Source organism: Heloderma suspectum, chromosome 1 (genome assembly GCF_057233095.1).
Source record: "Heloderma suspectum isolate Gila_16-S chromosome 1, 16-S_ref, whole genome shotgun sequence".
Classification (NCBI taxonomy): Eukaryota; Metazoa; Chordata; class Lepidosauria; order Squamata; family Helodermatidae; genus Heloderma; species Heloderma suspectum.
The window spans coordinates 296,429,464-296,531,940 of record NC_139458.1 but is presented as its reverse complement, the minus strand read 5'-3'; the positions used below and the strand labels follow the sequence as shown (position 1 = coordinate 296,531,940).

The 102,477-nt window shown below is 41.1% G+C and overlaps 2 protein-coding genes, 1 long non-coding RNA gene and 1 pseudogene across 10 annotated transcripts; 2 read left to right on the top strand and 2 right to left on the bottom strand.

The window, feature by feature from the left end:
• Positions 1-3,490: 3,490 nt before the first annotated feature.
• SDHAF4 (succinate dehydrogenase complex assembly factor 4) lies at positions 3,491-10,497 on the bottom strand. Its single transcript, XM_084826888.1, has 3 exons — positions 10,406-10,497; positions 6,176-6,328; positions 3,491-4,360 (listed from the first exon to the last, which is right to left on the bottom strand). Exons 1-3 carry the CDS (start codon positions 10,464-10,466, stop codon positions 4,251-4,253), a joined length of 324 nt encoding a protein of 107 aa, XP_084683014.1. The 5' UTR covers positions 10,467-10,497; the 3' UTR covers positions 3,491-4,250.
• A 62-nt stretch (positions 10,498-10,559) lies between these two features.
• On the top strand, positions 10,560-26,534 carry LOC146359247 (uncharacterized). The gene is made up of 3 exons (XR_014786593.1): positions 10,560-10,986; positions 17,754-17,867; positions 23,276-26,534. It is a non-coding gene; the product is annotated as an uncharacterized LOC146359247 (long non-coding RNA).
• Positions 13,341-96,500, bottom strand: FAM135A (family with sequence similarity 135 member A). Of its 8 annotated transcripts, XM_084826880.1 has the most exons (24): positions 94,762-94,870; positions 93,286-93,380; positions 77,405-77,490; positions 74,413-74,537; positions 66,060-66,139; positions 65,083-65,222; positions 61,942-62,012; positions 60,673-60,846; positions 57,507-57,633; positions 56,769-56,922; positions 50,901-50,978; positions 45,184-45,207; positions 43,568-43,623; positions 41,231-41,386; positions 37,976-38,049; positions 36,320-36,474; positions 33,370-35,638; positions 29,627-29,787; positions 27,703-27,794; positions 26,389-26,486; positions 24,198-24,349; positions 22,428-22,538; positions 17,735-17,848; positions 13,341-15,927 (listed from the first exon to the last, which is right to left on the bottom strand). In XM_084826880.1, the coding sequence occupies exons 4-24, from the start codon at positions 74,487-74,489 to the stop codon at positions 15,722-15,724; spliced, it is 4,569 nt and encodes a 1,522-aa protein (XP_084683006.1). In that variant the 5' UTR covers positions 74,490-74,537; positions 77,405-77,490; positions 93,286-93,380; positions 94,762-94,870; the 3' UTR covers positions 13,341-15,721. The 8 variants fall into 8 exon arrangements, with proteins under 8 accessions (XP_084683006.1, XP_084683005.1, XP_084683011.1 ...); XM_084826879.1 differs by lacking the exons at positions 93,286-93,380; positions 94,762-94,870 and adding an exon at positions 95,644-96,135; XM_084826885.1 differs by lacking the exon at positions 45,184-45,207.
• On the top strand, positions 78,962-80,392 carry LOC146359246 (uncharacterized; annotated as a pseudogene).
• Positions 96,501-102,477: the final 5,977 nt, after the last annotated feature.

The window sequence follows — 102,477 nt, the reverse complement described above, 5'->3', positions numbered from 1 at the left end:
ATTCAGGATGGCTTCTCCCATCTCCAGCTGTCCACTCTGTACAAAATGCTTTTTAAAACTCAGTCCTAATCCCAGATCTTTCATTAGTTTATGCAAAACATGTTAGCAATTTAAATGGGTTATGTATTCATTCCCAACATCACTTTAACATGTGCTTCATGTTGGCACAGCAGTCAACCTTCATTTGTACTGGACCAGCAATCATTTTTCAATATTTTGGCATTGGTATGGCCAAATATTAATGACTGAGAAATGTGGTGGAGAATTTGAGAACATTTTATATCCTGCCTTTTTTCCTCTTGCAAGGAGCCCAAGTTGATTCACATAGTCCTCCTCCTCTCCATTTTATCCCCACAACAACCCTGTGAGACAGGTTAGGCTAAGAGTCAATAATTGGCTCAAAGTCACCCAGTGAGCTTCATGGCCAAGTGGCGACTAGAACCCGGATCTCCTGAGTCCCAGTCCAACACCCTAACCACTACAGCACACTGGCACTACACGTTACTATACTATTACACAATTTTTGTGTTGAGTTGTAACCCTGGGGGTAAATTGACCCAAAGGAAGAGTATAAATGTTCAACATGGAACAAATTTCAATCTACTGCTGTTCTGTATCTGAGTCAGATTTGTACCATCCAGCCAAAATGTCATTTCTTGTGGTCTTAAGTATCTTTTCTCCACTCCCAGCACTACTCTCAAATCCACCTGTAAGCAAATCTATCCTTAAGCAAAGACATTGTACGGCCATAGTCAATTTATAAAAGATGAGGATCAATACAGATATTATGCAGCTGGAGGAGTCTGCCTGAAATATCTCCAGGAGACCCTTCTAGCAGTAGCCATACAGACCTGCAGTTTCAGGCACAGAATTCCCTTTGCCAAACATAATCTGCATTGATTTTTCTGCCATTTCCCTAGGTTATTCCCAAGTCATTCCTTCTATTTCTGGTGGTTCAAGTGAGAGTTCCAATGCTTATATAATCAAAATGGCGCCACCCACACGTAAGAGGGAGTTACCAGCAGACTTGGGAAAATCTCAAGATTTGCAGTACAAAAAATATTTAGAAAACAAGGGGGAAAACCCCAAAGAATCCTAATTATCTGTTGCTGGCAGGGATGGGGAGGGGGACAGAAAACCAGGTGTGAGAGGGAATGGAATGGAGTATCCTGGAACATGACTGACTAGAACATTCACTGCAACTTTTTGTTGCAGATCCTTGTATACCACTATACATGCCCAGTTGACTACGCTACCATAGCCTAGTCATCTGTCATCAAACCACCATACCGTAAATCTCTTATCTAAAAGCATCCAGTTATCTCTTGGCATAGGTCCCATACCTTCTAAAAGGCTTGGATGTCTTGAAAATTCACTGGGGCAGTTTGAATAATGGTAGTCCAAATTCCTGCCCATAATTTCCTTGTCTTAAAGAGTGATTGGGGTATAGGCTCAGACACAAGAGAGAAGTTCTGTCTGCTTGGGAGAGGTGCAGTAAGCTTTTTCATGTCATTCATTCTTGCTTTCTGCTGAGACTGTGCCAGTGAATCCTGTAAGATATGCCTTCTCTCAAATGATATCTTTCCCTTCTAATCAACTCACATTTGCCAGAACAGCATGGACTATGTAAGCCTTCTCCTATTTTAGCCCGTATGTAATCATTACGTACTCTCTCTAATTCAGTGTTAAGACTATTACGCTCTCTTTCACAAGGTATTTTATTCCCATCATCATTCCCTGAAGGGTATCTTTTATATGTTTAGCATTCTTTGTGATCCATGCCTTCTGTGTTTTTATCTCAAATCTGCTCCTTCAAAAAATTGTTTTTTTAGGATTCATTGGCATCCTTTAGGAAATCTATAAGGACCTTTCCTTTTGAGAGCCAGTGTGGTGTAGTGGCAAGAGTGTTGGACTAGGAGCTGGGAGATCCGGGTTCTAGTCCCCACTCAGCCATGGAAGCTCACTGGGTGACTTTGGGCCAGTCACAGACTCTCAGCCCAACCCACCTCACAGGGTTGTTGTTGTGAGGATAAAATGGAGAGGAGGAGGAGAATGTAAGCCACCTTGGGTTCCTTGCAAGAGGAAAAAAGGTGGGGTATAAATTCAATAAATAAATAAATTTTCTTTCTTGACCCAGTTATCCAGGGCCTCAATAATATCATGGATAGGTTTGTGATACCTGATCATATGGAATCCTCCTACCTGTTTCAGTTGTGCCCTCTCAGATCCAAGAGGACTACACGTTGACTGTCCCTGACCATCTCCTGAATTCCCAACAAGCTGCAGCTAACAGACAAAGCCCAGACTAGGAGTCAACATCAAGTGATGTCACAAAGATATATTCTCTGACAGTGGCCATGTCAGAGTTGGATGTCTGTTTTTCTAAATATACACTGAAGTTCATTCTTTTAAAATCCCAACAACAAACCAACCAATAAAACCATGACACGTAGACAAGTATTAACATAGTATCCAGACCTACTCTACTTGGGCACTTCAAAACTTCTTCACTTATGTTAAAAGGATGATAGTTTTAATGACAGCTTAGCTTTATTAATTACATCTTAAATCCATACATGTTAGACCTTACCACAGCAAAGAGAGACTAGAACAGTCTATTGTACTAAAGTAAAAATGCTGCCTCACAAGAATACATTTATTGGGGTTTGCTTTTTAGGATAGAAAGGAATTCCACTTACATCATAAGAAATATGATCCTCAAAAAGTCTTTGCTCAAACAGCATAGTATACATGTTTTGACAGCTGCAGAAATTAAAATTACTGAAGTACAAAATTGCTTGTTTAGGGGTATTGTACCTCACTCTGCATTTCGTCACTATAGCAGAGATAACATTCTGTTTCGCCTACTTCTTCCCTAATTGCTTTTTTCCAGAGAGAAAATGGAGTAAGGGCCATTAATGTGTTTATTTGTAAACAATAACCAGAATTTTCAAACAGAAATTTGTATCATATTAAATCAATAGCTGTGTGTTTTGGATACACGATATGTGGTCATGTACCTAAATTCTAATACCCTTGTATAAGTTATGAAGGTGCAACTTGGCACATTCATGGGTAGCAATGGGAAATGTCTAAAAAATTTAATTGTAGGAAGATGACCTCTCAAGATTTCAGAACAGTATTGTTCAACAGATTTTCACCCAACTTCAGAAAGTTTTCAGCTTTAACAAACAGGAATCCAAGAAAAGATTGAGTATTCCAAAAATCAGAATACTCCCCCTAATTCCATTTTGGCGAGATTGTTTTAAAAATATATTTCCACCAAAATTAATACAGGGGTTTTCTCTAGCACCATGGAATACAAATCAGCAAGAATATTTTTGATATTTCCAAAACCTGGGTATACATCCCCTTCAAAAATACACACTTCTGGTCTGCATTTATAAACAAACAAGCTAATAATTTCGACAAGACTCTTATTTAAATGGAAGTCACAGCTCAGCGAAAGAAAATGACAGCATAATCCAGATAATTTATTCCAGAGAAATGGAAAAGCAATTTATTCTGTACTGGGGAACAATGGATAAATATATTAGGGGTAGGAGAATCGCAATAAACTAGTGGCTAAACAATCTTCAGGGACTACCATTGTGCAGGATTCAGTGCGCCTGATTCCAACATCTAAAAATGGTCTAAATGTGTTAACTTCGAAATGCTTTATAGTCAGATGAGTAGCAGCAATTTCATCCATCACACACTTAAACTGTGTCTGCACATTAAGTGGGAAATGTTACCTGCTTCATAACACTCTAAACAGAAACCAAGATACACGAGAGATCAATCAATTGCTTTGCCACACATCAGTCTTTAAGTAACAAACATAGATTTTCCTTGAAGTAACTTTGAAATCTGCATTGCTGAAAAAGTCTGGTCACATGGATCAGTCTTAAAAGCCTTATATGAAAGTTAAATCCCTCAGAATTCAACAGGACATACTCCCAAAGTAAATATGTTTAGGATTGCAGCCTTAATTAAATTCTACCAGCCATTACATTCACATCACCACCAATGACCTAAGGGTCAAAGAAAGCAAACACACTGTTCTAACTTGTACTTTAACATATATTTATCCACAGAATGTATCCTTCTCAAATGAAATTAAATAAGTCCTGGAAATATGACACTTTACTGCACATAAATGCAGAAAGAAAGTTTGCCTCATCTGGGTGATATTTCCTCATCAGTTTTACCTCCACCCAAATATCAGTAACATTAAAGTATGGAGCCCTTTAAAAATCTATACAGCGTCCTTTCCGTTCCCAATCGCCATAACGAGTAGGTTCAGGGCCTTTGGGTCCACCCTTTTCTTTTGTAATGGGATTGATGTCATCTGGAAATCCTGCAAAGAAAGTACAGCAAAATGCTAATAAATAGATAGTCCTACTGAGCCATCAGACTTGTAGTGTTACTAAATATGATGTTCCTGAAATCCTTTGGAGAGTCCTTACCCTTCTCCTTATTGTGGCACTAGGGAGTCATTAGGAACCAAATTAGTTGGTTGCCGACTTGCTCCAGCTTTAGCCATGGGACCAAATCTACCATAAAGTATATGAACAAATCAACAGGATTGCGCCCTAAAGGGTTAAAGTGCAGGAGGAGTGATCTAACTGGGATACGGAGTTACAAAAGTGACAGCTTTCAGTTTTTATTCACCCACCTCCCCCAAAGAGTTAGCACACATTTTTGCAGTAACTAGATTGAGAGGACCAAGACATTAATGTGAGGTAAGATGACTTTCACAGTATCTGAGCACACCAATTTACTTATCCCAAAGTCAGGTTTGTTAACAAATACAAAGAACACAGAATTGCAATAAAGGAAATGATCAGAGCAAAACATTGGCTTTAGCTTCTAATACTTGCCCTAGCTGCCATAATAGGGAGGCAAGTGATATCTTAAAAGGCTACAGAAGATTAATAGAAAATGGTGATATTTGAATCAGAAATCAATGTTCTCTCTCTGCCCTCCTGGCAGAAGATGCAGTGAGAAATCCAGGGAGTGGAGCTTTTGCTGACTCCAAATGGAAGATAGTTTAAAAAGTCTTGGGTGGTTGAATATTTATAGAAACTTGCTTGTGGAATTCATGCAATAATATAAACTGCTTTAGGAATAGTTCCCAGGATTAGGATATATGGTAGAGCAGCTCCAGACTTGTCATGGTATGTTGGGGTGAAACAAAGATAATCCAAGAATAGTCATATTTACTCCCCCCTCCCCCTGCTTAGAATTTAAGACAGGCTTACCCCTTCAGATACAGACTTATGGATTATATGTAAATGTTACAATTGTTCACATCTCATAACTATCTCTCCATGACATACCTGCATAACAAATGCACCCATGGCAGGAAGAGTAGGGGAAGAACAACTCTAGACTAAAATATTTTGCTATACCTCAATGGGACAGCAATTTTGAAAGCAAATTATATTAAAAGGCCACATTGAGGATTTCCCTCAAGTAATTTAACCCAGCATAATACTGACTGCATAGTATTTGTTTTACCTTGATTTGAAATAAAGACCAAATAAATCTAAGGGCTTATATATGCTCTAACTATTACCATCTCAGGTTACAATTATATAACATGTTACCAACTAGAAACATATTTAGAAATTCAAAGAAAAACTGCTGAAAGGTGCGAAATAATTATGATTTTATGAGACATAGTACAGAAACTCAGTTTACTCAACAGATAACATAATAAAAAGACATGGCAGTACAGAGGGAAAAAATAGATGCCATGGGGTGAACAACCTAAATGGAAGATCTTACTTTTAAAACAGGGTTATTTAGGCAGTAAAAATGAACCTTATAAGTAAGTTCAACCCACCCGCCCAATTTTCCCATTATCAAACTGAAAAACATCTGTGCTGCTATGAATGTCAGTGAATTTAGTATCTGCACTATACCGAGTGCACAATATCTCAGAGCTCTCACCCAGACACAGGAAATAAAGGATGCTATTTTTAATTATGTTTCTAAAACCTGGATAACAGATACTAATAACAATTAAAAATGAATGTTGTAAGGTCTAAATATACCCAGCTAAAGTTCTTCATGCACTGGGTGTTTGCCATTACTACCTGACTCAAGAGGGCTATCTTAGTCCTATTTTTCCAATGTTCATATTTATATTTTACACACTCACACTTACTTTCTAATGATTCCTTCTCTGTACTGGATTCTTCTGACTCATCAAAACGGCCTACCGGCAATTTTGGTTTCTTAAGAGGTTGCTTGGTAGATGTAGCGTTTCCTTCTGTGCCAAAGTTAGTACTTCCCAAAGAGCTGTGCAGCAAAACTGACCCTATTATATACAAACATAGATCAAATTAAGAAAGACGTTCATAGGATACTTCTTTTTCCAATGTTGAAATCAGCATAGATGAACAAAAAAGTGAAGCACTATAATAGAAAGTCCAGTACAAATCTGGATGAATTTTTGTGAACCGCCCAGAGAGCTTCGGCTATTGGGCAGTATAGAAATGAAATAAATGAATGAATGAATGAATGAATGAATAAAGAAAAGAACTTTGGAAGATTTAAGCCTAAAATGATGGTATACAATACTACGCCCATGTGAAAGCTTGCCAGTGTGTCCATCTAGACAGCTATGAGCGAGTCAGTCTACTCTACAGTGTGCAGATACATCATTTCCTCCTACCCCACAAACATAAGCAAATGGATTGTGGTAATAGTTTAAACATATAAGGCCTTCAAAAATGATTAACAGTAATACCTTTGGGTGGAAATTAAGAGTTTGTGTTTCCCTAAATTGTGAGTATATGAAGCTGACAATTAGTCTATCTAGCCCAGGATTATCTATTCCAACTGGCAACGTATCTCCAAGGTATCAGGCAGGGGTCTTCCCTAACCCTAACTACTTAAAAGACTTTAACTGGAGATGTCAGAGATTGAATCTGGGACCCAGCCCTAACACTTTGGCCCTTTTACCATAGATTAATGAATCTGAAATAAAACAACTATCACCTGGTACTACATACACAATTATCAACCTGGACCATAACCACTCCAGCCCCAAGCATGCACTAAGAAGGGGAAAACATCACTTGTTTCTCATTTTGTGACTTTTGTTCAAGTGCAAAAGTGTGGTTACATGTGTAAGGGGTAACTTATCTATACTAGGTGACCACGGATAAACAACTATAGAAAGTCACAACACGCACCCAACCAAACTCTGCATGATACAAAAACAGACAAATCAGATTCTGAGAACAGAGGAGTCACTACTATATATAGGGGTTGCTAAAGAGTGGCAGCCATTCTCAGCTTCCCTTCTAGTGTGAATCTGGACACTAAGAATATCAAAGAATTACAGTGTGGGTTTGTGCTGAAAGTGAGTATGAATGGTCTGACATTCCACAGATGTGATGACTTAGAGTTGCCACCTTTTCTCTCCCATCAGCACCTCTGTGCACAAGTGTCAGAAATTTAAAAATTGGTGCAGATTTACCCATCGCTTCATAACCACACTGGGAAAATCTATTGATTTCCATCAGTTCTACCTCAGGGAAGGACAGAAGGGTGGTGACTCTAGGCAAGGTTGTGGCTTACCACCTCCTGGAACAGGTTAGAACTGCAGGGTGGGACCAGGAGATGGGCAGCTACAAGTTCACCATTCAGTTATTATTTATTATTATTCATTAGATTTATTAGCCGCCCATCTGGCCGGCTACCCAGCCACTGGAGTGATGTGATCTCGCTGACAGCTGCCTTTAATCAGGCGGGCTGCAGAGTTCTGCGCCAGCTGCAACACCATGGCAAGGCATTTATGTAAATGATCCTCTGATCCATTCAATAAGTCATCCCCTTGGTGTCTTCATCCCCCCTTGCCCCCCCCCACATACACACTTTAGTTATTCATCCGAAATTATGCCTTAAGAAGCCCTTCACACATTACTGCACTACTAACCCCGAGACCAGATTAAAGTGGCCAGAGGCACTGGAACAGTTCCAACAACAGCCCCCCCTCCCCACCAAATGAATATGTGATTTTTAAAAAAAACAACAACCCTGGTATATACCAACTGAAACAAAACCCCAAATGACAGCACAGGGGGCAAAGCCAATTATCTACTGTACCTCTTAAGCCATATGCTGGAATGATCTGTATTATATTGAATAAGGGATTCTAACATCAAATCCCCTCAAATGGCCAGGAAGCTGAAGACTTGAGCAAAGTTAACCAATTAATACTCATATTTTCCAGGGAAGACACTGAGGCTGAGAGATAAGCAAGAGCTAAACCCAAGGCCAGGCACTGAATCCACAGCAGATAACTTTTTTAATTATTATTTGCAATTTTAAAGGGACAGCAAATTGTGTTCATATTCTTAATCACACAGTCCCATTTTAGCACTAGGGAAAATTGAGACTCAGAGATATACAATTTTCCCAGGCAAGTATTGTGCACAGAATTGAACAAGAGCACATTTTCAGCCCCGCTTTTTCAGTGAAACTAATAGCCTGATCCCAAGCATTTTTACTCATACTCAAGTAACTGTGCATACAAACTGCAGCCCTAGAAGTTAAGCCAAAGCAAAACCAAGATAGTTACTGTGAGGCTTACTATTAAGAACTAAATATTGTTACCAGTACCATAATCATATTTTGCTTAAAACTACTAAAGCCTGCAGATATTTATTTATACTAGGTCTGAGAGAATGGGTGCAAAGGACAGTGATATAGATTGGCAAAATAAATCAGTTTTAGGGAGAAGGAAAAAATGGCTGCAAAGATCGGAGACAGATGAGCAGTGGAAGAAGACCCTCAAGGCTGGAAGCATATATGTGATAGGAAGGAGAGGTAATGCAGTAGAAGGGAATGGAAACACCAGCGATACCAGCAAATCCTCCTCCATTTCACTTGATGAACACAAAGACATTCTTATACATGAGTATCTGAGAGAAGATCTGGGAAGAGAGAGACATAGGCAGATGAGGCAGAAAGAGACTGAACATTTGCACCAAAGTGTCTTCTGGAAAACTGCACCCTGTTACCTCCCCAGTCTTAAAATGAAGTTGTGGGTGTCTCTCTCTCTCTCTGAGCACGTGTAGAATGCTTTTCTTTGAAATACTAATGGGCATATGGAATCTGCACACACTTACTGGAACAGATCTTATAGGGTGATTACTAATCTCCCATACAGATAAGCTCCAACACCTCTCTACCTTTTGAAACTTTACACTGCCCCCCCCCCCCAATCATTAACAAAATGCACTAGTCCATGTTCTGTTCTACTCTTGGTTTTCCTTCCAGAAGATTTTATAAAAACAACACCACCCCATACACGAATTCTTTCCTACCTCCTGCCTCCACACACACTTTCTCAGCACAGAAAAGGAATTAAGGAATGGTTTGCTTTTGAGTACATGCCCAGTGAGCCAATGATTTGTTTTTGATCCCACAAAAATTCCACTCCTAGTTGTGTCAGCTTCTCCATTTTGCAGCCCAATTTACAAAGCAACCTTTCGCACCAGCTATTGAAATGAAGGGGCAGAAGATGGTTGCAATACATTTTCGGGGTGGGGGGTGGGAGGGAGACTGTAAAAGCTACTGAAGCTATGACCGGGGCAGGGAAGCAGACGTCTGAGGCTGCAATCTATGCACCGACTTATCTGGGAGCAAGCCCCATTTAAGCTAAATGGAGCTTAAGTCTAAGTAGACATCTACAGGATTGTTCTGTGAGTGGGAGAAGTTAAGGGGCTCCAGACAAGGGCTGGAAAAAAAGTACCATAAAACACCAAGCCCCCTCCTCACTGCTCCACTTCTAGACCTCTCCCCCTCTCATTCCCCCTACCCCATGGGTCACACTTGTTATACGCACGAGCGCACCGGCTAGGCTGGCAGCCGGTTGGTTGCCTGCCAAGCAGGAAAAACTAGCGAGCAAGCGCTGCCGCCAGGACTGCGGTTCTTCCTCATGTCTTCCTTTCTAGACTTTCCCGCCGTTGAACTCCCTCCCCCGCCTCTAAGCTGAGGAGAAACAATACGCAGCCTCAGCTGCAAATGGAGCAGTCAGAGCCTAGAGGGAGGGGCAGCTACCTGGAGAGCCGAAGATTAGCATTAGTTAACAACGCTTCTGGAAGGCTGGGTGGGGGCGTGTGACGGCAGCAGCACCGGGCCCTCGACCCACTGAGGGCCCAGGAGCATTTGCTCCAACCGAACCACGAATATATCCGGGCGTAACTAACCCCGAGTCCCAGTTCAAACAAAGCAAGATCTTGCCTCAGGCTAGGCTGATACTTTGCCAGCTGACCCAGCTGCAAAAGGACGGGCCAAGACGTCACCGCAAGCCCCCCCCCCGCTCTTTCTCTCACCCCCCCACTCGCAGTCTTCCCGCGCCCAATTTCCGGCACCCGCTTACTAGTTTGTCCCACTACTGGGACTAAAGAGCGGCCCAGGTCGAGCGACAGCCTCAGAGCCATTTCCGGGCTGGACCAGGGCCTAGTCTGCTCTGACACGGCTCTCCAGGAACCTGCCTATGCAGTGGAGGAGGCGGGACTATGCCAATAAGCCCCACCTCTGGTCAGCCTCTTCTCCCGTCATTCTCGTATCCAACAGGGCTGTAGTGACTCATAAAAGCTTCCCGACAAAATTCAGAACGCGGTGTGTTCGCTAGTTCGATTTGCAGCTTAAGCTTGGGTGGGGGTGTTCTTTTAGATTAGAAAGGAGACAGGACGAGGAGCAGCAGAGGATTTTTCTTTTTCTAGGAAGAGTAGTTCCGCCAGTTTTCTTCATAGCATTCGGACTAGAGCTGAAGGAAGCAGGGTCCTGCGAGCTCAGCAGCACTTTTAGTACACACACATACATAGGATCACGCTGCACACGATATTTGCCTTGCTCCACCTCCGCCGGTATTTCGAATCCGTGGCTCCTGCAGAAATTCCAGAATAATTTCAACTCGAAGCAGTTTCCCTTTTAAGCACGCAGCCACCACCAGGAATGGTAAAATTGGCAAACCTTTTTCCTGCATGTTTGTGAGTGACCATGTTAATTGTAAGCTTAGAACCATGGAATAGTTACTACTCTGAATTAACGTTTATTTGTGTGGCTGCTGTGGATGATTTATTTATTGCGTTTATATCCCGCCTTTTTTCCTCCTCAAGGAACCCAAGGCAGCTTATATTATTCTCCTCCTTTTTATTTTATCATCACAACCACAACCCTGTGAGGTAAGTTGGGCTGAGAGTCTGTGACTGGCCCAAAGGCACCCAGTGAACTTCCATGGCTGAGTGGGGCCTAAAACTCGGATCTCCAAATTCCCAGTTCAACACTCTAGCCACTGCACCACATGAAATATGCTACAAGACAAAGCAATGGCACACATTTATAAAACTACTTTTGAAACTGGTATAGAAACTACCCTTAAACAGTTCTAACATAATTGTGAGATTCATAGAATCCTAGAATAGTAGGGTTGGAAGGGGCCTATAAGACCATCGAGTCCAACCCCCTGCTCAATGCAGGGATCCAAGTCAGAGAATCCCTGACAGATGGCTGTCCAGCCTCATCTTGAATGCCTCCAGTGTGGGAGAGAGCCCACTACCTCCCTAGGTAATTGGTTCCATTGTCATATTGCTCTAACAGGAAGTTTTTCCTGATGTTCAGCCGGAATCTGCCTTCCTGTTGCTTGAGCCCATTATTCCGTGTCCTGCACTCTGGGATGATGAAGAAGAGATCCTGGCCTTCCTCTCCTGGACAACCTTTCAAGTACTTGAAGAGCACTATCATATCTCCCATCAGTCTTCTCTTCTCAAGGCTAAACATGCCCAGTTCTTTCAGTCTCTCTTCGTAGGGCTTTGTTTCCAGTCCCCTGATCATCTTCATTGCCCTGTTTACCAGAAGCAAGCAGAACTATGCTGCTGCTGCAGCCATTATTAACAAGTATGAAAGCCAGCAGTAAACGAATATGGTAGCCTGGCTATTACCATAGCCATTCAGCAGAAGGTGACAGTCCCTCCCTCCCAACCTCCTGGAGAGGCAGCAGGGAGGCAGTGTTTCCACTGGCATTTCTCTGGATCCAACCCAATGTCTGGAATGGGTTTCCAATGTGGTGCCCGTAGGGACCGCCAACAGCATCCTAAAGCTCTCTACTCCCTGCCCTTCAAAAAACATTTTTAAAATACACCACTTTAGAAAATTTAGGATAGCTTTTTTTTCTCTTTCTCTCCCCTCTCCCTTGCTATTTCCCCAAACCTCCCACTGTCCCTTCCAGGCGCTAGCCTCACTATTCCTGCTCGCCCCCCAATACACACACCTCTTTAGCTTGCTTTTGACTAGACAGGTCCCCACCCCAGCCCTTATGTGTCGAGCCACATCATCCATGGAAGCCATTTTGTTGTGGTGCCCACAGCAGTTTCTCAAATTTCCAAATGTGCCCAAGGTTGGGGACCGATTTAAAACTAAGCGCTTAAGGGAGCAATCTTATGCATGGTTAGACAGAAAAAAAGTTCTACAATTCCTAGTGTGCATCAACCAGCATGGCTGGCTGGGGAATGCTGGGAGTTGTAGACTCTTTTCCATCTAAACATCCATAGGATTGCGCCCTAAGACGCTTAATGGGTTCTTCAGAGACAAACGTCAATCTGAAAAATAGTACAGGAGGCAGCAACATCAGCTGTAACACAGAGACCAGTGTTCAGTAGTTAACTCCATGGGATACTAGAATGAAATGAATACTGAAATGGGTGGAAGGGATGGCAACTGGATAAAAGTTAAAGCAGCAAACTGGGGAGGGGGGAGAAGCACACAAGTCATGGAAGAAAGAGCAGCTAAAGAAAGCCAGAGTTAAAATAAAATAAACTCTACATTACAACAATCACTGAAAAGAAATAAGCCTCACGTTGTGAAAGTATAATAAAACAACCCTTCTAAATGACAGTATCTATAGTACAATGCTGGAATAACTATGGACAGAGAAGAATGAAATTGAACACTAGTCTTATAAGTGAAATGAAACCAAACAAAAACACTCATCAACTCACAACTAAATGGAATGACAACAGTTAGGCTGCAAAATGCCAGTGGAATAATTGCATAACGAGCTGTGACAATACCGGGGGCTCATAGGGACCAGATGGGGGGGAGGGATTAGAAAACGTACAACAATAGTGACCACAAGAGACTCAGAATGCGACGGTGTGACAGAGAGCCTTGTCACCAAGTAAATCTACCCTTTTCTACCAGATACATTAGTAGCAGCTCTTGTGCTGTTAAGTGAATCGGTAATGGAGACAGGAACCTAAACCATAGACTTAACAATGTTGTGTATCAGTACAGGGAATGGCTGTCATAGCAAGCTGAGTATATGGAGATAATAGTTTATTTACTGCTTTTAAGGAAGAAAAAGACTAAAAATGTGACATGATAGATGTACATGAACAGTAGGCTGTACAGAGGGAGAGAGGGGAAGCACAGCTATTCCACCAACCTTACTGAAAGACTACTTTTTTCCTCTTTCCTTCCCATCCCTTTTTCCTTGTGTGTTGCGTCTTTTCAGACTGTAAGCCTGTAGGCAGGGACTATCTTCTTTTACAGATTGCATGTAAGCCACTATGGCAGCCTTTTAGCTGAGAAGTGGCATAAAAATAGTTTAAATAAATGTGACATGCAACAAATCCCATTTTCCATTGCTGCAGCATGCCTTGTACTAGTCAATGTACCATTTGCAACCACAGGCTGATCATAGATTTAAGTGATTTCTCGTATACAGACTATGCTAGTATGAAAACTCCAGTCCTAGAAATTAAATGAAAAAAGAATTTAAGCAAGGAACAATAATAGATTTCAAGAACACATTCATGTTCATTCTAATTCTTTTAGGAGAGCTTTCCCACCCTTAAGTATCAACTAGGGCTAAGTCTAATTACTTTTCTTTGCCTACTTTCGTTAGGAGAATTGTTAGTGCCTTAGCTCCCAAAAGGCCAACAATGGAAAAATATTTCAATAATAGAACTGCTTATTTAATGCATAAACAAGGAACCAAATATTTTTGAATCAATGTAAAAAGTACATACTGCCACTCCAACTGATCAAGGTTACAATCCTATGCATGCTAACTCAAGAGTAACTCCCTTTGAACTCAATAGAACTTACTTCTGAAGAAATATGGATCTATCAGGCTGTTAGAGCAACAGGTAAAATGAACAAGTGGCAATATCTATTAATAAAACATCCCTAATAAAATTCAGTAAAGCACTGCAAACCATTGTATGTCAGTCCACAGAATTAAAAACAAATAGCACCTCCTATAAGAGCAATACATTGTCTGGAAGTGTTGCAAGCATTTGAATCACACAGAAGGACACAAGTTTCAACAGATCCATTCCAAAACAAGTGAGCTAAAGGACACTGAAGTGTTTGCAATGAAAAATGGTAAGAATAAGCAATATTCAAACTGTGGTCTTGCTTACTACAGAATTATACATATTCCTCAGCTCACTGAAAAAAGCAAAACATTGCTTTTTCTCTACATCTCTTAGAAGTTTGTTCAGTTTATTAACACTAGATGCAATAACACAATGCTAAAAAATAAACATGCACTAGCTATACAACTAATTTATATTTTCAGATAACCTGTTCATTACAATTAGTGAATGCACAAGATCGCTTCACCTTTAAGTGCATTACTGTTTGAAACAGATAAAAAGGGATGAATATTAAAGTCAATGCTGTTCAGCACCAATAAGAATTCAACAGACCTTTAACATTCCTGTATATTAAAAACATTTATCAGTATCACTAAAGTTTACCATTTTGTTCCATTTCAAGATGCAATTGATTTCTATTTACAGTAATTTGTTTTCAATAAAACTTAATATTTAAAAATCTATATTCATAAAAGTATTGCAGAAATTTATAACCTTTGCTTTTTTAAAAAATGTACATACAAGGAAGTCCCATGTAAAAGGTTCAGTGAAGAACTTGAACTGACATTAAGAGCAATTTTATTAAATTTTGCAAAACTCAGTTTGAAGGCAGCTCACATTTCAACATTCAAAAATCCTTAATTGCTGCTTGCTTATGAAAACTGAAGTTCCAGTAATAAAGATGAAAATGTAAACCAACATGCTATTGAGATCAGTAGAAAAATGTAGTTTCCATAGGCATAGCATGTTCGGTAATGATTTTGTAGAAAACAGTTACAATGTAGTGATATAACAAATAGATGTCTCAAGAGTGGTCTTGAACAGACATACAGTTATCGTAGTTATTTTAGCAGCCAACAGTTTTTTTTCCAGTTCAACTTTCTACAATACTAAATAGAACTATCAAATTTAATACCTTCTTAGACTTGTTAAAATTCAGATTTGTTTTGGCATCTAAAGACCCATAAAAATGTAGTCAAATAACACTGACCTTTTTGCAGTCTAAGAGCCAATAAACCCACCAACTATACATAACTGTGCTTAAATCTCAGTTCTGAAATAATTAGGTACCCCAAAAAAGAAAAATAGAAAAAAGTAAAAACAAACTTTAAAAAAAATATTGCACAGCCACATTACCTAGAAAGTAAAGTTGATGTTAAAAAAGCTCTTCACATGGATGATATAAATTATCTTCCATATAAAAAAGTATAAATATCTCTTAAAATACACCGGCAGCTATAGTTTAATATCACACATTATTTGATTCATCTGTTAATGAGGTAATAGCCAGGTTTGTTACAATGTTTTTATTCCTATTGGAAGTATTTTAGGGCAGCAACCAGAAAAAACTTTTCTAAAAATATGTCTGAATCCAGAACAGCAATGTGTGCAGCTCTTCCAATGAGAGAATCAGCTGTGTTTGGTAATGCACAATGTACATTATAACGAACCAAATTGCATTCTTGGTTCTGAAGAACAGGCAGAAGAAGATTCTGGATCATTTCAGCATATATTGGACCTGTATATTAAAAAGGGAAGATGCATTATTGATTTTTCTTAAAACTTTCATATTCTCCCTTTCCATCAAGCAACCCTCAAAGCAGCTAAAAAAAATTCTAAAATATTAGTTTAAAACAATCCATAAACAGAAAAATATAGCCACACAAAGCAAAAATACCTCCTCCCGCCCCCAACAACAGATATGGCAACCAGTTAGTTTAGCCTGAAGATCTGCTGAAAACACCAAATTTTGGCTGTCTGACAGAATACAAACAGAGGGGCCAATTGGATCTCTAGGCATGGCATTCCACTACTTCTCTCCTGGGTCAAAAATAATTTGACCTTGATCACAGCAGAGTACATGCAGGGGATGCTCAACATACTGGCAGACTGGTTGAGCAGAGAGAAAGTAGACCAGGTTGAGTGGACCCTATATCTTCAAGTATTTTGGCTCCTAACCCACTGCTGGGGTCTCCCGATCACAGACCTGTTCGCTCCAAGGGAAAACTCAAAGGTAAAACAAGTTCTGCCCCACTATCAGGATCATCATGCAGTCACAATGGATGCCCTCCATTCAGTTTGGTCAGTGGGTCCCCTATATCAGCAGTCCCCAACCTTTTTGGCGCCAGGGACTGGTCCAATTTTTCCACAGACCCCGGGGGGGGGGGGGGGGTTCCGCTGGCAGACTGCCGGCCGCTTGGATGCCATTTGCGTCCCTATTCTTTGCAGTAATTGGCTACGTAAAGATTTACATAGCCTATTACTTGTAGAACAGGGACGCAAATGGACCAGTGGCCGGAAGTCCACCAGTGGCCAGAAGTCCAGCAGCGGCTGGAGCTGGCCGGCAGCTCTGTGGACTTGCTGCGGAGTGGAGCCGGCCGGGGCTGGCGAGGATTCCGGGGGGGAGGGATGGATCGCCTCCCCCCCCCCCGTGGACCCAAGGTGAGGGGGTTTCGCACACCCCTGCGGCCCGGTTGCTGACAGGCCACAGACCTGGACCGGTCTGCAGCCCGGGGGTTGGGGACCCCTGCCCTATATGATTTCCCACCATTTCCCTTGAATGCAAGAATGCTACACAAGATCAGGCTTCTGAAACTAGAGGTGTTAATGATCGCTCTGCACTGGCCCAGGAGGCCCTGGGTCTCAGACCTGGTGAGTCTCAGCGTCTCCCCTCCTTGGAGACTGCCAACATGACCAGATCTAATCTTCCAGGAGACACTCCTCCATCTGGATGTCGAGTGGCTCCAAATCTGTGCATGGAAGTTGACAGGGAGCAACTCCTAAATGTCAGCCTGTCACACAAGGTAGTGGACACAATCCTTGCATTGTGAAAGTTGTCAACATCTAAGATGTATGAGCTGACCACCTGGAGGGTGTTCTGTTGGTGGTGCAAGTGATTCAGGCTGACTTTGATGTGATTGGCCCTGCCTTCTACAGAAGTGAGAGTTAACCCTTTCCTCCCTGCTCCACACCTTGCTGAGCAGAACACCACTTCATGTTAAGTCCAACTTTCAATTTTTCATATTTAAATGGCCGGGGTGGTGGTGGTGTGAGAGGCACATGTGTCATTTCATCTATATGGACTGCTTGAGCATTGTACTTCTGTACATGGTATCCATTTTGCATGACTGGTTAAAGATGGGTCCCAGGTCTGAAGAGGATAACTACTGCCCGGGAGTGACACTCTTCAGATGTCAACAGGTGTGTTCACATTAAGATTGCATGCTTTGGGCATAAGCCCCAAGATGTCTCGAATCGTCTCTCTAAAGTTGTCTGAAGAATAAATACTTAAGCTGCTTCACAGATGTCTACATTTTAAATATTACCTGTCTGTTTATCCTTCAGAGCTGTTTTACACATCTCAATGCGGGCAGAATGATAAGGAACATAACGATCTTGCAAAGATCCTACTAATACTATGTTTTTGAAATACTGAAGACCTGTGAAAAGACAATAACGGTAAATATAAAACCACAATGTATCTTATATCTATCTATCATAACACACATACATTTTACAAACGTACTTGATGATTTTTTGCTGACCAGGAAAGATTGTGTATGGGTAGTAGAGAAGATGCTGGCTGGGGCACACTGGGAGTTGTGGGACTTTTTTCTGTCTAAACATGCACAGGGTTGCACCCTTAGAGAATAATCCTAAGGGACTGACACTATAGTCAGCAGGTTCCAAGATCAGAGCCCTCCATCTATTCTAAGCCATGGCAGGCAGGCTAGGAGAACAATGGTGTTGTTTTCACCTCTCTCTCCTGCTTTTTAACCTTTTTAGCTAGATGGGGCCTCTCGGCTCATCTAGCTGACCAACCTTTTGGTGAGCAGGGAGGGGAATGGAGAGGCACTTTGATACTATGGACCCATGGCCTCTCCTTTCCCCTCCCTCCCACAGTCCCGATCCTATTTCCCCCTCCTGACTCTTTTCCAAGGTCGCAACATCAGAAGGAGAAGCTGCCGCAGAACTTGCTGCAGCAGCTGCAAGGGGTGGAGGTGGGTGATGCGAAATCTGCACTCGGATATACCTCCTGCAGTTGTAGCTATGTCTGTGGTCTCAGGAAGAGAAATCTGCACCATTCTATGGTCCCTTGGACACTCTTTCAGGAACCACGAGATTGCTGTGCCTGGGACTTAAGAAAGACTGGAACCGACGCACACCTTCCCATGGCTGAGCAGAAGTACTTCTGTGTATGGGGCGGGGGAGCATGATGTCCTTATGGCAACAGCCCCTTGCACTTTATGGGCCCTGCTCCAAAGGGTTAGCATAGGGGACTTCTGTGCAAACAGAGAGCTGAAAAGCCTATGTGAAGGAGTCTCCAGCCTATGAGATAAAGGTCATGTGAAAAGCTCCTCTGAATCTTGGATTTATCAGGCAACATATGCTAAGTAGATACAAAGAAATATCAAACTGATTATACATATTATTGATAAAATAATCAATAAATGGGCCATAGAGATAGATTCGGGATGCTGCTGGTGTACCACCCACCCTGCTGCCCACCAACCTCCCTAACTGAGCTGGCAGACACTGTCTCAAGTGTGGTATTGGAGGAAACCAGAACAGTGGTTCTGGGTGACTTCAACTTCCACGCTGAGGCCATCTCTGGAGTTCCAGCTTGGAACTTCATGGCCTCCATGACAACCATGAGGCTGTCTCGGTTTGTCATTGGCCCGACTCACGAAGCAGGGCATGTGTTGGTTTTGGTTTTTGCTCCAAGTTGTGACATGCGTAGTCTGAAAATTGGAGGGAGGGGTCCAAATAACCCCATTGTCATGGCCAGACCATTTCCTGATGAGATTTAAACTCACAGCACTACTTCCCTCCTGCAGGGGTGGGGGACCCATTTGGATGCTCTGTCTCAGGAGGCTGATGGAATCCAATGGATTTCTGAACTCTCTTGGGCATTTTCCAGTAGAGAGAGCTGGTGATCCAGCCATCACTCTAGTCTTACTGTGGAACAGTGAGATGTGGAGGGCCATCAACTTGATTTCACCTGGGTGCCCTCTCCAGTACTGTAGAGCCTACTCTGCTCCTCAGTATACTGGGGAGCTGAGGTCAATGAAACAGGCTGGACATCAGCTAGAGCGCAAATGGTGTAGGACTTGAAGCAAAGATGACCGAGTACACTCTAGAGCACATAATTGTGCCTACCGCATAGTGCGCACATAGTGCAGGCAGCAGAGGAGGCTGATTTTGCTGCCTCCATTGCATCCTCAAGTAACTGTCCAGCGGAACTCTGCCAGCTGGTCCAGAGGCTGTTAACATCCACCCTAGCAAATAGGGCCCTGGCCCCCTCAAGGACCTGCTGTGATCTTTTTGCATCACACTTTGAGGACAAAATCACTTGTCTCTGCAGCGAAGTTGATGCTGTTGTTAGCACAGTTCCAGTCAAGGTGTCTGATGCCACCACCTGCCTGATTTTATGGGATCAGTTTCAGTTGCTGCAGCCTGATAACGTAGACAAGGTGCTTGCAGCAATGTGACCTATCACATGCCCTCTTGATCCCTGCTCCTCCTGGCTAATAAAAGCTAGCATAATAAAATTTAGTATGACTGGGTGGGTCCAAGGAGTGGTAAATGTTTCCCTGTGGGAAGGGGTTAGGGTCCTTAAGGAGGCAGTAGTGTGACCACTCCTGAAGAAGTCCACTCTGGACCCAATGGTACTAGACAACTACTGTCTAGATGCAAATACCCCTTTTTTAAGGAGGGTCGTGGCAGAGAAACTGCTGGCAATCTTGAAGTATACTGATTATCTAGATTCATTCCAGTCTGGGTTTTGATGTGGTTATGGGACTTAATCAGCCTTTGTCACCCTGATGGATGACCTTTATTGAGAGAGGGACAGGGGGAGCGTGATCCTGTTAATTCTGCTCGACTTCTCATTGGCTTTTGATACCATTGACCATGGTATCCTCCTGGATTGACTCCGTGGGATGAGCATTGGAAGCACTGTGTTACAGTGGTCCTTGTCCGGTGAGGCCAATTTCAGAGAGTAACATTTGATGACCATTCCTCGTCCCTTGGCAACTGGAGTTATGGGGTTCTGCAGGGTCCCATCTTGTCCCCAATGTTGTTGTTTAACATCAACATAAAGATGCTGGGAACAGTCATTAGGAGATTTGGAGCTAAATGCCATCAGTATGCTGATGACATGCAGCTCTGTCTCCCTGTGACATCTGAATCAGGAGAGACTGTGCAAGTCCTGGATCAGCACCTAGACACAGTAATGGGCTGGATGAGGACCAATAAACTGAAACTAAATCCTGGCATGACAGAAGCCCTGTGTGAGTGTTTCCCGAGTCTGGGAGAGAGGCTTATTGCCTGTTATGGATGGGGTTGCACTCCTTCTGAAAGATCAGGTTTGTAGTCTGGTGTCCTAGATCCATCATTGTCACTGGAGGCTCAAGTGGCTGTGGCAGCTCAGAGTGCCTTCTAGCAGCTTTGGCTGGTTTGCCAGCTACAGCCTCTCCTGGACAGGGATAGCTTGGCCACAGTGGTACAGGTGCTAGTAACCTCAAGACTGGATTACTGCAAAGCGCTCTAGGTGGGGCTGCCCTTAAGCCTGCTCCGGAAGCTGAAGCTTGTGCAGAATGCAGCAGCTCGGCTACTGTCGGGCGCTGCCCCTTTCTAGCCTGCAACTCCTTTGCTGAGGGAACTACACTGGCTGCCCATTTGCTACTGGGCCAGGTTTAAAGTTCTGGTACTGGTGTAAAAAGCTCTAAACAACTTGAGACCAGGATACCTCAGAGAGCGCCTTCTCCCTTACCAACCTGCCCAGTCACTGAGGTCATCAGAGGGCATGCTCCTGGTGGTTCCACATGGACCTATGGCCTGACTGGAGTCCACCCAGAGAAGAGCTTTCCATGCAGTGGCCAACTTTCTTTGAAACTTCTTGCCCCTGGAGGTCAGTCAGGGAGCACCCTGTGTTGCTTCCAGCACCTCCTGAAAACAGTTCTGTTCCAGGAAGCATTCCTTAAATAACCGACCACGGTTTTAATTGGCATTCTATTTTTAATATGGTGTTTTAATCTTATCGTTTTTACTATTGTACCTCTTATGTTCACCACTCCAGAATCTGTTTTAGATGGGGGGCGGAATACAAATGTTGTAAATAAATAAAAATCTAATATACAGTTCAAGAAAGAGAAATTAAAGTTGAAACAGACACAAGGGACAAGACTGTCACTTTATGGAAAAATGGTAAAGCTTGAAGCTTTAATTGAGCAAAATCTGTGTTGGAAGGAAAAGGGAGAAATGCATTTTCACAAGCACTGTAGTCCTTTGCTTTATCAAGGTAAATACACAGCTTTACTGCATACACATAGGAAGCTTGTTTATAGGAAGCTTGCTCACATGATTACATTCCAGACAAGAAATACATTCCAAATTCATTAGTTCTGTTCTCTGCCTTACTTGGAAGCAGAGAGCTATAGGGAGGCTCATATAATTTCTGGTATTTTTGTTTTTTATATTTCCAGTGGAACAGTTGTTGCCATCCCTAATGAAACCTGAGATCTATTACACAAAGATGCCATTTTAAACTCAATTAGCTTGAAAATATATCCTCCATTACTATCTTAAGACTTAAACAATGCCCGCCCCCCGCCAAATCTTTTTATTTAATATTTAGCCTGAGAAAGTGTTTTGTGAGAAATATTGTTTTACTGTCACCATAAGTTTGTTCAAATGTTCCAACATGGGCTACCTGTTTTTGATGAGCTTCTCTGGGGTCTAACATAAAACAGATTTTATAAATGTATGAAATTCCTTCTATTTTAGTATGTAGGCTTTGTATAAATACCCTTTAAAAATCAATATCCAATGTTATCTGATTAATAAAAGACTTGCATAAATTCTTTAGAATACTGCTAGAATTGAAATAACTGACTGCATTGGTACAGGATATGTTCATAGGGTAGCCAAGTTGTTTGACAACACACTAATGTATAAATGAAACCACATGATTCTTTAAAAGAAACATAATATTTTAAAGACGTTGCTACCGCTTACCTGCCTTTCTACTAAGTTTGTACAAGAAGGTTTGCCGGGAGTCTGAATGATCTCGACAGGTCAATTGCAGCAAAGACCCTGACTTTTTCCACTTCTGCATAAACCAGAGACCTATATTTTAATGTACAGTACATGTGAGTATACACAACAAAATCATAAAAATAATTACTCTTATATTTATTGTGATGTGTCACCAGTACCCAGTCCTCCAGTTGACATTCACATCATGAGTTCTATACATTTCTCTATACCTATTCTCTTATCTCAAATGAACATACTAAAATTATTAGCACGCTTATCAGATAAACATCAAAAGCCAAAAATGTCATTTCAGGCAAGTAGTATGTTCATGACAATTTAAAATGCCCCAAAGCAAGGCTAATATAGAATGCCATTCCATGGGATGGCCAGTTAGCTCCCTGTCTTACTATGTTACAGAAGCAGATTAACACTTACTGTATTTTTATTGAAGCACAAAATAATCCACTTTGGGGGCTTCAGCTGAAATGTGGTATAGAAATTTCATAAACAAAACATACATACAGTTCCTGTATCTGAACTGCAGGTTATTTTGCCTCCCTCAATTGTCTCACAATACAACATTCAATTTTGTATAGGTTGTATATTGTTTAATGCTTCATAAAATTGTTTAGAATTTTCATAAAGTGAGACATTCCTATCAGTAAGCTTCCTATGTAGTGTATAAAATAATGATGCAAATATCCAACTTTGAGCTTCTGGAGAACTGTATATTTTGAAGACTGAAGTAACACAACCCTTCTTAGGTTTATGAGAAGTCCTATGTTTTGTAAGAGAAAGCTAGGTGGATTATATCTGTCCCTCTGCAGGTAGAAAGACTGGAGTGTCTTCGGATGGGAAGGTCATCCATCATTGTGTAGTCCTGTCTACTCTGTCCAGAAACAGAATTTCCACCCAGAGGTCTTCATCTGTCTGGTTAAAATTATGGATTGTCTGCTTAAAGCATTTCAGTTACGGAGAGATACTTTTGATGGGCATGTCAGAACACTTATTTTTTCACATTTCCTTATTGAAATGAAATAGTAATTCAGACCCAAAAATTCAATATAGGGTGCAATCCTATCCGGATGCCCATCAGCCTCCAAACTTGGAGGTTGATGGGTATCCTATGCAGAGATGGAGGAGCACAGAGGTGATCATCGTCTCCGTGCTTCTCCTGCTCTGCATTTTTGCTAATCTAGCTAGGGCTCTGCAGAGGGAAGAAGGCTGGGGACAGCTTATATTCCTGCTTCCTCAAGTCCCCCCTGCCCTCGAACCACCCCTTCCCTTCTCTCCAAGGTTGCCTTTGCTGCAAGGGGGAGGGGAGCTCAGATTCCTGGGTCCAAGGTCAGAGCACTGCCTCTGACCTCAGATCCAGGAATCCGAACTGTCCTATGCGCCTCCCCGCCATATGCTCTGTAGGGGCCAAACAAATGCTCTCCCCAGAAATTTAATATTTTAAGAATATAATGTCCGTTTTTACTGAGATGCTTTGTACTACACTTCGTAGGTCACCAAACAAAGTTAAGCACTAAAGGGATAAGAAGCTGGTGACATTTAAAACTTATTGCAAAGTTTTCTGCCCAGCTCTCTGTTTGCTCCTGAACATCCACCTGTATGTAGGAGCACATGGCCTTCCCCATTTATTTTCATGACGGAGAGGCAAGTCCACATATATCCAATGAAATGTATATCGCACAAATATCGCTTGAACTTCCAACATAAACACAAAAACTTTTTTTTTTTTTTTACCTGTATTAACAAGAGCACTGCTGTTGTAGAGTGTACCAAGATGTGGTCCGGACAGAGACAGAAAGGTGTAAAGTTTGCTGAGGTAATATTTAAACCTAGGTCTTGTAAGCACTGAACGGATTATTAAGTTACCTAATGAATGCCCAATAAAACTGAACAAAACAGAAAAAAAGGAGTATGACATTTTGGAAAAATGTTTTTTAAAAGGTTTGCAAATGAAAATTGGTACATTATCTTAGCTTTGCAAAACATACCTACACACAGTAATAAATAGCATGCATTTCCTACAGTGCCTATGCAAAGAGTAGGTTGGAAGGACCTTCAAACACTTAAGATGGTTGCCATCAACTTCAGGATTGTATGCATTACTTTAACCAAAGGCAGTTGAAAATAAAAGGTCTAAAGCCCACTTGAAGGAAAATAAGGAAGGAGCCAACTGTACGTCCCTTCGGAGTTCCATGAACATGGGCCCATTACAAAAAGGTGTACCCCGTCATCCCAATTGAGGTTACTGGTGAGCTTGTGAGTAGGACAGTCTTACAGCCTGGGTAGGTTCATACAGGTGCAGACAGTCCTTCAAACAACCTAGTCCCAAACCATTTAGGGCTTTAGAGGTTAATACTGGCACTTTAAATTGGGACCTGAAGCAAATAGTTAACCAACACAGCCAATATAGAATTGGCATAATATGCTCGGAACACCTATTCCGCACAAGCATCTGGGCATCCACTTTCTGTACCAACTGAAGCTTCTGTACCATGTTTTAAGGCAGCCCCATGTAGAGTGGCATCTTAATAGTCTAGTCTGAATGTGATCAGAGCATTACGTCCTACTTGAGATGACCTGACCAGGACTGTATTCTGTAAACATGAACTCACCACAGATTTATTTAATGGCATTACAGTATGTGTAGCTTTATTTTCAATTCATGTTTTAGAAATTGTAATTTCTGTTTGACACAATTCTTCAAAAACACTGCAAAAACAGCGCGTTAGATGCAGGCATTCCCCAGCATCTTCCGTAGTGAAGAGTGGTACACAGAAGTGATTTAGCTTTTCTGCAGTCTCACTTCAGTACTTCTTTTATGCTGCTGGTATCTAAAGCTCTCAGTGCTGCTGAATGAGATGGTTTCCTACTTTTGTGTATTTAAAAATATGGCTTGGATTCTGACTTGCCCTTCCACCCCATGCCAACCCTCCAGAGCAGCTTTTTGGTGGCACAGGGGGCTGCAGAGGGATTGCCTCCCTCCGCACCCCCACTTCTCCCACTAGGAGCATCCTGTGAATAGCATTCCACTCATGGGTATTTAGGATCCAACAAAGCAATCCAAAGTGGAGTCGGGGAGCGGCTGAACCACCACTGCATCCCAAGCCCTACCATCTTGCACTTGCAATGGTGGAAGGCCTTCCCACCCCACTTTTTGCTACACCAGCTTCAGACTCGTGCAGTTGAGGGGCCTGAAGACTGGCCCTGTCGTGGTATCCTTGGAGCTTTAGATCCACTGGTTCCAAAGCCACCAGAACCCCACCCTCCAAACTTCCCATTTTGGGGCCTTGTGCCAGCTATTGCTGGCAGGGTGCTACCAGCAGTATTCTGCCCATGGAGCTTTCTATGGGTGTAATGGGGTCCCTGGGACAGACAGAACCCCCTCACCCTGTCCAGCAGAGCTCCTCTTCACTGACCTCTGCCCAGTCCTAACCATCCAGTGAGCTAGCTCCAGGAGTTAGGATTGTACTCTAAACCATTATGGTGATCTTTAAAAATCTTTATTTTTAAAGATGTGAATCCAACCCATTAGGAAGCTGGTGACAACTGCAGGTATGTGCACGACCGTCACATGTGACACACTATTTCCTAAACTCATGTACAAGAAACATAATCTGCAAATCAGCTGGTAGAAGAGATTGTCTAGTAGTTACTTTTCCATTTGTGCTTTACTCAGAGGGCAGTACCCAACCTGATGCTTATGCCCCTGCTTTGCGAGCTCAGCCAGCCTGCCTTCTTCCAGAAACGAGCATTTCTGCTTGTTTCGGGTTGCCCCTGAAGCGCTAAATTGCCTTTTCACAAGCCGTGGGGAGGAAGACAATTGGCGGGGGCGGAAACGTTCCAAAGGATTCTGCCCAGAAACTCCAAGGTTATGGCTACATTGCTTGTTCTGGTGAGACTAATCAAAGCACAGTAGAATGATTACCTGATTTTTGAAATTGTTAGGTTGTAAATTTGAATATATTGTATTATTTCATCCAAAAGGCGATCTGTCATCGAATCAAAATCAGCAAATGTATCATTCTGTGGGGGAAAAAAGTTCAGCGTTCCTAAACAATCTTCTTTAGTGATAAAAATAAATTATTCATAATTGGCATTGACAACATGCATAAGAACAATCAAAGACAACAGTAGTAATTCCATGGAAGGAAGAACTTTTAGGGGAAGAAATACACTACTTTCTGTACAATGCTTCCTTACTTTTACAGCAGATAGTTTGCTTTCAAATGCCTCAGAACTACAACTACTTCACAGATATACAACTGTAATATGCTATTTGCTTAAGAAGGATAAGACATAGCTTTGTTTTCAAGACACTGCCAAAATATCTTTGAATAGGGGTGGGGAACCACTGACCTACAGGCCTGATCCAGCTCATGGCTTAATCCAGCCCATAGCCAGATTTTTTAAAAGTTTGGGTGGGGCAGGAGCGTTGGGCACTGCTACCTTGAGGTTCTCCATGGGTGGAGAAGGTGCTTTCTCTGCCTCTGCTGGGCGGTTGAGAGCTCTGATAACCCAGCAGGAGCAGATACAAGCCTCACCGTTGCTCTCCAACTGAGAATCGGCTCTGAGCTGGAAAGGGATGGTGGAGGCTTGTCTCTGCGCCTGCTAGTGCTGTGCAGCTGGAGCTTCAACTGCATGGCAGAGGTGGAGAAAGCCAGCATGCCTCTTCAGCCACTCACTGGCTCCGAGCTGGAGCGGGGCTGGCCATGATGAAGAAAGGGATTTGTTATAACTTATTATACCTCTACATATTGTGCAAATCTGTACTGGTGTACGAATTTAGATTAGATATCCCTTATTTGCTTCATTTGCATTAGTTATTGTAAGATGCTCAGAGTCTTTAAATAAAGCAGGGTAAAAGGTTTACAATAAAGGTAACTATGAAGACAGTAAAACAATACGTACCTTTGATTAAAATGAAAATAGTCTCGCATCACAATTTGTCACAGGACCCATTTCCCACAACCTATTACCCCCAGAGTAACAAGTCCTATAATCACATGCTGCACAAATACAATCAGTGTTACTACAGCACAATCCTTTGCATATTTACTCAAAAGTAAGTTCCACTGAATTCAACATGACTTACTCCTAGGTAAGTGTGTATAGGACTGCAGCTTTAGTTGCAAGGTTACTTCAAAGTAAAAAAGATTAGTAATTAGACATAACTTAGTCCCATAGGATGTGGTGTTATAATTAATCAATCATTAAAAATATTTCCAGTACTTGCAAATACCTGATTTCTCTCAGACATTAAAAAATCTATACGACTTCCAGGAAGGCCAAGTTCAATATAAGTCTTTACTAATCTTAAGTCTGCACTGTTACCTAAAATAAAGAGGCAAAAATCAGGTTTCAGAAAGGCTTACTTTCAAAAAATATAACATGCTGAAGTTAGATACTTATGCCAAACACTGCAGAAATGCCGATGTATATTCTTTTGGTTTCAGACTCACCATAAGCTCAAAATTCTATTAACTATAAGAAAAAAATGTGTTTACTTCCAAATTCAGGAGAATTAACAAGGCAACATTTTGAAAGACGTTTCTTCCCTAGTACTAAAGTGTTTGGAATATGTATATATGCTATTCTGAAGAGCTGGATTCTGAGTGCTTTAGGGTGCAACAGACTAGGGTAAAATTCAGTAACACAAAAATGATACTCAAGGTTGCTAGGACACAGCATTTTGTGGATTTGGTTTTGTTCTATGTATATTTTATTGTTGTAAGCCACTGTGTTTCTTTTTTGGGAAAAGTGGCATATACATTTTAAAATAAATAAATAAAAATATTTTTTCCAAGTCAGGGTAGTAGCCTAATGGCAAAAATGATCTGCATAGATCTGGAAGTAAAAATATGTTATACTATAAAACAGCAATGATAGCTCACTCTGTTACAATTCTTTTTTCCAATATCTATTACTGTAGACAGAAAATCAGGTGCGAAAAAAAATTGTGTAGATAGCCTCTGAAAATGGAATATTCTTCTAATCCCATTTCCAAAGAGGTAGTCATGTTAGTCTGTTGCAGCAAAATCAAGAAAGAGTATTATGCTTATATGTGGCTACTATGTGGGGTAACTTCATGCATGAGATGAAGTGGACTCTAAATGATGAAAGTGTATGTCAACCATGGGGAACCTGTGGCCCTCCAGATATTGTTCAGTACAACTCCCATCATCTCTGACCACATTGGCTGGAACTGATGGGAGTTAAGAGTTTAAAAACATCTGGAGTGCCACAGGTTCCCCAGCTTGGCTTATGCCATAACAAATGTGTTAGTACTGAAGGTGCCACTAGACCCTTTCTTGTTCTGCTTCAAAGACTGTGTCATACAAGGCATATTACGAATACCAACATTAAAAGCAGAAGTTCTCAATATTCCTAAATGTATAATCCCCCTAGGCTTGAGTTTTAGCCCAAAGACTAAAACATTCTTATTCCAGCAGGCCTTTGGGACATAGTTGGAACCTGGGGGTAAATATAATAATAGTAATAATTTTTGTGGCAATGGCTTTTCACAAATGGCTGGATACATACATAGTTAGTTGTCTTCTCACTGTACCTACAAAGCTATGGGTAGCATCCAACAGGGGCTGTGTGTGTGTGACCAGCTCCAGCAGGCCTCAGTCCACACGTGCCCAGCCCTGTGCACAGCCACAATATAGCGCTTCCAGGGGCAAGCCCCGACATGCTCATTTTTGGAAGGGGTGCAACTTGCCCCATCCAGAAACCAGTGTTTTCGCTTGTGTTGGGGCTTGCTCCCGGAAGTGCTATATCTGGGCTGTACACAGACCAGGGCTGGCGAGCCTGGCCACGTGTGCACAGCCCATATTGGATACTACCCTATATTTATTATGTTATTATCATTTCTGCAGAGACCAGGAAGTTTAGGGATCATCGCTAACCTGTTTTATATTTTAACCTTGAATATTTTAAAAAATACTGATTTAAGCTAAATACTATACCAAATGTAAAAAAATTCCTAATTAGCAAAAAGTTAATGGTAATCTAAAAACATTGTTACTGAATAAAAGCATCAAGGAAGGCCCTTTAATAAATTTATTTTACCCCCAATATGGTTTATTGCAAATTCTCACATCTAAACCTAGACTTGATCTAAAATATTTTTTTCTAATCCATGACCAGCTGCCACAGCATACCATCTAGGCCATGCACACAAACTATGAGATGTATTCCATCTTCTGTACTTTCCTCCTCTTCTGTGCTGAAATAAGGTACTGAAGATGCCAGTCTGTGAACATCACTATACATAAATCCAGGGAGCTGAAGTTGCTTCAGTTCCTCTTTAGCCTGAAGGAATCTGAAACAAACAGATTTTATTTCACTCAGTTTGGTAAATGCTCCACATGAAGATAAGAAGTAAATTAGACTTGCTTAACTTTCAGTTCATTTATATTTATTTTAAACCACAGCTCATTGTAAAAACAGTATCTCAGATAAGAATGTCATAAGCATATGTGCTCACCAGATTGCTTACTTAAGACAAGCACACTCCCCACTCTAAAGATGCATGTAGCTATGACGGCTCCATGTTGCTTCCCAATAAAGCTATATCAACACCCTTTGCAAGATAAATGTAGCAATTCCATTCTGCTACGCTGAAAAATCCATTATAAAACTGTATACATTGTACTAAGTTATTAATCATGTACAGTTGCACTGATATGGATGATTCCTGGAGGGAGAAATGCCTTTAAAAAGGTGACAAAGAGAAGAGTCCACACCTGTGCCTTCCAACTGCCATTTCTGCTCTAGGCAGCAGCACTGGGCAATACCACTCTGCAATATTTGGCAACAATTAGCATTCCTTGCACAAGATTGGAGACTTACTCTGTTCCATTTGCACAACCATCTTGGCTGTTTTGCAGCACTATACGTCATAATGTTGTATTGACATTATGTTATATTGTGACAGCTATTTTATTTGCAGAACAATCTATGGAATCGACCCTTTCATAAGTTCCTTAAATTTCAAGAATGAAGCCATATTTCACTACCCAATTCATGGCTTATTTATCAATACCATTCAAAACCAAGAGTGAAAGCTACCAACCTTTCTATGCACAAATTGACCACATACTGAACTGACTGAAACTGAGGTTCTTAGCCCTCACTTCTGCCCCTACCATAAGGTTCCTAACCTGTCTCACCACCAATGCAAATAATCAAGCTATCAAGATATGACCCAAATATGCTATAATGTCAGAATAGATTACCCATACATTATCCATGCCTTTCCCCACCCGCACCCAGTTTTCCACACAGTCATGTGAAAAAGAAAGTACAGCCTCTTTGAGTTCTATGGTTTTACGTATCAGGACATAATAAGAATCATCTGATCCTTAGCAGGTCTTAATTAGGTAAATACAACCTCAGATGAACAACAACACATGACATATTACACCGTGTCATTATTTATTTTACAGAAATAAAGCCAAAATGGAGAAGCCATGTGTGAAAAACTAAGTACACCTTATGATTCAATAGCTTGTAGAACCACCTTTAGCAGCAATAACTTGAAGTAATCGTTTTCTGTATGACTTTATCAGTCTCTCACATCATTGTGGAGGAATTTTGGGCTGCTCTTCTTTACAACATTGCTTCAGTTCATTGAGGTTTGTGGGCATTTGTTTATGCACAGCTCTCTTAAGATCCTGCCACAGCATTTCAATCGGGTTGAGGTCTGGACTTTGACTGGGCCATTGCAACACCTTGATTCTTTTCTTTTTCAGCAATTCTGTTGTAGATTTGCTGGTGTACTTGGGATCATTGTCCTGTTGCATGACCCAATTTCGGCCAAGCTTTAGCTGTTGGACAGATGGCCTCACATTTGACTCTAGAATACTTTGGTATACAGATGTCATGGTCAACTCAATGACTGCAAGGTGTCCAGGTCCTGTGGCTGCAAAACAAGCCCAAATCATCACCCCTCCACCGACAGTTGGTAGAGATGTTTGTGCTGATATGCTGTATTTGGTTTTCACCAAATGTGGTGCTGTGCATTATGGCCAAACATCTCCACTTTGGTCTCGTCTCTCCAAAGGACATCGTTCCAGAAGTCTTGTGACTTGTTCAGATGCAACTTTGCAAACCTAAGCCATGCTGCCATATTCTTTTTAGAGAGAAGAGGCTTTCTCCTGGCAACCCTTCCAAACAAACCATACTTGTTCAGTCTTTTTCTAATTGTACTGTCATGAACTTTAACATTTAACATGCTGAGGCCTGTAGAGTCTGAGATGTAACTCTTGGATGTTTTGCAATTTCTCTGAGCATTGCACGGTCTGCTCTTGGGGTGAATTTGCTGGGACGTCCACTCCTGGGAAGATTGGCAACTGTCTTGAATATTTTCCACTTGTGAATAATCTTCCTCACTGTAGAATGACAGACTTTAAATTGTTTGGAAATGGCCTTATAACCCTTCCCAGATTGATGGGCAGCAACAATTGCTTCTCTGAGATCACTGCTGATGCTTTACTCTTTGGCATTGTGTTAACACACACCTGAATACTCGAGACCAGCAAACTCCCGAGACTTCGGCTTTTATAGAGGTGGTCACACTTGCTGAAGATCAATTAATCAAGGGCATTTGAAGGGCAGCACCTGGCTGCTACCTAGCCTCTTCATACCTATAGAAGCAGTAATGGTGTACTTAGTTTTTCACACATGGCTTCTCCATTTTGGCTTTATTTCTGTAAAATAAATAATGACACGGTGTAATATGTCATGTGTTGTTGTTCATCTGAGGTTTTATTTACCTAATTTTAAGACCTGCTAAGGACCAGATGATTTTTACTATGTCCTGATACGTAAAACCATTGAACTCAAAGAGGTGTACTTCCTTTTTCACATGACTGTAATTGAAAAAAGAAAACACAAATGAACCCCCAACCCCCCAAATCATCCAGTGCCTGGGATTCACCTCTTTCAGTATAGGAGAGAAGAGGCTGAAGGCAGTGCCTTGGATATCACTTCTGTAGACCTCTCTGCTAAAATAAGAACTGGCCATGAACTTACTCTAAAGCAGGGGTGGGCAACTTGTGGTCCTCCAGGTTTTTGGCCTAAAATTCCATGATCCCTCACCATTGACTATGCTCACTAGGGCTGTTGGGAGTCGTAGGCCAAAATATCTGGATACAGGTTGCCCACCACTGCTCTAAAGGAACAATTTCCATATCATTTTGAAAGATAAGAACACAACACTAGAACTCTTTTGAAAATATTCTGTGATAAATTATCTAGACTAGCCTTCCCAAACTGGTACCCTCCAGATGCATACCCTGTGCATATGCCGCCCTACCCCCGTGAGGGGGTTGTGGCACCTGCTGGGTTCTGTACCACTGCTGCCATATTCCCAGGAATTCTGCTGGGGAACAAGGTGCGCACAGAATGCATGTCTTGCTGCCCAGCGGAACTGCACTCCTTCAGCTCGCTAAACAGCTGTTTGACAGGCTAGACAGAGTGTGATACTACAGAGATCCTGAAGAGCCCTGTCTCTGTAGAAATGGCAATTCTGCTGGGAATCTAGCCATGTAGCCATTTCCCCCAGCAGGCCACAAATTCCTGGTCTAGAAAGTGCTCAAGGTTTTCATTGTAGCAGTACTCTGCTTTTGCCTCTAAATGGGTAAACTCCAATATAAATCATCTCCCCCACTTCTCACAGGTGGATGAAGAATGGTCTTTAAGCATAAACATTACAGTTCTTGCATATTTTATTGACGAAGTAACATGGAATTCCAATTCTACCAAAGTAAAGAAAGTAGTAACAAACAAAAAACAAATGAACTCTATGTAAATCAAATGCAAATGAAGAAACATATACACTTCATATATATTTCCTCTAAACTGGGCTTTAAAAGCAACTGTTTAAAATCATGTCACTTACGCCAGTATTTGAGGTTTGGGAGAGTATTCATACCAGGGGACAGATGAAGCTGTACTGCAGGACATGCTGCAGGGCTGCTTGAAAGCTGCATTAGATTTGTCCTTTGAAGACCATAACACACTACATGGATATCCTTTCAACGTAGAGGGGAAAACCAAACTACCTGGACTACACAGTGGTGTCATATCTGTCACATTCCCAAAAAGTTCACTAGTAATTATTTCCGTTCTTAAAGCTGTCTCGCTTATTAACCGCAGACTCTCATTAGAATCATTTGTAGCACCATATAAATTACTATCATCTGCTTCCTCAAAATAACCATTTTCAACCATGTCTTGATCTTGCTCATCATCCTCCTCCGTTGAAACGGAACAAATTGTTCCCCTTTGGGGGCTAACAGTATTGCTATTGTCAGCAGAATATATATTGGAAATATCTGTACAGCTTTGATAGCCAAAGTAGTTTTCTACAAGTCCTTGCTTCAGCACATCAGTACTTCCCTCTGATGAGAGGATACTCAAACTTGTGAGATTTTTGTTTTTTGTAGTTGACAATTTATCTGTCATTTGTTTTTGCTCTAACAATTCACTAAAATTTTCTTCACTTGGCTTCTTTACACCACCCTCAGCATAAGTAGATACTGAACCTGAAACAACACAGGACTCCCCTAGATAAACAACTCCTGAAGGTGTGTCCAAGTCTTTCTCCAGTCTCTGGGAATCTTTACAAATTGTGCCACTATTCAGTTGTGGGTTGTAAGTGTTCACATCTGTAGATGTATCTTCATCTGAAAGTAGCTGCAATGGACCTTTTATAGTTGAGGGCAAAGAAGGCAGAAACACAGTTTCATTGTCTGACTGTTCTGAACAAGCTACACACTGGTGTGGCAAAACTTTTGTTTCTTCATTGTCATCACATTTTGTCAAGTCAATTGCTCCCAGGTCTAATACAGTTTTGCTGTCACTTAATTGGCATTCAGGCACAACAGATATCTTTGAGTTTTCATCAGGGGACAAATCATCGTCAGAAGGGAGAGAGTTTATTGATGTCAGGGAGGACTGTATTTCACTAACAGCACTTGTACTCTCAGTACAGTGACTCCCTACCAGGTTTTTAATATTGCAGTCTGGCTTTAACAAAAGTTGAGGAAGTATTCTTTCACTGTTGCATGCACTTTGGCCTTGAGGTGTTTCAAAAGCCACATCTACACTTGGGTGCATTGCAAAAGAACTTGGTTCACTTTCTACACCAGAATCTGAAAACCGAGATGATGCATAGGTAATGCTAACATCAGGCAACTTAAGTACATCTCCACTTATGACTGCAGCAGGAGTTTCTTTTGATGACAGACTGGACTGGTTAGCTGTGACCTTTGCCAAGGAATCCTCAGTATGTCGGAAGTCTGCTTCTTGCACAACTTCCTTTTCAAGAAGTAGTTCCTCTTCTGATTTAGGTCTCTTTTCAGATTCTGAACTTTCAGTAGCAGGTTCCTGTAAGTTCTCTCCACATGCTCCACCTTGTAAAACGGTTGTCCGTGATCCAATACGAACAAACACTTTCTCTCCCGCATAAATATCCTTACAATATGGTTTTACTTCTATTTTTGTAACTCCTGATGAACCACTACAATCTTCAATAGCACTTCTGGGTGTCAAGCAGCTGTCCCAATGAGTACCCCCAATGCCTGCTTGTGCAATATCAGATTTACCAAAAATGATTGAATTCGCACACTGAGAGATGACAGGACTACACTGGCCTTTCTCACTCCCTTCCAGTTTGGTAGTTCTTTGTTCAGTTCTAGATGGTAAACTTCTAAATTCTTTTTGATTGATTTGTTGTATGAAATTCTTTGCATCACAAGTATGCTCACCAACTGTAGAATCCAGCCCTTCCTTCTGGTTACAGGAAGGCATGCCTTCAAAGCACTTAGAGATGTCTTCCGGTGCTGCACTTTTCAAGCATTTGTAGCCTACCAAGACAACAGAGTCCTTAGAATTTTGTTTTACTATTTTTTTGGGATGGTCGGGTTTCATCGTTTTCATCAATTTGGTAACCTTAACTTTGGATTTGTTTGCATCTTCACATTTCCCTTTTGCAGACTTTGTGAACTGCTTTTCGCTTTCTGACTGCCAAGCATGGGACGGAACTAAAGGTTTATTTTTCAACTCTGGGCTAGAAAAGCCAGCCACAAAACTTTCTTCAGTATCTAGTTTATCTAGTCTCTTGGAATCAGACTTCTGATGAGCTGTTGACCAGGGTACATCCATCTCTTTAATGTAAAAGGAAAAATGAGAAAGGAGAAAACATTTTAAAAAAATAATGTAACTGATTCATATCAGTAACTTTTACATTACAATTGTATAGATTTAAACTATGAAATAGAGAAACATGTATTTTGAGACCATTAATTTATCTCTAAGAACAGAGGAAGCTTGCTATATTGAGTCAGACCTTTGCTCCATCTAGCAGAGTATTGTCTACAATGACTATCAGCAACTATCCAGGTTTTTAGACTGGTTTTCCCAGTTCTACCTGGAGATGCAAAGGACTGAACCTGGGACCTTTTGCATACAAAGCACATGCTCTACCACTGAGCTATGGTCATTCCACAGTGTCTCTGCATCCAAGAAATAAAGCAGATAAATGATAGGCTGAGTTCTGTAGGAGCATGTAATGCAGTTTTCATATGCACAGTAGGTTTGTAGGCTTCCTTTCCAAATGCAATACCGTGCGCTACCTCACAAGCTGCTCCCAAACTTTAGAAGAAGCCTCGAATGTAGCACAAGGACTTGCGGGGAGGAAAGCTTCAGTGCATACATCTTTAGATTCTGATCATAGTTAGTTTTAACGTGCAGGCTCTTCAATCCTTGCCTTATCCTCATAAGAACACCGGAAGACAGAAACTTTAATTTCATTCCACTAAGGCAAAATCCAACAAGCCCTGATTTACCTTCAGTGACAGAATCTAGATACCGATCTTCAAAGATTATAGGCAAGGAGTTCAGATCTCCATCTAATTCACTGCATTCAATTGGGAGAGGTGGAAGAGAACTACAGAAGGAGGTGCTTTTTATTGCAGTACACATCTGAAGGTAACTCTGGGCACTGAAAGATACCATCTTATGTTTAAATAGTTGTAAAAAATAAACATGCACAATAAACCAATTGATAATACAACACTTAATTGTAGTCACGTACTATTAAGGAACACTAGTCAAAAGCCAATATTCTGCAGGCTTTTGTGTTAATTATGAAAATTATACTCAATATTTCAATATCAAATTTAATTAAACAAAACCTATATGCATCACCAGAAGAAATGATAACAATTTAGAACTGTGCCACTCATGCACATGTAGAGCAGTCAATGTCTAGTAAAAATTAAGGACAGATGGATATATAGGAGGCAGTAGATAGAGCTAAGAAATTTAAGTTAAATCCATGGAGATAGTAAAGGAGCTAGTTAATGTGAAAATGTCCTTTCCCTGACCAATGTAAATCTCCAACACCTGAAGAATCTCCCTTCAAGTGCCTTCAGACTTTTGAGCTACAGGCTGAATAGGTATGATCCTCTTGGCCATTCAGTGGTATGAACTGAAGATGCCTCATGTAGTTCCATCTATCCATCTGGCCATGGAAGACATCTCACACCCATGTTTGGAGAAAGGGTTCAATACAAATTATCAGTTTTACATACAACCATAATAATTTAGTGAACAATGTTCCCACAGTAAAAAGCAGACCTCCCTATGGTGCTACTCAGGTACTGGAGGAGTCCAGTGCATCTTTCCAACTCTGTCCACATAAGTACAATGATTGATGTAGGAGACAGAGCACCAACACATCAGTACTCTGCACTCCAATTTCTTTTGTTAATTATCAGTGCTAGAATATTATCTATTTCTCCAAAGTGGTATGATTTCCTGGAGTCTCTCTTACAGGGATTTTTAAATGACACAGTGGTCTCATGCACCCACATCCCTGCTGTTTTGTTTTTATATGGTTACCCATAGGCTGAGGACATTGCTATGTGAAGTGTATTTTGTTTTGCCTTAGTTACTCAATGAGAAGCTTGAATATTTATTTGCTTGTCTTAGAGTTTTTCATTATGGCAGTGTTTGAGAACTGGTATACAGTATAGGCAAGCTGGATTGCATCCAATGCTGCCCTTCTGTTCACAAAAGGCTTTGATCCAATGGAAGCCTCTGTGAGTGGGAGAAGGAAGTGATTTTTGCCAGTTCCCTCTTTCTCCTGCAGCCTCCCATGCTGCCTCCCATACTGTTCTGGAGGATACTCCAAACCTCGAAAGCAGATTCTGGGGGGTGAAGGGCTGTAGGAGAAAGGAGGAGCAGACAAATAAATAGTCTCCTTTCCCGTTCCATTCACAGAAGTCTCCACTGGATCAAAGAGCCTTCTGTGAATGGAAGTACAGCACTGAATATAACCCAATATTAGTATTAGAAGACTTCACACACACATATTTTACACACACACACACACAGAGGTTATGCTCTACATTGATTTTTAATTAATTAATTTTAAAATAAGTTAGGAAGCTTAATGAATTCTGGCTTAAGATTTAGATTTTCTATTTAAAGCCACTTACTGTAGTTCTTGATATGCAAGGGCTGCTTCCCTTGGATGTTCAAGACAAAAAAATGCTTCAGAAAATCTACGCACCTAGAATGTTTCAAGATAGTCATACAGAGTTAACACTGAAGGAGGTTTTGTTTTCTAAAAGACATGTAATAGCACAACTATACCATAATGTTATAGTAATAAGTAATGACATATGTTAAAACTTTTTTTAAAAAACTAGACATACGGCTCTGTCGTGACATAGTGAGTTAAGGTGGGTCAAAGTCTCCTAGCAAACCTTTTAACAAGAGCTCAGTCCCGTTCCATCTCCCCCCACCCCTCCCATACATTTTGGACAGTTAATGAGGGAACATTCTATATTGCAATTGGTGGCAAAAATACACTGTAGTTTGGGTTATGTCTCCTTTCTCCAGATGCCTAATGTAGATACATGTACATTAAAACATTAGGTCATCGCTGTCTTCGACTCAAAAGTTCACGTGTCCTACTCAATGATGACTCCAGTCCATAAAAGCTTATGCTATAAAAACTTTTTTAGTCTTTAAGGTACCACAAAACTCTTTGTTGTTCTTTCAACCTAGTAATCTAAATTTGGCCTCCATGTACTTTTGACTACATTTCCCAATGTCACTGGTACCTGTGTATATAATGTTTGCTGACTCCTCCTCAGCACATCCCAAGAGCCTATTTAGAGGTCTCATGATGTCTGCAATCTTTGCCTTAAGATGGTCGTCACCATACCATTAACATGGCCATCACAAACCCATGTGTCTATGTCTCCAATGGCCTTCCCACAAAGTGACTGTTTCCAAGGGATCATTTCCTGCTTTCTCAATATGATGCCCTCCTGCCCAGAGACCCCTGTTCCCCACAAAAACACTAGAACCAACATCAATCAGTGAGACCAGTCTACAGTGCTCCTGAAGGTCTTACCTAGGTACTTTACCAACTTTGCACCAATTTACACTTACTGGCAGCAACATGGGAGCCATCTCCCTGTGGAGCCTGATTTAAAGTGCTGGTTTTGACCTATAAATCCCTAAACAATTTGGGACTAAGTTACTTGAAGGACCATCTTCTCCTATATCGGCCTGCCCGCACTTTAAGATCAGAAAAAGAGGCCCTTCTCATTTGCCCACCCAAGAGAGCAGTCAGATGGGTGACCACACATGAGAGGGCCTTCTTTGCAGTGGCCCCACACCTTTGGATCATTGCAGGCTTTGAAGAAGGACTTGAAAACATATTGTTTTACCTTGGCCTTATCTTGATATGATTGCTATTGTTACTGTTTTTATTGTTGTTTTTATTGCTATTTTATTGTATTTGTTTTTATTGCTTTTAATATTTTAACTGTTTTTATGTATTTTATTGCCCTAAGTCACCTTGGGAGGGCTTCTGCCATGAAAGGCAGCCAAGAAATATTTTAAATAAATAATTTCCTCTCATGGTATTTTGGTAAAGGAACTGCATGGGCAGGGCCAGGGATGTGGTGCCTTTCTACATTCATGTTGCCCTCCCAAGATGCATTACAGGAATGACTCAGGAAGACATTGCATCACTGGCCTTGTCTATGCAATTCCTTCATGTTCAAAATGGCATAAGAAACAGCCACAGGGAAGTTGTTCTTACATTACTGCTTATAAGTATGGATTGGCTCTCTCTGAACCTCACCAAGGAAGCCATCTTAATTTTGAGAGAACTGATTTGTTTCTCAAGGATCAGAAGCTCACTGCACCAAGGATAAACTCACAATGTCTGATCAGCAGGCAGATATTTATATACATGTCACTTATGCAAAACAGTCATCATCGGTGGGAAACCTGCAGCTCACTTTCAATTCTATATTGCAATTGGTGGCAAAAATACACTGTAGTTTGGGTTATGTCTCCTTTCTCCAGATGCCTAATGTAGATACATGTACATTAAAACATTAGGTCATCGCTGTCTTCGACTCAAAAGTTCACGCGTCCTACTCAGTGATGACTCCAGTCCATAAAAGCTTATGCTATAAAAACTTTTTTAGTCTTTAAGGTGACACGGACTACAACACTGCGCAAGCTACAGGAGCACACCAACCCCATGCTCAGCCATTCCCTCAAGAAAGGAAGTGCTGGTTGCCACTGCCTAAAGGTGCCAAGTGTACCTTAAGGTAGCAAAGCCTAACAGTGTGCTCCATCCTCCCTTCCAGAGGAAAAGGCTGGGCAGAGAGGTCATGGCTGCCTACAGATACTGAGCACACATTTAGACAGGGCACATTCCTTCCCCCACCTGGCTTTCCCTCAAGAAACAGGGGAAGGGAGTATTGAGATGCCTTTGGAAATGTGGATTGGGCTGGGAAAAAATCGATTGGGCCCTCAACTGATTGTGTGGCCCCAACTGATTTTCTTTTCCTGTGGGTTAGTGGCCCTGGACAGAAAAATGTTGTGAAGACTGAACCCCCCGTCCCTAGATTGATAATGTGTATGGGTGTGTGTGTGCCCATGCAAAAGACATTTTATGCACATAGATACATGCAACTTCTAATGTGACTTGTTAGAAACTGAATTCTCCTGTTACCTCATTAGTACAGTCAGGCTAGTTCACTTCCCTACTATCCTGCCTGTTATTGTAGCAATTCAGGTTAATTGGACATAGCTTCTAATCAGGCTGTGTGGAAACTTTAAATTGCTATGGGCTACTGCGTTCTAATCAGATGACTCAGGTGCCATCAGAATTCCTCTTCAGTGAGATCTCAACAGTTACCTGGGCAGCTGAGGTAATAGCTACATCAGAAATTTAATCCAGTTTATCTGTAGTTTAATCTACACTTCAGTTCACAAGCTTATCTAGACTTTAGGGCTTAAGAAGTACTTAGGCTCAACATAAACGCTGTTTTTAAATACGATAAATGCTGCTATCATAAATCTGTGTTTATTGCATTTGGCTATGGTTCTTTTGCTTTTATTTTATTTAGTTTTATTTCTTTAGTTTTATTTAGTTTTATTTCTTGTATAGATTTTTAATTTTTACTGAAAGCCACCTCAGGAACTAAGGCTGAAAGTGGAATATCAGTATTTTTAGATAAACTGATCAAAACTAAAATGTAAGTTTTATAAAATTTAGCTTTACTGTTACCCTATTAAAAGGTAGCTATGTGAACTAAGAGAGACCTAGTTTTAAGAGAAAATTTAACACCTAGTTTTAGAACATAGCTTTACTGTAATAGAATAGGATGACACACTTCTGTTCTTAAAAGTTGCATCCAGACAGGCTGAATACATACACGCATTGTATGATGTTCTTGTGCTAGCAATGCAGTGATGTCCTCTTGAAAGTTAATGGCCTCAAGAAATTGTCCCCATAAAGCCATCAGAAGTGAACAAAGCTGTGCAAGATTCATGTTTATAAGTTCTGCCAGTTCATCAGGATTTTCCATTTTCTGCACCAACAGAGAAAACAAAAGAGAAAGAGAAGGAGAATTTATAGTGACCTGAGAAACCCATACACAAGCTGTTTCCAAGTGGCCAAATTCAAGTGTTTTTAAAAATAAAAACATTTTAAGTCAGGCACCTATACACTTGTTTAACAACTGACATTACTGATCATATTTATAATTGATGATTAACTTTAATCTTAAATAGTACTACAATCTGTACTCAAGATTGCAGAATTTCAAAGCCTTTGGAAATGCTGACATTAAGAACTGGCCTGTGAATGAGGCTGGGGCCATCTAGTTCAGGAATCTGTTTCCAGGAAGCCTAGAAGGAGGGCATGTGGTTAATTGTCCTCCGTATTGTTTGCCTACCAGCAACCTGCCTTTGAATCTAAAAAAATCCATTTAGCTATAACGGCTCATAAGCCACTGATAATGTCTCATAGCCACTGATCCTCTTCAAATTTGTCTACTCTCCTTTTAAAGCAATCTAAGCCTATGGGAAAGACTCCAACAAGTGGACGTTCACACATGCAATCTCTCCTCCCCGCATAGCCCCTGTGCCCTCCCAAAATCTGCTTCTGAGGGTCTCCCAACACTCCAGAGCAGATTTCAAGAGTGCATGGGGAAGCTGCAGGGAAGGGGGGATGATCCAATTGAATTCTACCCATGGTGATCACCACATCTTGTCGCAGTTTCACTGAAGGAGAAAGGGAGAAAACCTTATCTTTCTCCACACAATGTTTAAATCATTTATTCTGTCATTTCTCACACAAAGGGCAAAATCCAACATCATATGGGCATTGGAGTGCTTGCCTAACAGGTCTTTCCCCTCCTCTCCTCCACCCTATAGCCAACCATCCCCTCAATCTGCTCCATAGGATGTTGCAAATGGATGCCCCCCTGTTCCACTGATGGAAGCCATTCTGTTGGGCAGCAGTTAATTTGATAGCACTTACTTAACTGCTGTCTTTTTTTCTAAACTAAAAAAGCCCCAAACACCTTAGTTTCTCCTCATTTTAATGGTACTCCAATCCCTTCATCGTTCTGGTTGCTCTTTTCTGTACCCCTTTGCAGTTCTACAGATATCCTATCTGAGATGGAGTGACCAAAATTACACACAGTATTCCAAATAAGGTCACAGTGTAGAATTATATAAATGTGTTATTATATCGGCCTTTTATTTTCAATCCTGCGCTCAGTACTGGGAAAAAAGATTTGCCTTTTTCCACTGCTGCCAAGTTGATAACTTCACTGAGCTAACCATCATCCTCCACATGATCTTTCTTCTGGACAGTCATCACAAATTCAGATCTCACCAATGAATATGTATGTGAAGCTGGGAGTTTTTGCATCAGTGCGCATCAGGTTACACTTGTTTATGTTAAATCTCATTTGCCATTTTGTTACAACAAATCTGGAGTTTTGAGATATTCCTTTAGAGCTTTTCACAATGGGATGGTTTGCATGATCAAATAACAGGCCATGGTTTATTTGAGGGCTGTTCCCCACTCAAACAAGCGATGCTGTCCAGGTTCGGATGACCCGACAAATAAGCCCAGGCCCACCGTGGCTTATTTGATCGAGCGAACCAGGTCAACCTGTTTGAATTTTTCACTATCCTGGTGTCATCTGCAAACATAGCTCTTTCACTGCTCATCTCCAGATCAATTATGAATAAATTAAGACAGCACTGGCCCCAACAGAAATCCTCCATTGTGGGAAATGATCATTTATTTGCATCCTCTGTTTTTTAACAAGATCACCTTATGTTTGCATGTAATGACAACTCATGAATTGTTTAAACCATGAGTTGTCAGGGTTGAGCATGAGCAAGCCCACTGCCTCCCGTGAGGCCTCACCAATTCATGGTTGTTTAACCCATGGATTGGCATTATGTGCAAACCAGGTCCAGAGGAGAGCCTGCTCTCTTTTCCTATGACTGCTGTATTTTCTCAGAAGCCTTTGGTGAGGGACTTTGTAAAAGTCTTGGAAGTCCAAGTATCAGAGTACCCCTCCTATCTACAAATCCATAAAGTAATGCCAATAATAAAGAGCAATTACTAAAGCCACAAAGAGGTCAGTTATTAAAACAATAGCTAATCTGGGGGTGGGGGGAGAGAGAACCAGACTGAAAGTAGGAAGAAAGCAATAATTTAAGATTGGTATGGATTAGGAGAAAGATACCTTTATTTCTTCACAAAGTGCTGAGAGGCGTGCTTCTACATCTACATCTATGTTCTCTGAAAAGATTAGAGTGTAGATAAAATTAATATTGCTAAATTCTAAACTACATTTTATAAATTGCAGAGCAAGATACCATTTGATCAGCTTAATTTCAAAAATAAAGATTTATATTGTAAATCTCTATTTATATTGTAAACAATTATGCTGTTTATAATTCAGCTTAATTTCAAAAATAAAGATTTATATTGTCTTGATGTTTCTTAAATACCAAAGTCAATATGAAGTCTACCAAATTTCTAAAATGAGCTAAGAGATTTTAATTAAGGCCAAGATCGTACTGTTTTTGAATTCAAATTCTTATTGCTACATTTATTTCTATTCTGCTTTGAATGTTACCTGTATTTTATATGAAGTATATGAGAATACAGATTTTTTCCTTACACTTCTCTTGACCATATATTTTAGGAAAACTTGCCAAATGCACTGAAATGAAACTAAGAGCTTAAGACTGAACACACAAGCAGTTAGACCAGCTCCAACTCACCATGTAAATCCTCATTTGAGAAACAAATTCAGAAGAGTTTGCATTTAAAATCCAAAAAACTTTGCATCTTAAAAAACGTCAAAATATGGGGGCAGGGGAGTAGGGAGTATAAGAAGAGGACTAATTGAGAAGTTTTGCCATACATAGGCTTGGATCCTATGTTCCCATAAGCAGAACTCCATTCATAGGATGGTCCTGCTGGTGGAAATCAAGGAAGGTAAAGGCGATTTTTGCTGATTCTCCTTTTTCCCTGTGGCAGCAGCCTTCACTGGATCGGAGTCCCACAGGATGTCTGTGTACGGCAGGAGAAGGCAATTTTGGGAGGTCCAGGAGCCACTTCCAACCCCCCGCCTCCCCATGGGCTGCACTCCTGCCACCACAACACTGAATCCAGCAGCAGCAGAAACTTTTGTTTTCAAGGTTTGTTTTCAAACTAAATTTGTTTCACCCTTCTGTAGCAGTTTGCCACAAAAATTCATCAGCAGACTGCCGGGTTTTTTGCCACTTCTATGAATTTCAGTGCTGTGGCAGTGACCACACCGGGGGGGGGGGGGGGCGGGGGGGGCGGCAGCAACAGCAGGAGCTACATGTGGGCCGCATATTGCTTACCCCTGGTGTACATAGAAGAGTTTCCAAATCCATTAAAAGACACATGAAATAAAGAAAATGTTCCATCAATTTAAATCTGCAAAAGAAACTTTGCAGATTACTTAACTCTATAAGTTAATTTATTTTAAAATTATAACTTTCAAAAGCAAAGTCTTTTTCTAACCAAATGTTCTCACATTCAAATTTCTTTTTAAATTGGTTACCCCTTTCAGAAACGCATCTCCCTTGTGTAATTTAAAATTTTCTTTGGAGAGTAGAAATGTTTCTGTAGAAAAGGTAGCATAGTTTTCGATTCAATATTTAGCACTCATGTAGGTATAGGTTGTGTCACTTTTTTCCAGTTTTCCATATGTATGTATTTTCCCACCTAGAAATAAAATGTATGTACCCAAAATACATCTTAACTAGGACAACTGTTAGTTAAAACTATTTTGGATACACGTGTGGAATGAGAAGCATTTACCTTCTGCAAAGAATTTGGAAGAAGCTTTCAAGTTGGTAAGGATTGAGTTGGTAAGGTTCACAGTTGAAAATATGGAAAATTTGCACAAAAGAAATATTAATATACAAAAAGATGCAACAAAACTCTAAGATAAGCTATTCTTGAGACATTTCCTGTTGAATAACTTTCTAACTACTTGAATTGTTCTAGTAATATTTTTGCATTTAAAAATAAAACATTAACATGAGTTAGAGCTGAAAGTTGGTTCCAAAAGCAACTAAGTAATGGGCGAGATCCGACACAGTGTGATCAGCTGTCCATTTGCTCAATAAACCATTATCTTCATCTCTTCCCTCCTCCCCTTCAGCCCTTGTATCCTCCCCAAATCTCCTCTGGCGAGGGCACATGGAGGCTGCAGAAGGGGAGGGAGAATCCATTCCACTAACAGGTGCCGTTCTGTTGGCGAGCAGACATCACTGGATTCAACCCAATGCATTTTCTTTTAAGCTGTTCAGTACTGGGAAAGCTCACATTATGGGAGCCTGAAGTGAGATTCTAGCATGGACAGAAGAATGTTAACATCCACCATACATTTTCCTAAATGCTACTTTCAGTTATCCTGGCCAGGATACAACGAGCTACTTAGGTTCAACTAAGAGCTTGCATGCATCCAATGGTTCTCCATCAGAGAAAGACTCTTTCTGCCGGAAGGGAAGCTTTGGATCCAACTCAATTACACTTTTTCTTTTAAAGTGCTGACCACCATACCTTATCAAAACTGTTTTTGAAAGTCTTTAATCTTGTTTTAAAATTTTGTTTTGTAAGCCATTTTGTATAGTTCAAGTTTTGAAAAAGCAAGGCAGAATATAAGCATTTGAAATAAATAAAATAGTAGTTTGTCATTAGGACAAGGAAAATGGGTGTCTGCTATTTGAGAAAAGGATATCTAAAGTCTCCTAGGCTCCCACACTAGTTGTACAATTCTCTGAATACTAATATTTTTCCTCTGCTGTACCAGAAAATTATGCTGTGAATTAATTCATGATTTTAAGTATTCATACCAAATTTGCAAAGAGTCACATCTTCTGCAGTGGAACTATTACAGCAGAGAATTTTAGGGAATGGGATGTTATATATACAAGGCTATCAGGTAGAGATGGGAAGGCCTGGGAAAAAATGCAGAAAATTTTGGGGAAAATGTTTCATTACCGTATTTCCTTAAGGACCTATTGTTCCCCCACCCCACCCCCACCAAACTGAATAATTTGGATTATGAAATATTTTCTTTTAGAATGAGTAAAATGTTTAAGATAAGGTGTTCATATATTGCCACCTGGCCTTTACTCTCCCAAAATGAATTCTAAAAACTACATTAATACAGAGACTTTTAATAGGAAAACTAGAGATACAAAATATCTGGAGATTTTGAACCACAGGGGAAAATGGTTTTTAAATTTCTGTAAGATACCCAGCATAATTATTTCTTCCATTCCTTATTAGAATAATAATAATAATAATTGGGGGATACATGGCTCAACAACACTACAAGCGAGAAGGATCTTGGAATTGTTGTCGATCACAAGGTGAATATGAGCCAACAATGTGATGTGGCTGCAAAAAAGGCCAATGCTCTTTTGGGCTGCATTAATAGAAGCATAGCTTCCAAATCCCGGGAAGTACTAGTTCCCCTCTACTCAGCACTGGTTAGGCCTCATCTGGAGTACTGTGTCCAGTTCTGGGCACCACACTTTAAGAAGGATGCAGACAAACTGGAGAGGGTTCAGAGGAGGGCAACAAAGATGATCAGAGGACTGGAAACAAAGCCCTATGAAGAGAGACTGAACTAACTGGGCATGTTTAGCCTTGAGAAGAGAAGACTGAGGGGAGAGATGATAGCGCTCTTCAAGTACTTGAAAGGTTGTCACAGAGAGGAAGGCCAGGATCTCGTCTCCATCATCCCAGAATGCAGGACACGGAATAATGGGCTCAAGTTACAGGAAGCCAGATTCCAGCTGAACATCAGGAAAAACTTCCTGACTGTTAGAGCAATACGACAATGGAACCAATTACCTAGGGAGGTGGTGGGCTCTCCCACACTGGAGGCGTTCAAGATGAGGCTGGACAGCCATCTGTCAGGGATGCTCTGACTTGGATTCCTGCATTGAGCAGGGGGTTGGACTCGATGGCCTTGTAGGCCTCTTCCAACCCTACTATTCTATGATTCTAGAATTATTTATCTTTTATTGATTGACATTTAGGGATGCTCCAAATCATGCTCTGTTTCCCACAATTTACTTGTTTAATTAACCCACAATTTGCTGCGGTGCATGTCCAGTGTGCACCACAGCCATTTTGAATAGGTACAATCGGAGGTTATTCCATGATGTGCAAACCTTGACACCATGGGTTAATTGTGGATTTAAAAACACAGTTCACCTAAGAACTAATCGTACATTAACTGTGGGTTGTTTAACCCATGATTAACCCATAGCATCCAGGTTCATACATGATGGAATAACCTCCAATTGGGGTGATCAGAGGTTCTATATTTAAAATGGCAGTGGCATATAGGCCCAGCAAATTAATTAACTCATGATCTGCCAGCATTATGTGTGAACTGGGTCAATATGTGAAGAAAAACTGTGTTCTTGATAGTTTGGGTCTTGTTCTACAGAGTCCTGTGTTTCCAGGCTTGTTCTGGTTAGATGCTCTAGCAGTCAACAAATGTAGTTGTAAAACCACATGCGAAAGACATGCTGTAGGTTCTCCTGCCACTGCCACCACATGCAGTGAATAACATGTGAGTTATTTCCACATTCTCTCTCTCTCTCTCTCTCTCTCTCTCTCACTGCTGCAGCTTTTAATCCCAATTAGAGCTCACTATTAGGAAATGCTCCCTCAGCTAGAAAACCTTTAACCACTGCCACCAAAATAAACCCTCTATACCTAAAAGAAACTCAGTAGCCTGGTTCCTTTGGAGGAAGCATGGAATTGACGCCACCACTAGAGACAACCTTTCATGATGAACAAAAATCAACATGTTTATAAAGGGGAATTATTTACAAAAGGGAATATTATTCTTCAAATAATAGGCTGAGAGTGGTTAAGGGTTCTTCTATTAAATATGCTCGGTTACCATTCCTAATACCTAAGAGAATCTTTGCTAGCTAAATAAGCTCTCAGTAGCTTTTCCTTCAGATCAGATTTCCCGAAACTCCATGCCAAAATTCCCCACAAACAGGAACGGATGCTGTACACCGGTCCTCCTCTGCCTCTAGCTCTTCCTGCTTCTTCTGGCTTCTAGGATGATTCAGATGTTTGAGGCACTACCTGCGGAAGTTCCCCCTGGTCAGACATAAAAGAGGAACCTAAAACATATTATATATAACTTGGTTTGCTCATAGAATGGTCATATTTGGCAGATTACATTTAAAAGTATAGTTTATTCAAAGAATAATTACAAATTTACTAACTGGGCTTACTTTTAAATATTTAATTTTAATGATAATTTTATGAGCAATCCAAATTATACATAATACATTTTATGTTCCTAAAGTAACAAAGTGACTTTACAGATTTAAAGAGCATTAAAACAATTAGAATTGCATTTTTTCATTTCCCCCAAATTTTCCATTTTTTCTAAAAGAAAAAACTGGGGGGAAACATTTTCCATGGCATCAAAACTTCCAGAAATTTTACATCTCTATTATCAAGGTTTATTATTATTATTATTATAATTATAATTAATTCACAATATTAATCTTTACAAAATTCATGTTCAAGACACTATTAAACATAAGCATGATACAATATTACCCTTCCACAAGCTTTTATATTGAATCTTTTAAAAGTGGTATATTAAAAATAAAGGTGAGATCAATTTGTGTCATTTTAAATTAAAGGTAATGAACCTTTCTTTGAACTCGGTGCCACGCTGCCAATTATGATGGCTGTGGCATCCATACTGAAAATCATATGGGATTGTGGGCCTTCCACATGGTACACTTTCTTCTGCAAGCATGCATACATTCCTTTAAGCAATAGCAATCTATCATCATGGAGGCTGGAACTAATCTCATAATAAGATGGTCTCAAATGGTGCATCATCTAACTTGAAGCTCATATCGCATCCCAATTTCAATTATATATTCTAAAAACAGGGACACTGTATTACTAGACAGCACATTTTCAGGCCCTATTTTGATGGGGAGAAATACTAAATCTTCTGCATACTTTGTAGGTTCCTTTAAAAATGGCTTTTAAATATTTGTATAACTTCAGTAACTTATATCTGTATGTCAAAGGGCATTAAGCGACTTCTTTCACACACAAGTTACAAAATGTGTAGATCAAAGAATTATACAATAAAAATGTAATACCCAAGAGGAAGATCAATTCATCATTACAAAAAAAAAAAAAAAAAGTGCCCACAAATCAATAGCATTCCTCTAGCGATGCTAAAATCTCAAAGATTCTTTAACACTATGGGAGCAAAATGTTCTTTTATGAACACTGCTACACATGGAAGTAAAGCCCAAAAGAGCTTTTCTCTGTCCTCCTCCTTGGAACACATGTATCACTGTGCACAACTGCAGCAGCCCAGAATGGGCATTCTGTTGCTTTCTGTTTTCCCATTCGAAACGGCACCTCCAACCTAGGGTCTGGCTCAGAATTTGCCTGACTGGTGCTCTGGGTTGGAGAGAGGGGGCTGGGTGGGAAAATCAGAAGATTTGGAGGGAGGGCCTCCATTGGTCCCTATAGCAATCCCTCCCCTCACACCAGGATTCATGCCCTAAAATGCAACCACATTCATAGTCAGGTTGTTGGACTTTTCAACTCATTTGAAAAAATGGTTAATTTTTGTCATTTAAGATAATCAACATCAGCTACCACCTCATCTTCCTAGTTAAGGAGTTCAGAATTTACAGGCGGACTACTGTTTGTTCAGCAAGATAACAGGAGTATATGAATTCTCATCAATAACCATGTAAGAAATAGGGGAGAGGGACAATGGTGCACCAAATGTTTCCCCCCCAACAGTAACAAGATATTAGGTTGGATCCTAACATGCCCTTCTGTGAACGGAAGGGCTCCTTCTGTTCCTGGAAGGGATTCCGATCCAGTGGAAGCTCCCACAGGAAGGGGTGGGGAGAAGGCAATTTTCACTGATCCCCATCTCCCCTGTCATGCTGTTCTAGAGGGTCTCCCAATCCTCAAGAGCAGCTTTTCAAGGGGCTGCAAGGGGAAGAAGGAATCAGTGAAAATCAACTCCCCCCCTCCCTCCAATGGAGTGTCCGGTGAGCAGCACTCCCACTCATGGGAAGTCTGGATCCAACCCATTGGACATCAGTGTTCAGAGTTAAGTCTATGATATTATTTTACTCCATGACTTTGCAATATTTTTTCATGCTTTGTAATAATTTGCATTTGTCATGTCATGCTTTGCAATAACTTCTGGTTTATAATGTGAGACCAAAAAAGAAACAGAAGCTGAACTACCAGTGAAATAAGCTCACTTCATCAACATTGCAGGTCAGACAGAGTCGCACAGAGCTTTAATTTAATGTATTCATTAAAGTTATGAGTCCTCTTATACTAGACCTTGATGGCATCTTTACACTCTTTGCTCCTGCTTAATCATGAAATAAAAGGTATTCTTTACAAACAACAAAAAGCTATGTTTTCTTATAATAAATCCTAATGGGTTATAGATATAACCCATTTAAAAAAAAACATACCTAGATAGGCGTCTCCCTGGATTCGTAGATATTTTCTTCTGAGTAGGCGTTCATAAAGGACCTGCATGCTGGACTTGGCTAGTTATAAGGATTGTACACATGACTAGTTACTACACTCCTTTTTCCATCTGTGTTTATTATTATGATTAGCCTTAAAATTAGGAAGAAAGTTTATCACTCACCTAGTAATTAGTGCAATTAGATAAGAAAAATTAAAGTACAGAATTTAGTAAAGTTCTAGATACGGAGTTATTGATGATGTACATTATGGTTGTTATTGGACTCTTATCACCTGCTTTGAGTTTTGTTTGTTAAATCAGGATCGCCCAAATGCTAACGATTTCTGTTATTTAAAATATATATACACAGCAGTGCGAGGCATATATTTGTACATAATTCAATTTTTTTAAAGCCCGTTTTGAAATAAAAATGTACATCAGAGAAATAAGTATATAGAAGGAAAAAAAGGAAAACAGACAATATAAGGCAATTCAAAAGAAAATAATAGCAATGTTTTTCTGAAATTTAAACAGGATTTCAGGATTGTTTTTTCCAGAATCCCATTTGAATCTCAATATTTTGAAAGCGTTTCTTTCAAGAAAAAAACTCTAGATAGCTTGTAACAAGTTGCATATTACATCATCATGGTACAAGTCATTCAGATTACTATTTTTTTCCAGTGAGTGCATATTGGGTGCACAGTTGCATGTAAGAAGGCGCCAGTGACTTCATTCACTTACACTCATGCAACATTGATTGAATTGGATCCAGTATATTTAGAAATAGATTTGTTTAGGATTATATTAGTTATATTAGTACACCAATGCATTAAACTCTTTTGTCATATACATAAGCCAAATTATTTAACCATCTTTACAAATTCACAAATAGAATATTAAATACAGAAAATGTCAGCAATAGAAGCATATTATATTGAAAACTGTATCTTTTCTATTTTGAAGTTCCCTTTTTCAAAGCAGGTTAGTAATTTGCTAACATATGGGCTTGTTTCTATTCTTAGCAGAAGTTAGAGAAGGCTCATTTGAGGGGGGGTTTGGATATCCCCTATTATTGTAACACATTTTTAATCTAACATAGGTCACGTAAGGTAAAATATTCAGAACATTTAAGCTTATTAATTCATATGGCTAGATGGGTGCACTCACAACTGCATGACTGGCATACTTTTAAGTAGAAATAAAGGCTACATAATATTAATTCCATGAATGGCCCAGCTAAACTGAAATTTAGGGTTTGGTCAGCAACACAAGGAATCTTAAGTGTATAAGGAAAGTTATAGGCATTCTAGATCCAGTCTACCCAATCCACATGCAGAAACAGGGTTCTGAATGCAAACTACTACTGTGCAAGAGACATAGAAAACTGGCTTAGTATGCAGGGGGCAACAGACCACATCCTACAATGTGGCATCACATGCATTAAGAGTGCATTACCCCACATAGATCCTATATGGAAGCGATTTCCATGTTCGCATACTAAGTACTACATCTTGATGTGTGTAGCAGCACTAGAGTAGCCTTTTGCTACTCCCATGGAGCTCTAGATTAGGCCAGCTACCTACACTTCAAACATAATAAATACTGTATACATATTGGCTGCATTCACACACAACACGAATCCTGGCTTACAGCGAACAAGATGTGTGCTCATGCATGCATCCAATTCATGCATGCTTGGCTTTTCCCATTAGCATGACCACCTAAACTAAACCAGAATTGAAAGCTTACTATGTCATCTGAACTTGGTTTCCTAGCTTGTTACAACCTTAACAAACCAGGATCATAAAGCAGGATATGTTCTTGACTTACAAATCCTGGTCTGTTTGGAATTAACAAGCTATGAATCCCTGTTCAGATGACATGGTAAACTTTAGATTCCCAATTAGTTTAGCTGATCATGCTAGCAGAAGCAGCCAAGCAACCACAAACAGGCTGCATGCACCAGCATGCAGTTTGCTCAAGGTAAGCCAGGATTCTCCAGAAACTTGACATACCATTGCTAGTGAACCAAGCCACTGATGCTGTTCACACTTAATGGCAGCCCTTGGCTTAAACAAAACATGGGCTGTCGGGGATGAGCAAGAAAGAGCACTTGCAGTTTTAATCAATGACATATGATCAGTTCATTCGTATGTGTCTGAGTGTGACATATGAACCTGGACCAATAGGTTGTTTAGGGGCAAAACACCCCAGCGATTAACCCTACAACAAGCCATAGGTTAAGCACTGGCTTGTTTAGCCTCTTAAACAACCCAACGTTTCAGGTTCGTATGTCACACTCAACAGCTTACAAACAAGGCAATCATAGAGTAAAAGTGGAAATGGCGTGTGCAGGAGGCAGCACGTTCCCTCTCCCACTCATGTACGACAACCCATGGCTTGTTTAAACCATGGGTTATTGTTATGTGTGAACCAGGACACTGGCCTGGTTTGCACATAATGACAACCCAGAGTATGGGGTTGAGTATGGATTGTCGTTGTATCATGGATTGTTGTTGAATCATGGGTTGTCATTACATGTAAACCCTACACTATGGTTTAACTCTGGGTTGTTAACCACAAACAACCCAGGAAGAGAACCCATCATTTGTTCTTGGGTTGTGAACTCTGGGTTGTTCATGGTTAACAACCCATAGTTAAACCATTGTGCAGGGTTCGCACATAACAACAACCCACAATTCAACAACAACCCATATTCAATCCATACTCCAGATTGAGTATGGATTGAATATGGGTTGTTGTTGAATTGTGGGTTGTTGTTATGTGCGAACCCTGCACAATGGTTTAACTATGGGTTGTTAACCATGAACAACCCAGAGTTCACAACCCAAGAACAAATGATGGGTTCTCTTCCTGGGTTGTTTGTGGTTAACAACCCAGAGTTAAACCATAGTGTAGGTATGTCCAGTATCTGGACAACTCTGGATTGTCATTATGTGTGAACTAGGTCAGTGTTTTTAAAATCTGAGGTCCATTCTCTTTTTCATGAATGTAATCCAAAGAAGCAGCTTACATGCATATTAAACTGCACATATAACTTCAGCTTTCTTTGTCATTTTCATCACTTCCTCGAGGAACATTGATTTGCCTCATTGGCTATTATAGCTATTATAGATAAACTATAGCTGGTTTCCCAGTTGTGTACTCACATGCTCCCTCCTCATCCCTCTCCTTGAGTACCTGTGAAGCTATTTTAGTTTCTTAAAGCTACGGTTCCCAGGACATCCAACCTGTGTAACTGTGGCTTAAGGGCTCCCTCCAAACCAGGATTTGAAACCAGGATTCTGCATGAAGGAAGGGGTGAGGAGGAAGTGCACATAAATCTGGCTTCTTCCCAACCTGATATATCATGGCTATCAGACTGGGTTCATTACACCTGAGCCAAGCCAGTGTGCACAACTTGCACATGGGTTGTCAGTGGCTTTGTATTTCTGTCCATGTCTCTAAATACTATACGCTTAAAAGAATGGTGGATATAATCAAATCTTGTAATCTCCTTTGTCACTTCCAGCTTCCAAATATTCTTTATTTTGAATTCATTTTACAAGTATAGGTTAAATAAATCTGTTATGTTACTATATGTTTAATCAATTGATATAGCCTGGAAACATCTGTAAGTCCTTCAAGATGATGGAATCAGACTCTGATGTCTATAACATACTACATTACTTAGGGCGCCACCCTATTCAGATAGGTGGCCACCTCCGAACTTGGAGGCAACCGCCTATCCAAAGCAGGGCAGGAGAAGCATGGAGGGGATCGTTCCCTCCGTGCTTCTCCTGCCCTGCATTTTCAGCTAAACAACAGATTGCGGCTGTATAGCTGCCAGAGGGCTGAGCAGGGGAGGAGACTGCTGTACGACACACTGGATGTGTTGTACAGGCATTTCTGCCCTCCCTGCCCTGGAACGCCGCCCCGGAATGCCCCTTTTTGGCCGCTCTGCACTCCTCTTGCAAATGTGAAGGATGGGGCTGTTCCATGCTGCCTCTGAGGTAGCATGGAAGTGGGGAGAGGTCAGTTTTCTGGGAACTGACCTCGCAGTGTGGGCTCTGAGGTCAGTTCCCACACAACCAGATATCCTATGGCTGTCTAGCGGCCATAGGATTGCTCCCTCCAGAGGTTTTAGCTGGTTGATAAAGAATGACTACGGTTTTGATTTATTATTATTATTAAGGCCAAACGCATTTGAACTCAAACATATTGAATAATTCTATACTATAAAGCTACAATTATTTTGAAGTGTTGAACTAGGAACCAGGAACACTTGAGTTTCTCTTTTGCTGCACTGATCCACAACCTACATTTTCATATTCTCCAAGTTTAAAAAAGAGCCTGATGGTATGGCTGGGGATCTGGGGGCAGGGGACTAAAATCAAAGAAGAAAAGAAGTGTATGTGCAAACACAGTTCTGTCTTTTAGGTCAAACTGGTTTAGCTGTTAACTCTGGAGAGATGGCGATTTTGGCTTACCTCAAGTCCTTTGAAAACCACTCTCAAAACTATTTTCAAAATGATAGTTGCACAAGATGTTCTGCTAAGAAACTATAAAAATAGAATTGGCTTCAAATGTGTCTCATGTCTAGTAGCTTTATAGCCCAGTCCGTACACAACATTTGTTGGATTACTTGGATTTAAAACCAGGAAGGCAATGATATACACACCTTTTAGATTCATTTATGAACTTTATACTAAATCACAACCTCATCTCCCTTAATAAATATGTCATCCTAGTATTAGCAAATAAAAACCTGTCAGCTTTTTAGCATCTACAGAACAGCCAGCCTAAAAGTATTTTTGCCTTGTAGGTCTTAAACTTAAGATTCACCCTGTTGGTCTTAAAACAGATTGGTAGCACAATGTTTTATAAGTGAGCATTACTGTACTAATTACAGACATTATATACATATATAATTGTACCATTCAACAGATGTTTTAAGATATTATTCTAACATACAGGACAAATACTGCATTTTAGAGGCAGAATCCAACGAGGCGCTTATGCCCTTCCGCCCCACCAATTCCCTTTTGCAGGTGGTAGGTCCCACCAATCCCGTTACGCAAGTTGAACCTACTGCTTACACAAGGAAGTAAGCAGTGTAAGCAGAGCCAGTGTAGTGTAGTGGTGAGAGTGACGGACTGGGAGCCGGGAGATCCGGGTTCTAGTCCCCACTTGGCCATGGAAGCTCACTGGGTGACTTTGGGCCAGTCACAGACTCTCAGCCCAACCTACCTCACAGGGTTGTTGTTGTGAGGATACAACGGTGAGGAGGAGGATAATGTAAGCCGCCTTGAGTTCCTTGCAAGAGGGAGAAAGGCGGGGTATAAATGCAATAAATAAATAAATAAATAAATAAATAAATAAAAAGGAAGATTCAGTGCTTTTTAGAGGAAGTCCTGAAACAAGCAGAAATGCTCATTTCTGGAAGAAGGTAGGTCAGTGGAGCTCTCTTATGTGAGCTCTGCTGACTTGCCTTCTTCCAGAAACAAGCATTTCTGCTCGTTTTGGATTGCCCTGGAAGTGCTAAATCACCATTGCACAAGCGATGGGGGCTGTTTGCACAAGAGAATTGGTGGGGCATAAGAAAATAAGTGCCTCACTGGATTCAGCCTTGAATTTGGGAGGTTTTTTTGGTTTTTTTTAAGGGAAACAAAGAGGGCAAATCCTAAATTCTAGAAATACAAGAAAAAATAAAAACCAGTCTGCACAATTTATTAAATCTAAAGTATTTTATACTGTCTTATACTATTACTAGGTATATCTGCATGCATATTAAAACATGTTTTAGAAATACAGTAGCCTAAAGGTTCTGTCAACAGACAGAAGCAAAAAGAGTATTTATTGCACATACCTGCATCTAATTTCTGACAGGAAGGCAGCTCTTTTGATACAGTAGTGAAATAGCTGTGTAATCCTTTGAATGCAAGCAGCAAACTGGCACAAAGTGTATAGTGGAGACTGTAAGCGTGATTCAAGAAAGGCTCTGCTATTATAAAACTGCAGCCCTAAAAATGGATTTGTACAGTTATCAAAACAGCAATGGCAACAACAAAGCTGCATTTAGAGATTAATGGCAGAATCCAAAGCACGACAAATAGCATTCACTGTGCATATATGTCTTTCAGCTTCCCCCCACCCCCATGAAAAGTCCACATGAAGACTGGGAGCCCTCAAGAGCAGCAGTCATAAGGCACTGCTGCTGGGTTCCAAAAAAGATTGTTACCTTCCCATGCACATGCAGGGCATCCAGGCCAAAGCCTGCAGTCCTGTCCTATACCACTTTCTCAGTAGTAACCCTCACTGAACTTAGTCGGACTTACTTCTGAGTAAACCCATACAGAAAAGCTTTTAGCGGATTTAACAAAAGCAACAACATTGCAGAATGGTCTGTTATGCAGTATCACAGGAAAAGAAGCTAATACTTCTGGCAACTCATCTTTTAATATACCAGATTCTTGACAGAATGTATTATTTTGTGTAACTGAATTGCAACAGAAATGGTTTTCATGTTAAAAATACCACTGTAGAATATTTATTCTTTCCAGCTTATTAAAAAAAGATCAGAAAGACAAAATGATTACACTCTTACATCAGCTGACAATTGCTTGCTGTAATTGTTGCCAAAGACAACACTTTCAAGAGAAGGAATCATAGAGTCCCTGTTCTGTGGTGGTGCATTTCTGTTAAGCCAAGTACTCTTGACTGGACGAGGAAAGCTAAAACAAATGAGAACAAAATTAAAGAATGGAAATTAAATGGTGAATCAGAGACTCGTAGAAAAAATAAACAGCACATTAAATCTTAGCCCAGAATATTTACTTAGTGTCTGCTGCAACTGGGACTACAAGCCAGTATCCCTCCTAGATTATGATAAGCAATACAGAAACCTTGCTACTATGATTTAAATAGTTGTAGATGAATGTACTGGTTAACAATGGCTGGAATTCAAACAACCATGCAAATTGATTTGGGCAGCAAGGACTACTTTGGGCTAATGTTTCTCAAACAGCAGCCTCCCATGCTACACCATTTTTAGAACTAGGGTGTCTTTCAAAAGCACTTTGTGATATGGCACGGTGTGCAGGTCTACTTTTCAAAGTCAGTCAGTCTATAGCTTACATTCAAAAGGTGTATTGTATGAGTGGAAAGGCACTTCCAGCTATGACCCTACCAGGACAAAGACAACCTGGCTTCAGTGATCTATGCCTTGATAACCTTCCAGTTAGATTACTGCAATGTGTTATATGTGGGTTGCCCTTGAAGTCTGTGTAGAAACTGCAGTTAGTACTCTGACTAGAAGTAGGCGTTATGACCATATTACACCAGTAAGTTGTACAGAGAAACTGTGCAGGCTTTACCTGCACATATAGCCTGGGCAACATATCTGCATCTCCCCCCCGCCCTTTGTCAATTACACCCCCCCCTTGCATTGCCAGTCTAACCCAAGTGTAACCACACATTTGGCTGTCTCCATGGGACTCATTTTTGTAGGCACTCTAAGCTTATAATCCTTCTATTGCAAGACCATTCACATCAAGGAAAAATGACTTTGGATCAACATATTGGGTGTACGAGAAGTGCACTGTATATGCAAAGAATGATCAGGGAAGAATACTATTACCATTATTTGTTTCCTTTCCACCCTTCAAGTAAGTTGTGGACTTCTTAAGAGAGGAATCAAAACACACGAGGCCAACATAACAGAAGAACTGCATCAGATGAAAGGCCTTAGCCAAGGACAGCAGTGGCAATGGACAGTGAAGCACTAACACTATCCATGAGAGGCATCTCATCTTCTCCATTTGCCACTAACCATAGCCAGCAGCAAATCTACCTAGTTTCCAATTCTGGATAAGAGGATTCTGCCCTTTCCAGTAATCCATTGCTAGTGAATGAGCCGCCCTCTTTTCCTACTAACCTACTAAATAAGTGGCCGCATTGCAAAACGAAGTGCACAAATCATCTTCTAAATAGTCAGAAAAAATTATAGCTACTACTTGTATGAAGAGCAAACGTACATACATTTACTGTGATTTTCATTTTGCCTCTTTCACTGCTGTTTTTTTTTATTATAGCATGTTACAGTATGTAGATTTCACAAAAGAAATGCACAGAACAGGAAAAAGGGCTATAGATTTACCATAGAAGTTTAGGGTTAATTTTCTGTGTATAGTACAGAATCCCTGTGCATTGTAGGGTGTATACCCACTAGCTCATCTCCTTCCCAATCTCTGTTGTAATACTGTCTTTCCTATCTAAAGATACCGCACAGAGCATGAACAACCAATATCTATCCATTGCTATGTATACCTTGAAGAACAATGGCATATGAATCTTGGCAAGAATCAGCAGTTGCTACTACACAATTAAACACATACACAAATATTAGTAGCTCTATAATAATGGAATGATGCCCTTAACTGATCCCTGTTTTACTCTTTTGTAGCTTCCTGTTAATTTATAATATATAGCTTTATATATTATAAAGCTATATATTATAGCTTTATAATATATAAATAAAAAATCAAATAAATAATAAATCAAATAAATAATAAATCAAAGAATACTATAGATTAGAAGCCTGTTCTAAAGTTTGATGAAGACATTACACTGAAAGTGTCTACAGGGCAATGAAACTGCCCATTACAGGGCAATTAAACTGTATTTGCTTTTGTCCTCCAACTTCGTTCCAAATGTAATGAGCACAGATTGGAAGATATGTGATGCATTGCGTTTCTCACTTAAAACATAAATGCCAGGAAACTATACAGGCAGTCATAAACACAAACGATTTTTCTGTCCAAATAAAAGAGGAAGAAGAAGAAATACTTGAGACCGTACACCAACCCTTACTTTATTGGGTTTCATCCAGAGTTCCAAGTGCTCACACAGAAGGTCTAGCAGGAAAGCAGCAACTTTAATTTTGGGAATGTTCAGCATGTACAACAGAGAAATCCTTAGATACACACAGAACATTTGGATGCCCTTGTTCAGATGAAGCACTTACATAATTTTGACATTTCCAACAGAAATATAAAGGGCTGGATCCAGAGTTATGTATGCATAATGGGGATGGAGGAAGCAGACTTCCTCACCCCCATGGCAACCCCCCATCCCCCCAAAATGATATATAGATAGTCAGGGGACCCTACTGAATGGGTTGGGATGTGGCATGGGGTATCTGAACGACATATAAATGACACAAATTGCCAAGTGAAATTTTAAGTCATTTCCCCAGTTTTCAGCTTAAACATTAAAAGGAAGAAAAACACACAGAAAATTTTATATAACATCTATGATTACATCACCCTGTTCGTTTCTACAGTACTTTATTTGCATTAAAATAGGTAATGTTACCATTAATGTTACCATTAACCAGCCAGTCTGATTCTTATCAAAATAAATATGAACTTTATCACTTCACCACTACTGACTTAAAACAGGGGCAGAGGTTTTTCTAATACGTATGGTTGTGGGGTTTATTCCTCAGTAATTTCAGTGCTTAACCATTCTTTTTTAAAATTCCAAGAAAAGAAAACTGAAATGGATGTTTACCCAAGATTCATTGGATGTTTACAGTCTGCGAAGTATTTTGCAGAGTGTACCTATTAATATACAAGCCAAATAAACACCATTCCAACTAGGTAACTTTTACTTTAATTATAAAACTAATACGCAATTAGTAATGAATTACATCTTATTGAACTATTAATTTTGGAAAAAATGTAAAAAAAAGCAACATTTATATTAATTACCTTATCAGTGGCTGGTGAAGAGCTACTAAAGAAGCATGGACTACAACAGAGATGACAGAGAGGTGAAAGTAATCAAACATAACGTTGACATAGTGATGAAGGCCTCGGTGTAAGGTAAAGTGCAATTTTAGTGTTCGGCTGCTAATTAGCTGCAATGTGCTAAGGTCCTCTGGCCTAAAAAAAACAAGAGTATAATCACAACCACCATTTTGAAAGTAATCCAATACTAAATTTTAAGAATGTAAATCAATGCCTCAAATCTTCTGTGCTGTGCAATTATTTGTTTCTGAAAAATACATTCATCCAGATCTAATTATTTGTTTGACATGCAGGACTTCCAATGAACTACTAGAATTCTGTCCAGTAACTGGAAAACCCCATATATAGGAAGTATTAGGGATAATTTTGCATATAATTATCTGTGTAACCCTCAGGGCAAACAATATAATTTACATATACATGGACCTATGCAGAATTTGAGTTATGTATATACATGCGTGATTGAAAAATATATAAAATAGCAGCAAATATAAAACAAAACAAAACCTTCAAGTCCAGGCATTTGTCTCTGGAAAATCTGTAATAAAACTAGTTTTTATATACACCGTAAATTTCAACAATGTTTACAATGTACTACATATATTATGTCATCCAGGAGTTGTTTTGCACACTGGAAATTGGGTACATAAATGGATTTAAAAAATACACATCCACAGTTTTTCCAATTACTTTAACATTAGGAGCAGCTGTACATGAGAATGAAGTTCAGTGGCTGGGTTCAGACAACACGATAACGCACACTAAAGGGTTGAGTATGGATTAAGTGTGGGCTGTTGCTGAACTGTGGGCTGTTGCTGAACCGTGAGTTACCATGTTGTCTGAATCCAGCCATGATAGCAAACCATGGTTTGTTAAACATCAACAACCTACAGTTCACAACCCAACAACAAACCATGGGTTCTCTTCATGGGTTGTTCATGGTTAACAAACCATGGTTTGTTAGCGCAGCTGGGTTCAGACAATACAATAACCCACGTTTCAACAACAACCCATGGTTCAACGACAACCCACACTCAACCCTTGCGTGTGGGTTATCATGTCGTCTGAACCCAGTCAGCAGGTGGAATGTTCCACCACCACCACTGAAATAAAAAAGGAATTCCTTGCATATACTGGTCCACACAGGACTTTGAACAAAAGACATTCCAATTAAAGTAGCTATAGCAGAACTATGTTTTATTATTAAATACAGGTTAGTTTTGAACTTACGAATAATCTGTATCTGTGAAGTGTAGATCTAAAGAGAGCAGGAAATTCATTTCGTTAAGAGACTCTTCAATCTAGGAAGGAGGTTTTGTGGGGGGAAAAAGACAAATACTAACTATAGTTTTACCGTGTAATCCTATCCCTGACTTATTTACGTACTTAAAATATTTATATACCATCCTTCATTCTCTCAAATTCCAGAGATGATCACAATAAACTGAAATACAATAGGATATGCTACAATAAAACAGCAGATGGAACTGTAAACAGCAATACTCCTAGAAGTCACTAGCAGAAATTTAAATGCCTGGGTGAACAGAAAGGACTCCTGTATTTTATCTGGGATATCAACCATACAAAATGGGCCTATGGGCCTATTTATGGTTACATATTCTATTTTAATGTTATGCTCCCATGCCTGCTGGGTGAGGATTATTCCTAAGCATCCTTGCATTGGTAGAGGCTAAAGATGCATTGGCTTGGGAATCCATGGTTCCATCTTTTCACTGGCAGTGGATACCTGCTGTGGATCACAAATGCAAAGGGGGAACTGGGTGGATTGAGAGACATGATGGGAGACAAGCAGAAGCTAACCAGAATCCTTGGGTCACTCAGGGATGAGTCCGGTTTCCAATAATGACATAACATTACAACTACTAAAGAGGTGATGTAAGGTAATACACTTCCACTGAAATCACTGAGAGCCCTAAGGCTCGGATGACTTTCTCCCTCTTTGCTCCCCAGACAATGAACAGGACTCCCACTAATTCTGCAACCAATCACAAGACATACCCAGGAGTATATAATCCTTAGCCAGGGAACATAGATCCCAGACATTTAAGATGCATGGCATGGGGAAACATCATTCTCACCCCATGCCTACAGAAGTAGGAGCATACAAGCAGGAATTCTGGCAATGAAGCACTGTGCACAAACATTCAACAGCCAAAGAAAACAAAAAGAAATGAAGGGCAGATGAACAATGGTTGTCTCGGGACCAAGACAAAAACAACTTCTACCAAGATTTCCAGTTCCACTGCTACAACTGCAGCTGCACAGATAAGGCATCCTAGTCAGGTACTCAAAGCAGGGGACCCAAAAAGCAACAGGGGAATCATGCTCAGAAGGAGCACACCTGCACTTCCTTCATCCTGCCCCCTTAAGCCTCTCAGGAAAAAGAGAAGGGTGTGCAGAGCTCTTAAACACCCATGACCAGTGTCTCTCTTCCGTTCCTTACTATTAGGACCAACAGTGTTTAGGCTAAACAGCCTTCCCTTACTCAGCAGGTGGTAGCAATGACCTACACACGGGACACAGGATTAACTATGCACCTAAAGAGGGGACCATCCTGGCCACACACTTCCAAATGCATTGGAGAACACAGGCCCCCGTCGCTCGAAGGGTGGATAAAAACCAATCATTTTTTTAAAAGCAGAATTTAAAAAATCATAAATAAAATACATTTCTCTCAGTTAAAAATAGTATCTACAATTAAATCTCATTTAAGAACTCCATGGGCTGTCACGGATGAGCAGAAGAGAGAGACAGATGCCTGCTGTATGGCCTGTTTGCAGGTTGTTGAGCGTGATGTGCAAACCTGGAGCACTGGGCTGTTTAGGGGCTAAACAACCCACTACTTAACCCATGGTGTGTTGTAGGGTTGATCACTGGGTTGTTTAGCCCCTAAACAACCCAGCACTCCAGGTTCACACGTCACACTCAGCAACATATGAAGAGAGCAATCGTACATTCTTGATTAAAATCAGAAGTAGCTGGGGCGCTGCAGGCAGCACACCCACTCTTTCCTGCTCGTGCACTGCACCCGTGAGAGTTTAAAGCATGGGCTCTCGTTATGTGCAAATTGCCCCCTAGCAATCAAACACAGACATTCATTTCAGCTTTTCATCTCATGAAAGTGCCTCTGTCCAGCCAAACTGTCATCTCTTGCTTCTTGAAAGTCCTGGGCTTTCAGTTTCTCTGACAAAAGTCACATGTGTACAGACATAGGCTAGATAGGACTGTTGTTCTGTGCTTATGTGGTGGTGGAGCCAATCAAGGCAGAGGAGTTAGTTAAGAAAGAATAACAATATATCAGGATGGATAAAAACTGATGCTTTAAAAAATACCCCAAATCAGATTTTTAAACACTGGATTTTTTTCTGCCCAGTCCAGTAACTATCAAACCTTGCTTTGCCCTATCATTCACAGACATTTTATTTTTGAGAGGGCAAGGCTTGTCCAAGACAGGGTGAATCAGAAAGGAGCAACACTGGAAAGAAAAAAGGCAAGACAAAATTTGTCCAGTCTGCATCTTCCTGTATTCCCATACTAAGGCTGTAATCCTATACTCATTTGCCTGGGAGCAAGCCCCAATGAACTCAATGGAACTTATTTCTGAAGAGACATGTATATAATTGTGTCGTTAATCTCAAACTCATAGGTGGTGGTCATAAGAAAGACCCTATATAGGAATATTTTCAAGCCATTAGGTTAAAAAAAGGAAAACATGAAAACTATATGCGAGACAAAGAGATGCAGATACTCATATAAGAATGAAACAGTGTAAATAATACCCTAGTTAGTTGTTAGCGGTCAGATTTCCACCCTTACTCAGGAAATATATGAAAGAGTTTAAATGGAAAGCTTGATTTAAATCAGTGATTTAAAATCAATCCTTTTTCACTCTGATTTAAAACAATCCACCTTGGTTGCTCAGTGAACACCAGACTCGCTGATCTACCTACTACTATCATTGCAATATTTGATGGGTGAGGGGCAGTTTCTCAGGAGCATGCTTCTGCCTTGTTTATGGGAAGGGTGTGCATGTAGGATGATATCACTGTGTCATTCCTGTTGTTGCTGCATGTTGACTAGCTGCCTTCCTTCCAAGAGTAATTCGGAAGTAGTACTGGTGTGCAGCTTCCAGAGATGTAGCAACACTGACAGTCACTCCTGCAGCATTAAGCTTTTGTTTCTACATTGATTGTGCACTGTTGCCTCTGCTGCTGGTGGAGCACAGGACTGTGACTATGTTATCCCTGCACTATCCACGGTATAGTGGCCACTTGCACAGCAGAATTACAGGATTACTTGGTAGGTCTTTAAGGTATTTTAACTGTTAAGTATACGCAAATGGAATATTACCTTCCTTTCATCCAACAGCATTTTAATTTTGAAGATCATGACATCATTCACAGACACCTCCTCATTTTTGTAGAGAATCTGAAAAGTCTTACTGCAGATTACATTGTCATGGACTGATGCTGGAAAGGCAAGATCAGCACCTGAAGACATGAATATGGGTAAGAGACAATCAATGTTCAGAATGTCCAGATTCTGTCTCTACTTACAAAAATGGCAACTGAGTCCTTTATATTTTATGACTGCCTTTAACAAATGGATATTTGTAATAAATAGTATTGCAAGTAGAATACCCATTCAGAAAGTTCAGAACCTGTTGTTGAGCAAGTAAAGAACAACATCCTTGGCTCATTTCGTAAGTAATACTAACATTTGCAAACCAAATCCAACACCAAATGTACATTTCCCAGGCAATCATAAAACTGGTGATAACAATAACCAGTAAGCTGTAAGGTTAATAAAAACGAAAATGCATCAGAACCAGAGCAGAGCTTAAAAACACTCCTGCAATTCAGTTGTTTTTTGCTTTTTCAACAACGTCCACTAAACTTTCAATAACCCCTTAAACACTTGCAATACTAATAATTCTGATTTGAGTATTAATGCTCTAAAGTAAAATTTCTCTAATGATCTGTCAAGATCACAGCCAGCTACGGACAACGTAGTTCCCTGTTACAAGGTTGCACAAACTTGCAACAGGCAACTACAGAAAAGATGTACATATATGGTCTTCACGTTTACAGAAGTATTCACATGATCCAAACTGGTAGCTATCACTTGTTAAATTTTATTTTTTTTTAGCATTTTTTCAAAATAGTCAAAAATGCGTTTATACTGTGGGTTTCCCACCTATATTGAGATCAATCAATCCATTAAAAGGCAGATAATGAAGTGGCAAATGTTTAATCAGTTGACAACTCTACTATAATTATTAAATGGAAATTAAATAAGAAATAGTAATGAAAAGTATTCACACTTACTGGTTGCACGTAATAAGCTTGCTTCAATTTTGTGTGGAATTCTTGGAGGCATTTTCATAGAGACACGAATCTGGTAAAAGCTACAGTAGACAAAATTATTCTCAAAGAATGCTTACCAAACCCTTATATTTATTTTAAACATTTTTACACCATCTTTACACTAAATATGGCCTTCAAGTCAGCTTACAAAATCCACATTATAAAAACAACTATAAAAGTCAACAAATTATATTTCAGTTAAAAGCAATTAAAGTAATTCAATACCAATTAATTATAGGAAATCAAGTAAGCAAAACCCAGAGCCTAAGATGTAAACTAGTAAAACATATTACATGTATCATAACACCTGTCACCTGTCTCTTACAGTGCATCATAAGCATGTCTACTCAGAAATAAGTCCCACTGAGTTCAATGGGGGTTACTTCTAGTTAAATGGGTACAGGATTGTAGTCTTAATCACAATAGGGTTCTACTGCAGTGCAGCTTTCTGTTCCATTGGGATGTGCTTCTGATCCTATTCAGAGGGGGGAGAAGGATGGATCAATCCAATTTCTGATCAATACGCTGTGTATTCTGCCCACCAATATGATACACTTCATTACTGTGGGGTTGTATTCAATGTCTTTGCTCCATGAATGGAGAAACTTCTGTTCAGGGAAGGAGAGTTGTATTCCTGGAAGGATTCCTTCTGTGATCACAACTCTACTTCCGTAAACAAAAGTATTGGATACAACCAATTAATTTATTTACACTCCCATGGAGTGGTTTGGCTTCCATTAACTTCTATGAGAGAAAACAAGGAGCAGCAATTGGTGACGTTATTGAGCTGGGGACAAATAATGCCCATTGTCACTTTTTGTCCATATTTCCAATACTTTGCTGCTGTAGTTTTCCCCAGAGAAGTTAATGGAAGTAATTCACTTCTATGGTCCTGCTACAGAATTTTAATTAAAACCTTTGTTACTGTGATGCAATAAATCAAAACATTTGACTAATAATGTTACTCGTCAAACCTCCAACCTATTTTGCATACTCTATTGTCTCATTAGTATGGAGCCAACCAAATGCTTCTCTCTTCTTACAAATTAGTTAAGTGGGTTTAAAAGCAAGCATCTAAAGTTATGTTTGGGATGAGGGGGAGCAGGGTGGAATTCCACATTTATTTTTCAGTATTCCTTTTACTACTAATCCTTAGCTCTGGAAAACCTTAGAGCTCATGTGATCATCTTAATCCATATATCACTACCTAAAGTCCTAAACAATACAAAGGCAGGTGGCTTTCTAATAACTCAATGGTTTCTACTTTATGGCATAATACAGTTTTTAATAGATAAACAGTTTCTGCTAATCCTAATATGATAATCTCACAAGGGTCAACTCAGGACAAGTATACCAACAAGTTAAAATTCCATTCATGACCCTGAAGTAACAGCCAATTACATCAAGGGATAAAAGTATATTAATACTATGCATGGAAACTACATTTGAACATTTTGTAAGAAGCTTTATAAGTAGGTATACATGTTTGGAAGCAATATAATTTTAATTTAATAATTGTTAATTTAATCAATTAATGCTTTACTCCCAGAATAAGGTATGACCTTTGATTTAATCTTAGTACTTAAAGGCACACAGGCCACACTGAATGCACACATTCCAACACTAGTTGGAGGTGGTGATTTTTCAGTTCAAAATATACTGCCTTGAGACGTAACCTTTGACTTTATTTTACTCATTCTAGATGCCTCCAGCAGAACTTAACAAGATTTTTCAGTACTGTATCAGCATTCTATGGCCCATGAAAGAAAATGAGGATTACAAATGCCAGGCATAGCATGACAGTGCTCCATAAATGAAAATGTCAGTAAAGTTCATGACAGATCAAGAGTTCTGCCAAATCAAAATGAACAGAATTAACTTTTAAAATGAAGTCAGAAAAGCACAATCATACCCAAGTAACATAGCAAAGGCTTAATTCAGAGGTAACTATTTTGGTCTAATAAATCATCTTTTATCCATGTTGCATGCTGTAATGCAATTTCTGGAGATTCTTAAGCCGCAATTTCCTGTTACATCTGAACTAGGAAACTGTGGTTTAATCACAAACTACAAAATAGGATATGAAACTGAGGCCACTGAAAATAAGGCCAATTTACCCTATTTCCATTATACAGAACAATTAAAACACAAAACTTTATTGTACACTTTTGAACTGAAGAAACATATTTTTAGCCAGAAAACTCACTTTGATCAAGAAATTCACTCGGTCAGGGCAATAAGCTACAAGCAACAGGTATAAGGTTAACATGGAAAATGGATCTCAATGTTTAGCTGTAATTGCAGCTTTTTACCAATTCTAAAATTCATTCCTATTTTATTTTATTAAAACGTATAGGGTAGAAGTATATATTTGCTTAAAGCCTTAATACAAACCTAGGAATTAATAGCCCATATGAAAATGACTGAGTAGCCACTGATGCTTGCAGGAATAACCAGAGGGAACTCCTCAGCTGTCTGAGGCAAAAAGGAAACTAGCAACTGTGGTCACTGGTTGGCAACTACCATTAACAGTAGTATTTTAATGCGCTGCTCCTCGATTATTAGTGGTACAACTTTCAATGCTTTGAAACCACTGAGACATTTCAACAAACATTTTAAAGACGTGCTCGGAGGCATAAAAACCTTGAAGGGTAATTAATATAGGGGGGGGGGGATTTATGAATTTTAAAATGTCTTCCACTTATCCAAACAGATTTAACACAGACAATTCAGATATCGTTTATGCAAAGAAAGCCAGAACTCTGACTATAGGGTGGTATAGAAATGTAATAAATAAATATATAACCCCAAAGGTATGTTTTCTATAGGGGAAAAAACAGATCAGATTTGGGAGAAAACAAGACATTGATGACACAAGATAGCTGTACCATAAGCAATGGAAACCAAAATTTCACACAAATGGATTGTGGCCACCTTCAGTATCAACATTCTGTCATCTCAGAATAATTGAATATGGATATTATGGATACCCCCAAAAAACAATTATGAATGACTAATTTTGACATTTTTAAAAAATCAGAAGCTATAAGGTAAAGTTCCATACAGCTGAAAGAATAAAAAGTTGTCATTAAGGCTGCAAACCTATACACACTTATCTGAATTCAGTGGGCCTTACTTCTGAGTAGACATATACAGGATTGAGCTGTAGAGCTGAATTCATATACACACCTACTTGGTAGGAAGCCATACGTTATTCAATGACACTTCTTCCTGAGAAAACATGCGTAAGATTGTGCTGCAACACTCTTATGACTCAACTTAAGTCACACTCTGATCAGACAAGGGGGTGATGCCAAAGGGGGTTGCCCCTTTGGGGGAGACACTTTGGGGGAACACAAGAGTGAGGGCCTGTCCCCCTGCTTGTAAGGAGAGAAGGGCACTGTTTGCCTTAGTGTGGCCTGCAGGGCTGCCTGCACTAGACATGTGTTTTTTAAAGAAAGAGGGAAGTGTTGGGAGCCAGGGAACGGCCTTTAAGGTTACAGGGCAAAGGGAGATATGGAGGGGGGAGACCGTCACACTCTAAGGCAGTGTGTGTAACAATAGGGTGTTGACTGTCCCTAAATTATCCCCCAACTCAAATAACCTGGATGGCCCTGGCAACAGACCCCCCAGGGTTGAAAATGCTGCTGTTGAATGCCAGCTCAGTGAATGGTAAAACAACTGCTATCCAGGACTTGATCCTGGATGAGCACACTGACCTGGCCTGTATTACAAAGACCTGGTTGGATGAAGCTGGGGTGTGTGTGTGTTAATCTCTCTCAGCTCTGCCCCCCAGGTTTCTCTGTCCAGCAGCAGGCAAGACCTGGGGGGCGGGGAGGTGGAGTGGCAATGGTCTGTCATGATTCGATTCCCCTGACCAGGTGCCCAGTCCCACAGTCTGCTGAGTTCGAGTGTGTGTATTTGAAGGTGGGTGCCCGGGACAGAATAGGGATTCTCTGGGTGTACCATCCACCCCGTGGCTCAACAGTCTCCCTTCCTGAGCTAGCTGGGGTAGTCTCAGGGCTGGTGTTGGAGACCCCTCAGTTTGTTGTGCTTGGGGATTTCAACGTCCATGCTGAGGCTGCCCTGTTGGGAGCAGCTCAGGACTTCATGTCCGCCATGACAACTATGGGTCTATCCCAAAAGGAATCTGGCCCCACCCATGCTGCTGGGCACACTCGGGACCTCATTTTCTGTGCTGGATGCAGTGACAGTGATCTGAGTGGAGGAACTCTCTATAGTTCCGTTGTCGTGGACAGATCACTACCTGGTGGGGTTTAGACTTGCTGGCACCCGGAACCTCTGCAGGGGTGGAGGGCCGATTAAGATGGTCCGCCCCAGGAGGCTGATGGATCCGAATGGTTTCCTGACGGCTCTTGGGGATTTTCCTGTTGCCTTGGCAGGCGATTCTGTCAAAGCAGAGGCTGATCTCTGGAATGGAGAAATGACCAGGGCCATGGACACAATCACTCCTGAGTGCGCTCTCTCATGAAGTAGAGCTGTACCAGCAACCTAGTTTTCTAGGGAGCTGGTAGTGATGAAATGAGTGAGAAGATGACTAGAGCGACATTGGCAGAAAACTTGCGAGTGAACCTGATCAAACACTGGCTAGAGCCTATCTGAAGGCCCACTCTGTGGCAATATGGGCAGCAAAGAAAATATTTTTTTCTGCCTCTACTGCGTCTGCAAAGAGCCATCCAGCGGAGCTCTTTCGAGTAGTCAGGGGTCTTTTATACACTAGTCCGCAAGAGGATAATTTAAACCTCTCAACAGCCAGCTGTGAACAGTGTGCTCAGCACTTTGCAGACAAAATCGCTCGGATCCGCTCTGACTTGGATGCTATAGTTGATACAGACCCAGTGGATGTAACTTTGGCCCCTGCTTGTTCAGTGTTATTGGATACTTTTCAATTTGTACAGCCTGAGGACGTGGACAGGATCCTGGGAGAGCTGAGAGCCACCATGTGTGTTCTAGATCCTTGCCCTTCCTGGCTTATAAAAGCAACCAGAGGTGGACTTGCCAAGTGGGTAAGGGGAATGGATAATGCCTCCCTTAGTCAAGGCAGAGTTCCAGCCTGTCTGAAGGAGGTGGTGGTGAGACCTTTGTCAAAAAAGCCCTCCCTAAACCCCACCATATTGAATAATTATCGGCCAGTCTCCAGTATTCCATTTCTGGGCAAAATATTAGAGCACATGGTCGCCTCCCAACTCCAGGGATTCCTGGATGAGACAGATTATCTAGATCCATTTCAATCTGGCTTCAGACCCAGTTATGGGACAGAAACAGCTTTGGTCGCCTTGGTGGATGACCTACACCGGGAACAAGACAGGGGGAGTGTGTCCCTGTTGTTCTGCTAGACCTCTCAGTGGCTTTCAATACCATCAACCATGGTATCCTTCTGGGCCACCTCACTGGGATAGGACTTGGAGGCACTGTTTTACAGTGGCCCCATTCCTTCTTGGAGGGGTGGGGGAGACTGGGGGACTTCTGTTCAACTCTGTGAACATTGGCTTGTGTAGTTCCTCAGGGTTCTGTTTTGTCCACCACGCTATTCAACATATACATAAAACCACTGGGAGAGGTTGTCCGGAGTTTTGGGGTTCAGTGTCACCAGTATGCTGATGACACCCAACTCTACTTTTCCTTTCCATCTAATTCCAAGGAAACTGTTGGGGTGCTAAACTAGTGTCTGTTGGCAGTAATAGACTGGATGAGGGCAAACAAATTGAAGCTTAATCCAGACAAGACAGAGGTGCTCCTGGTCAGTCGAAAGGTAGATCAGGGAATAGGTATTTAGCTTGTGCTGGATGGGGTTACACTCCCCCTGAAGACACAGGTTTGCAGCTTGGGTGTACTTCTGGATTCAGCCCTGAGCCTGGATGCCCAGGTTTTAGTGGTGGCCAGGAGTGCATTTGCCCAGTTAAAACTAGTGCACCTGCTGCGCCCGTTCCTTGAGATTTCTGACTTGGCCACAGTAACACAAGCCTTAGTTACATCCCATCTGGATTACTGTAACACAGCTGTCTCCAACCACGGACCGGGTAGGGGGGGCGGATAGGACTGGGCCCCAGTAGGGGTGTGGGAACCCCCCTTACCTTGGGTTTGCGGGGGGGGCGATCCGCCCCCGCCCCCGGAATCCTCCTCGGCCCTGGACTCGCCGCAGAGCTGCCGGCCAGCTCCAGCTGGGGGAGGACTTGCGGCCACTGGGATGCAAATGGCGTCCGCTACGCCACTTGCGTCCCTGTTCTTTGCAATAATAGGCTATTACTGCAATGAACAGGCTCCAGCCAGGGGAGGACTTCCGGCCGCTGGGACGCAAATGGCATAGCGTAGCGGACGCCATTTACGTCCCTGTTCTTTGCAGTAATAGGCTATTACTGCAAAGAACAGGGCTGGAGCCGGCCGGCAGCTTTGCAGACTCGCTGCGGAGCCGGCGAGGATTCCATGGCAGGGGGGAGGGACGGATCGCCTCCCCCTCCACGGACCCAAGGTAAGGGGGGGTTCCCACACACTAACAGGCCACGGACCAGTACCGGTCTGCGGCCCGGGGGTTGAAGACCCCAGCTGTAACACACTCTACGTGGGGCTGTCTCTGAAGAGTGCTTGGAAACTTCAGCTGATTCAAAGAGCTGCTGCCAGACTGTTGACTGGGGCTGGCTACAGGGAACATACCACTCACATGCTAAAACAGCTTCACTGGCTCCCAGTCTGTTTCCAGGCAAAATTCAAAATGCTGGTCATGACCTATGAAGCCCTATATGGCTCAGGTCCAGGTTATGTGAAAGACCGTATTCTCCCCATGAGTCTACTCATGCCCTGAGATCTTCAGGGGAGCCCCTTCTTGCGGTCCCACCACCACTACAGGCACATTTGGTGGGAACACAGGAGAGGGCCTTCTCAGTGGCTGCCCCAAGGCTATGGAACTCCCTTCCTAGGGAGGTGAGAGTGGCACCCTCCTTGATATGCTTTCACAGGCATGTAAAACCCTTTTTGTTCTAGCAGGCCATTGGGGATAGCTAGTCTGGACCTGTGAGAATAGGGCGGATGGATACTATGTTATATTTCTTGTTGTCTTTTAAGGTTTTGATACTTTATATAATTTAAATATTATTGATTTAATTATATTTTTAACTTTTAACTTTTGTATACTTCTATTTATAGGTTTCATTTGTACAAGTTTTAATGTTGTAAAGCTGCCTTGAGTCCCAGTATTGGGGAAAAGGCGGGATAATAATAATAATACAATGAAACATTTGCTCCTTGTAGGCTGATAAATCACAATAATGCTGTAACTAGTAAGTGTTACATTCAACACTCAATCAACTAAAACCTATACTTCAGACGAACATTCCATCAGATTACAGCCCAAAGCAAACACTCCTTTGAATCAAGAGTAGTCTCTTTTGCAAAAAGTTATGTTACAAAAACTAAACACCAACAATTGCCCACTGGATATGCCCTCAATACTTAGCAACTAAGAAAAATATAAAATCCAAACAGCACACAAACAGCCAGGGTATCCTTTCCGCTATGAAATAGCTTGTGCTCACAGTTCTTTATCTTCCACATGGGCCACAGCATAAGGTAAGCATGGAAGTGTGAGCAATGATCTTCAGGCAATCACCAATGCAACCTATTTGCAGAGAATTATGTAATTGCTCAGACCCTTAGAACAGCCTTCCCCAGCCTGGTGCCTTACAAATGCATTGGACTACAACTCCAATCCCATAAACTAGCTGAGGGAGGTTTGTAGTCTAACACATTTGAAGGGCATCAGGTTGGGGAAGACTTTCTTAGAGCATCCCATTTTCTGTAAGTCAGTTGTAGAAGCTTCTCTAGCCCAGCTCACTCTTTTGAACATTAGAATTCTGAGCAAGTAAGGAGCAATCAGGTACAGCATACACATTTGACAGAACATGGGAACAAAGCCTAAGTTACTTTGGAATTCTATTCATGAATGATGCCACACAGAATTCTGCTAGAGTATACAGAATTTTGATTCCTGATAACCTTGCCTTTAAAATACCCCCTTTAAAAGTTTAAAATGTCAAATGTTAATAAACATTAAAATGTTTTTAAAGCCTCTCTCTCTCCCTCCCCATTGCCACTCAGGTGTAGAAAAATGTTTCAAACTAGACTCTTTCCAGATAAGTTTACAAAAAATACGCAGCGTGAAGAGGTTCTATGCCCTCACCTATCCCTTCTCTCAGGATTTGCAGTCACCCATTAATCTTTTCCATACAAATATTTCAGCAGTAACAGCACCACAACATTCAACAGCTCTTTTATTGTGCAGGAAAAAAAAAATACCTACCCTCTTTGAAACAAATCCACGTTATAAAATTTGTGGAGCTCCACGCAGAATTCTACCATTGCCTGTACTTCACTCATTTTTATGCAGATGCAGAAGCCGAGGAACAGTTGTCAGCACCTTATTTACTTGATAGAAGGAATGTAAGACACTTGAGATGCACTGCATACCTGGCATGAGCCATTAACAACTTTCCTACTTCTTACATTATGTCCTTAATCAGCAAGTGCTAAATGACACCTTCTGTTTCACCCAGTTCTATCTGCCATCCAGAGCAGACAGAAATCGATGCTTAAGCTTTGCCTCCATCTTCAGTATGATCAATACCTTATCAATATAGGCCCAGCATACAATTCAGAGGAATAGAAAAAAAACCTGCTTATGTAAGTCCTATCCTAATCCAATCCTAAACACACCTGCTAGGAAGTAAGTCCCATAAAATTCAATGAGACTACCTCTAAGTAAAACATGTTTAGGATTGGGCTGCAAAGCAAATATTCATTCTTGAATTACTCTTAGAACAGCAAAGCATCCAATATACTAGGTGTATGCAACCTGTGGTCCTTCAGACGATTTGGCCTACAACTCCCATGATTCCTCACTGCTGACTATACTTGGGCTGATGGGAGGTGCAGGCCAAAAAAATCAGGAGGGACACAATTTGCCACCCCTGCTGTATACAGATTTTGTAATGAAAGGGCAAAAACAACAACCTGCCTCCACTCCTCTGTTCAGTGACAAAAATACATGTACCTTAACCACACAACAAGAACATTTGCCTATGTTAGCCCTTTTGGGACAGAACACTAAACTATGGCTTAGCATTGTGTGCATGAACAGCAGCAAGCCTTAAGCTCACCCACTCCGCCCTCTACTCTCTTCATCAAGTGCAGCCAGGAGGAAGAGAAAGGAAGCTTTTCACTTCCACTTTTAAACTAACCAGAGTTCCTCATTAAATCTGAACTTGGGGAAACTCTGGCAAGTTTAAACCATAGCTTGTTCAAAGAAGCCCAGATCAAGCCATGGTTTACAATGCTGGCTTGTTAACAAACCAGTTCCCCCAAATTCCTCCCAGCCGTTCCAGAGAAGGAGAGGGGAGTATGTGAGCTTGGGGTTTGCTGTAGCTCATGCATACCATACTAAACCATGGTATAGCATTATGCCCAAACTGGGCTACTGGTCTTTCTCTTATTGTGCTTTAAAAACAAGCTGAATCACAACTGTATTAAGATAGCAGGCAAAAGCACTATTGCCTGCTCCTTAATGAACACCTGTTATCATTCCATCTAATAGTGAACTGAAGTACTTGAGCGCTGACAGGATTCAAGCCAGAACAGGGCTACTGAGAGACAAGAGGGAGATATCAAGAGTGATATGGGGCAGAAAGTTTTCTAAAATGGAAAACTTTCCAGTGCTTTATTTTTCCACAGAAAATTTTCCTTTTCATAAGTTCTTTAGTAACAATGAATGGATGCCAACTGCAAATGCAGTATTAAGCAAGCTTGGCAGTTTTAAAGTTGTATTGAAAGTATATGTCACTGAAATACATATACATCTCAGTGTGAAATGGAATTAATGTATGTCACTGAAATACATATACATCTCAGTGTGAAATGGAATTAATAAGTAATGACAGTGAAACTGAAGGTGCCCCAACAACCTTAGGGAAAGAGAGTTGAAGTCTGTTAAAACAGATGAGTGGTTGTGAGTGTATCACGCACAGTTCTCTTTGGGCTGCTAAAATAAGTTTGTCAATGTTTTTCAGTACCTTTTTTTTTGTTAAATAATGTAAGGGAAGAATATACTATTGTCTTTAAATTTTTACAAGTATTCTCTACATAATATAACATCTAAATCACATTAAAGGTCCAATCCTGTGCATGTTTAGGCAGAAAGAGTCCTATGACTTCCAGCATTCCCTAGCCAGCATGGACTTTTTCTCTGTCTAAACATGCATATGCTTTAATTTTTTCCCTTCCAATATTTCAGGTCAAATTCTTATGGTGTATTGGGACAAAAAATTAACATGGAGCACTTGGTCGTTCACTAAGTACAAGTAAAATAAACATGCTAAATTAGATCATTCTTTAGGGCATCCAAAAATGTTACGATGCAAACTGAACTTTTTCCAATGCAAATGACCCTATGCAAAGTAGGCTAATATGTATAGGATTTTTTTTCCAATTCAAAGGAAACCCCACATCATTAGTATTAGCATGCTCAGGTGAATCCCTAAGTATGCAGAAGTACAATTTTTTAAAAAAAATCCCAAAGGGGTCACCCCCACCCACCACCCGTCAAACCTAATCAGGACCAAGCATTCTCAGGGGCCTTCAGGAGCTACAGAATGTTGAGTTCCAGTTGGAAAAGAATATTGGAAAACAGGGGGGAGAGGAAGAGAACTGGCCTGCTTGAGCACCTATAAAATTATTTATTTGTTATATTTATATCCTGCCTTTCCTCCAAGGAGCTCAAGGCAGTGTACAGTATCCTCCTTCCCTCTATTTTATCCTCACAATAACCCTGTGAGATAGATTAAACTGAGAATCAGTAACTGGCCTAAAGTCACCCAAAAAGCTTCATGGCAGAGCTGGGACTAGAACCCAGGTCTCCCCAGTCCTAGTCCAATACTCTAACCACACCACACTGGCACAGTATCCTGGGAAAGGGCATGGCTGCCTGGCAGATACTCTGATCAGGAACGCTCCAGTTGGGAGGTGGGTATACTTCGCAGCATATTGTTGTAGGTCCCACTTGTAATGGTTGAATGTTTGTTGCTCTTTATAACCGTTCAAATTTCATTAATCATAGATAATATATAAATGTGAATATCCTAATATTAGGAGTGAAAATTCTTTCATTTTTAAGCTTGCCAGTTCAGTAGATAAGAGATTTTCTACCTGCTTTGCTACAATATAATACTAATGATGCAATGGAAGTTGCACAAGCATATTACAAGAGGTTGCACTACACTATAAAATAACCTCCTTCTTACCTCTAGTAATAAATAATCCATTTTAATACAGGTAATAAGCAGTCTTCCAGTTCTCCGTTTCTACAGTCAAAAGCATAATGCTTGCTCTGCAAGAAAAATAAATTAACTTATTGTACAGCTGCATGCCAAAAATTTTACAACATACACACAGAGATAATGCTCTTATTTTCCTGGTTTTCTTATCTGAGTTAAAAATTAATTTTTAGCTTCACAGTTGTGTTAAATGAAACATAAATGAAGGTTTGTATATGAAAGAACACTAACTGGATGGTTTGTAAAAGCAACCAGTTAATTTACTGTAATTATATAAAAAATGTTCTGGGAGTACTTATTTTATATTCTAATCAGAAGATCTGACTCCTACGTTTTAAAATTGCATTTTATTGTATAGCTTTTGGTCTAAATTTCGGGTTTCGTTTATATGTTGGATGTCCAATGGCCTATATCTAAAACAAACTGTAACTATTAAACCAGGTCTCTGTTCCCTCGGCCACAGAGAAAATGCAAGTCTTACACAGCATGTTTCTTCATACCATTCATTTGTAGGAGAAACACTATTGGAATCTGTAGTCATCTTATGAGATAGGTTTTTTGAAAACTCAAAAGCATTTCAGTCGCATGTCAGCTAAGACAAATATTTATTTTATTAAGAATATTCCTTTCAATGTATTTACAACATTCTGAGCTAAGTTATGGGCTAGAAGGAAAGAAGAGCAGGTGTAGTCTACAAAGGGTTGTCTGACTTATCAGCAGTGTTAACAGATGTGGAGAGATCTCCAATTAACTCTTCTTGCTAACAGAACTACTTCTGCCAGTGGAAAAGGGACAAGGTGATTCCATCTTACTCTTGGAGCACCAGGCGCATCTGCTCCAGAGGACCGAGGGACCCTCTGAAACAGATCTGGGGGGGGGGGTGCAGGGGGAAGCAGAAAGCCCTGTCCTGTTCAGGGTTTCAGACAGCTTTTTCAGGATACTCCATTGCTCCTCCCACCAGTTTCCTGTTCTCCCCCCTCAACAGTGTGCGTCCACAGTCCTCACTGAGCTTTTGCGGAGGGAGGGTCTAAATTTTTTTTTGTACTTCTGCCAATCTTGGAGTTCCCCCAAGCCTGCTGTTACCTTATTCTTGTGTGTGGATAGTGCTCTTTTGGCTACATAAGGACCCATATTTGGGCAGTGGAGTTTGCTATTTAATATATAGGATGTGTGTGGTTACAAGATACAAGATAGCCCAATTTCGCAGTAAAACTAATGGGGCTGGGCAGTAAAGAAGTTTGGCTAAGACAATACTTATCAAAGCATATGATGAAAACTGCAAACTGGGGGGAGGGGGAAATCAGGCAGGGTATAAGAGGGTTTCTTCAAATGGTAGACATCCACCATCTCTGCAGAAAAGTAGTAGGGGATAAGAATAACCTCTATGATCTTGCACAAAAATGTCATGGGCATCACATGCATCCTTCCTTATGCCACTAGAGAATATCCCTGAGAGCAGTGGACAGACAGTGGCAGCCCTCACCTGCTGTGGTGGGGAAGTGATTGTGGGAGAACAATTGGTCTATGAGGTTTGTATTCCATGGTTAATACATTACATTGCAATGAACAAACCATGTTCATTGTTCGCTGCCTCTTCAGCCTCACTTCTTACATGGTGGGTCCCTATTTGTCTTCTGAAAAGAGGACTTAGTCTGGCAAGCTAAATAATTGTTTCACTGTATATTTGGAATCTTAGGCAACATGAAAAGTATAAGCACTAGCCATGGCTTACTGTATATCTAAACAGACCTCTGGCATTAATGCTTTGTTACATATACAGGGTGTTGCAAAAAGATGGACCCGATTTGAAATCGCTATATCTCTGCAACCACAAACTGCCCATGAATGAAACTCTCACCACTTGAAAGGGTGGGGCATAGAGTTTCAAATGATTATCGCTAGATGCCTCTCTCAGCGCACAAACAGCCCCGCTCCTCAGTCATTCACAAGATGGCGACTCCGCAACACAAGGCATTCTGCAGTTCAGCAAGACCGAATCCGCAATTGCGGTGCAGTGTGCGTTTCAACAGCGTTTTGGCATTGATACACAAGTGCCAAAGAGCATTCGTCGTTGGTACCGACAATATGAGGAAACAGGCTGTTTATGTAAGGGGAAGAGCACAGGGCGACCACGCACTTCAGAGAAAAACGTGAGAAGAATTCAAGACAGTTTTAGTCGTGCCAGCCGAGAACTTGCGATCTCTCATATGACTGTCTGGCGTGTGTTAAGGCAACGTTTAATCATGAGGCCATACCGGTTGCAATTGGTACAGGCTCTTCGTGCAGGTGACAAAGGAAAGCGCGTAGAATTTACTGATGCAATGTTACAGAACATGGAGGACGACAGCTTCTTACCGCATTTGATTTTTAGTGATAAAGCAACGTTTCATCTAAGCGGTCAAGTTAACTGTCACAATGTGCGCATATGGGGATTACGGAATCCACACAAAACGATAGAGAATGAGCGTAATTCCCCGAAGGTGAACGTGTTTTGTGCCATTTCTCAAGAAAAGGTTTATGGCCCTTTCTTTTTCGAGGGAAACATATCTTGAAATGCTGCAGAACTGGCTCTTTCCACAACTTAATGAAGATTCCGATGACTTCATTTTTCAGCAAGATGGCACACCGCCACATTGGCACCTGCAATTTCAATGTTTTCTAAATGATACACCACCTCAATGTTGGATAGGCCACATGGGACCCCAAGACTTGGCGCTACACTCTTGGCCCCCAAGATCTCCAGAAATTACACCCTGCGACTTTTCCTTGTGGGGATACGTCAAAGAATGTGTTTTTGTGCCACCATTAGCGACTAATTTGGATGACCTCAAAACTAGAATCACAGCAGAGGTGACTTCAGTGGGAGAAGACACTTTGAGAGGCGTTTTGGACGAATTCAACTATCGTCTCGATATTGTCCATACAGCAGGTGGAGGGCACATACAGCATTTATAAAATGGTTAGTAAAACTTAATAACTCATTAAACCATTTGTAACTTTTGGTGTAATTGTAACATGTTGCCATCGTGAAATATACTGCTTTGAAATTGGGTCCATCATTTTGAAACACCTTGTAGTATATGTTACATACTTGGTAGAATTCTATTCCTTTACCCTTGAGCATAGAGCTCAGCAGAAAATAAAATATAACAAAGAAATTCTGAAGTGCCATTTTAGATGGACTTTCTGATCCAACTGGATAGGTTGTATTTCCAAATTCCAGCTACCCAAAACCCTTCTCACATTTCACAAGGAGAAAACATGGAAAACAATTATTTCTATTTCGGTGTCGATTCCTGATCCTGTGGGTGGTAGGCAAATTATATTTGTTTATTTCAGTCTTCAGATTTCAACATAATGCCTGTTGTTCACAACTAAAAAAGTCTATATGCGGAAGAATCAAGTCTCTGAGTTGGGAAATGAGTATGTTCTACAGTATATTAGTTACTAAAAATGACAAAAGCAAGACTAATAAAAGAACAAGGTGGTGGCCGCAAAATACTTTGAATGACAATATCCATCTGAAAGTAGTTTCAAATGGAAAGTATCCATTTTCTGTTTTAAGAAGGTTTATCCTCAGTGTCATTTAAATGGCACAAACAGCTGCAAACCCCTTAGCTATATGAATTAATCTGTTTCACAGAAAAAAATACGTCATACAACAATTCGTTGTTGTTGGGTTTTTTTTTTTAAGAAGTAGGCAATATATTTTATAAACGAAATAATGGTCAGGATATGAACATAAGGAAACTCCCACTACCACTGAATGACATCTCCTCCTCTCCAGTCAGCATATTAACTCAGTCTACTAGCCTCTTAGCAGGCTAATAAAACAACTTGCAAGCTATTAACTTTTGTGGGCTTATTTACAAAGCTGAAATAATTATAAAGAGAGCAGTGAATGAGGACTAGCTTGTTGTTGTTGTTCAGTCGTGTCCGACTCTTCGTGACCCCATGGACCATAGCACGCCAGGCCTTCCTGTCCTGCGCTCTCTCCCGGAGCATGCTCAAGTTCATATTCATTGCATCCGTGATGCTATCTAGCCATCTCATCCTCTGCCGTCCCCTTCTCCTTTTGCCTTCAGTCTTCCCCAGCATCAGGGTCTTTTCCAGGGAGTTTTCTCTTCGCATTAGGTGGCCAAAATATTGGAGCTTCAGCTTCATTATCTGTCCTTCCAATGAGCGCTCAGGGTTGATTTCCTTTAGGATGGACTGATTTGACCTCCTTGCAGTCCAGGGGACTCGTAAGAGTCTTCTCCAGCACCACAGTTCGAAAGCATCAATTCTTCGGCACTCAGCCTTCCTTATAGTCCAGCTCTCACAGCCATACGTTACTACTGGGAAAACCATAGCTTTGATTAGACGGACCTTTGTCGGCAAGGTGATGTCTCTGCTTCTTCCTATGCTGTCTAGGTTGGCCATAGCTTTCCTCCCAAGGAGCAAGCGTCTTTTAATTTCATGGCTACAGTCACCGTCTGCGGTGATCTTGGAGCCCAAGAAAGTAAAATCTGTCACTGCTTCCATTTCTTCCCCTTCTATATGCCAGGAAGTGATGGGGCCAGATGCCATGATCTTCGTTTTTTTAATGTTGAGTTTCAAACCAGCTTTTGCACTCTCCTCTTTCACCCTCAACAAGAGGCACTTTAGATCCTCTTCACTTTCTGCCATTAGGGTGGTATCGTCTGCATATCGGAGGTTGTTGATAATTCTCCCGGCAATCTAAATTCCGACCTCTGATTCATCCAGCCCAGCATTTCTCATGATGTACTCTGCATATAAGTTAAATAAGCAGGGTGACAAGCCTTGTCGTACTCCTTTCCCAATTTTGAACCAATCGGTTGTTCCATGTCTGGTTCTTACTGTTGCTTCTTGACCCTCGTACAGGTTTCTCAGGAGACAGGTAAGGTGGTCTGGTACTCCCATCACTTTAAGAATTTGCCACAGTTTGTTGTGATCCACACAATCAAAGGCTTTAGCGTAGTCAATGAAGCAGAAATAGACGTTTTTCTGGAATTCTCTTGCTTTCTCCATGATGCAGCGAATGTTGGCGATTTGATCTCTAGTTCCTCTGCCTCTTCTAAACCCAGCTTGTACTTCCGGTAGTTCTCGGTTCGCATACTGCTGAAGCCTAGCTTGTAGGATTTTGAGCATCACCTTGCTGGCATGTGAAATGAGCGCAATTGTGCGGTAGTTTGAACACTCGAGGACTAGCTATATAATTATAAAAAAAACTTGTCCGGACAGGAGCTCTTCATATTCCAAGGTGGGCTCTCTAGTTCCTAACCATATATCTGGTAGGTATTCCAGGAAAAGGCAGGTATTGTTTCTTCAGGACATTCATATGCTGTACATAGCATGCTTTCCATGGAGATTGCGTAGCATGCATAAATTGAGGGGTGAAGCATTTTTGATATACTGACTATGGGGATCAGAAGCATTCCTGAAATTACTGCTGTTTTGACATGCACAATATTTTCATGGGTTCACAGAAATAAGGGAATACATCATCCCATGGCTATCTTACATAAATATTGTATCCCAAAACTTAACAAGTTCTAAAAAGGAAAGTTATCTGTGCATCAGATGCTTAGGAATATTACTTGAAGCGCTATTTTCCCTGTTTAGTTTCATGTCATAATCAAAACTTACTCTTTTGTTTAGGGCTACAATGTTAACCAATTAATTAGGTTAATTGATTTGAAAACATTTTAATCAAAGGTGTCCCACTTAATTGTACAACAATATACATTAGTACAAGTGCTTATAAAAATTTCATAGAGCAAGCACCACCAGAAGAGGCATTTCTCCTTTTCTCTTACATTGGGAGGGAACGCTTCCTTTAAGTTGATACCTGCTATGGCACATGCGCATATCATCAAACACCCAAATATACTTCTTGCTTCAGAAGCATTGTTTTACCCATATGCAAATTTAAGCAGATGGATCAATGACTGAGAAGAGTGTTGAGGCAAAGCAATTCCTAAACTAAAATTAATAAGTTAAATTACAGCCTAACTCAACTGTAAAGAAATGGCCCTGCTTTCAGGTCTTTAGGAGCATAGTGACTATATAATTGGGACACTGTTTTAGTCAACTGAAATAATTTTTAATCAATTAATCTTGTCCCCTCTAATTAAAAATAAAAATAAAAGTTATATTGCTCATTGGAGAAGCCGGCTCCTAACTAGGCCTATTGGGAAATAACTCTGGGATTTTATTGAACAACAATTTAATGACTATAATTAATGCATGAATATTAAGACGTAATAGACTTTTAACAACAACAAAAAGACAAATTGGGCCTTTTTGTGAGCATGGGAATGAAAGCAAGCAAGCAAGCATGTATTAGTTTCCTGATTTTTATAATTCTTTTATTTTAATGGTGTAAATTGCCTTGGTGGCCCTTTTGAGAGCTGAAAGGCATTATGTAAGTGATGGACTGAAAATCATCATCATCATATTTGACGGTTAAAATATTGCAGAATTCATTGGACAGCAAGCTGCATAACATTTAGTGATGGAATGGTTGCCATATCAGATGTTCCAAATATGACATTTCATTCCATAACCTGCCTTATAAGCAGTGGAGTCCTTTCCAGCCAAATGCTCAAGAACACTTCAGCTGATGAGCTAAATGTGGCCCCAAAGCTGCTGGCATACCACCTGATGACTCTTCAGTTCAGTCCGAAGTTGCATATGATTAACCACTGAATGTAGAATCAAACATTCCCTTTGATCCAACTTTGGGGCTCAAGGCTTATAAAGATCTGTCCCCTTGTGGCTGGTTGGGCTGGGGGGGGGGGAACTCTACATAAGGTTCCATAGGAAACAGCAAACTTACAACAGATGTGCAGGAGGCCAGAGCTTTTTTAAACGAATTGTGGATACATAGTAGTTGTTGGCAGTTACTTCACTCCTTCCATTACTCTCCTGCTTTCTCTCTTTCAGGCTCAGAGTGGTCCCCCCCACGCCCCGCCCCGCCCAGATGCTGAGACATCACCCTCTGGATCTGCACCACAGGGTCCTCTCCCTGCCTCATCTCCCTCTAGTGGGACAGAATGTGGTTTCTTGTTTTTCTCACCAGTAACGGGCTTGTGCCCAGGCCAGGTCCATCATGGCCTCCACAACCTGAGTGACTATGACCCAGTGCTAGGCTCTCAGCTCCTATCTTCCTAAGCTCTACTCTTCCTCCACTTGTTCTTTCGGCTCCTTTTCCAGCTCCTGTCCCTCCTGCTCCACCCCTATCTTCCCAGTCCACGCAGGGATCACATCTCTTATACCCACTTGCATCTGACCCCACCTCAGTCTTCACTCTTCTCTGGCACTTCCTTTCCTGCTCCTTCCACTGCACTGGGAGTCATGCTTCCTCCCATCTTTGGCCTGGGAGCATCATTCCTGTTTTCTAACAAGATCTGTGATCTCACAGGCAGCAACATTAGAGCAGCAAACATGAGAAATGCCAACCACAAGAGAAGGCCAAAGAGCTAAGGGTCAAAGGCTTAAATCCTCATAGCTGCAACAAAGAGAATGGCTGAGCTACAGTGTGTGGGCTTTTTACCATAGCAATCAATCTTTCTTCCAGACTGTATCTTTATGCCATATCTGTGAAGGGGTCCAATTCACTTCTGCAGTGGAAAGTAAATTGCTGCACTTGGAGGTGGTGTTGAGGTGTCAAAAGATGCCCCTGGAGTTAACAGTATCTTGGGCATAAAGCAGGCTTAGATCTCACCTGAATGTTCCCCAAGAATAGTGGTTTACTTTTCCTCATTCAAGTGAAAGACAGCAATGAACTTTTATGGGTGAGAGTTAAGTGCTGCTCTCAAAGAAACTACCTGGGTTACTAGAGATGGTGTCTTCCCAACTGTGTCCCTCCTTTTCCCATATAAGTAAATGATGTTCACTCTCTCCTATGCTTCACTACATCACTGTTTCTTTCTACTCTGCTCCCAGAAAAGGCAGCCTAGCATCCACTGACAGGTATCCTCTAGGTACTTAGATAGACACCTTTTCCCCCCAGGCACCCCTAGAATATATTTCACTTCTCTCCATCTCCTCCCTGTTGTCTGCCTTAATAAGAAATAAACACAGAATATAACAGAAATGTCTGGAATAGGTAGATAAGATTGGTTATTTTTCTGCACAGCAAAATAAAATTAGAAATATCGATTTAAGTTATAATATTGACCAAGTTTTATAAAATAAAAATAAGAGTGCTAGAAATAGTCAGAAACATGAATAAGCAGGCAAGTTGTATTCTGGAATAAAGAGGGATGTGCAGGGTTATATAGAGAGCACTAACTGAGGACGGGGGATATAAAATATGTCTAGAATAAGGAAACATAGCCAGAAAGATTTCTCCTTGTGCAGGTTTTTACTGTATAAAAATAAAAGTGTCATTTCTGGGGAGAATTATTTAACTTTCAAAAAACACTGAACCATATTTGGAATGAAATATGGTGAGTAAAGTCGGGAGGGAAATTTTCCAGTGCTTTATTTTTCTGCGGAAAATTTTCCATTCCATAAATTCAGCAGTAAAAATGAATGTATGCCAATTGCAATACAATATTAGCCAAGCTTGGCAGTTTCAAAATTGTAATTACTGTTTTACAGGTTATTATCCCTAGCATACATATATGTCATTGAAATACATACACATCTCAGAGTGCAATGGAACTAATAATAGCGACAGTGCAACTGAAGGTGCTCTAATAACCTTAATGGACAAGAGATGAACTCTGTTGAAACAGATGACTGGTTGTCAGCAAATCATTTACAGTTATCTTTGGGTTGCTGAAATTAGTGTGTCAACGTTTTCAGTACCTTAATTTTTTCTTAAATTTAAACAATGTAAGGGAAGTACATGCTATTGTCTTTAAAATTTTCACAAATTTTCCAATAAAAATGTGTACACGGAGGGTGCAATCCTATTGGGATAGGCAGCCGCCTCCAGACTTGGAGGTGACCGCCTATCCAATGCAGGGCAGGAGCAGTGCGGTGGGTATCTTCCCTTCCACGTTTCAGCCACCCTGCATTTGGGAAAGCAGAGCGGGGAGGGGGAGGGACACACAACGCAATGGAAGCGTCAGAAAGGCACTTTCGCCCTCCCTGCCCCGCCTCGAGGAATGCCCCGCTTTCGCTGCTCCGTGCTGCTCTTACAAGCCTGGGGCCAATCCATGCTGACTACGAGGCAGCACAGGAGGGGGTGGAGGTCAGTTCTCAGAGAACTGACCTATCCTAACATCTAGCCACTGACTAGCAGCCATAGGATTGTGCCCTAAGTGTGCTTTAATTTTTTTTCTCAACTATTTCAGGTCAAATACTTACACCGTATTGGGACAAAAAATGAATGTGGGGTATTTTTTTAGCTTTGTTGTTTACTAAATACAAGTAAAATAAACATGCTAAAATAGATCTTTTTAGAGCAGAGGTGGGCAACTTGTGGACCTCCAGATGTTTTGGCCTACAGGTTCAATCAGCTCTAGCCAGCATAACCAAGAGTGAGGGATGATAGGAGTTGTAGGCCAGAACATCTGGAGGGCTACAAGTTGCCCACCCATGCTCTAGGGCATCAGAACATTTTCCGATACAAACTGAATTTTTCCTATGCAAATGACCCTAATTTGCACTGGAAATTTTTCCAGAAAGTTTTCCAATTCAAAAATTTCCAGAAAACCCACTTCACTGAGTATGATACATTAAGCCTATGATGTTACAGATGTATCTGCATGCTGAACCATAGTAGTTCATTTTATTCCTGAGTATATAAGAAGTTGATGGAACCTGCTGACTGAATATAATGTTGTGTTACCATACATCATTACACATAGAAACTGTCTTCATCAGGTTTTATGTGGCCTTGAATCAGCACAATGACACACCCCCTGCTACAATAACTTATTTGCTAGGTTCTATGCATACCAGTTTATGATTTCAGTCCTTAGTCATTACTTCTGCAAGCTAAAAGACTGTACATAGACACAAGCCAAGATACAAAGAAATATTTAGGCTTCACACAAGGCCACTACGCCAGTGGATTTTTTTAAAAGTAGCTGACTGTTAAAACACACACACACACACACACACACACACACACACACCAAGTCATATTCAACTGCTTTGACTGGGAACTGTGTTTTTTTTAGAAGAACAAGCCTAACAGCATGATCATATCTTTGAAATATGCCCACCGGGCAGGGATGATTGCTCCTAAGTCCTTCTGCACCAGCAGAGCCCAAAGATACACCAGCATGGGGAAAACACACCACTATCGTATTAGCTGTGCTTACTGGTGGCAAGGAAACAGTGGAGTTTAGTCAGAATCTTATGCTTGCTCATGGATCAATCCTGCAATGGGAAACAGCAGAATTTTATGCCTGAAAGGTGCGACAGTAGTGCCACCTCGAAGTGTACAAAGCACTTAAATACCTATGGTCACAGGGTGCCTTCTCCTCAGTCCACATACTGGCTTAAGAACTCTTTCTTATTCTGGAGGTTGTAGCACATGTCGCATACAGGGGACACAGGGCCTGTATGCAGGTAGTGACACAAACCCACAAACAGACGTAAGTTCCCACAATGCACCAGGAAAGGAAAAATAGACCATGGGTACCTTCGTGGGTGAATATCAGGCACTCCACATATGTATTGTTACTGCTAGCCAAACACTGGCTCATTTGCAGGATCAGAACAAGGGTACATGGAGCAGAACAGGCACCAAAGATAGCATGCAACTGCCACTCCTTACATAGGATTCTGAGTATTGTTGCCAAGTCCATATTATCTCCTCCCAATAAGTAACCACCCAAATGTAGTAATCAGAAAGTCTACCACTGAGAGAGTGATGGGCTGGGCTGGGCTGGGCTGGGCTGGGCAGGGCAATGTAGGATTGGAAGAGTACCTAAGTTAGCCTTTCTGAATCTGGTACCATCCAGATGTTTTTCACTACAATCGCCATCATCCCTAATCATTGATCATGCTGTCTGGTGCTGATAGGAGTTCTAGTACAAAACATTTAGCAGGTACCAGGTTGGGGAAGTCTGAAGTAGGTGGTCACACTCATTGGCCCAGTTCACACAATCACTGTGGGTTAAACAAGTATGGCAGCTTGTTTAAGCCATGGAGCGTTTCCTCATAAGGGAAATGGAGCTGGTAGGGATGCGTGGTGCCACTGACTGAGATATGTCTGAACCTCACAACCAGCAAGTGGCTTAAGATGACACAGTAGGGGAAAGGCAGGTAAGAGACACCCTATGGAGTACAAACAGAACACACAGCTTCACTGGTGTTGGCTTCCTCTTCTCTCACCCACATGGTGGGAGCCTACATGGGCCAACATGAGGAACAGGAACTGGGTCTGTGCCAGTCCTAGCGCCCTGGACGTATCTGGCTTCAAGCACATTCTTCCTGCATGCTCCCAGGACTCAGCAAAATGGAAACAAGCACCACCAACAACTTTCAGCATCAGACCATGAGTTGTACTCAGCAAGGTAGATAAAAATCTATGCTTCTTAAAATCAGACTGTTTAAATTTAACATCATTTTTAAAAAAGGAAAGAAGGATAAATACCAAGTTTCTCTTTATAAGAAACTAGCTTAAACATATATTCTGTTTCTAAACTTCAGGGGGTAGTGCCTGCCATTATGTAGCCAACACAGCAGCACCAACTCATAAGTTAGAGCAGGGATTCCCATCTTTGGTGCCAACTTTTGTTTTTTTTTAACCCCCTCAGCCAAAGGCTCGGGCAAAACACACACACTAAGTAATCTGAATATAACTATGTTGACTCCACGGTTAGGGTGCTTCAAGATGGGCGGGTTCCTAGCACTGCCAAACACTGTTCTTCTCCTGTAAGCCAAATGAAGAATTCCCATCAGTTCTCCACACTTCAGGGCATCTAGCACTTCTTTGCTGCATGCATCTCACTATGTTCCATCTACACAGTGGATGTGACACAGCCGAATGGGCAGTGATGTCCCCTCCCCTTTTTGACTCTACGTGGTCGCCGCACACACACACACACCTTCTTCTTAAATTTTGAAGTGGTGCTTCTCAGCATCATTTTAGCACCCGTTTGTGTGCTAACTTCTGAGTAAACATGGTTATAATGGATGGTAAAACCTGACTTTTTCTGGTCAGTATTGCATCTGGCTAGGAAACCCACCCTTAATCAAGGTTAAACCTGTCCCCTGATTTTTCTAGTTACTCACAACCCAGCTATGAAACTTGTTGGCTTGACTTTTTTAGTGCACCCTCCAATTTTTCTGGTCACTTTCACAGTAAGGCTAAAAATTGCAGAATTTTTTTACATCCTCAACACGCCCTTCTCCCCATATTTGAAGGGGCTCTTTTGATTCATTATTTCCAGACGCTATTTCTTTAGAGAGAGAAGGGAAAGCATCAGTTAAAATTGACAAGCTGCGTGTTAGTTTAGCCTCCCTGCCTCCTTTACTAAAAAAAAATGGCCAGAAACAGGCAACTGTGGCAGTGCCCCTATTCCAGAGGAGTGAAAATTTCTCATAATAAATAAATGATGATGGGTTGAATTCAATTGGGTTGTTCTGCTGAAAGAAGCAGATCTGTCAGCAGAACTGGACGGGAGCAATTTCAGTTCCCCCTCAAAATCTGCTCTGGAGGGCTAGGAAACCCTCTGGAGTAGATTTTTGGATGGCACAGAGGGCTGCAGGGGAGATGAGAGGAATAAAGTTGGATTTACCCCAGTGATTTAGTGCCAGTAAGAGGACTGCAACCTTATAGCCAGATTCAACACATGTTTACTCATGTGTAAGTGCTGCTGCATTCACTGGTCTCTCCCCTTACTTTTAAGTTCAGAGAAGCCTTGGAAGAGGGGAAAGGTCTTACTCGGAATGATATGAAATGGCTCTGCAACCAGAAATTCATGGCAAGGAATGGAGAAAGGAGGGGCATCCCCAGTACATCATCCATTTTTCCAGGGACAATTTCTCCCACCTTGCCTCAAGTGCACATTTACCTGTCCATACCTGCTGAAAAATTGTGCCACTGTTCCACTCTTGCTCTCTTACTGGATTTGTTGCAGTTAGAAAAAAGACACATGCAGCAGTGGGAAAACGTGGGCTGATTACAAATGGAACAAGTCATTATCTCACTCTGGACCCTCCATAAAATTTAGTGAATGAGGTAGAGTGATTGTACAATAAACACCTTGAATGGAAGCACCTGCAATTTCTAAACTGAATCAATGCTTCTATTAGATCCACCAAGTTGAAGGAGACCTTTCTATGTAACTGAAGAACCAATCTTGCTTTTACCCCTGCCCCCCAGGAATGTGGACCCCAACAGCTTCTCCAAAATGGAAGTGTGCCCTTGGATTGAAAGAGGGTCTGCACCCATGCTTTAGGGAAATATATAAAGTATCAATGAGAAAAGTGATTTAATCAATCCACCCTGACATTCTGCATCATTAAAAAGTCTTCCAGCTGTTCCAGTCCTGTAAGTGACTACAGCTGTACTCCTTATCAACTTTCCTGGGAGCATGCCCCACTGAATTCAGTGTGACTTACCTCTAAGTAGACATGTAATAAACTGCACTGTACTTCTACAATCTATCATGGAGACAGACACGGTTTTATTTGGCAAGTGATGAGGAAGATCCCCTAACACGTAGGGATACTCCACAGGGCATAAAGGGGGCAGTCCATGTAGCCCTTGCTTCCAAGGGCACTCCCAACAAACAGGAACAACAGTCTGGATAACAGCCCCTGACTGTCTGGCAAGGCTTGCCTGAAAGGAAGAAAGCACCTTCATGTCCATTCAAACCTAGCCACCAGCAATAGAGATTCCCCCCCTCCTACTAATTCAGAGAAAGGAAGGGAACATCTTTTCTACTGGCACCAGGGATCACGGAACCTGTGCAACATTTTGTAGCAGGTCCCATCTGTGGTTTCTAATTTCAGTATTTTAACTGCTTGCAAAGTAACACATTTAATCTTATATGAGGTAGTAGAGATTAAGTACCTTCATATTTAAATGTCAAAACTACAGAAAGAAGAGTATATAAAGTTCACGTAGTTAAGCCAAATAGATAGCCACAAAAAATAAACTACAATAAAAGGACTAAACAGGATTTGAAATTAATTACATAAGTATCTGATTGGGCTGTTAAGTACCTCAGATTGCTTTGGTAATTCCAGTATGGGTCTTGAGTCACTATCTCAGTTAGTCACCAAGGTGAAGAGGAAGACAAGGCCTGACCCTGTTCATTCATAACATGATTGGTACAGTGTCTTGTTTACCACTTACAGTGCAATCTTCCAAAGCTAAACAACCTATGCATGTTTACTTGGATGTACGTCCAAATAAGTTCAATGGGACTTACTCCCAAAGAAGCGTACATAGAACTGCAGCCTAAAACAGCTTTAACCAAATTCAATAATTATCCCCAGCTTTGAAGGATAGTCAAAGAAGGAAAACAATCTTCTTACTTGAGCAAAATAACTCCTTCCTAAATTCATAAATAAACTCCTTCCTAAATTCATACATAGACTTTTGGTTAGAGGATGTGGTCAACATAAAATCCTCTTTTTGGCACTTCCTTTAGCAATGTATGTGCAATTAAATACTTCCCTCTGCATTTACCTACAGTATAAGACTCATTTCTATTCCACTATACATTTTGGAAAACAAAGACATAATTTATCTTCTATCAACTATACTGACTAAATTTTGAATGCCATTTCTTTATATTTGCTTAAGTAGGTCATTTGTCTTTCGGGTTGCACAATTTGAAGAATGTTTAACCCAGTGTAGACATTCACTTTGTTTATAACTAAACATGTGAAGGGCCAGTTTGGATTGCACCCACTGGCCCTATCCCCATTAGTTCCATTTGCAAAGGAGCCTATGTTTGTATGTGCTTGTGCATAGCAGGTCTGAAACAAGGCAATTTAAATCAAAGTTTTAACTCACGAAGGAAACCCTCCTAGCTTAAGTAATTGATTTAAATCAGCTATTCCATTTTGACACTCATATTTTCCAAACAAGCATGTGTACTAACTCGTTGCTATAACAATTTAAGACATGCTGGTTTGCAACTGAGCCTTTATACAGCCTAGAGAAAGAATCCAAAATCTTTAGACACGCTGTCCTTATGCCTTTTTGCACTGTAGAACTATATCAGCTTAGAGACACATTCTGTTTGGTTCTCTACACACACAAGTGTACTAAGCAAGATCACTTACTTGAGGGCTACGGCTCCAATCCTATGTAGACATATTTGGGATTCCCACTGAACAATTTAGGACTTACTTCTGAGTAAACACATGCATAGTCAGAATGTAACATGTATCCAGAATGTTTCAGAAGCACGGCATAGTAATAACTGGGCAAAATAATTTTCCGTACCATGAAGGAACACAGAGTGTCCATATTACATAGTAGAGTCTTAGGGTAGGATCCAATGGTGCACTGCCACTAGTGGTGAGCACCACTGTTTCTGGAAGGGGCAGGTCATGCGTTCCAGAAACATCCATTTCCAGTCATTTGGGGGCTTGCCCCCAGAAGCATCATATCACTGCCGCTGGTGGTAGGGGCTGCATGTGTGCCACCACTACCGGGGCTGGCTGGATGCGCACCAGGAATTGGTGGTGCTCGCCGCTAGCAGTAGGGCACCGTTGGATCCTAGCCTGAAACAGTAAATTTGAGAACAGAACATACTGAAGGAAGTTAGACAGCAAAAAAAGGCAGCACAAGATCACCCAGTGCATTATCCCCCTACTAATAAATGGGATGGCATCTGTTAGATTCTAGCACCTGCAATGACTTACTACAATAATATAATATTTGACTTATTGTGTCATTTATCATGCTTAACCATAGATGTCGAATAGGGTGCTTCCAGATGGAGATGTCCTAACAATCAAAAGGAATGGAGCAGCTGCTATTCCTTCTTCCTTAATGGATTTTTTTCTGGTAACAAAAAAGACAGAAGTAGTAATGAGAAAACATGGGAGCTACAAATTGAAGATCACATTGTCTAGAGCCACCATAAAGTTCTGGGAATGAGGCAGTATGATTACACCATCAAATCCTCATCTGGAAGCACCCATGTTTTCCTCCTGGTTATCTTTTACCTAGAAAAGCTGCCTTTAACTCAAGTGTTCAATAGATGTTCATGATTGAGTTTTAAGGAATTATGGGTTGGTTCAGACCTAGCACCAAATCATGGTTTGTGCAGTTTCCCTCTTCCCCCAACACTATCCCAAACAATGGCTTTTGACAGCAAAGGAACATCCCAAAGCATAGCACAGCAATTTGGATGCAACACCAAACCACAGTATGCATACATCAACTTCAAACTCTAGTTCAGATCCTAGTTTGGTTGCCTCTCAGAATCTACAGTTTGTCAGATGGGGCTGGTTCAGATGTAACAAACCATGGTTTGGTTTTATGTCTAAATTACTGTTCTGAATTAAAATTTCCTTTTAAACTAGATACTATTTTTCAAAAGACACAGTACAATTATTTTTTCTACAACACTGATTTTTATCCACCCTTGCAAATAGGCTGCACGAAATAAATCTCTACAAAGAGCAGCCATTTAACTGAATGAATATATTTTAATTGATGGGGGCTTTTTATAGTATCCCCCAGAGAACAAAAATTAGGAAAATTTCAGTAATTGTGTCCTTTTCACATACATTTGTCTACAAATTTCAATCAATCCACTGAATAAACACACAGTTCCTGTTGCTAATTAAAATGACACATGTGTACTCTGTAGGAAAACAGGTAACGTATAAAAAAAGAAATGGAGTTCAGTTTTGCATGCAGAAGATTCCAGTTTTAATCCACATCTCTAAGTAGAGTTGGGAAAGACTCCTCCCTGCCTGAACCTTTGCAGAGCCACTGCCAGGGAGTGTTGACGATACTGAGCTAGACGGATCAAGGGCCTCATTTGGTTTAAGGCAGCTTCCCGTGTTCCTAAAAGTACCACAACCGTAGAATGTGTGTTTTAAACTAAAATATGGTTCTGTAGTTAGTATTATTCTCTTGGACCTTATTTTAAGTACGCTTAAGTGATGTTTCTGCAGTCCATTAACTAATGTAGTCAGTCCATATGTACTTGGCAAGGCCTTCAAGTGCAACCCCTAAAAAGCTTTATATACCAGCAAAGAGCTCAATTCTAGTCTTACAAAGTATCAGGTAGCTTCTACAGAGTTAAATGAGGACAACTATTACATTAGGAATGCCAGAAATTCACACTGGTGCAAAAACATAGTAGAGGTCCCTAGAGAGAGGGAAAAGTGACAGAACAACACGAGGTATTATAATCCCAGGTAACACTTACAAAAGTTGTACTTGGCTATGGTACAATGTATGACGTGGGCTCTTCCCCTGCTTCCAGTACTTTCTCTTCTAGGTCAACTTTAAAAAAAAATCTTTCAAGGGGAAAATGCCTTGGTAATCACAGAACAAAAACAAACCAAAGGTTATCAGAAAAAGAAGGGAAGGGAGATTTAGTAGCAATGTAATTGCAGTATGCAGCATTTTTAAATATTAAAAACAAACAAACCACAATTGCTTCACAGCTATCCTGTTGAACTACAAAGAAATGTGTGAAGTGTATTTAAAATAGGGACAAAAAGCCAAAGGACATCCCAGTACCCTAGAACTCATACAGGATACGTGGGGGGGGGACGGGGGAGAGGAATATAGGGAAAGTTTCCTGGTCTCTCCTTAGATTTTTTTTGGTGTGCGTGTGTTTTTTAAAAGCAAGGCCAGAAATAAAGATAAAGTCACTCAACCACCCGCCCCCAAACGTCAGGCTGTTGTTGGTGACTCCTTTAGTTTAGTGAAAGCCATAACTAGAGGTGATTCGATTCGACTGGGCTAGACTGGATTGAACTGGACTGACTCTCGAGTCTTTCTCACACTCCCAAACCAGAGGTGCTCACTTCTGGCTAGGGCCAAGGGAAATGCTTTTTTAAAAAAGATCGTTTATTTACTATGCTTTTAAAGCCACACTCATCTATTTCAGTTCTCATACCCTGCTCTCTGGCTCGGAAGAGATGAGGAAAGGACCGAAACATCCCTCTCGGCATTATCAGCCCCCTTCGCCCGCCCCTTTATACCCGTCTGCTCCTTCTCAGGTTTCACACAGATCGCCATCGACCCACCTGAGAGAGAAGCAGAAAAGGAGAGGCGTTTACTCCCCGGAGGAAGCGCCTACCTGCCGGTCCCCTCGCCGCCTCCTGATCTGGCGCTCGAGTCCGGCGCTCTTACTCTCCCTGTCACCGCCTCCAGAGGAGCCCAGGCCTCAACAGCAGCACCGGCGTGGCGTAACGCAGGCATCCGACGCCGGCGCCCCGCTTCGCCGGCAGAGCGGCCCGTGTTTTGATTGCGCGCGCCCTCCTCCCGTTCGCGGCTAGAAAGGCGACTAGGAGCAGCGGACTCCTCCGCTCGCAGCAACACCTCCGCAAGCCGCCGCTTCCTCCTCGCAAGCGGGCACTAGAAGAGGCGGGCGTAAGGAGGGCTGGCAGGGAGCGCCCAATTTGCGCAGCCGGGGCAAGCAGCAGGAGCTACTGCGGCGTCCTGGGGCGACTCCGGCGCTTGGTCTCCAAGATTCCCTCTGCCGCTCCCGCTTTCCTCGAGGTCTAGCCCTAGAAGATTTTCCTGCCGCTGCTCCCTCCCCGCTCGAGCTCCCCCTGCTGCTGCTGTGTGTGAGGGACCGGCTGGGCTAACGAGAGAGGCTGGCTGCTCCCCCCTGCAGGCGAGCAAAAAAAAAAAAAAGCGGGAAACAGCGGCAGCTAGCCCACAGCATACTTGAGGATTGCGTTCTCTTACTTCCGCCCCTACCCCGAAGAGCAAAGAAGGGCCTCCTCACTCACGTGTAATTCTGGCTGCCTGAGGGTTTTTTCCTCATTGGGGGTCTCTGCAAGCAAAGCTTCTTGGAGGGACAGAGCACCACGCAGCTGTTGCCCCTGCTTCGGGATTCCCGGGGCAGCCAGCAGCCGCAGCTCGGTAGGCCAAGTCACACTACCTCTCGGCTTCTGGCAGTGCAAGCCGTCCCTTGCAAAGTCTTTCTGCAACGTGCCTTTTCAGCAGATGCCCAGAACATGACAAATCTCTGAAAGCAAAACAAACAAAACAAAACCCCCCCCAAAAAAAGGCAACGCAAAGCAGATCGTAAGGTCATATGTGAGTCACGGGCACCGTATAAAAAGGAAAAGGTAAATTTTCAACAGTAATCTGGATGTTCAAAGGAGGCAGGCAGATTAGATGCCACAAGAAAGTAATCTCAGGGGTTATTCTTGAAAGGGTTATCAAAAAGACAAAGGAACAGTTTAGCTACCCCCTCCCCAACCCCCACACAATCAGCAATCTAGCTTTGCCGTCACATCAAGATGAAGCACCAGAAAAAAAGCAAAAAAACTTATTTCCTCACCCTTATCAGCAGAATTTTTTTTTTTAATGGTAATGCTTAACCTCTGCCTATTCAGAAACAACTGAATCTGGCATCACATAATTCTACCCCCAGATTACTTGTAAACAGGATTCTCCGTTGAGGGTGGTTGCACTTTTAGAGTGTTTATACCACATCAGATACATTATTTAAGCAATTTTGAAAACCACATGTAAAGTAGGTTGGTATTACCTCTATATTGCAGATGGGAAATAGGCTGAGAAATAGTGGTTTATATCAGGACTCCTACTGAGTTTGTAGCATAGGTAAGATAGATTGAACAATTGCTGTTTTATTCTTTTAGCAAAGAAACAGCTATATCAAACTTCACTGGGATTTCTGAGCTTTATGCATAAATTGATTTAGATACATCAGTAATTACATTTTCTTCAGTCTACTGGTTTTGCATTTTGGGGTTTGCTTCATGAGTTTTTTTCTATTCCATATATGGAAAGGGGGCTCTTCAGAAATTCCACTGGGTATACCCCCCTATTTAGATCTCATGGCCTACCTTTACTGAAATCAAAAGCCCAAGCTTCACTGAAAAAAAATTTTTTTAGGAAACATTTTTTCTTCTATGCGTTTAAGTCCTAGTAGGGTCCAAGCATGATATAAAACATTTTTAATGGAATTCATATAGTGCTGTGGGAATGCAACAGCCTTTAGAAATATTGGTGGGGATGGGAGGGATTCTACCAATATGTGGTAAGGGTGCTTCCAACCAGGGCTTTTGTAATGCCTTCGCCCTGCCTTGTTCACAGAATTTACAGGGCATCGAGACGTTGGCATCTTCCACTTGTAACCTTCCCATGTTTTCCCACTGTCTTACCACAGAAAATCTGTTAAAAAAAAAAGACTGCACAATGCCTTCTAGTTGGTAGCGCTAGGAGCCCTCTATCTGGAAGTACCCTATGACTGGGGCCTGTACCATATCACAGAATTTATATTTATACATGTATATTTCATAGACTCAACTTCAGATTTTGTGTTTGATCTTTGCAGACCATTTTCAGTTTATATTATGAGTAGGTAACATAAGGTTCAAGGGCCATTCCCTGTGGTGCTATAGGCTGGCTGTTCCAGGGAAGGAGCCTTAGGTTGCCAATCCTTGCTTTAGAAAGGAGGCAAAATTAGCTGCTAAATGAGCCTAAAACAAATTAGTCTGAAATTACAGTTCGGTATATGAAAAGGCAGTTCTGCAATTTTATTATTGTTTTTATTAGGCAATTTTAATGTAAGAAAATGAAGATGTACACATGAGTCAACATGTCACAATCTACATAGATCTAATAGTGGTGTGTTCACAACAGTGTTCCCTCTCTAGCCCAGTGTTTTTTTAATGCAAGCAGAAGCCAGATCCAGAGGCTTTCCATGGAAATGTACCAGAAATAGGCCACTAACTGAGTGACTGTGTTGAGATATAACAGCGGTAATTTGTGGGGCAATTATCCCATGAAATGTGGGGACAAGCCATAGGTTAACTTGGGGTTATTTAACCCATAAACAACCCCATGTTCCTGGGTTCAGACATCACAGTAACAACCCTTGAATGTGGTGTTCAAGGGTTGTTACTGGAAACAGGAAGTGGCTTGTGTGCAGGCTTGTGCATGGTGCACATCCCTGCAATTTGTGGGTTAATCGAGGTGTTGCCTAAAGAGCAATTCAAACAGAGAGAAGCCTGTATTACTTTCTTTACTGGAAACATAAAAGGAGCAAACAATGCCACTAGTGTGATTAGGTGGATACAAATTTACCTAACATCTGCTTCAAAGTTTGATTGAACCTTTCTACTAAACTATGAGCTTGGGGTGGTACACAGATTTTCTGAGGGCCTTATTTTTTTAATAAGCCCAACAATTGTTGGAGCTCTCTACTTATGAAATTGGTATCTTTGTCTCTCAGGAAGAAATCCTTCACATGAAAACATGGATAGCATCTCTTGGGCTAGACTTTTAGCTGTAATGGGATGTAAAGGTATGGTTTCAGGGTACCAAGTGGGATAGTCTATTATGACCAGAATATGTGTATGGCCCGCACAGGATCTTTCCAAGGGTCCTGACATGGAAATTATTTCAGAGGTTTATCAGTTATAGGTAATTGAATTAAAGGTGCAACAGAGTCATTCTTGCCTTACTTCTTAATTTTATTTTATTTCACATTTGGGAGATGAGGTGCATTTCATTTGTTCATCTATATCTGGGCAATAGAACCTTTGGATCAGATGATCCAAAAAAAATTCTAGAGTCAAATGGCCCAGTTGTAGTATTTCCTGTCATAACGGGGTGGAAATCACCAACATTTTGTTCTGGGGAGTGGGAATTGCCTCATACTGTTAAACATAACGGCTCCTTTTCTCACTCAGAACTAGGCCCCTGAATGTGCAGGTTGGCATCTTGCTGATGGTCCACAAGCTGGGCTCTTGTTACATCTGTTATCAGACCCTTGGGGCCATCTGAAGCCTCATACTCATATCAAGGTTTTGAGTCAGTTGTATCAATTCAGAAAATCCAAATCAATCTCTTCCTGCTACTAGTGGTTGAGCCCTGTTACCATGCCCACCTGGTTGAAATGCATCTGTCCCCCTACTAAAACCTTGGCCCAGTGAGTGCCAGAGGGTTTTGCATCTCCATGAATACAACAGATGAAGGTAACACTTCCTCCAAGGACCAGCCCTGGGGCAAGCGATCCAAAGGCTGACTGCAGACAGTATCAGCTATGCCTATGACTGCCATCCCATTGACCCGGGGATGTATTACTCAACCAGTATTCTGGGGTTGGCGTACCTGAGCAGCTGTCCAGGCATCAACATATGTGCATTCCTTGATAAGACATTTTCTTCCTATGTATCCTTCTGGAATGTGCACATAACAGATTTGTGGCGGCTTAGAAGGGTTGCATCCCTACTGAACCTCTGCATGGAGAATTGCTGGGGTGGGGGGGCAGAGTCAGTCCCCCAAGACTATTGTGGTATATGGTAAACTAGAAGGTGGACCAGGTGATCCTTCAGGCTGACATTGCTTGCCCCAGCTTCTTCCTACTGCAGTAAGCTGTGTGTGACATCATCGGCAGGCACCAGCACTCATAACCAACCCAGTCTAGCTCCTGCTGCAGCCAGATGTGTCAATGAGCCCCAGCAACCTATTGCACCCACTTACTAGGAAGAAAGGTGCATTGAATATAGTAGGACTTAACGTTTTGAAAATGCATGCATAGGATTGCACTGTAAATCTTGCTGAGAATCTTGCCCCTGCCTTCTGAAATGGCAACCCTGTGCATTTCAAGGAATAGTTTTAGGATTTGGAACCAGATTTTCCTCCACAAATTTAGAATGTCTGTTAATAGTTACAGTATTTGGGGATCTTTTTTATTGTATTTGCACTGAAAAGAAAGCACATGTTGAATAATTAGAAATAGTGGGAGTGTCATAATAGATGGAATGCAGAGCCAAAATGGTAACTTTTTTCCAGGCTTCCACTGTTTAAAGAGTAGGTATTCATAACCAGAAACTATTAGAGTGGGCAAATTAGGACAATCATAGATACTACCTCTGAAGGTAGTATAAAAGATTGTTGTTAAAACAAGAGAGAATTTCGTGTGCAAGATTTCATATGAGTAACAGTCCAAGAAGTCAGGAATTAAACAATTTTTTAAAATCCAGAGTGCCTTTTCCCCACAGTAGTCCTTTCTCATCAGCCTTCCATGATTCCATGCTAGTAAAACACTTCCTACATTTTACAGTAAAACAAAATTAAGACAGTGGAAGGGAAAGAGGTAATACGTGTTCTAGCCTCCAGTATTACGATACAAAGACCAGCTGATAAACAGAATGTGAAATAAGTCAAGTATGAACTACTGTCTCCCATGCTACAATACTGTAGCTGAATTAAATCTGCCATGCCTTCTCTTGTTTGTTTTCTTTCCAGAGGGGATGGTATACCAAAGTACTCTATCAGAGACAATTCAGGCATAACTTAAATCTGTGCCAATTTATTTAAAGACTTTTCAGTGGTTCTTTGACATGGGTCATGCAGGTGGTGTATTGAGTGAGTTAAATCTTTGTCACTTTTCAAAAAGGGACAAGAAGAATCCCTGAATACAGTTCTTTTAAAGAATAACAATGCAATCCTATGCATGTTTATTTTGAAGTTAGTGCCATTGTGTTTAATGGGACTTAGGTTTAGGGTTGCAGCCTAAATCCCTACTGCATTGCTCAGATAAAAGCAGATTAGTAAATACAATATACCTTTTTATTTAACCAGTTTACAGCCCCATCCTATGCATAGTTCAGCATGCACAAGACCCTTGACTTCATTGTGGTTAATTCTGCATAATACTGGGCTGGTAATTGGGACTGGAGTGGGTTATAGTGTGTGCAAATCTGAGAACTTGAATACTTACATGACGAGCTAGAATAAGCAAATAGAATGTGGTTGCATAATCCAACTCAAGTCACTCCAAGAGCCTTTTTTCATTTCTAGTACTTTAAGAGGCTTGCATCTCTGAGGTAACAATAGAAAATATTTTTGTTATAATGTTAACTACTCAGTGTTTCCTTTTTAACCCATTTTCTGTGCCCCATAGTGTATTCTTTCTTCTCTATTACAGGTCTCCCTCAACCTGTCTCTTTGACCTGGTTCGCCCATAACGACAATCCTGGGTTGTTGTTATGTGTGAACCCAGAATTATGGGTTAATCACAAACAACCCACAAAGAGAACTCATGTTTGTTGTTGGGTTGTGAATGGTGGGTTGTTTAAGCCAGGGGTTATCATTATGTGCAAATCCAGAGGTGTGGGTTCATGGGTTGTTTTGCCAGGCTACAGAAGCAGCAGGCAAGAATGTTAAAAAACAAAACAAAACCCAGCCTCTTTACATGCCCATACTGCAGCAGTGCCACAAAGGCAGTTGGGATATGGGACAGCACCGGCGAAGGAGGGAAACAAACAACCCAGGGTCTGAGAAAACAAACCACAGTTTGTTCAATTGTCTGCTAGACAGAACCTGGGTAGGGCAACAAACCAAGGTTTAAATAAACCATCAGTTAGCACTATGTGTGAACCAGGTCAATGTTAAACCTCCCTCCTGTGCTACTCCATTGCAAGTCTGTTTTTCTCAGTCTCTTTCTCCGCTCTCCCACCTCTTACACCCAGTTTTCTGTTTCCCTACCTAATACATCTCCATGCACCCTATGTTACCCCCTTTTACTCTGTGCACCCTAGCGCGCACACACTCTGTATTCTCATTTCTGTGTACCTCCCTCTTTTTTTCTCCTCTTGCTTTGTCTGTTGGTACCCCTATCACTGAGTCACCCTTTCTCACTTGGTGTCTTTCCCCATTTATCTTTACTGAGTAAAGTTTACTCCTTGCTGAGTTCAGTGGCAACCACGTACAAGGGTTTAACCCTCCCAGCAATTCATACAGTGATGCAGGTGAGCCATGCATTGTGATTAGCTGACTGCAACAGGCTGGAAAAACTGGAGCCAACTCCACCACAACCCTCTGGATTCAGGGAGAGGAGAAGCAGTACGACAGTGAAACATGCATTTGATGTTGCCACAGGGGTGGGAAAGGGCTGCAAATAATGGGTATTTCAAATTCCCAC

Bases quoted from the DNA above. Each gene is read 5' to 3' on its own strand.
- SDHAF4 (XM_084826888.1), bottom strand. From the start codon at position 10,466: ATGGCTCTGAGGCTGTCGCTCGACCTGGGCCGCTCTTTAGTCCCAGTA. The intron at 6,329-10,405 runs GTAAGCGGGTGC...TGTATATAATAG, and splicing joins CCCAGTAGTGGGACAAACTA to GGTCAGTTTTGCTGCACAGC. The intron at 4,361-6,175 runs GTAAGTGTGAGT...CTTTCTTTGCAG, and splicing joins AGAGAAGGAATCATTAGAAA to GATTTCCAGATGACATCAAT.
- FAM135A (XM_084826879.1), bottom strand. From the start codon at position 74,489: ATGAGTGAAGTACAGGCAATGGTAGAATTCTGCGTGGAGCTCCACAAA. The intron at 62,013-65,082 runs GTAATATTCCAT...CCTCCTTCCTAG, and splicing joins TGCTGTTGGATGAAAGGAAG to ATTGAAGAGTCTCTTAACGA. The intron at 41,387-43,567 runs GTATCTTTCTCC...CTGTTGGTGCAG, and splicing joins CACTTTGTGAAGAAATAAAG to AAAATGGAAAATCCTGATGA.